General features: G+C 47.8%; 3 protein-coding genes across 13 annotated transcripts in view; 2 read left to right on the plus strand and 1 right to left on the minus strand.

Annotated features, from left to right (window-relative positions):
* Positions 1 to 30,946: 30,946 nt before the first annotated feature.
* Fgfr3 (fibroblast growth factor receptor 3) lies at positions 30,947 to 46,411 on the plus strand. Of its 9 annotated transcripts, none has more exons than XM_036200271.1 (18): positions 30,947 to 31,175; positions 31,523 to 31,727; positions 36,960 to 37,229; positions 37,510 to 37,563; positions 38,971 to 39,140; positions 39,225 to 39,348; positions 39,430 to 39,620; positions 41,348 to 41,492; positions 41,965 to 42,155; positions 42,515 to 42,663; positions 42,940 to 43,061; positions 43,140 to 43,250; positions 43,330 to 43,520; positions 43,638 to 43,760; positions 43,846 to 43,916; positions 44,187 to 44,324; positions 44,465 to 44,570; positions 44,728 to 46,411. In XM_036200271.1, exons 2-18 carry the CDS (start codon positions 31,625 to 31,627, stop codon positions 44,872 to 44,874), a joined length of 2,406 nt encoding a protein of 801 aa, XP_036056164.1. In that variant the 5' UTR covers positions 30,947 to 31,175; positions 31,523 to 31,624; the 3' UTR covers positions 44,875 to 46,411. The 9 variants fall into 9 exon arrangements, with proteins under 9 accessions (XP_036056164.1, XP_036056167.1, XP_036056166.1 ...); XM_036200274.1 differs by having other exon boundaries at positions 42,518 to 42,663; XM_036200273.1 differs by having other exon boundaries at positions 30,947 to 31,149.
* Positions 46,412 to 50,414: 4,003 nt separating this feature from the next.
* Letm1 (leucine zipper and EF-hand containing transmembrane protein 1) lies at positions 50,415 to 87,102 on the minus strand. The gene is made up of 14 exons (XM_036200874.1): positions 86,769 to 87,102; positions 81,933 to 81,996; positions 73,479 to 73,929; positions 71,768 to 71,911; positions 70,878 to 71,015; positions 70,130 to 70,333; positions 62,834 to 62,953; positions 59,521 to 59,652; positions 58,953 to 59,093; positions 58,175 to 58,309; positions 55,925 to 56,059; positions 54,447 to 54,634; positions 53,026 to 53,164; positions 50,415 to 51,855 (listed from the first exon to the last, which is right to left on the minus strand). The coding sequence occupies exons 1-14, from the start codon at positions 87,061 to 87,063 to the stop codon at positions 51,706 to 51,708; spliced, it is 2,436 nt and encodes an 811-aa protein (XP_036056767.1). The 5' UTR covers positions 87,064 to 87,102; the 3' UTR covers positions 50,415 to 51,705.
* A 21,518-nt stretch (positions 87,103 to 108,620) lies between these two features.
* Positions 108,621 to 142,179, plus strand: part of Nsd2 (nuclear receptor binding SET domain protein 2) — an 87,994-nt gene continuing 54,435 nt past the window's right edge. For 2 of the 3 annotated variants that reach the window (XM_036201597.1, XM_036201599.1), the window contains exons 1-4: positions 108,621 to 108,718; positions 109,476 to 109,545; positions 130,951 to 131,576; positions 133,881 to 134,043. In XM_036201597.1, the coding sequence (XP_036057490.1) occupies positions 130,980 to 131,576; positions 133,881 to 134,043 (760 nt within the window). In that variant the 5' untranslated portion in view covers positions 108,621 to 108,718; positions 109,476 to 109,545; positions 130,951 to 130,979. The remainder of the gene's footprint in view (positions 108,719 to 109,475; positions 109,546 to 130,950; positions 131,577 to 133,880; positions 134,044 to 142,179) is intronic. The other variant, XM_036201598.1, reaches the window with a different exon arrangement.

Raw genomic sequence — 142,179 nt, forward strand, 5'->3', positions numbered from 1 at the left:
CCTGCCCTCCTCCAGACTGAAAGCTCTGGCACAGCCTGCCTGGGTGGGACTCTGAATGCTGCCCCCTCCCCCATCCCTGGAAGATCTGACTCTGGAAGGGAGAAGAAATCCAGAGCCAGTTATGAACTGGATTCAAGAAAGTACCAGCGCCAGCCACCAGTTTATGTCCCTAGGAGGACTTCGGGCTCTGTCTCACTTTCTCCACTCTAAGAGGGATTCGAGGCCAGGGAGAGGCAGGTGTCTTAAGGAATGAACGAACAGTCCACCTCAAGGGCAGAGTTGGTGGCACAGGAGACAGGATGAGGTCTTGGGTACAAGAAGCACTGGTGACCCCAAAGCCCTGTTCAGCAGGTCTGCTAATTCTGCCTGCCCCCCTCTAGGCATGGCCTCACACAGACCCAGAACACAGGGAGAGCTTTGACTCCTGGTCCTTCAGGCCAACAGCCTCTCCAAAGCGGCTTGAGGGTCAGAAGCCCCTCACAGTGCGACCTGAGCAGAAGGTAGAACTATGGAAGGGCCAGGACCCCAAAAAAGGAGGCTAGGAGAGTGCTGAGCAAGAAGGGTGACCCCTACCTAGATCTAGTGGGGGGCCAGAGCATGGGCAGCCAGGGTAGACAGAGAAAGTGGAGGGTACCTGATATGACTCAACAGGGTGGAGGAGGCCAGCCAGAGGAGGGAGGTCTGGCAACATAGGAGGGCAGGATCAGAGGACTCCTTAAGATTGGCCCCCAACAGCTGGGAGAACAGATCTATCGGAGGAGGCTGAGTTGGGGATGGGTATAGCGGAAGTGCGTGTGACCCTACCCCCTGTAGAGTTTTAGAGGCATAGTCAAGATGCCCGTTAGGGGCTAGAGACATGGCTCCGAGGTTAAGAGCACTTGTTGCTCTTGCAGAGGATCCAGGTTCAGTTCCCATCACAACCATCTATTATCTCTAGTTATAGATCCCTAGCAGGGATCCAATGCCTTCTTCTGACCTCTGTGGGCAATGGCCATTCATTTGGTGCACATGCATACATGTAGGCAAGACACACACAGTAAAGTAAATAAATCTCAAACAAGTTTTTAAAAAACTGATGTCCATTAGTTGGGTCCAAGTGCAGAAATTGCATGGACATGCTTGTCTGCATCAAAAGGGGAGCCTGCATGTGTCTGTTAGGCCACAGCTGTGTGCCTGAGTGACACGGATCTGAGCCTCTGTGTGCTTGCTACCAGGATAGGTTTTGATGGCACACGACAATATCCAGTCATGGCTTCTGTGCACTTAGAGGTGAGCAACTGCCACCAAAGGATCACAATGCTGGTTTTCCTTGGAGCTTCCCCAAGTTCTGCATACCACTGCACCCCATTTCCAGGTTTTCTCCCTCTGAAAGGAGGCCTGGCCCTAAGACAGGCGCTTCATCCCTTCCTCTTTGGGGTGGGAGGTCATGAAATAGGGTGTGGCTCCCCAGGGGACCCAGCCTGCATTAACCACCCAAACAGCTTAATTCATCAGAAGCAGTACTTCAAAGCTGGGTCTTCTCACCTGTGGAACAGGCCAGGGGCATCCACGTCACTGGGAGAGGGGTAACATTGGGCCTGTAGGCTCAGGGGTGTGGCTGACTGCTGCCAAGGCACAAACAGCCAGGTTTGTTTTCACCCACGGGGTTCCGAGGGGTTTCCAAACGCCTGAATAAGGAACGTGGCCCGGGAGGGAGTGTACTGCTGTGAATGGAGCCTGTGAGCCATCCTGGGGCTGGCTGGGGGGCCAGGATAAAGGGCCCCAGTCATGCTGCCGGGCTGGCCCAGCGCGAGTGTGCTAAGTTGAAGCTATAAATTACCCACGGCCTCAGCCAGCGCCACCGCAGGGCGGGCGGGGCAGCCGGGAGGGGGCTCAGGCTCTGTAAATCGGCCCTTTCACCGCTGGAGGCCTCGCACGAAAGAAAAACTTTGTTTTATTAAAGCAACATCAGGGTTGTGGCCGCCAGGCCGAGAGGCGCCGACTGTAAGACTGGGCACCAGGCAGGCGGGGGCTCCTGCCGCACTGGGGCTTCATAGAAAGGCCCCTTCAGGAGTGGCAGGCTTCGAAAGAGGGCCAGTGGGGGTCTCCCTGTTGTACCACAGCCCCACAAGCCCATGGCCCCACCCTTGCCCCAACAGGGGAGACCTTCTTTGAGTCTTTTGGTATTTCAAGCCAACCTATGTTTGGCCAGGACATCAGGGCCCAGAGCTGGGGTTCCAGGACAGCCACATACCCCATGGGAGCTGCTGCGTCTTTGCTTCTGTCTTCAATACAAGCTAGAAAGAATGAAGAGCGACATGGGGGTGGGAGAGCCCAGAGCTCGACCTGGTGACCTGGAGGGCTCAGGCCCTGCTGGGTAGAGTAAGCGTTTGCCTGTCCCAGCATCTGGAGGGACCAAGGGGGCCAGGGGAGGGAAAGTAAGGGTTGGTCGCTTAGACTATTTAGTCAATTTAAGTGGAAATGAGTGAAAACTAGATTTATCCTGTGGTGACCAGCTCTAGGGTCTTGTAGAGCTGGTCCAGAGCAATGATGAGCTGCCTGCCACCCTCTGTCCTCAGCCTCCCTGTCCTACAAGCTACGGTGGGGTTACTGCCTGTAGCTGATCCCTCTGTGGGTGGCATTCATTTGCACCCCCTCTCCCCTGCCCCTGCAGGAGCAGGAGCCCAAGTCCACGGCCTAGCAAATGACACAAACAGGGACCAGGACACCAGAGCCTCTCTGTCAAAGAAGATGCTGGGGGTTTTGTGTCCAGTGCTGCAAGTGCGACCTTCTGCTTGCTCCTTTATAGCTCAGAGTTCGCAATTCACCTCTCCAGAGCCCCTGCTGCCTGGCTCTGTCTAGGCTGCAGGGTGTCTTGGCGAAGCACTTTGGGCAACTCTCCTAAGGAGCACAAATTATAAGCTGCTACTGTGACTCAGGTGGGAAAAGTATGGAGCCAGGAGAGGGTGGGAAATGACCAGGAGGGCTTCTGGGAAGAGGAGGCCCTTGGTTGAGCCTTCAGTGGTGAGAAGCTAGGCCTGGGTGGCTCTTAGGTGCACAACACTGGTGAGACAAGAGAAGTTGGTCCATGACACACAGGTACAGAGTGAAGTAAGGGTGGAAAGGGCACTCCTGCCACTGAGGGCCTGTATGGCACAGATCAGGGTACAGCGTAGCTTTGGAGCCTGTCCTGGAACTCACTCTGTAGCCCAGGCTGGCCTCGAACTCAAAGAGATCCGCCTGCCTCTGCTTCCCGAGTGCTGGGATTAAAGGCGTGCACCACTGCCGCCTGGCTGGGAGCAAGTTCTTATGCAGAGCTGGTTTAGGGTCCCACACTAGGAGGTGAGGAATCTTAGGCCTTAGCAGGCTAGTCATGGAGTACAGTCTCCTACCCTGTCTTAAGACCCCTTCCTAATGGGGTAGGCAGAACCCAGGTGGGCTGCAGTGGTGAGGGCAGGTCTTACTAGGACACTAGAGGGTAGGGCCAGGGAGCTGGCTGTGCCCACGGGGATCTTGCAGCCCCAGCTGCCACCCAGGAGATGAAAGTCTCTGCCCCATAGTGCCCTTTGAAGGCTGTGGGAATGCCCACAGGGCAGACCATGCTGGGCACAAGGAGGGGGGACTACTGGGCCTGTGACCCATCTGAGATGCCAGCAGGCAGTGGAGAGGGCAGAGAGTGTCATCCTTTTTGACTCAGCTACAAAGGCAAACCCCATAACCAATGCTCCTGTCTCCAAATCCCATAGGCTGGTTAGACCTTAGGAATGTGTCAGTAGATGGTTGGTCCCCTCCATGGGCTTAAAGCTCAGCCAAAACCACAGGGCCCAGAAGGCTAGCCCTAGAGATCTCACCCCATTTACAAATCCAGAGTGCAGTCCCTACTAATGCACTGGCCAGGCCATACTGGATGGTGATGTCCTGGCCTGGGAACCATTGCCCTGCTTTGTCCTGGCTCTGGGCCCACTGAGGGCTTGAACCCTGGATGCCTCTAGGGATGGGGGAGTGGGCGCGGGCTCCCGAGGACCTGAGGACAGGGGCGGGGCCTGTCGTTCCTGGGGTGGGGCTGGTATTGGAATGTTTGCGCTCAATGTTTGTCCTGGGGGGAGGTGAGGGGGGGGGGGGGTGCGGGGTTGTTCAGGGCAGGGAGGCCCAGCTGGGTCTACAGCTCGGTCAGCCAGAGTTAGACAAGGGGACCCTCAGCTGGGACGGGGAATTCCAGGGCCAAAGACCTGCACACAAAAGGGTTCTTCCTGCCTCCACCCGACCACTTGTGGGCCCTGGCTGGGAGGCCTGCACACAGCCCACACGGACGTGCCCAGTCCGCTCCGCCCCTGTTAGTCGCCCCCCTCCCGGGGCTTCCCAGCCCGGCGCGGAGATTATGCAAATCCCCGGCGGCTCCTTAATTAAATCCCTAACGAGGCGCTGGGGCCGGGCCAGGGGCGGCGCTGAAAGCTGGGGTCACGCTCCGGAGGGGCCGCCGTCTGTGCCGCGAGGGGCCAGCGCCGGGCCAGGCCTGAGCGCAGCGCGCGGAGGAGCGGTCCAGTCCCGGACCCGCGGCCTCTCCGGCCTCGTGGGCGCGCCGCTTCGCGCCGAGTCCCCGCGCATCGCGCCGAGGTCGGTCCCCGGCAGGCAGGGAGGCCGTGGGCGGAGCGGCCGTCGGGGCCGGGGCCCCCCGCGCCCTGCGCTCCCCTTTCAGCCGCCTGTTGTTGGGCCAACAGCTCGGGCCGCGGCCGCCTGAAAGGCCGGGATTAGCGAACATTAGCGGCCTTTGAGCGGCGCCCGGGGCGCCCCTTCCCGGCCACGCCCCACACGGCCTAGCCCGCGCCCCCTGGGACTCTGCGCTCGCGGCCGCTGGGGCGTGGCAAGCATGGAGCTGCAGCCAACTCCGCGACCTGGCTGCCTACCCCACAGGGCAACCTTTAGGAGCATGCTATACCTTGATCATCCATGGCTGCCAGGGGGAGGTCGTAGTCCCTTGGCCTCTAGGTTGGGGGAGATGTGTGCTCCCCACCAGGCCTCTGGTTCAGATCTTCCTCACCCGGCGAAGCACTGTTTCCTCCATGCAGTCAGCTGGATTTTCCCCCGGCTCAGTTCCAGGCACTGTCCTCTGTCCTTCTTTCCTCCTAGCCAGCCTGGACTCAGGGGTACATGGGCAGGTTAGCCTGACTTCCTCTGTGTCATTCTGGTCTGGGTCCTTTGTCTCAGTCCTGGGGCTCAGAGGCCGTGGCTCCTAATGTAAGGACACTTTCCCAGACAGAATTCAGGAGCAATTCTCTTTTTCTGAGTGCTATCTGTATCCTGTACACAGGTCTTGGATTAAAGTAGGGAACAGAGGTGTTCTTACACTCATTACACACATTTTACCAATACGGGAGTGCCAGGATCACTGTCCAGCACAGCTGAAGCAGGGGTCAAACATGAACCCCCACTCCAATGGAGCCTCTGCTTTCGCCCTCACCTAACCCAGCTCCCGCCAGCCACCCATCTTGTGAGAAGTAGGGGCCTGGGCCTGGGTTAACTTCACAGTGGTCCCGCAGCTCCCTTCCTAGGCTCCACCAGGGCCGGACCTCCTATCCCTGATCCTTCATTCTGTTCTCACTCAGTGCTGGGAGTGGAAGCCCACCTGCCTTTAGGGACCTGTTCAGCCACCCAGACTCACAGAGCTGGGCACACATGCCCCCACATGCACCCCACACACACCTGCAGCTCCGAGTGCCCCCGCCCCAGGAGAGTAAACATCTTCACCTGAGGAAGCAGTAGGCTCCAGGAGAAAAAATGTGGCCAAACCTGACCCAGACAGGCCTGAAGAGAGCTGGCAGCCCCCACTTTTGTACCAACACAGAGTTCTGTTGGCTTCTCAAATTTGAGTGTGTGATACTCACAGCCCTTCCACCCTCCACCCACGGACTGGAGCAGTGTAGTAGGGCCTGGTAGGTGGGCACCCTGTTCAGGGTAGGACTTGGTGTTGGTGTGTGCACACAAGAGTGGGTTGCTTCTAGTCTCTTAGAGTATAGAGGGTCCCAAGACCACCTCACCTCCTCATTTGCCCTGCAATTTTGCCAAGAGAAGTCAGGCTTGTCCTACCTATATACCCAGTTTGCCACCTCTGTTGCCTGGTGTCTCTACAGAAGGGTTAGGGTTTTATGAGGACCTGAATGGGGCTTAGAAAAACCTGGCTATGGTGCCCCTCACAGGACTTACTGATGCCTCAGAAGAAGCTTGCTGGAACCTTCTGTCCTGGGCCCCACAAGGGCAACCCTGAGACAGGGAGCTTGCCTTTGCCAACAGGCAAGAATCTGTGACTAACTCTGACCCTCTTCAACTTCTGGAAAGGCAGAGTGAGGAAGGCTAGGTCCCCACAGGCCCCCACTATTTAGCTATGACAAGAACAGGCCCAGCCAGATCCTATGGCTCTGGGGAAACCACAGGAGTCTGGGGTTTCTTCTGGAAACCTGATCAAGTAATGATAGGGTTGGTGTGGGGCAGCTGACTGAGGGGAGCCACCCACCCGACAATGGGCCCATCAGCAGCTGAGGACCCTTGCGTCTCTGCCCTTCTAGGCTTCCTGCCTGGACCCCCTTCACCCCCAAGTTTTCATCTTCAATCTGACTGGCTGGCCTCTCTTGTGACCCATCCAGCTTGCTTTCCAAATAGAACTTCCCGAGGCTTCTGGGTTAGCAGAGACTGCTCTTGTGAGTCTTCTGGGGTGGGATGTCTGGCCAAGGAGACTGTACTCCAGGCATGGTCAACCTGTAGGCCCTGACGTGGACCTCTCTGGCTGGGTCTAGGTGAGGACCAGGAACAGCAGCAGGTCAGCTAGGGGAAAGGAAACAACATGCCCAAGAGTCCTAGTGCTGAGGTTACTCACTCCTCTTCCAGCTCCAGGGTCTCACCCTTTGGGCCTGTTATCTACCTCCAAGTCAGTCAGCAGTCCCAGGAGACCCAGCACAGAGATGTTCCCCCGGGGGGCTCTGGAGTGGGTGCCCATACCCTGTCACCTACCATGAACCAAGATCTGTTTTTGTACATTGTTACTCCCAAGCACCCTGAGACCGGGCCCTGTGAACCCAGCTGTCAAAAGGGAACATTGAGGAAGGCACCAGTATGCATGGATAGTCTATCTGTCACCTTGGCATGGAGGATGGGGGAGGCAGATGTGGCCACATAGGACTCCAAGGCACCAGGGTACACACCATGCAAGGAAAGCCAGCAACAGAGCCCCCTTCAACTGCTTCAGCCCAGGCGGGCAGTTTTAATTACCCTTCTCGCTGGGCCCATTGAGCTCTTGCTAATCTGGGGCCTCCTCTGTGGGCAGCTCAGGCGGGCGCCCCCTCCCCCTGCGGGCCGGGCACAGGGTCCCCGGGTTCTCACGTCCAGCCAGCCCCAATTAAAGCGAGCTCGGCAGGGCTGCCGCTGCGCTAATGAGCTCTGTGGGCTGCTGGGCTCAGCGCCAGGGGGCGCAGGGCGGGGGTGGGGTGGGGGTTGGAGTCGGCCCTGGAAGGGTGACTTGGGTCCATTCCCAGGGAGAGGCTCAAAAGACACCCCCCACTTAGCCCACCTGGCAGGATGGGCAAACAGGATGAGCTTTTTGCCGCTCCCCCAGAGAAAGGCCTGTCTGGGTGAGGCCTTGGGAACTGTACTTGGGAGTCGGTGCACCCACAGCAGAGTAGGGGCTGAGCTTCCAGAAGGCCATGTGGCCAGCTAGGGGGAATAGAGCACAGTGAGAGGCTGGACTCTGGGGTTCAAGACCCGAGTAGTTGTACAGGGAGGGGCAAGACCAGGGATTTGCCAAAGGCATTTAGGCCCATCTGGGGTGACCATCTGAGATTCGGAGGCTCCTGAGGGCCTTGATTTAGTCCTAGATCTTCTGGGCTACTTGGGGGCAAGGGACCAGGCCTGGGCTTGAGCCCCCATGGTAAGACCCAGTATTCATGGTTCATATAGCGAAGAGGATATTGGAGGGTCTCTGGGATGGTCCCTGGCCACGTTGGGTGCTGGCAGGCTAGGATAGATGGCTGATGGTTGCTGGCTTTATGTACAGGATTGGGAACTGCCACTACTAGGAGCTTTCTGAACTTCCCCAGCCTGCTGTACTGTGCTGTATTGTACTGGGTGGTCTTGGAATGCCACCTTTTCTGGGCTGAAGTCTAGAGGCTGAGCCCTGAGGAGCCAGCACTGTGCCCAGAGACTCTTCTCCTGTTCCTTGCCCCGTCCAAAACTGGGGCCCCAATGGTTTCATTAGTGCCTCCAAGTCTGAACTGTCTTGATAGCCCCCTCCACTTATGCACTGCCCTTTTGGGGGTTCTAGACTTTGAAAAAGAGTGAGCCAGAGCCTTGGCAAGCAGATGAGCAACAGACAGCCTTCGGGATTTCCAGGCAGGCTAGTTTATGGCTGAAAACACAGACCTCATCTTTTAGGGGCCAGCAACATGTATCAAAATCCTGACCCTGATAGCCTTGAGCTTGCTTGGGGCCCACTGTCAGATTCATAGGGGCACTGTTGAAGACTGTGGACCCGGAAGCACACATGAACACGTAGCACAGGGAAAGCACAGGCCTCATGCCTTAGGCAGAGGGGGTTGTCTTGGCTCAGCCCTGGCTGGGTTGGGGCTCAGTAAATATCTGTGGTGTGTGGCAGTGGAGACCAAATTTGTGTGCTGGGATTTGGAGGCCACAGGATGACCCAGTTTACTGAGAAAGCCAGAGCTGTACAGGCAAAAGCAGGGGGTTCACAGAAGCCAGCACCAGGCCATACAGAGGTGTAGGGGCTTGTCACACATGCCCAAAGGCCCAGAAGTAACCGAGACAGAGGGAAAACCACTGAGGGACATCCCATGCTAGTCTCTGGCCTGTACATTTCCCTCTGTCCTGCCCCGTCAAAGGGTGTGAGACCAAGGCCATGAGAATGTGTTAGGTCAGCACAAGATGCTCATGGTCCCTTCTCTTGGGCACAAAACAATGGCTGGAAGCTTTGAAAGAGTATCGAGTTGATATAGGCTTCAGTGTATCTCTATGGCCTCCTCCCTGTACAGTCTGTGTGTCTGTAGATGAAGGCCAGTGAGTACAGGGCATTTTATAAGGGGTGCCTTTACCCTTGAGTCAGCACCCTCCTGTGGGTCTCCTGGGGCCACCAGGCTCTGTTGAGCTGAGAGCAAGCAAGGGAGGTGCCTGGGACCCTGCATGAGACAGGATCAGTCTGAGTCCTGGAGAAAAGCTGATGGGACACAGGAAGAGGAATAAGCTTCTGGCTTGCAGCCGTTCTCCCTTGGGCCTTGGTGCCTCTGCTCTGCCTGACTAGAGCCTGGTGCCAGCCCTTGTTCCCTGGACAGCCGGTGAGCGCTAGAGGTGTTATCTGTGACAGCAAGAGAATGGACATGTCGCGCCCAAAGGAGGTGTCGGCGCCTGGGAAGAGGCCAACTAGAAATCCAACCTCACTGGCTGCAAAACTGGAGGGCTGTCCCAGGAGACACAAAGATAAGCATGACCCTTGTCCCTGCCCCTCCCAAAACTGATCAGTCCCAGATAGTGACAGGGCCTGCAGTACTTTCCAGAACAAGCCCTCGAGAGGAAGGCTCTGGGTTGGGGGGGGGGGCGCGACGGACCCACATGACAACACACAACACACCCAGGGATTGATCTCACTGTGGCCCACATCCCCAGAGCCCGGGATGGGTGGGGCAAGCTTCCTGATCAGATGGCAGGAGATCTGGGACAGGGGGGATGGAGATGGCTCCGGTGTTGACTTACTTGGCTGTTCACACACTGCCTAGTATCCTAGATCCAGACTGTCCCCAGGGGTTAGCCACAGTAGGTTGCTTACAGATGGGCTGCCAGGTTCCTGATCATCAGTGCCCTCCATCTGTGTCCTGTACCCCCTTTTACTTAACCATATGGTTTTTATCACTCAGAGCCCGACTCATCTGCTTGGGAAGATCATACCTCTAGCTGACCTCAAGTCCTCATCTTGCAAAAGTAGTTCTACTGGCCCAGCTTGGGCTGACAAGGAAGGTATCAAGGTGTGGGTTTTGTGGGGGGGAGTATGGGCAGTTGTCTAGGTGAAGTACCAGAATTTCCCCCACCCCCATCCCCTACCCGTAGCAAAACTGGCCTTGGGGACAGTGGTTATGGGAAGAGGCATAGGGATCTGGTCTGTGGCAGCTCATCTTACTAGAAGCACAAAACCCAACTGATTCTCACTCAGACCCCTGGGAGTGGAGTTGGGTGCCACAGGCTCCAGAACTCTGTGTTGGAGCTTCCTCCCAGGCCCTCTACATGGCCCTCTGGAGTGCCCCTCAGCTCACCTCTGTGTCCACACCTCTGTAGGTAGCTACTGGGCAATGCCTGGCTGATTCCCATGAGGTAGTTTTCATTTGCTCTGCCTTCCTCTGCCTCCTCCTTGTCCTTTTCCCTTTGAGAAGAGGTATCATGATGTTGTCCAAGTTGGTCTTGAACCCCCAGACTCACGTGATCCTCTGGCCTGACTCTCTTGAGTGGAGTTATAGGCTCTCCACCACGCCTACCCCCTGTTCTCTGTACCTGACTTGCTCCCCACTCCTGTCCACGATGGGGCTGTTCCTCTGGGACCAGGCACTCTGGGAGCTGTATCCTCACCGCCTCAGCAGGATTTGTATGCTCTTGCCCTGTACTCAGCTCCCATTCCCATTTCAACCTGAGCTGATGCTTGAAGGAGCCCAAAGCCAAGGATGTAATGAGGGCTGACCAGGTGCCCACTGGAGCTCTCCCAGACCTGCTCCAGAGTCATCTCACACTGACCCTCACTAGCACCAAGGGGAGTGGACTCAGAAGGACGTCAGAGGAAGGGTGGGGCAGATCAGCATCTCTGAAGACCCTCTCCTTCCTGTGTCTTCCCAAACACCAGCCAGAGGTGTCCCAGCCACATGACTTTTTGGTCTGTGAAAATACCCCTTGGACTGAGGCTGCTGCTATGGACTGTGGGAACTGTGACCTCGATTCCAGGTCTGATTTGGTAGCTCCTGGCAGCATTGAAATGAATGGCTGAGTACAGCTTGAAGCAGAAATTACTGCCTGCAAACGTGCTAGCTAAGCGGATCTGTGAGCAGCAGGATACAAGACTCTGGCCCTGACCACTGGGACTGTGGGTTGGAGCAGCCTCTCACATCCAGGCTCAATCTCCTCAGGTCCTAGATGGCATTAAGGGCAGTGTCATCCCCAGAGGAAGCTACCTTTTGGGAGTACTTTGGGGGCTTCTGGTCACAGGCAGACCAGATCTAGGGGCTGTGTTACTGCCTGCCTCAGCTGTGGAGACCTTAGCCATAAGGACTGAGGACCCTGGAGTCCCAACTTGAAGTGGAATATTCAGCTCATCAGCTATAGACACACAGATACTGGACAGAGAACTCAAGCCTGCACCCCTATTCAGGGTGTTTGGGGCTCTGCCTCTGATGCCTATGAAAGGGCCCTGTTTGTGTGGGGGGCAGTGCCAGCAGTATCAGGAGCAGAGCTGGGTAATGTGGCCAGTGCTGGGTCAGCATTGCCTGGCCTGAGAGTGACAGGGAGCTTCCCCTCCCCCTCCCCAGTGCCCTAGGCCTGGGGCCCAGGATATAGCACTGGCCTCACACCATGCCAGGGAGGGAGCCAGCCACTCAACCTCATGGTCATCTGTGCTCAGCCTCTATCCACAGTGTACCTCGACCAGAAAGTTCTCTAGCATCAGGACTCCCTGAGCATCCCATCCAGTCAAGCCCACAGCTGATGGACTCTGGGGCCCAAGTGGTCTAAGGCTATTGGGGGGGGGGCGACTATATTCCATGGTTCTGTGGAGAGGAGGGGCCAGCTGGACTATACCCAAATTCCTTCCTTCCTTCCTTCCTTCCTTCCTTCCTTTGGTTTTTTGGAAAGGTTTCTCTGTATAACAACCCTGGCTGTCCTGGAACTAGCTCTGTAGACCAGCTGGCCTCGAACTCACAGAGATCCACCTGCCCCTGCCTCCTTCGTGCTGGGATAAAAGGCGTGTGCCACCACCGCCCAGCTTCATGTAGGTATCTTGTCCAGAGATTTCTTTGAGATGAAACTAAGCCCTTTGAATAGATTAATAGATTTAACTCAAGTATAAGGGGTACACTTTTTTTGTGTGTGTGCCTTTCCTGGAACTCACTTGGTAGCCCAGGCTGGCCTCAAACTCATAGAGATCCACCTGGCTCTGCCTCCCGAGTGCTGGGATTAAAGGTGTGAGCTACCACCCCTGAGCAGGGTAGACAACAACTTCTTCTTCTTCTTCTTCTTCTTCTTCTCCTTTTCTCCTCTTCTCCTTCTCCTTCTCCTTCTCCTTCTCCTTCTTATTATTATTATTTGGTGTTTGGAGACAGAGTTTCTTTGTGTAACAGTCCTGGCTGTCCTGGAACTCAGTCTGTAGACCAGCCTGGTCTCAAACTCACTGAAATCCACCTGCATTACTTGGGAGGCAGAGGCAGGTATGAACCACGCCCAAATCCTTTTCTTGAATGTACCCCTGCTGGCCTCATACCAACTAATGTATCAGCAGTTGAACACACTCTACCTTCAAGACACTAGGTTGGGTTTGGAGCAGCACCAAGATAAAGAGTTTAAATAAGTTAAATAAAGTTTTAAAAGCGGGTTGGGGATTTAGCTCAGCGGTAGAGTGCTTGCCTAAGCAAGCACAAGGCCCTGGGTTCCATCCTCAGCTCCACATACAAAAAAAAAAAAAAAAAAAAAAAAAAAAAAAAATTTAAAAGCACGTTGGATGAAGGATGGTGGTTCATACTTGTAATCCTGGCACTCAGGAAGCTGAGACAGGAGGACTGCTTTGAATTTAAGACTAGCCTGAACTACATGGTTAGACACTGTTTATAAAGAGTTACAACTAGAACAAAGACAAATAAAAAGCCATATTGGAAGGCCTCTAGCCTTTCCTGATGCTTCCTGGTGAAGATCACTCTCTTTAGAGTGAGATCCTGCATTGACCACTTGACTTGTAGTGAGTCCTTTTGCATTCCCCCCCCCCAAAAAAAACTTTTAAAAAACCCAGTTAGGGGACCAGGTGGTGGTGGCCCATGCTCTTTTAATCCCAACACTTGGGAGGCAGAAGTATGCAGATCTCTGTGAGTTCAAGGCCAGCCTAGTCTACAAAGTCAATTCCAGGACAGAGGGAACTGTTACACAGAGAAACTCTTACTCAAAAAACCAAAACAATAACAACAACAACAATCCAAAACAAAACAAAAACAAAACCCACAAACAAACCTAGTTAAGGGTCTGGAGATGTAGCTCAAATTCTAGAGTGCTTACCTAGTATGTAGAAAGCCCTGGGTTCCATCTCTAGCACCATAGAAACTGAGTATGGCTGGGTGGTCGTGGTGCATGCCTTTAATCCCAGCACTCAGGAGACAGAGGCAGGTGGATCTCTTTGAGTTTGAGGCCAGCCTGGGCTACAGAGTAAGTTCCAGGAAAGGCACAAAGCTACACAGAGAAACCCTGTCTCGAAATACCAAAAAAAAAAAAAAAAAGAAAGAAAGAAAGAAAGAAAGAAAGAAAAAAAGAAACTGAGTATGGTAGCATAACACCTATAATTCTAGTGCTCAGAGGGTGGAGGCAGGAAGATCAGAGGTTCAAGGCCACTCTCAGCTGCATGGCAAATTGGAGAACAGCCTGGGATACATGAGACCCTGTCCCTCCTCTCTCCAAACAAAAAATCCCCGATCCTGTTTCATTCCAATACAGCGTGTGCCTGACCCTGTGTGTGTGTGTGTGTGTGTGTGTGTGTGTGTGTGTGACAGAGTTTCATGAAGTTCAGGTGGTAAGGCTGGGTTTGAACTCCTGATTTACTTCCCAAGGTCTGTGCCACTACATCAGCAAGTTTTTTTGTTTTTTTGAAACAGGGTTTTTCTGTGTAACCCTGGCTGTCCTGGAACTTGCTCTATAGACCAGGCTGGCCTTGAACTCAGATCTGTCTGCCTCTGCCTCCTGAGTGCTGGGATTAAAGTCATGCGCCACCAATGTCTGGCTGGTTGTTGGTTGGTTTGTTTGTTTTTTTTAATAATTTATTTTATGTGTATGCGTGTGCCTGAGTGTGTATGTATGTACAGCATATGTGTGCAGGAGTGTGAGGTCAGAAGAGGCATTGTATTCTCTGGAACTGGAATTAAACAAGGTTATGAGCCAATATATGGGTGTTGGGAACCAAACTCAGGTCCTCTGCAAGAGCATCAAGTGTTTTTAACTGTTGACCTATCCATCCTTCCAGTCCACCAGCGAGTCTTAATTGCAGCTTGATGGGGTGGCAGGGGTGGGGGAGGTGCAGCTTTTCCCTTTCTCCTTGCTATTCCTCTCATTTGCCAAGGCCTCTGGGCTCTCACAGGGACTGTTCTAGAAACAGCAGGGTGGTGTGCTCAGGAACCTGACTATGAGATCCTTTCTGGCGTGTCTTCTTTATTCACTGTGTCTCTGCCATTGTGAGGATGGAGCCCCACGCCTGGTCCAGCCTCTGTGAGTGTAGCAGCCACATCCTCTTGGATTTTCCCCCTTTCATTCATTCACAGGACTGAGTGGAGCAGGGGCATGGATGGATCTGTGTCCTGGCTCATGAGTATGGGTCACTTCTGCAAGGCTCATATCTTGGCATGGGCCAGGCATGTGTTGGTGTTCTGGAGGACCCCTTGGCAGGCTGCTCACTGGCTGTGCGCCCCACCTCCGGCCTGGACCACTCCCCCACCCCCACAAACACACACCAGACTTTGCTCAAACACAGCTCCGTTTCTATTTGTGCTGATGATTGTCTGCTTGGACAAAGGGCCCTTTCAGGGACGTCAGAGGTTCAGCAAATAAATAAATGAATAAAGTCCAAGAGAGGAAGAGGAGAGTGAGGTGGTGGGCGAGGCAAGGGGGCAGGCAGTCCCAGGCTCCCATCAACTGGCCCATCTCTCAGAGGCCCCCAGAGATGAAGGGATGCGTTCACTGCCTGGAGGCTCAAGCCGTATTTGGGCGGGTTTGGAATATGAGGCCAAGGGCACAGAAGCTTCACCTACAGAGGGATTGCTCCTGGTGGGGGCCTGGGGTTGTGTGGCCAGTGTCATCTTGGGTGATGTGGTAGAGCAGAGGGTTGGCAGGCCTGCACATGATTCTTGGTGTGTCCTTCAAAGCCAGATGTCCACTATACACATCCTCCTGAGGTCCCTATTTGGAACTGGAAAGAGGGGTGACTTTGATGTTGGAAGTGAGGACTGTGATGAGTCAGCAGGACTTGGAGGCCCCCGGGAGATGCCTTCCAGAATTAGAGGCCAGAAAGTGTCCACTTTGAGTCTAGATAAGGAAGCCATCCTATAGACCTGGGTTTATTCCAGCTCAGACTGGGTCAAATCCTTGCAGAGGCCTCAAATGCCCTACCTGTCCATGAAGACACCTCAGAGTGGCCACACCTCAGCCTCCTGCCAAGCAAATTCTCGAGTTCCCAATGTAGTCCTGAGCCCTTCTGTCCACTCACCCTCGTCCCTTATGTCCCTGGAGGACCATAGAGCATGGGAAAGCAGACCCCTCAATTAGACCCTTGCTAGCCCATTGTCCCAAACTCATCAAAGCTGGAAAGCCATGAAAGAGGGTAGGAGTGGTCCTGGAGGGCTGCCTGGAAGAGGAGTGGGAACCAGTCTGCAAGAGTGACTGGCTGGGTCTGGTAGGAGCTGGCTAGCTGGCTGGCTGGCCGGCGGGCTGGCTAGCCCCTCCAGTCCAGGCCTGGCCAAGCCTCTAGGGCAGAGCTGACTCCTGGCCATTCCTGGGACAACAATGGCCAGCATTTAAATTCCAATTGAGTCGGCCAGAGTGGCCCCGGGCGTGAGAACAGGAGCCCCCACCCCCAGCTCCAGCCCCGCCTGCTGCATTCCTGCCTCCCCGGAGATGGCGGTGGCCAGGCCGTCTCCAGGGGGCCGGGAATGCAGCACTCAATGGAAGGGGGACAAGGGCCCATTGAGCAGTGACGGGCAGGATTGAGCTGTCAGCCCCCCAACTCAGGACCCCTCCTCTGCCCCCACCCTCTCTCCCTGGTGTTACTGATGTCGGCTGCTCCTGGGGACCCCACTCATGCCTCCTGTGGCTGTCCCAGAGCAAGCATGGGTCTTGTCCATCTGGCTGACTGCAGGTTCTGCCCTTTTGGCCCCTTTCCACCCAGCAGCCAGGGAGCTCTCGAAGCCTTAATCATATCATGTCATGCCCCTGCGTAAAGCCTGTTATTGAAGGCAGGCTAGCTGACCCGTCTTTTGCGTGTTCTCCCCCCTCAGCCCTATTGAAACCAGGGCCCCTTTCTCTGGTCTGTGCAGTAACTGTCCCTGCCTAGCACTAGGGATGCACACACATATTTGAGGATTCAAGGTTTGCATGCCAACCTTATTGCCCGTATTTCCCAGGACCTCCAGGTCCTTGGGACCCCCTAGAAGGCATGGTGTCTTTAAGGCAGATATGTGGGGAAGGGCACAGGGGTAGTCCCTATTCTGGCCCCACTAAGTCCCCCGGGGGCTTGAGGTCAGTGCTGTGAGGCTGTCTGGAGCCCTGAGAATCCTGAACCCCAGTTTTTGCTTGGACTTACTCTCTTGTATCCTGCCCCGTGGACCCACCACTGATCAGGTACTAAACTGAGCAGTGTCCATCAGCATCCTTAGTGCCCCAGGCTGAGCCTGCGCTGACCCTGGGCTTGTTGCAGTGCTGGTCCTAAGTACCGGGGTGCAGCCTGTTTTCTCCTGCCAGCCAGGGCCAAAGCTCCAGGAGGAGGCTATCAGAGAACTGGAACCTGGAACTGGCAGTCGCCAGGAAGTGCAGAGACTCTGTGGGGTTACAGGAAGTCCTGCTTCTTATAACAGGCTGAGTAAGGACTGAAGGCAGGCAGCCTGGCACCCATCCTACATGGACATGGCAGCCACCCCTGTAGCTGAGGGGCAATGGGCCCCAGACAATGAGGTATAGTAGGCTGAAAGTGCAGGCAAGGTGGAGCCCCTAACAAGGAGCTCTTGGCAACACCCTACTCCACCCCGCCCCCCAGCTCTGGCATCACCCGCAGGACTTCCTGCTGGTCATCTTAACTCCCAGAGTGGCACAGCAGAAAAGGGGGTGTTAGTATTGTTGGGGATCACTGAGCCAGCCTTCCTTGACAACCAGTAAGATAAACAAACAGACAAACAAACAAACAAATAAATAGTTAGCCTATGTGGCTCAGATGAACCCAGGGGCCATGGCAGGTGTGTGGTGGCTGTGGAGTCCACGAACAAGTGAATGAATGACTTCTTATACAGATAGAGCTGAAGTGAGATGGGGCAGGGATATCGAGTGCCCAGGTGCCCAGGAGGCCTGCCACATAGGGCAATGAAGTCTCAGGCCTTGACCACCCTTACTTTGCTTTGTCAGAAGCCCAAGGCCTAAATCCAGTCATCTGTATCCCTCTCTTTGGGCAGGTAAGGGATATCGAGTATCTATCAAAATGTTGGTTCTAGAACAGGCTGCAGGCCTTAGCCTGGACCCTGCTTGGAAGCCCTGGCCAGGTCTGGCCCCCTAAGCCTCTGTGCGTGGGTGGCCACATATGGTCTACTTCAAAGAACACTTCATCAGACATGTCTCTGAAAAAGGCCTCTGTCAGCTGGACCAGCAGAGTGGAATGTGGCGTCCTCTAGTAAGCTGGACCCAAGAGCCACCTCCTAGGCCATCACCCTTTAGCATTTCTCTGGGCTGGGCTGGTGGGAGGAGCCAAGCAGCAGCCAGGCTTACTGAGAAGCCAAGTTGTGAGTGAGTGCTCTAGGTACTGTCTACCCTGAGGGTGCTAGTTTCATCTAGATGTTCATGTGCAGGTTTGGCATCCATCATGCCTTGGGCTTAGCCATTCACTCATTGGGTCACTTTATAGTTCTGGGTCCAAGCACAGGCCCTGATCAAAGTCAGGAGGTGATGTCTAAGGCCGATCCACCCCCAGGGCCCTCTGCCCTATGGTTGAGAGTGAGGCAAAGATACGGAATGAGATAGGACACTGTGGAACTGGACAACTCCAGGGAGACAGGCAGACCACCTCTCAGCCCTGAGACAGTCTGAGGAGCTGTAGTCGGAGTGCAGGGAGAGAGAAAGTCTGAAAAGCTGTGCTGGAAGCCCTGGCTGGATGAGGTGCCTGAGAGCCACAGATCTCTGTCAGAGAGTGGTTACAAGCCCACTCAGGGTTGTCTAGGCTCCGGGACTACCTGGAAGGGGGCGATGCTGTTAGGAGAACATGAGGACATCAGGTAGTTTCGGGCAAATGCAAGAGCCAACAGCTCTGTGAACTGCATTCTATTCCTCCCATAGCCAAGTGTCAGTCATAGGTATCCCGGCTCCGTGTCCCTCAGCTGTCCTCGGGATGAGGTGTCTTGTCAGACAACTCAGTGCCAGAATATGGCCACATTGGGGCTTTGCCTTCTCTGAGAGTGGCCCCCTGCTGTTCTCCATGTATAGTTCAGGATGGGAGACTCATACTTGGGAGAGGAAAAGGACATAAAATACTAAGGTGGAAATGGGCGCTGCATTTCCTCTACTCAACTGTCTTTAGTGTTCTTTTTGTTTGTTTTGAAACAAGGTCTCATTATGTAGCCCTAGCTGTCCTGGAAACTTGCTCTGTAGGCTAAGTTAGAGTTGAACTCACAGAGATCCATGTGCCTCTGCTCAGGGCAGGGTGTAAAGTTGTGTGTCACCAAACCCTGCTTGTTGTTTTTGAGGTAGATCCTATTATGTAGCACAGGCTGACCTTGAATTTGAGATTCTGACTGCTGCTTTGTTTCAAGTGTGTGCTACCATGCTTAGCCGCACTGTTCTTTTTTGTTTTATTTTTAGTTTTGGTTTTGTTTATTTTTGAGACATTGTTTCTCTGTGTAATAGCCCTGGCTGTCCTGGAATTTACTTTGTAGACCAGGCTGGCCTGGAATTTACAGAGATCCTCCTACCTCTGCCTCCTAAATGCTAGGATTAGAGGCACACACCATGCTCGGTTTTTATGTAGTGCTGGGGACTGAACCTAGGGCCTCATACTAGAGAGGTAAACATTCTCCTAGCTGAGCTTTACCCTAGCTCTTGCCCTGGTCTTCTGTCCTTTGGCTGCCAGGGGGCTTAAAACTAGTCAAAGGCCCAAGGGCAATAATTCTCCCTCTCTGGAGTTCTGGAATGCTTTTGTTTTCTTGGCCTAAATAAATATGATGTGTAAAAGCTGTGTTTTCTAGGAAGTGTGAGAGGTTTGCCCTGCACAGCAGCTGTGTCTGCTTCCCCAACAGGCACTTTCCTCTTTGGCACCTAAAGCCTGGATAGGCTCAGCCTCCCCTAGTGAAGCTCCTGCAAAAGCATCTCCTTAGCAACTACTGGCCCTAGACTAGAAAAGGGTCAGTGATAAAGCCCGGCCAATGGTCTCCAGGCCCTGGTATACACACACACACACACACACACACACACACACACACACACACACACACACACACAGACACACACACACACACACACCCCAAAAAAACCAAAACAACAACAACGTCCCTCATCATGGAGCAGTGGACTTAACTGAGTTCCTTCCTAGCATGAATTGTTATTCACAAGAGTGTCCAAGCTGTTGGCAAAGCCTCCCTGGCAGGTGCTGGTATGGTGGAGATACTGCACCCAAGAAGTGCAGCAAGACCAATGGAAGTCCCAGCACCAAACCTTCCACAGGTGGTGGTGGTGGTGGGGGTTGGTGGGTGGGTGGGTTGGTAGGCATCAGGCATCCTGAACAAGGCGAGCCTATGAGGCTACTGTCAATGGCGCTTGTGCTCCTTGAGGGCTACAAATCTCTGACTACTGGTGGGAGACATCTATCCATGCTGGCTGTCCCCAGGTCCAGCTGGTAGCAGCTGGGGGGGTCACAAACAACCCTATTGTGGGAGCCTGGATGTTGTGTAACAGTTTTTTTCTGAGATGGAAACATTACATCCTGCAGCGAAGCTCCTTGATCAGAAAGGTAAACAACTCAAAATAGTTTCAGGAAGTTCCTGAAACTGATCAGATTCATTAGGCTCCTTCCTGACAGAGTAAACAATAAAAGCTGAGAGTCCCCCTCAGACATGCCAAGCTGCAAAGACAACTCCTGGGATCAGACCAGCTCCCTGCAAGAAACAGAAACCAGTGGAGCTGCCTAGAAGAGATTTAGGCCAGCTGAGGCACTTGGAAAGGACACTCTTTAATACGTTGAGCTGCCTGCAGGCTATACTTTGTGCTCCAGCTTTGTGAGTTGTCGCCTGTGCTGGGATGAGCTTTGGTGATGGCAGTTGTCATTGAGTCATTTCTGCCCCTCACCCGTGTTCCTATAAGTAACCCCAATAAAGCTCATGTTTCACCAAGTTAGATTTTGGTGGTATCTGTGTTTTAGTCTGTTGCAGGTTCCCTATCTGGGATGAGCAGATATGTGTGTTGCATCTTCCCAGGAACAGTTTAGACACATAACACTGGGTCAGAATCTGGTGATCTTCCTGGATGCTCAGTGGCTTCTGCACAGTGCATTGTTCATGTTTTATGCCCTGCTAAACCCTGCATCTGGCCAACTGTCCTTAGGGCCACATTTACTCCTGGGGGGGGGGGGGGCTGAGCATAAGTAAGACACTGGTCAAGGCCTCACATAGCTGTGCCCTAGTAACCTGATGGGCTGGTCTTGAGTTTTAGGAGCCCCAAGTCATTCCATTTCAACTTGAAGCCCCATTCACATAGCTCAGAGCACTTTGGAAAGTGCTGCTGCTGATGATGACTGGGCTCAGCTTGTCTCCATTAGCCTTTAGCTTGTCTCCCTTGGTTATGGGACCTAGTGCTGTGTAACTAGGGACAGAGCTCCCGAGAGAAGCACTAGAGAGGTAGGGTGGCATGGGGACTGGGCTGAGACCCAATAGCAGACTTTCTCTGGCTGGCTTGTTAATGTGAAGTCACAGACCCAGATTTTTTTGTTTGTTCATTTGTTTTGTTGAGACAGGGTTTCTCTGTGTAGCCCCAGCTGCCCTGGAACTCACAGAGATACCGCTGCCTCTGCTGTGCTGTGCACCAGCGCTGCCAGGCTACAGACCCAGGTTTTGGTCGCAGGGTTCTATCCATAGTGGTGCAGAATTCTGACTTCCGAGGCCAAGAGAGCAGCCACTGCATTAGAGCCTGTGCTGTAGTTGATTAGTGCTGTCTTCCATGATGGGGACTGGCAGATAGCAGTGCGTGTGCTGTGGAGATACTACCCCAGAGTGGATTCTGATACCCCAGTTCTCTCCGTCTAGAATCCCAAGGCACACACTCCTGAGAATTCACCTATATGGTTTGCTCATCAGTCTCTTAAGTAAGCTGTTGGCAAAGACTTACCCCAGACCCGCCTGGCTGGTTTGGGAGATGGCCATGGGCTGAGGGACTTCAGAAAGCTTCCTTGTGGCATTGGTGGACTCCGGCAGAGTGTAGGGCCAGGGCTGATGTCCATGTGAGAGAGAATGAGGCTGCAGACTCCGAATCTGTCTTGTGGTAGGGTTTGAGGCACCCCTTTCCTGCATGTCCTGGTCACAGGTACCAATAGAACTGCTTTCACCACGTGTTCATTCATGTTCTGCTGCTGGACCATTGCTGTTGCTAGGCTACAAGTATCCTGTTTGTGTCTGAACCCGGACCTAGACCAGGTCTCTCTGCTCAACACTTGTCCCTTCATCTCCATCTCAGCCTCCTGCTTTCACCCACCCACCTCAGATGCTTTATGTCACTTCCACTAAGCAGGTATCTCCTCTCTCAGCTGTTCTAGGGCTGAGGGTGTCCTGACTGGTCATTATTATATTGTCTCCAGGATCCATACTGTGCCCTCCAGAAGCCTTCAGTTCCTAAGCCCTCTCTTCCTCCCAAGTCATACTTTATGGTCCATGTTTTATAAATAACACTGCAGAGTAGACTTGCTCAAGGCTTCTCATGAGCTGGAGCCCCAGGGCCAACATTGTCTAATAATGGGAAGGGTGGTCAGGCGGTTATCTGCTGGGGGCCAAGGCTGGAAGCCAGTAAGGACCCTGTCGGACCTGGCATTGATGAGGTTTGTTGTCCTGCATACCAGAGATGTTCAGGAGCCTCCAGGAAAGAACTGGGGTGTGTGACACCAAAGGCCTGGGGGAGCCCAAGTTATCAGAGCAGGAGGTCTAACCTTCAACACTGAGCACAGCTGAGGCAGGTGGAACTGCCTTCACTTTCTCTTCCAGCACAGGAGGTTCAGGGCAGGCCTGGAGAAGTCAAATGGAGAGGCCCAGGGGAGTGGCACCCATCGAGTCTCCACCTGCCCAACCTGCTGGTTTCTGGCACTACCAGTTCCGTGAGCTCGACAGTAGCAAGCCATAGAATCCTTTAAGCCCTTTACAAGGAGAACATGGTGTGTGTGTGTGTAGGGTTAGGGTGCTACTCTGGGATCCTTAGGTCCATGATTCAAGGTGAGACAGGGACCTGCTTCTGGGAGCAGAAGTGGGGGCTTGACCCCTGGGCAGACACAGCCCATGAGAGCATGTAGCAAGGGTTCTGGGCAGAGATTCCCTGTCTAGGAGCTAGAGGAGGGTCTCCCAATGCTGATAAGTGGGTAGGTGCTGATGGTTTGGGAACTTATCCCCTCTAATAGACCCAGCAAGAAGGACTGGGACCAACTTCATGGATATGCAGACAAGCAGGCCTGTGAAAGCCAGGGCTCTGTGGGGCCAGAGAGTATCCCAGGGATGGAGTAAGGGGATGGGGAAGAATGCCTGGCAGGGGCAACTGCAGCCCTGCCCCTCTGCATCCCACCTTCTGTAAGCCAGGTCAATGCTGATCCCGGTACAACCAGAATGAACATTGGGCACAGAGGAGACCTCCCTGTGAGGCTAGCCCAATAGCCTTGGGATAGCCCTTGCGGATCCTGCCATCTTTTCTAGGGTAACCATGGGTGAAACTGGCTGTTCTGGGTGTCCTGAAAGTCCTTGGGTGGAAGGATGTGCTCTGGGGGTGGGGAGCTGGGATAGATGTTCCTGGGACAGGCAGAAGAGGTGGTTCTTGATTTGCTATGTGACTCAGGGCAGGTGGCTTGCTGCCTTTTTTTTTTTTTTTCTTTTCTTTTTTCGAGACAGGGTTTCTCTGTATAGCTTTGCGCCTTTCCTGGAACTCACTTTGTAGTCCAGGCTGGCCTCAAACTCACAAAGATCCGTCTGCCTCTGCCTCCCAAGTGCTGGGATTAAAGGCGTGCGCCACCACTGCCCGGCGGCTTGCTGCCTTTTTAAAGATTTTGCATCAACTACTACCTTTTCTTCATCTCAAGGAGCCCTAGAAGTTCAGGGTCTCAGCAAGGAGTCCTTTCCTGAGAGCAGTGATCAGTTAGGCTGCCCAGTGCATGTGGGTTAACTGGCTTTTGTGGGCTAGCCTGGAAAATGGGATATCTTGGGCTTGGGATTGGCTGCAGCTGTTCTGAGCTAGGGCAGATACCTGTGGGGCTGGAGGAATCCTAGAGCTCTGAGACTTTTGTGACTTCCAGATGATTGCACATGAGTGCACACAGGAGCAGGTGTGCCCAGATAGATGGGTATAGGTCCCAGGTTGCCGCCATGATTGTCCCTGTCCTGCCGTGGGCATGTGCTCTGCTGGGTGAGATGAGGTGGTGCTGGCACAGGGGCCTGCCCAGCCTTGCTCTGACCCAGTTTTCCAAGCCCAACCCAGTCCTCTGCACCCAGGCAGGCAGGCAGGCAAGCAGGCAGGCAGGGGCAGAGGGTACTCAGAGAACTTTTTCTCAGGAACATCATTGCCCTGGCCCACAGTAGCTCTCCTGTCCAGAGCATTTGACTGGATGTATACAACTATAGTTAGTCCCCTGAGGACTCAGGCATCCCAAGGACTTGAGCTGTCAATGATCCCGCCTGATCCAGCCTTAGAGTGCCTCTGTCTTCTGCCTCCAGATGAACTGATGTTTGTCCAGAGTCAGACCCTGTAGCTCCTCTACTACAGACCTGGTAGTGTTTACCCTCTCCTAGAAGCCAGTCATGACCTTCCTAAAGATGAGGACCTTTAGGTGATAGGGAGATGTGGGAATAAGCCACAGAGTTTCAAGAGTGGGTATACAGGCTCAGGAAAACATTCCAGGGAAGGGGAGGGTGGATGGGTCCTTGCGGATAAGGAGGCTGGGGTAGCAAAGCCAGCATGAAGCCTGCTGGGAAGTGGGAAGGGGGAGGGGGAAGTGACTGTGGGAATCCAGCTCTGGTGGCAGGCTGGGTAAGCAGCTTTGATCCACACTGAGGCAACACAGACCCTAGTTTTAAGATAACTTGAGCTTGGGAACCTGGGCTCTGGCCCCAGCTGCTGCACTGGGCTTCATCCCTGTTCTCCCCTGCGGAGATACTGGTCTAAGTGGTGACTGGCTCTCTGGGAAGGCTTTCCTGGATGCTGGGGTATGGTTCTTGAGCTAAGTTGTCAGGACACCTTGAGGCCCACCAAGCTCTTAGGAGGGGAGTTTGGTGTGCTCACCACAGAAATAGACAGGTCCTTCCCTTGACTCTGCTCCTCAGAATTAAACTTTCTGTATCCCTTTGCCAGCCAGCCGTTATTTATCATCTTTGACTCGGGCTTGAGAGGCCACAGGACCCACTACTTTCTAGCTAGGGCCTATGAGGATGGTGATCATTGAGCAGACCAGTGTGAACAGGGGTCAGCACGGACAAAGGTGTGGACTGTTGCAGGGGTGCACTCTGCCTGGGAACCCCATATCAGACTCCTAACTTTGGCCTTGGTGGTGGTCTGTACCCTCACATCCCAGAGGGCTGACTCATCACACCCTGAGTCCCTATCTACTTCAGGCTAGTGGACAATAAAGCTGTCAGCGGCCAGGGCCAGGGGCAGCCAATGGGCGTGGCTAGGAGGAGAGGGCCTCCAGAAGCAAAGATGTCTCTATTAGGGGCTGCAGACCCTGCATGTCCATCCTGCTCAGTGCTGGGGCCTTGGGGGCTGAGAGCAGGGATGGCTCATAGAGAAGGGGCTGGCTAACCAGATGGTTAGCTAAGTCAGTGAGAAGCTGGGAGCCATGAGCAGACAGGTGTCTAAGGAGCAACTGCCTGCCCATCCCTTAGGCCTTTTAACGTACTTCCATTATCCATTTGTCCTCTGGGCAGGAATATCCTGGGTGAACATTCTGCTCAACCTCTGAGAAGACCCTGAGGAGAGGGATCCTCACAGAAAAGAGATGGTCACAGAACATGCCTCAGCTTTCCTGTCTAAGATGGGGTGTAGGGATTAAACAGGCAGCACCGTACCTAAACTGAGATGCAGAACATCACCTATCAGCCCCTGATGGAGTTCAGCAAACAGCAAAAGTGCACATTCAGATGCGGACTGAAGAGAGCAGGCCTCTGCATTTCACGCCTACATCTGTCTCCTTTCACTTAGCTCCCAGGCCCTGTATGCCTGGTTCTGAACCAGGGCGGGGACTAGTTTAGGGACTAGTTTAGGGACTAGTTCATTACTAGACAGGCTGTAATATCTTACCGGATTCTGTTGGAGGCTTGGGAGCTGAAGGGTAGGCCTATGGCCCTTGGGACACCCCTGGAAAGTGAGGTTCCTGAAGTGGCTATGGGTCATGAGTTGGCAGCCTCTACCTGGTGAGCTCTCTGCAAACAACTACCTCTTCCAATTAGCTGTGAGCAGCCTATGTGCCAGCATCTCTGGCATCCCCCAGGATCCCCAGCTCCTCCAGCGCCTTCTGAGTCTCAGGCCTTGTGGGTGGGCTGGCCCTTTCCCTCAGGCTGATGGGGCACCTAGCCCAGGACTGGTGGGATCCTGACTGCTCTGAGGGCTCCCTAACATCCCACTGTTCCCAAGCTCAGCTGAAACATCTCTGGAAGCACCATGGTCACCTCTGGTGACTGAGTACTAAGACAGTGCCTCCTTATTCCCCATCTGTCAAATGGGGCTGCTGTGAGGGTTCTGTCAGCAGTTACCAAGACTACCAACTTGACATTCTCCTGACCACACAGAAACTGGATTGTCCAGCCCAAGCCATCTGTGGGAGGGTTAGGAACACACACACACACACACACACACACACACACACACACACACACACACACCTGAGCTTAGCTGACCTAAACTCAAGAGATTGGAGATGGATGCTTGGCTGAGGGTCACAAATGGATGATGGGTACAAGGGCCAACCAGCAGAGGGGGACAGAGCAAGACTGTCATCGGTGATGCCAGGAGGGCCCAGGGGACTGAGAGGAAGGGGTGCAGTGCAGCAGAGACCCACTGAGGTGGAGGAGGAGGGTGTGGCAAGGGCTGCTGGGCCCTGGGGCCTAGATTCCTAGTTTTGCCGGAGCCTGCAGAGTTAGGACTTGTTTATTCTTGGCAGGAAGGCTAGTCCTGGGGGGTAGGAGGGGGGAGCGAGGCCTTTTCAAAAAAAATAATAAAACATTCATTTAGAAGGCTCCCAAGGCGTGCTGAACTGCAAAGGGGTCCTGGAAAAAATGCTGAGAGGGTTTAAGTGTAAATGGACCCAAAACACCATAATTAAATTTCCCTTAAATTTACCAGAGTTTGGGGTCAAAGAAAAAATAAAACTTAGGGAAAATACACTTGAGGTTTCAGGCCAAGAGCTTAGGAAAATAGATTTCTGAACTGCTCAGCAGCTACCGGCCTGGCCTGCCAGTCCCTGAGTTGCTGAGGCCTTAACCCGTCCTTGCTCAGTACTGCCCTGTGCACTGGCTGCTCCTGGGGGCTTTCATGGCACTGTGGCGGCCTCCTGTCTGCTCTTCCTGCTTTCTGCTGAGTAGCCCTTCTATGCCAGGCATTGTGCCCTGCATCTATCCACAGCTCTGATCGCCGTTCTTTGCTCATCCAGGCACATTTTTCCAAACCAAAAGTTAGGACTTGAGGTCTAGTGGTCTGAGTGAACCAAGGGCCAGAAAAGGTCAGAATATCAAAAAGGTCTGGAATATCACAGCCTGTCCAGGCTCCCAGTAGTTTGTGACTCATGTTGTTACCCTTTTTGTTCAACCTGCCAGGAAGCTCACAGCGACAATGAAGGATCTTAAGTCGCTAGTATTGGCTGAAGGCGTTTCCAGTATTTTCTCTTCTTGTTCATGTTCTTTAAAATTCCATTTCTGTGCTGGCCGGTGGTGGTGCATGCCTTTGACCCCAGTATTTGGGAGACTGAGGCAGGCAGATCTCTGTGAGTTTGAGACCGGCCTGGTCTACAGAGCGAGTTTCAGGACAGCCAAGGCTACACAGAAAAATTCTGTATTGAAAAACAACAACAACAAAAATCTATTTCTGCTGTAATGTGCAAATCAAATATACTTTGTATTTTAATACTCAAATTCTGAGAGGAAATTTGAAAGGCAGAAAATACCTATAGTTGTTCACAGCTACATCCCCATTCAAACCCGCTCTCTCTTCTTTGGGGGAACTAGGTCAGGCCAGTCCTGTAAGGAGTTCTGAAGCCCCTACACATGGCACTGCACTGACTCTGAGCCTGTCGGCACACAGTTACATTTCCCACCACAGGTGAGGGAATGGGGCCTCTAGAAGCGGGACAGCAGCTCCAGGGCTCTGAAAACCTTCCTTTCAGCCAGGATGTGGAGTTTCCTGGGGCTCAGTGTCCCTTATCCTTTCCCTCAGCCTCATAGCAGCACAGCAGTGCCCTGCTGGACCAGGCACCCTACCTGAAGGCAAGCAAGCTTGACAGGACCCCGGGACTTGCCCTGCCTGGGTTCCAGGCCCACTGTGGCCCATCGGGAGCCTGGTGGTGAGAGGTGAGCTGTGAATTCAGGTCTGTCCAGGAGAGTCCCTCTGCTGATAACACCTCTCTGTCATTTCCCAGCCTCAGCCCTGGCCTGGCTGGGGAGGGCAGAGAAGGGCACGTTTCAGGCAGGCTGCCTACTCCTGGCCTGTGGGGATTCCATTCCAGGGCATATGCCGCTGGTGTCCCTCCACAGTCCCTCTCCTTGTTCAGCAGCATAGGCCTCAGAAAGCTGAGGCCACCCAGCTGAGTCCCTTAGCTGTCCCTAGTGTGCCTAACTTGGCCTCTGGCCCTGACTCATCTTCCCTGAAAACTCCATCCATCTGTGTGGGGCTTTAAAAGCCAGTGGGGTCCCAGGAAGTGGGCCAGGAGGTATAGACATGGAAGAGAACTTTAGCATTAGGAGACCCCACCCCCCAGCCCCCATCATCAGCATTGGCTGTTGGCAGGCTCCAACCCTTGCCCCTGGGATTCTGCTATGGGCCAAAGAGACCCACCTTCTCAGAGCCTAGTCTCAGTAACAGCCTGGAGTTCAACTGAGCGGCCAGGGGAAAATAGTGGCTAAGTTAGGGACAGCATCACGGAGATTTGGGGGCTGGTGCCATTCTGGCACAGATGACGGAATGGTGGGCTGAGCCTTATCTCTTATAGCTCTCTGAGAAGCAGCTGGACTCCTGCTAAACCCACTGACTTGGGAAAAGTCACTCTGCACAAGAAAAATCACACTGAGTAAGGCGGTGGTGGCACACACCTGTAATCCCAGCACTCAGGAGCCAGAGCCAGGCGAATCTCTGTGAGTTCGAGGCCAGCCTGGTCTACAGAGCGAGTTTCAGGACAGGCTCCAAAGCTACACAGGGAAACCCTGTCTCAAAAAACTAAAAACGAAAACAAACAAGCAAACAGTCACACCGACAATAGACCATGCCTTCCAGGAATTATGTCCTGGTATAAGCAAAGTGAGCTGCGGCTAACTGGGGCTGGTTCATGGGGGCCATGTTGGGATCAACTCTGCAGAATCTGTGAAGTCTCAAAAATGCTGTGCCCTTTTGACGTAAGGGCCACCAGACAATGACAGCCATGCTGGAGAGTCCTTAACACCCAGGTCAGGATGTGCATGAAGTCTAAGGACCAGGAACTACCAGATGTGTAGTGGGCAGAAGGTGGCTCCCCCAAAGGCAGGTCTGCATGCTGGCTCCTGAGATCCATGAATGTGACCTCATTTGGAAAAAGAGTCTTGCAAGTGTAATGGTGGGACGGAGTTTGAGGTGAGATCACCCAGCACTTTATGGACAGCCCTAAATCCCACCACAAGTGTCCTTACGAGAGAAGGTGACCATGGCAGAGGCACAGTAGAAGCCATGTGAAGGTAAAGGCAGAGACCAGAGTGAGATCGCCCTAAGTCAAGGATGGCTGGAGGACCCAGAGTTCTAACATGCGGGAAGAAACCTCCTCTAGGGCCCACGGCCAGCTCGTCTTGACCTCAGACTCCTGTTGTCCTGAACTGTGAAAGTAAATTTAAGACAACCAGGTTTTAATCTGGCAGTAGGCTCAGGACAGGAATACAGTTGTGAACCCCACAAGGCTAATTTTTGAAGAAAGGGACTAGTTCCCCACACTGCTGCAGATGAGCAGGGGACCACAAGAACTGGCCAATGCCAGGCCACAGGGCTGGGGAAGAAGCAGAGAAGTAGAAGTACCCAGTCTGGAGCTATTTTCCATGTGTTGCCCAGTGGCCAAATCTACCTAGAAGCCAGAAAGCAAGGTAGCTTGGGAGATACGGTCTGTTGGGTCACAGGGTTCAGAGAACCACCACCACCGGTCTGGGATTCCTGACTGGGTATTTCTACCAAGGAGGTCATCCCAGAAATAGAGAAGTACTGCTGTTTGGATGGATGTTCAGCTCCCAGCTGGTACAGGGTGTGGAGGGTTCTGGTAAATCCTCCAGAGGAATGGGATGGAAATAGGGGTCAGAGTTCACATTCTGGTTCACTTACTGATAATTAATCTGCTAATAGATTAGGGGAGAATGTCTGCTATGACCACCTGGGGTGGCATCCTGGGAGAGGAACTGTGGGCAGCTACCTGGGGGTGCCTTGGGAACCTAGGCCTGGACCCTAGCCAGTCTGCAGGGAGGTGTGCTTGGCCAGAGCAGGCAATCACAGGGGAGGCTCAGGGCTATAGGGTGGACACTGAGTGATACTATGAGGGCTCTGCTCAGAAGTCTGGAAAAGATAAGAGTGATTGATAAGCCACTGAAAGGTTTTCATGGCCCACTTTCCATTTTTCTGGTGAGCAGGGTGAGTCTTTCAAGCCACACACGGCCAGACCAGGCAGAAACATTGAGCCAAGACCTCACCTACTTCCCTAGCTGGCCCCCATCGGCCTCAGTCATGAAGCTTTTGACTCCGAAACAAGATTCTCTGCTTTGGGAGGGTAGATACAGACGCCACCAGTCACAGGATGGTGGTGGTGGGTGCTGCTTCAGAGGGTCGGCAAGGCAGCATCTACAGCTTGCCAGCACGATGGGGTGGCCAGGCTGATCCTCCTGGGACCAGCTGTCAGTGTGACACTCCCCAGATGGAATGCGTCCCCAGGGCTGCGCTAGGAGTTCAGGCAGCTCCAGGACAGGGCAGGCTCTTCCACCTGGCATCCCCAGCTCTTCTTGTTATTCCGAGGCTGGGCAGTAAGTTCACTCCCAAACTCGTGTCTTCTTGGGGAACTGTAAACATTAACCCAGCAGGACACCTAGGCAGCTGAGCTCATGCCCGCCACTGGTTGGTTTGATAATTACAGCAGTGTGCCTTCCATTTTCTAGGACCCGATCCCCAGAGTCTCCCGTCGTAGTCGTGTAAACTCTGCCCCATCCTTCACCGCAAGGCCGCTTCACACCCATTTGTCCGCATGGAATGCAATCAGGCTCTGCACCTGAGGAATTAGGTTCTTTGCACAGGGTTCAGCTCAGGGGCCGGCTCACTGTCAAGCGCCTTAAACACCTGGACCCCCACCGAGGCCACCCCCCTGAGCCCCTTGGTCTTATTGGACGAAGGAGCGTGCTGGCAGACAGTCCTGAGATAGACATTTCTTCAAGGGGTCGAGTGTGCGACCCTGGCCTCGCCCGCTGGATCCCAACCGGGCTCCCACGCCCTCCGGGACCGCCCGGCGCCCCCGCCTGACCACGCCTCCTCGGATCCCCCGCCCTTCGGCTGCCCGGGAAGGGGCGTGTTCGGGGCGTGGCGGGAGCAGGCCGTCCCCCCACTGGCTGCTGCGCGCGGGGCAGCCCCAGTTCAGTGCACTGTGGCGGCGGGGGTGGCGGGAGCAGCTGGCGCCGTGCGGTCCACTTCGGCACTGGGACTCACCGGAGGGCAGACGGCTGCTGGAACAGAAGAGATCCAAGGAGGGCGGGCTGAGAGCCGAGGCCGGGGCTGCGCGTGGTGAGCTGGGCTCTAGCGATCGCCAGGTTGGTGTGACCCATCCGGCTGGCGCTCAAGAGGGGTCGGGGTGGGCGCTGAAGCAGTCAAGGCTCAAGGCAGGCTGGAACTGGAGCGGTTCGTGCGTGCGGCGAGGCGGTTTGGGCACCGGCGTCCCGATCTGGAAAGTTTGCTGCTCCTGCCGCCGTCCTGGGAGGGCTCTGCGGCAGCCAGGGAGGGGAGGAGGGAGAGACCTCGGCTGGGAGGAGGCGGCCGGCGCCAGGCGGCCCAGGAGCCCTAGGAGGCAGCGGGCGGGGCGGCCGGGGGTCCGGGCGGAGGAGCGAGGCTGCCGCTCCCCCGCTGCCCTCCGGAGTAACTTAGTGCTCTCCTCCCGCAGACTGCGGAGCGGCGCCCCCCACCGGCGCCGGAGCCGGGCGTGGAGCGGGGTGCAGCATGCCCGCGCGCGCGGCTTGAGGACACCGCGGCCCCCTCTCCAGCCATGGTAGTCTCGGCCTGCGTGCTAGCGTTCTGCTTTGCGGTCGTGGCCGGAGCTACCTCTGAGCCACCTGGCCCAGAGCAGCGAGTTGTGCGGAGAACAGCAGGTAAGCACTTTCCTAAGGTGTCTTGGGGGGGGGGGGCGACCCTGGTCCACAGAGGCTTTGGGAACTGCGAACGGCCCCTTGGGTGAGGAGGGGGCGTCAGGTTAAGTAGCACCACGGCCAGTGCGCCAGGGTTCTGTACCCCGCCCCGCAGGAGGCTGTCAGATCCAGAGCGGCAGCTTATGATGTGTCTGGGATCGCAGAGCCACCACCTAAGTGCGAGACCCCAAGGGGCGCGGTGCGCGGTGGTCGTGGTCCACGGCCGGGCTGCATCGGGAGGGCGCGCGAACTGCTTGTCCAAATTCCCATTGTTGCTCCTCGGATCTGCGAGGACGGAAAGTGTCTGTTGTTGGTTCCCCGCTCTTCCCGGCACAGTTCTTGCTCAGCTTTGGCCAAAGTGAAGGTTGGACTTTTGGAGTGGACAGGAGTAGTATCCCAGCCAAAACTCAGCTCTGTCGCTCCATGTCTCGCATGACAAGTTGACAGCTTCACCGCCGCTGCTCCTCTTATCCTGTAGGCGGCTTGAGGAGTCGCTTCCCAGGGGCGCGCACGGACAGCCCTTCAAATCGCACTCTGGGAGGTGAGGGGCGTTTGTCCCAGGATCGTGGCGCCGCCTACGTAGCCCGGCTCGGCGCCAAGTCCGATGGGACACTTGAGTACCATCAACCGGGGCTGGAGGCTGAGGATACGGGAGGGAGACACGGGTCAGCCTTGAGTCCCGCCAACGCCCGGAGGTGCGACGCGCGCGGCCCCTAGTTGTGCCGGGCGGCAGCGTGGCAAAGCAGAGCAGTGGTCTGGCGGGAGGCCGCGCGGAGGGAGGCCTTCGCTCGGTAAGCTGTCGCCCCACCCGAGCTGAGGCCGAACAGCCGCTTCTTTGTACCCGGGCGGCCACAGACCGCGCATTGATGGCGGCGCGGCCTCTCGGGGAGGTGCGAGCGCGGCGAGCGCAGCAGGACGAGGCAGATGGCGGCGTGCCCCTCCCGGCGCCCCCGCGCCCCTTTCTCCCTCGGCGGCTGCAGCTTCTCGGAACAATGTCATTTTTTTTTTTTTTAAATGAATGAAAGTGGGCCGGTAGCTTGAATGTGCGTGTCTTTCAGCGGCGTGACAGAGGCGGTCGGGAGGTCAGCGCGCGCTTTTAGCGCCTACTAGGACGGCCTGGCTCCCCGGCGCCGAATGGCCGGCGATTGGACTACATTAGCATGTGCATTCAGATGAAGATATTATTCCCTGCGTCGGGTGTCAGTGAGCTAGGATGGGGCGGCGGGGCGGAGCGCACACTTTGTGCTCCAGGCAGTGTGACTGGCGGCCTGGCACGACCCTGCTGCAGGAACCCGAGTTGAGCCGGGCGACCAGATCGGTGGGATGTGCGCCCGCCTGCGCCCCTGCGTTCGAGCTAGTGAGACAGGTAGGGAATTGATAGACCAATAAACTTAATCCGGTTCCTTAACGAGATGGGCCGGGCAGTAAAAATACAAAGACCTGGTGAAGTTTACAGAGGTCTCGGCCGGCGCATTCCCCGGGAACATAAATTGCCAAACTGGAGCTGGCTGGGGTCAAGAGCTGTGGGGCTGGGCTAAGGCTCCAGCCTTCTCTGGCCACCCCTGGTGGGATGAGCCCAGCTGGTGTGCTCTGTGGGAAGAGAGGAACCTGCAGGGGGTCCACAGGTCGATCTCTACGTGGGCCTGTAGCAGTGGGTGACAGGAGCGAGCCTTCCACGTCCCTGGGCGTTGCCTGCACCGCCCCCTTCAGCGCCCCCCTCTTCCCCCCCGCAGGGCTGGACTTTGAGCCCTGCAGGCCGGGTGGTGGTTCATTAACCCAGGCTGATCTTAGGCCCTGAAGCTTTGGATCCTATGCTGGGCCTAGGAGCCGCTTGTCCTCTGGGCCTCGGGTTTCACTTGGGGCCTGTGGGACTTGGGACTCCCCCCCCTTTTTTTAAACAGTTGTGACTAGAAGGCAAATGAGCTAGCTAGGGTGGGTTTCGGGGTAAGGTGAGGTCTTGGGGAAAGGTGGCCTGTTAGGTTGAGAAATGACTGAGCTCTGAGTAAAGCCAGCTGGGGCTGAGGCCTGCCTAGGCTTGGGTACCCTCCTTTAACTTTTAAGTTTACTCACCTGTCCTGCCTAAGAGGACTGGTAATGGCAGGGTTGTTTCGGGGATTAAACCAGATAATCCCCGGTAAACCCTCATTAGCCCGCCCAGCCTCTGGATTCTTTCTTTTTTCCTTGACTTTGTTATGAAACTGTGGAAACTGGAATGTCTCCTGGTGGGATGGATGTGGGGAGTTGGGAAGGAGAGGAAGGCAAGAGATCCTTCCTTGGCTTTGGGGTTCCTTAGGGCACCCTCCTTAATCTTCGGTTGTTTGAATCCAACACCTGGCCGTACCTCCTGCATCAGGTGTGTTCACTACCAAAGCAGATGTTGCTTGGATCCGGGTCCTGGTCTTGCTCCAAAGCCCAAGTTCCTGGAGTCCTCAGGGTGATCTCAGAAACAGGTCTGGCTTTGACGCTAGTTCTGTGGTGTTCACTTAGTCTCAACAGTAGTGACCAGACTGGTGATCAGGTACTCCCGAGGGGATGCAGCCTTCCCAGCAGCTGGTCAGTTGTGGGCTGACTACATTGTTTTATTCAAGATGCCCAGGCAGAGGTTCTCATCCCTGTATACCTTTTTACAAGCTTTAGCCACTTAACCAGGCATTTTTGGACCTCAGGTCTGCAAGTTGAGATTGTACATTGTGTCATATACCAAGGGAAACTGAGGTGATCTGGGAGACTCCAGACCCAGCACAGGCTTGCTGGGACACAGTGTCTCTTAGTCTGCCCCAGTAAACATAGGGTCCCCTGGTCCACCTCAGTACCATGTGGTAATGGGGACACCAGTGGGGACAGATGCTGTGTAGTCCATGTGGTGTGGGGGACACTGTCCCCTCAATGGGCACAGCAGAAGTACCAGTGCCTGTGTGTTGCAGCTGGTCCCCCTTTTGCTGATGGAGCTTAGGAAGTTACCTGTGTGTTCCAGGAAGCTGATGTTGTAGGAGCTCCATTGGCCAATGCTCTGATACTCCCTCCTCAGGGTGTACCATCATCTGTGTTGTCTCAGGCAACATCCAGCATTGTCCTTCTCTTGTTACCTGCTTGACTCAGGACACTAGTTCCTCTAAGCTTTGTGACCCTGGCTGGGGTAGTGGTGGTGATGGTGGTGATGTCCTTGCCCCAGGCCTCCAAATTTTAGGAGTCTGGTTTCTGCTGGCTCCTAGTGGACATGGATGGGTGGACAGGTCAAAGGTTAGCTCTCAGCTGACTGAGCCATTTCCCCTCCACCATCCCATACCTCCAGCCATCTGCCTCTCCAAGGGGCTGGGCTAGGGGCTGCTGTGTTCTTCTCCAGTCCATCTCTGGATTAGGTTAATGGCTTGACCAGACTGAACCGGAACCAACTGGCTATTGCCCTTGGGCCAAAGCCTAGACTGAGGCTATTGACAAGCCTGTTCTTGGCTTTCTTGGGGGTGGGGGGGGCTCAAGCAACTTCCAGTACTGGGTGGTCCCCATAGGTCATGGCAGCAGGGTTGGAGAGCTGGAAGTCAGGATAGAAGGTCCCTGGCTATGGCACCTACCCAGGACAGCTTAAAGCTGTAGGACGCTGGGACATGAGCTTTGTGGGTTCTCCACGGTCATCTGGATCCCTCTGGCTGTCAGAATCCTGGTAGACTTAGAGCCTGTGGGCTGACTCTGGGATGGGCAGAATTGGGCCTGACTACAGACTGGTGTGGCCAGAGTGGACAGCTGGGCCCCGAATCTAGGCCATGCGTCGACAGAATGACAAACGACATTATAGCCAGTCCAGCTGGATCTGAAGAAGGAGGTCTGCTCAGCAGGACCACCCACTCCTGTCCTGGGCCCTGAGCCCAGCTGCCCCTGTGATGGGCATTGTCAAATTCTGGCAGGGAAGTCTGGAGGTGATAGTCCAGCTGGTAGTAAGTCCCTGAGTGTGAGGTTTTCGGGCCCTCCTCATGAGCTGGGCAGCACCTGGGCAGGGGAGAGGTGTATGGCTATCTGTGTCTGCTCACTGGAGGGGCTCTCCTACTCATTTCTTACCATTCAGGGTGGGTGGCTCCCTCCACTGGACCCACATGGCCACTCTGACAGCCCCTCCAAACCTGGTTCTTATTTGTGAAATGGGGGTTCCATGTGCTCAGCCACGCTGTGAGCTCATTTGGGTCCTTTATCCCACTGACCAGAGACCTAAGTATCAGATTGGTGTCCATACTGTGTCTGTCCTATTTTTCTAACCGGCTGCTGTGTGGAATGGGCATGTAAGCCGCGAGGCACTGACAGTCTTAGCCCAGGGACTCCTAGCTGGTGTACTTGGGCTGCTGGTGGAGGTATGCAGCTCCTGTGCACAGATAGCAGCCCTTGTGGAGTATTCAAGTAACGGCTGTCCACCCACGTTCTTGCGTGACCTTGTGTTGTCTTCTCTTTTTTCCACTTATTTTTATTTTGTTCTTTTGAGACAGTTTCTCGCGGTATAACCAGGCTGGCCTCGAGCTTGCGGCAGTCTTGCCCTCAGCCTCGTGAGTGTGTGAGCCACCAGACCGGCTTCCTCCTTCCTATTGCCTAAGTGTGCTCTTTCTGTTCCCTGGCTCTCCACCCATACTGTTTCAGGAGCCAAGACGAGGGTTGGGTGCTAAGAGGGCCCTGAAAGGACTCCCTATTCCTTCTCTTGAGTTCGGAGCCAGAGGCCAGCGCAGGACAGCCTGTCCCCAACCTGCCTTTGTGTCTGCCTGTGAGCTGAGGGGTGATTGTGCATTTCCAAATGGTGGGAGAATCGGAGGGAGAATTGATGACACTTTCCTGGTGCTGGGAACGAGCTCGGGGCTTTAGACATGCCAGGGAGGTGCTGTACCATAGAGCTGTCCCCTTCAGGACACTTGGAGATCTTTGAGTTAGCGGGGGAGGGGGCAGCTGCTGTGCCTCTTCTATATATATGTATCATCTTTGGAAGACGGTTTCCTACAGGACAGAGCCAGAAGCTTTAGCACAGACCATTGACAGAGCTGAGATACTGATGGGCTCTAACCAAAACAGTTTTCCACCCCTGGTTTGAACAGTGTCCCGGGCTCCAGGAGCACATCCCTCACTTACCTGCCACAGCCTTTGCTAGTGTGTTTATGAAGGAAATGCTGGGCTTCCAGCGTGCTGCTTTGGAGAATCTGTTTTATAGCTTTCCATTTCCATTCACAGAGGTTCCGGGGCCTGAGCCTAGCCAGCAGGAGCAGGTGGCCTTTGGTAGTGGGGACACCGTGGAGCTAAGCTGCCATCCACCCGGAGGTGCCCCCCTAGGTCCCACTGTCTGGGCTAAGGATGGCACAGGACTGGTGGCCTCCCACCGCATTCTAGTGGGTCCCCAGAGGCTCCAAGTACTGAATGCCTCCCACGAGGACGCGGGCGTCTACAGCTGCCAGCAGCGGCTCACTCAGCGTGTGCTGTGCCACTTCAGTGTGCGTGTGACAGGTAAGTGCCTGAGGGGAGGAGCTGTCAAGTGTGTGGAGTAGCCAGGGAGATCAGGCCAGTCCTGGGCAGGGTGGCTGCAGCATCCCTTGCCTAAGAGTGTTTGTTGCTGGCTGCTGATAGAGAGGAAGGGGGTACCCCCACGTATGTACTATCTGAATGAGTGAACATGGCGAAGGTTAGGACCCCACAGGCAGGGAGCAGTGGACCCCAAACGTGGGGGGCAGCAGGTCTCTGGATGTTGGGATGTCACAGAACGACTGCCTGCTTACAACTTTTGCAGATGCTCCATCCTCGGGAGATGACGAAGATGAGGAGGATGTGGCTGAAGACACAGGTGAGGTTAGAGCCCAGGCACAGGGAGCTGGCCCAGGTCGGCCTGGGCTGCCTCCTTCCTGTAGTCTGATGGCTAGAGGGTAGGTAGCATTGCTACAGTGCTTTAGGAGCAGTGAGGAGCGGGGGGTGCTCTGCAGGGATTTTGGGATTGACTCGAGTGGGAAGGGCCGTCACAGGTCGGATGCAGTCAGTCATGGTGGCTGTTGAGAAGCAAGTGAGACCAGGGATTGAGGACACTAGTGCCTGTTGGTTTAGGCCAGCAGCAGAGGAGAGTGGCTGTGCCAGGCTGAGGCATACACTGTGTAAGGGGACGTCACAGGTGGTTGTGTGTGTGTGTGTGTTGGGGGGGGCTATAACTGGGCAGACTAGGCTGTGTGGACTGAGCACGTGGACCATTCGGAAACTTCTGAGGTCGAGTGGACTAGGTGTTAAGAGAAATCAGACAAAACTGGTAGAAAAACAAGGGAATGAGTAGGAGAGTGTGGGGCAAGGAGAACAGGTATGAGGTTTTAGAGTGTAGAATCTTCACAGAAATAGGTTTGGAATCCAGGAGTGAAGCCAGCAGAGGCTGCTGTCCTGAGGAGTCATTTGGCTTCTCATTTCCCTTTTTTTCCCTTTGGCTACAAGATTGTTCAGAGCAAAATTTCTAACCCAGCTGCCCTACAGTTCCTGCTCCAGCCATCTTGCCCTGAGTTCCTGTTTGCTTCTGCTGTCCTGGCCTTTCTAGGCTGTATTTGGTGTTTGTGCCTCTCATGGGCTGAGGCTGTAACATGACTGAAGGGCCACCTCCTGGACTTGGCCTGGCGGTGGGCAGCATTAAGTCACTGCAGTCTCTGAGTGTGGCAGTCTTGTGCCAAGCCTCCTGGACAACCTAGGAGCCTGGGAGAGCAGCTCTGAGCTTGGAGGGGCCCCTCACCAGTATCCATCCACACAGTTCTTCTACCCTGTGTGGTGGAGCTGTACATAGTCTTTATGGTACCTGACAGTGAGGTCATTATGGAAGGGCCTTGCCTCCCTATTTTGTCCTGGATCCCTACTGTGTCTCTCAGCTGCTTTCATGAGTCCCATCAAGATGGCATCTTCCACCCAGCCTGGAGGAAGGAGGGAAATCAGTGGAGGGGAAGCAATGACCTAGAAGGTGTCTGCCAGGCACTGGGCACTGCAAACGCTGGCTTGCATTTTGCAGACTAGTGGAGTGACCTGGCCTCCTTGTCTCCCAGGATCTGCATCCTACTGGGTTCTACCTCCAGAGGACATGCCCAAGTCTGAGAGTGGGGCAGCTGTGGATGATGCATAGTGTCAGGCTTCAGGGGGCCTGTCTAGGGAAAGCAGGCTAGAGAGTGGGTGGGCAGGGCAATTTGGAGAAGGGTGCACTGATTACAGCTGTTACGGGTACTTCTGCCATCAGGGGCTCCTTATTGGACTCGGCCAGAGCGTATGGATAAGAAACTGTTGGCTGTGCCAGCTGCAAACACTGTACGCTTCCGCTGCCCAGCTGCTGGCAACCCTACCCCCTCCATCTCCTGGCTGAAAAATGGCAAGGGATTCCAAGGGGAGCATCGCATAGGGGGCATCAAGGTGGGTCTGGGAAAGGGGTCTCTAGAGCGGCAGGGTCTGGACACAGTACGTCTGCATCTGCTTATGTGCTAACTTTACCCATAGCTTCGGCACCAGCAGTGGAGCCTGGTCATGGAGAGTGTGGTGCCCTCTGATCGTGGCAACTATACCTGCGTGGTGGAGAACAAGTTTGGCAGCATCCGGCAGACCTATACCTTAGATGTGCTGGGTGAGGGCCCGGCTGGGTGGCTGAGGCAGGGCATCCCTGGGCCCCTGGGCCCACTGCCCCTGACTTGGCTGCCTCTTGCAGAGCGTTCCCCGCACCGGCCCATCTTGCAGGCTGGGCTGCCAGCCAACCAGACAGCCGTGCTGGGCAGTGACGTGGAGTTCCACTGCAAGGTGTACAGCGATGCACAGCCACACATCCAGTGGCTGAAGCACGTGGAAGTGAATGGCAGCAAGGTGGGCCCTGATGGCACACCGTACGTCACTGTACTCAAGGTGGGCTTTGCTGCCAGCTGGTGGGTGGGTGGATGGGTCAGCTAGGGCTCCCTTGGCCCTGGTCCGTAAGTCCCTCTTGGCTGAGAGAGATGTTGGGATTGGGCCCAGGTGTTGAAATCTCTGAGAAGGGGCAGAGAATCTCAGTGCTTTTCGCTTGCTCTGAGCTCCAGGCAGGCTCTGTGATGTTTGTGCCCTGCCATGGGCCTCGCTTCCCTGTCTGCTCTTGAGTGCTGAGCCCGCAAGAAGGCTTCTCTTGAGTGACAGTTGTGGTGGCCCCCGGGCAAGAGGATGATTGCTGAGTTAGTTAGTACCCTCTGGATCCTAGAGGACTGGCTAGACACTCCCCAGCTGCCTGGGATTGTCTGGTGTCATCTGCTTGCAGTGTAGCACAGGCTCTGTCCTGCCTCCGTCCGCCTTTAGCTTTGTTCCATGGCCTCGGATCGGGGCCACCCGAGTTGGGACTTTGCGACACTGGAAGCCCAAAGAGAAATATCTGTTCAGACAAGGAGGTTTGGTGGGGGAAAGGAGGAGGCACTGGCAGGAACAGAGTCCTGGCTGTTGAGAGGCCGCTGGGGCTCTGTCCGGTGTGCCTCCTACCGTGGGTGTGGGTGTTCAGAGAGCATAAGCAAGTTGCCCTGACGTGACCCCTGGGGTGAGGGTTTGGAGGCTGTGGGTTCTGTGTGCATGTGTGGTTGTGTGGTTGTGGACATAGAGAAGGCCTCTCTGAAACAACACCTACCACTGCCATGATGTGCTCCTCCAGGCAGCCTTCCAGGTGTTGCTGCCCAGCCCCCAGCCCATCCTCAGGGATCTCCCTTCCCCTGCCTCATCCTCATGTCCTTCTGGAGCTGGCTCGGGGTGTGCCTGAGCCCAGTCTCTTGTCCCCGCAGTCCTGGATCAGTGAGAATGTGGAGGCGGACGCACGCCTCCGCCTGGCCAATGTGTCGGAGCGGGACGGGGGCGAGTACCTCTGTCGAGCCACCAATTTCATAGGCGTGGCTGAGAAGGCCTTTTGGCTGCGTGTTCACAGGCCCCAAGCAGGTAACGACTCTGTCCCATGCCTGCCTGGCACGCTGAGCTCCAGCTCCAACGCTCCAGCCATGCACCTGCCTGCATGCCCTGCACGACCCCGTCCTGCTTGACGCCCCGCCTGCGGCTCGCACCCTACTTGTGATGCCTCAACAACACTGGTAGCTGCTAGCTACCACTGACTGACCACCTGCTTCAAAGCCCCTCAGACTTGGCTGTCCTCTTGCACCCTCAACTTGCACACTTAGAAAATATCTTTAGAGCCTCCCAGGGGCTGAGCCCTGTGTTGTTTGTGAGCATCGACTTGACACCCATCCCTGGCTGACTCTGATGCCCTCTGGCTTCCTCTCTATCCATCTGCCCATCTTCCCATCTGTACCTCTCCCACTGCGGCACTAATTCTTGCATGCTGCCTCTGTGTGGCACCATGCTGCCCACCTGCCTGCTGCTCACCTTGGGACAGAGGTCTCGCCACTGGTGGAGGGACTGGCTTCAGGCTCAGTGCCTCGGTGCAGGAGGCAGAGGGCCCTGGGCCTCAGAGGCTGTCTGTGGCAGGGCCATGGTGGTGGCCAAGGTTGTGGTGGCGGCGTTGGCGGCGTTTTCCTTGCAGCCTGGCTGGATCATCTCCGTGTGGACCGCTGTGGTACCCACAGGGAAGTGCTGGTGCTTGCCTATGGCACTCTCTCTTCTCTTTGTAGACTGCAGGCGCTAACACCACCGACCAGGAGCTAGAGGTTCTGTCCTTGCACAATGTCACCTTTGAGGATGCGGGAGAGTACACCTGCCTGGCGGGCAATTCTATTGGGTTTTCCCATCACTCTGCGTGGCTGGTGGTGCTGCCAGGTACTGGCTTCTGCTCACGCTGCACCTGTCCTCTTGGGGTGCTGGCTCAGGACATGCCAAAGCTGCCAGGGAATGCAGGGGGCCCTCATGGCTTACTGCTGCCCATCCTGTGAAACTCACCCCACCCAGCCTTAAGCTCAGTATGGGCACCTTAACCTGTCCCCATCTTGATCCTGCAGAGGCCTCCCCTTTATCCTCCAGCTGGGCCCCCACAGTCCTGATCTGAGGCTCTGGCATTTCCTGGGTGCCTGGGTGGCGGTGTGGGTGCTTCTGGCTCTGCTGGGCTTTTCTCCTGGGTCTGGCCCTGCTGACTTAACAGATGTTTTTGACTATATTATCAAGGCAAGTTGGGGGCCTTGGGCCCCCCAACTCTGAGTATCCCAGGTCACTTCCCTCCCCCACTGGTGCCTGTGTCCAGCTGGTGGGAAGCCCGAAAAGGCTGGATGAGGCCCCAAAACTTGTGTCTTTACAGCTGAGGAGGAGCTGATGGAAGCTGATGAGGCTGGCAGCGTGTATGCAGGCATCCTCAGCTATGGGGTGGGCTTCTTCCTCTTCATCCTGGTGGTGGCAGCCGTGACACTTTGCCGCCTTCGCAGTCCCCCAAAGAAGGGCCTGGGCTCACCCACCGTGCACAAGGTCTCTCGCTTCCCGCTTAAGCGACAGGTAACAGAAAGTAGATACCGGGTTTTGAGCTCCCTGTCCTGCCTTGGGTCTCCTAGAGTTCCAGCAGTACCCAGGGCCTGGGGCCTGCCTGAGACTGGTTTCTTGGAAGTTGGGGGGGAGGGGCTGATCCCTCCCTCCCTCTCTTCCCCACATGGAGCCCAAATTCAGAGGGGCAAAACATTTTTGAGTAGTCTTCAGTCACCATTTTATAGAAGTCAGAGCAGCCAGCCCCTTTTCTGGCCCCACACCCTGCCTCACATAGACTTGACCTTGCTGCTCCTGGGTGCTGTACCACCCCACTCCCTTTTCCAATGCCCAGCCCACATTGTGTGGTACCAACCTGTCCCTGATGACCCAAGCAGGTATCCTTGGAGTCTAACTCCTCGATGAACTCCAACACACCCCTGGTCCGCATTGCCCGGCTGTCCTCAGGAGAAGGTCCTGTTCTGGCCAATGTTTCTGAACTCGAGCTGCCTGCTGACCCCAAGTGGGAGCTATCCAGGACCCGGTCAGTGGTGGTGAGGGACAATACGTACTTGGTGGAGTTTAGTGGGTACTTGGTGGGGGTTCTGGGGTTGGGGGACCGGATGGTTCTCAGGCAGAGGCAGAGGCCTGTTGGAGGTGGGATGAGATGCTTCTGAGGTGGAGTGCAGGGTGAGATCTGAGGGGTTGCTCTTCGTCTTCATGAGCAAATGCCCATAAGGACTTGTAGGACACAGTGGCATATGACCATGAAGCCTGGGTGTGCTGGGCACATGCTCACTGCCTCTGCTTTTGTGGCCAGGCTGACACTCGGTAAGCCTCTTGGAGAAGGCTGCTTCGGCCAGGTTGTCATGGCAGAAGCTATTGGCATTGACAAGGACCGCACTGCCAAGCCTGTCACTGTGGCTGTGAAGATGCTGAAAGGTGAGGCGGGAGAGAAGTGGAAGGGGCATTTGAGGGCTGTGGGGCCATCAGCTGACACCCCGCTCCTGGCGTACGTAGATGATGCCACTGACAAGGACCTGTCGGACCTGGTGTCTGAGATGGAGATGATGAAAATGATTGGCAAGCACAAGAACATCATCAACCTGCTGGGGGCCTGCACACAGGGTGGTAGGTGCAGCCAGTGGGCAGAGTAGTGGATGGGGGGCTCCTGAGTGTCACAGCGTCTCAGGGGTGTGTGTGTTCCTAGGGCCCCTGTATGTGCTGGTGGAGTATGCAGCCAAGGGCAACCTACGAGAGTTCCTGCGGGCACGGCGGCCTCCAGGCATGGACTACTCCTTCGATACCTGCAGGCTGCCAGAAGAACAGCTTACTTGCAAGGATCTAGTGTCTTGTGCCTACCAGGTGGCACGGGGCATGGAATACCTGGCTTCCCAGAAGGTGAGCAGAGACAGGGTCCGATCCAGCTAGGGTCTCTCCAGGTGGAAGAGTGGATGAGAAGCTTGCCTGGGCTGGGGAGGCCTCAGCTCAGCCCAGGTTTCTTGTGTGTCTTCTCAGTGCATTCACAGAGACTTGGCTGCCCGGAACGTACTGGTGACTGAGGACAATGTGATGAAGATTGCAGACTTTGGCCTGGCCCGTGACGTGCACAATCTAGACTACTACAAGAAGACCACAAATGTGAGCCTTGGGTGGTTGGAGTGTGGACCCCCTCCAACTCCCCACCAGTGGACACATGAGAACCAATACCTCTCCCTCTGCCCAGGGTCGACTACCTGTGAAGTGGATGGCACCAGAGGCCCTGTTTGACCGAGTCTACACCCACCAGAGTGATGTGTATGTGTCCCCACATGGGATGAGGGCAGAGCCTTCTGGGGACAGACAGGACCCAAGTTGCACCTCTTACAGCCTTCAGGGTCCTGGTCCTCTCAGGCTGTAGTTTATCCACCCCCTTGGGCCAACAGCACAACCCCGGTGTCTTCCTTATCCTGGTGCCTCCCACCCCCACCCCTGCCCATTGGTGGCATGTCTTGGTGCAGGGCTGCTGCGGGGTTGCTGCAGCAATGGGCCAGGAGTAACAGGCCTTTTGTTCTCACTCCCTTGCAGCTGGTCCTTTGGGGTCCTTCTCTGGGAGATCTTTACACTGGGGGGCTCACCGTATCCTGGCATCCCAGTGGAAGAGCTTTTCAAGCTATTGAAAGAGGGCCACCGCATGGACAAGCCAGCCAACTGCACACATGACCTGTGAGCACAGCAGCTCTTGCTCATTCTTCTACCTAGTCCATTCCTACCAGGGCCCTTGGGATGAGCAGGGAATTAGTGGCCTGGGGTGTGAGGTAGGGATTGGCAGCAGGCCAGGAACTCAACAGCTGTACCCGCCACAGGTACATGATCATGCGGGAATGTTGGCACGCAGTGCCTTCACAGAGGCCCACCTTCAAGCAGCTGGTAGAGGATTTAGACCGCATCCTTACTGTGACATCAACAGATGTAAGTGCCACTCAGTCCTGCTCCCTCTGTGGGTATTGCTCCTTTGAGCTTCAGTAGCGGGTGGGACTGCCCTTTCAAGGCCACAGCCTGACCCCAGATGGCCATGGGATTGAAGAGGGTGCCAAGGCACAGTCCTGACAGCCTTGTCCGCCAACAGGAATATCTGGACCTATCAGTGCCTTTTGAGCAGTACTCGCCAGGTGGCCAGGACACTCCTAGCTCCAGCTCCTCGGGGGATGACTCTGTGTTCACCCATGACTTGCTGCCCCCAGGTCCACCCAGTAATGGGGGACCTCGGACATGAGGGGCCATCAGTCCTACAGACCAAGCCTCAGCCAATGTTTACACGGACCCTAGCCGCCCTGCTACTACTGGTGTGCAGTGGACCCCAGCCAGCCCAATGTGATGGGCCAACAGTAGACAGGACTTCCTGTGTGTGTATGTGTGTGTGTGTGTGTGTATGTCCTTGGCTTCTGGCTGCAGAGGCCCCCTGGGAACATGCACTGCTGTATATGGTCTCCTGACTGGCCAGGGTCAGGAGCACCAAATGTAGAATGTAAGAAGGCCCCAGTCTGTGCAACCCTGGGGTTCTGGCTCCCTCATTCCCCACTGCCACCTCGCAGAGACCATTGCAAAGAGGGATCTACTCCATGTCCTGGGTGGACCTCGGCCTTTCTGGTGCCCAAAGCTGAGCCTGCAGGGAAGCTCTGCCCTAGGTGGCAAGCCTCTCTGCTACATGGCACCTTGTGCTCGGGGGTGAGTCACAGTTCTCCACCTCCAGGCCTTCCACTTCTCACTCTGCCCCTCAGACTGAAATTACGGGTACCTGAAGGTGGGAGCCATAACTTCTATCAGAAAGGTTTATTCCAGAAGCAAATGTACATTTATATAAATAGATGTCCTGTATGATATATATTATATACATACATATATATAAAAGAATATCTATATGGAGGCAGGCAAAGCTGAGGTCCAGAGGAGCAAGATAACCCATGGGGCTCATTGGTGAAATGTCAAGAGCAAGCTGAGACAAAATGGGCTTTTCTGGCACCACAGTTCTGTTTGTCCCTGGACCTGTATATTTGTAAAGCTATTTATCAACCCTTGAAGCCCCAGTCCCCTTCCCAGGTTCATAGCATTTAGCCCCAGGGTATTTGTATTGAAGAAATTTTAAGTTGTAACTTATTAACGGCTGAAGAGGTTTATGCTGATTTTAGGGGGTTGCTGAGAATGTGCATCTGGCCCACACCAAGGCTGGAGGTGGCCCCTTGGAAGCTTGAGCAGTCCTCATAGAGGTGACTCCAGTGAGCATTTTTTATTTCCTTTGGCCCTCTTTTGTGGGGGATTAGATTTATATAGGACCTTTCTTTAGGAGATTTTTTTTTTTTTTAAATTTCAAGGTGACTGGTATTTTCATACAGATTATCTAATTGATATGTATTCCAGGCAGAAGCCTGTGCCCAGGGAGGGGCCAGTCCTGCCTGAAGGGTCAGATGTTAATAGATGTTACACGTTTATATCTATCTATATATAATTTATTGAGTCTTTACATGTTGTATTTGCTGTAGGCGTAACACTTCCTCTGCAGTGCTTCTACACTTTCATAGCCTAGACTGCTACCTTTCAAAGCTTGGGAGCAAGAGTTTCATTAGTTTTGTACTGTAACTGGGCCCGAGGCTTGGGTGGCTGTCCCTTGCCTATCAGCCAGCAGGGCCAGGACAGTGGCTCAGGGTGACTTTTCTGGGGGCCCAGAACATAGTCTGTCAGCCCATACTGACAGATGTGATTTTGTTAACATAGCCAACTTACTTTCCAAAAAATAAAGTGAGAACTGGTTCTGATTTTCAGAGTGCTCTCCCTTCTGTTCTGGGACCTGTGCAGCTGTGTCCTTAATGCCTGTGGGGACAGGCCAGGGGGAGGAGGGATAATAGCATCCAAGGAATTGGCAGCCTTTGGTCCCTAGAGCAAGGTGCTAGTCTCAAACTCCAAGGGAACTAATTTAGGTCTTTGCTCTTCCTTCCCAGAGTAAAGGCATCTGGACTTGTGTGTGTTGGTGGGTGGGGCTGGGGGCTTCTTGTGGCCCAAGGTGGCAGGCAGAGCCTTGGGGTTACCAGAGTCTAGAGGTCCCAAGGACAGGATGCAATAGAGTTGTGTCCACAGGAGGGGATCATGGGTGTGCAGAGGAAGTGTTTGCTGGCTGTCTTGACAGGAGAGATCCCAGGAAGACGGAGTGCTTAAGTGCTTCGTGGTAATGTCTGCAGGGAAGGCAGGTAGCCAGACCCCTGATTTAAGCAATCTATCATGGGCCAAGCTTGAGTTTGAGGCAGGCCTAGTCTACATAATGAGTTCCAGGACAATGTAGAGAGAACTTAGTGTTTCCATTCTATATTTTCAGCTTGTCTGTCCCACTTTTATTTGTTTGTTTGTTTATTTATTATGTATACAGAAGAGGGCGCCAAATCTCATTACAGATGGTTATGAGCCACCATGTGGTTGCTGGGAATTGAACTTGGGACCTCTGGAAGAGCAGTGAGTGCTCTTAACCTCTGAGCCATCTCTCCAGCCTGTCTGTCCCACTTTGTAACCTTGGGAGAAGCCCTGGGGGCTGAGTGGACTTTACCTCTGGCTCTCTTACTAGGCTTTGCCTCGCCATCCAAGGTAACTGAAGCCTTGGATCTAGACAGCTAAGATAGAAGCTGGAGGATCTTCAGGGAGGAGTGCTGGGCTTTAGAGGGAACTGTAGGTACAGCTGTGTTGGTTTACCACAGCAACTTCATAACAGACATCTTCATGCCGGGAACTCAAGAGTCACGCAGACTCTTGATGGTAGTGACTGGGAAGGGGCCGGCAGCTATAAAGGGCCTACTGAAGCCTGGAGGGGTGTGTGGAGGGTGGAGTGTGGGTGAGGGGTGGTACCAGATGGGATATTCTTATCCATGAAACAGGCTTGACACTGCCTGGGTCAGCTAAGTGCCAGTCTGCAGCGCCCCCTAGTGCCATGCTGAGCATAGCTTCCTCTGGCAATCTGGAGGCCCTTTTAAATTCCAAAGATTTAACACTACACGGTTGGTCCATGGTGAGACGTGGTCCTGAGAGGGGCAGGGACCATAGGTCAGGTTACTCTTGTCCATATTCCCATTGCCACCCTAGAAGAGGTAGAGGTTCGGGCCTTGAGCTACATCACCAGTCTACTGGGTGGCCATTGTCCAATGAGAAAGCAGTTATGAGTGGCTCCATGGCACCAGGCATTGGATTTGCACCAGATCTCCCATGCCTTCTGCTGTGTCTAGTCTCGTCTGGAGGATTGCCTTGCCTTTTGGATACGGGTGGTGGTAATGATGGTGTCCAGCCTTGTCAGGGACAGGCCAGCTCCCAGGACACTCCTGCTTATCCACTGGCATGTAACTGTGTCCCCAGTGGTCTGAGGACCAGCAGCAAGGATTATTCTCCAGGCTGGAGAGATGGCTCAGTGATTTGAGTACTTGCTGCTCTTGCAGAGGGCCTGGCTTTTATTCCTAACACCTATATGATAACATCTATCCTTAACTCCAATTCTGGGGGCTATGACAGCCTCTTTTGGTCTCTGGGCATGTACATAGCGCACATACATACTTGCAGCAGAACAGATAAAATTTTAAAAAGGAAAGAAAATTATCTTCCCAAGAAGGCAGGAAACTGTGTGTATCAAATGTCCTGTTTCCTCAGTGAGACCCGGGCACAATCACCCCCACTCCCCGGCACATAAGGCTTTTTCCTCAGGTCACTTCCATTTACTGCCTGAATCCATCTCATCTGAACGTTTGCTGTCCCCTTTCAATGGCTGTCCCACCAGCTCGCAGTTCTACCCTTGCCCTGCAACTTGTACCTCTCGATCCTGGGGACCAATGTAATCTCAATCAAGCATTCTAGAAGACCCCAAGAATGGCTGCAGGAAGCCACCCAAGACATGCTGGTGTCCTGCGAAGACCAGGAGATGGATATTCTACCTTTCCCCTACTGCCCAGACCCTCCTCCCGGCTGAGCCACCCCAGTGTAAGCACCAAGGTGGGGCTTGGGAAACTGCCTCCACCAGGCCCACTGCCCGCCACATGTCCCTGTGGCTGGATTCTCTCTATGAACCCGAAGTAGTACACTTAGTGTGGGCACAGACCAAAGTCCAGCTCCTGCTCACCCTGTGCAGCTCATGACAGGCATAGTGTGGGACTGAGAGATGACAAGTCTGAGGCTGTGGAGGGTGTGCAGGCTGGGAGAGCCTGGTTAAGCGTCAGGACTACTACGCTGAACAAACCATTGCACAGCAGACAAGTCACCAGTGGCACTTTATTAGTCAACTCCTTACATCAAGTTGTTGAGCAAACACCACCCCATGCAGCCTGCCAGTCTCCCAGGGCCCTGGGGCAGCCTAGAGTCTAAGAAGTACTTGCTTGTCTGACTCCACAGAACAGGGCTGTGCCACAGGTTGTGGAGATAGAGGTCTCCTCAGGTCCCACAAGGCATAAGCCTGGAACCTAGGCTCGAGCTCCTAAAGTGAGCTGGCACTAAGGGGCTGAGGGCAGGGGGAGTCCCTCTAAAATCTGAGCACACCCGGTGCCCACAGCACAGTCATCATTAACTCAGGGTGGTCTCCGTTTCTCTGCCATTTCTTTGCTAGTCAGATTGTCAGGCCTTAGAAGTATTCCTTTGGGCTGATACATGGACATGGAAGATGTTTACATGTGACCCAACTGGAGGATCCCTGGAAGTCAGAAGAGGGTATAGAACTTGTTCCCCTACCACAGTCCCAAGAGGCACAGCCCAACACCTTGAGGATGGCTTTTCAGAACTGCATGGTGCCCTTTGCATTTAAGATGTTGATAGTCCAAAAGGAGCCTGAACTTCAGACGCCAACTTCCCAAATCCTCCGTGGGAAGGTGGTCTGGAGTGGAGAGAAGGCCAGATTTCTGTGTCAGAAACCCTAGCTTCACTTAACAGGTGTGGGTATCCAGCCCCTGGGCAAGCGTGGAGGTACAGAGCAGTTATGACAGTTGAAACACAGCAGCTTTCAAATGCTCAGCTCATGGACAGTTCTCAGTCATGGATCTGCTAGTTCTTTTTTGGGGGTTGGTGGCAGTGGTGGTGTGGTTCAAGACAGGGTTTCTCTGTAGCCCTGGCTGTCCTGGAACTTGCTCTGTAGACCAGGCTGGCTTTGAACTCACAGAGATCCATCTGCCTCTTTCTCCGGAGTGCTGGGATTAAAGGTGTGTGCCACCACTACTGCCCAGTGGATCTGCCATTTCTAACCTCACCCAGGACAGTTCCAAAAACCCAGGCAAGCACCCAGTGCTAGACCGTCCAGCACATGTGTGTGCTAAGGCCCTGCGGCCTCACAGGATGAACCCACTTTCTGAGGTGAGGGTGTGACCTGTGAGGGCAGAGTCCAGAGGAGGACAGCAGGGAAACACCTGAGTCAGCGACAGCCAACACAGGACCACTGACAGTGCCCAGTGACACAACAAAGGATGAAGACACCAGGCAGACCCAGGACGGGCTCCAGAATGCTGCTCATAGTTGGAACCCTCCACTGTGGGGACACTTGGCAACCACCATCTTGTTCTCACAAGTATGCACTGACAGCTGGAACCAGGCTGCTGGTGTTCACCAGGATGCACAGATGTGACCATACATTCACTAGGCTCCTTCCACTGTTACTTTACACAGATTTACGTGTGAGAATTCTTACTCTTGCTTAGCATCATATGCTTCCTTTAAGAAAAAGGTTTCAAGAAGCTGAGAAAGTTCCATTCCAGTTTCTGCTTCTTGGTCCATCTTCCAAATCCTGTCCAGAGTCCCCCAGAAGGATTTTTCCCCCCCCCGGACGTAATAGCCCAAGCTGAACTCAAGATCTTGCTTTCTCTGTGCTCCTAGGATGGGGTTTATAGTGGGAGGGTGGTGGTGAGGCCACAGGACACCCAGCCCTGGCCTGCCCCAAGGAGCCTTCTCCAAGTATGAAAGGTTGCTGGCTACTCGGCAAAGAAGCTCCGGACTCTGAGCTAGTGCAGGCTCCACTCAGAGTGGTGCCTGTGAGCTGCCGGCAGGCAGGGAACACCATGCTGAAAGCTCTGTGGCACCAGACTATTCCTCCTTGCTTGGTGGCAGGAACACAGTCATGAGCATTTGTGCTAAAGAAGCCTGAGTCTGCAACATGATGAGACTCCCTTGTGAAGCCCCATCTTGGCCACTGTCCTGTGATAGGACTTAAATTTTATGTTAAAAGCCCCACAAAGCCTCAGGTATTCAGGTTGCAGGTGTCGGCTCTATCTCCCAGGCCTACTCAGCAGTGTGGACTGCGCAAGAGAAAAGATTTCCTTTTCAAAGGCTTACCCACTAATTAAGGGATTACTCATGAATTAGGCAGATGGTCATGTGTGAAAATTTACTAGTCAGTGAAAGAATTAGGTGGAGATCAATGGTAAATTGAGAACGCTCCAGTCAACATGCTTCAGAATCCATACAAGACAGACACTGCAGTTAGGGACCAGTAGTTAAGACACAACTGTGGAGGTATGAGCATACAGATCTATGTACACTGGCATTTAGAAATCCCAAGTCCTCAGACTGACTCCAGTGCCCTCATCGCAGAGGCCTGCATTTGTTTGTCTAACTCCTATCCCAAGGCCTCTGAGGAAATGCAGGCACATACATTTGGCTCCACATGGGTGCTGGGAGTCCACCTGATTCTCATGCTCCTCTCAAGGGACAGAGGCTTGGCCAGACCCTGAGCAAGTAAGGACATAAACAGGGAAATGCTTTCCTACCCAGCCTGACGCAAGCTACTTTTGAGCTAGGGTCAGTGTGAGGCTATGATCCTACTGGTGGCTGTACCCTTAACCCAAGGGTTAGGGGCATTTAGTACCGCACCATAGCATGAGTCCAAACATAATCACCCAGAGGGCTCTAAGGCTCCAGCCTGATTGAATCTTCATGGAATGATGAAAATTAAAAATTGCTTGATTATGGAAGTTTCTGATTTATTCCAGACAAAATATTAGATTTGCCACTAAGAATCACCTCAAAGCAATCACTCTTGTGTCATTCCCCACTGTGGCTGGTACAGCATGAGGAAGGCAGGGCCCGTGGAGCCAAAAGCCAGGCAGTTCTAATTCTTTACTTCTGCGGCCTCTTTCTCAGCCTTTTCCTTCGCCTTCTCCTTCTCTTCCACCATTTCCTCCTTCTCTAATGTGGCCACAATTTCAGCTACTTGGGTGGTAGAGATCTGAACATCTTCTTTGTCCACCAAGTCGATTACCTACACACAGGAGAGGGGACTTAGGAGGTGCTCCACCACTGCATCCATCTGCTGTCCCTGGGACTTGACGCCTCTCGGCCATTTCTTGGCCAAGTTCATGCCATTCACTGCATGCTATGGGTGCCTGGGTTCTTCCTGCTGCTTTGGTACTCAAAGTCTCAGACCTCCAAAGCCATAGACTTCACAGCAAGACTGTGGCATCAAGTCCCTGTTCCAGCCAGCATGGCCCTGCCATACTGCTGGAGGCCTAGGACTTGCCCTGAAAATGGCTGCCCTACAGCAAGGGGTAGGCATTGGGGCATATCTGTTCCTGCCAAAGACTGAGGGGAGAGTGTGGAAAATGCTCAGCATGTATGTCTGATAGTGCTTTGTTTTAAAATGGAGCTAAAGATAATTAGCCAGTATTCTGGCTTTATCTAGAAAAAAAAAATCACTAACTTGCCAGGTGTGCTGGGAACCACAAAGGCATTTTTCCCCCCTCAAAAACATGATCTATGGTTTAAGTAGGTCCATGATAATCTGCAGGCTGGGATCCAGACTTCCCCTAGAGACTAGATCCTGACTCGGGTCTTGTGGGCTGATGCTTAGCCATTCTCCCTACATGCTCTCCCCACTCAGTGTCTCTCAGGTCTCAGGCAGCCCCAAAAGGGGTCATGGCAGGTGTGTTCACTCTGTTCCCCAGATCTAATAGGGAAGCAAAGTCCTGTGGTACATGTAGAAACAGTCCAAGGAGACATGTACTGGAGTGGGCCTGTGGCAGGGCAGGGGCTTTCTGTTATACCACCATTATGTCTGTAACTTTTATTTTATAACAAAATTCTTAAATCCACTGAGAATTCAAATGAGAGCAAAGGACTGAGACACTTGGGCCTCCAGACCTAACCTCCTGAGACTGTCTAAAAAAAAAAAAAAAGATTTATTTTATGTGCATTGGTATTTTGCCTGCATGCCTGTGTGAGGGTGTTGGAGTCCCTGGAGCTGGAGCTACACATAGTTGTGAGCTGCCATGTGGGTGCTGGGAATTGAACCCCGATCCTCTGGAAGAGTAGCCAGTGCCCCTTAACTGCTGAGCCATCTTTCCAGCTTCCTTCTGATAGTCTTAAGACTCTGTCTGAACAAGCAGCTCCTCTCCAAACCCCTGGGCCCTGAAGCAGAAAAGCTGAGACCCACCTTAACAAGGTCATTGATGTTGATATTGCCATCCTTATTTTCATCCAGGGCTGAGGCCAAACTGATCAGCTTGTGTTCTGGAACGTGCTTGATCTGCTTCATGGCGTTGATGAGCTCACTGACACTGACGACGCTCTCCCTGGGGAGTGTAGTGTGCATATTGGCTAGGTGCTCAGCCTCAGGCCTTACCCACAGCTCTTCCCAGTCTCTGATCCTGGGACCATGCAGGAACTGGAAATATCAGCATGACTCCTCCCACAGTGAGGTCCTCAGGCTCTTTCCCTTTAGGATGCAATGTCAGCATGGAGACTGATAGAGAATATCCTTGGATGCTGGGGAGATTGTTTAGCAGCTACCAGTGCTCTTACTGCACGATGACCTGAATTCAAATCCTCAGAACCCATGTAAAAAGCTGGGAGTAGTCATGCATCTGTCTATAACCCTAGTTCTGTTGGGAAGGGGCAGAGGCAGGAAGAGATCGTGGGCTTGCAGGCTGACAGCCTCCATGTGCATATAAGCATGTACACCAGCACACATATACTTGCACATATATAAATACCACATTCATACACATGTTCACATATATCATTTATACACACATACATGAAAAAAATTTTGAGGCTGGAAAGATAGTTCAGTGGTTAAGAGCACTTACTGCTCTTGCAGAAGACCTGAGTTCAGTTCCCAGAACCCATGTTGGGTGGCTCACAGTTGTCTATAATTCCAGCTCTAGGGGATCTGACATCTTCTTTTGGCTTCCATGGACACCCACACACATGTGCACATCCCCACAGTGAAGAGCACCACAGGTTTTTAGGCTTGTGTCTACCAGGTAGCCAACAGACACTTCAGGAGAGAAAACAAAACATCCTCATCTGGAGGCAACAAAGGTCTCTAGGTACAGGGCCTGGAGCAGAAGCAGAGCCCAGCTGCAGCCACCTGCCCTCACTGTAGAGTCTATGGTCAGGACTTGTGGCAAGCCTACTCAGCTGGGCCACATAAGCATGGAGTGTGCCACTGTTTTCTGGTGGCTGCTCAGGCAGGCAGACTGCCCACAATGGTGTCATAATACCAGGATTTGGAATGGGGAGGAAGCAGGAGAAAGCCTGGCAGCTTGAAGAACCAGGAGCCAAGCCTGGTTAAGACTAAACTCAAGGGGATGGCATCATGGAAGGGGAGGAAAGAGGGGTCAGGAGACACAGGCAGGGAGGAGACAGATCTGAGCTATCTAGGTAAAACAAACTTGGGAATGTATACACTGAGCTGTGAAGGAAAGAAAAATAAGACCAAAGACCTCTTGGGGTCCTGGCTGCTCCTGAGCACTAGGTGGGGCGGGCAGGCAGAGGCCAAAGAGAATTACATCCCAGCAAAAGCACTTGCTAGCTGCAGGCTAGGCTAGAATAGGCTCCTGGCTCACTTACCCTGTCGGAGAGCTCTCCTGGGGACTTAGCTTGCCATTCTGTTGACTGGTCTCCAGCTGAGCAATTAGGCCATCAATCTGCCCGATCATCTGCTGGACTCGCTTTGTCAGCCTCTTGCTAGCTTTGGATTCTTCTATGACTTTCTCATCACCCGTCTTTGAAAGTTCCTTTTTGATCTCTTGTAAGTCCTAATTTAAAAAAGTTTGTACCAAAAAAGAGGGAGGGCTGTATATTAATTTGAATTGAAAAAGAAATTAAGCCATTAATTTGTGCTGGGATGTGGCTCAATAGTACAATGCTTCCAACTATGCACAAGATCCTGTGTTTGACCCCTAACGCCACAAAACAAAAACCAAACAAAAGAATTCAATTCAGCCTCAGAAAATTGGAAGATCATGCAAATTCATTCTTATTAATTTTTTGGTTTAGCAGCCTACCATGCCCACCTTTATTTTTGTAGGCTCAAAATAAATTTTTTTTTAATTAGAGGGGGGGAAATCTATTCTGTATATCAACTTCCTTTGTAGTTACTGAAGAACAAACACATAAAGGCTCAAGGAATCCTAAGCACCTTCTTTGTTTACATGGGGCAAAGATGACAGGGACGAAAGCAAGGTAAGAGCTGAGGGGAATGAGGCACATCTTATCTGTCTGGTGAAAAATGTGGTTTCTCGTGGGGAAGTCACACAGCCAGAGGACTACCACAGGGAAGGAGAGAAATAGCAGACTGATTTTCACCAATCTCCAAACCATTACTTGCTCAACAGAGTGGGACCAATAGCATGGTGACCTTAGGAAAGGATGTCTGTTGGGGCTAAGGATGCAGGCACAACACTGGTCTAGCATGCACAAGGCCCTGGGATCAGTCCCAGCACATGAAAGGAAGAAAAGGAAGGAAGGAAATGAGAAAGGGAGAGAGGAAGGGAGGGACAACCACTAGAAAGGAAAACACGGCCGGGCGGTGGTGGCACACGCCTTTAATCCCAGCACTCGGGAGGCAGAGCCAGGCAGATCTCTGTGAGTTCGAGGCCAGCCTGGGCTACCAAGTGAGTTCCAGAAAAGGCGCAAAGCTACACAGGGAAACCCTGTCTCAAAAAACCAAGGGAAAAAAAAAAAAAGAAAGGAAGATTTCATGTACCAAATACCAAGCTCTTCACATGACACTGGGGTTCAGACACCTGTCACTATCGACTTAGCACCAACAAGGGTGTCACTTACCTGGGGTCAGTTCATTCTCTGTAAGCTGGGGCTTGTGTATGCTAGGGCTTGTGTTCTACTTACTGTTCAACCACATCCCTGGTCAACATTTATTTTCCATTTGACTCTTCTCTCCAAAGTCTCCGAAGGAGTGTTACTTGATGCTTTGGGTCTGATAAAGCTGTATTCCACCCACCCTCTGCAGTGTGAGCCTGGGCCCTGAGCAGCTGATGAAGGGCTATCTACAATGGTCCACATCCCTACCTTGCATGCCTACCCACCTCACTGTAGTCCTGGACATCCTCTTTCAGCAGCTCCAGCTCCTCCTTCTCCTTGGTCAAGGACTTCTTCTGTTCCTGTAGCTTAGAGCAGGCATCACTGAGGATGTCAATTTCTTCCTTGGTTATCTCTTCACCCTGGAAAGAAATGAGTAAAAAGATAAACTAAGTCAAGGGAACAAATGGCTTCCGTCCCTAAATGTTGAAAGCCTTTCTGCTCACACCACACAGGCAAGCACTTGAGGACAGCCTTGGGGTTGGGGATTTAGCTCAGTGGTAGAGTGCTTGCCTAGCAAGCGCAAGGCCCTGGGTTTGATCATCAGCTACACACACACACACACACACACACACACACACACACACACACACACACTCAAAAAAAAGCACTTGAAGACAGCCTCAGGTGAGCTGGAGATCAGCTCTGGACTATGTTAGCTATGGCATCTCTCCTTGCGTCTTCTTGGTGCACTGTACCCCAATACACTCATCCCACAGCCAGTAGAATGAGCACACTGGTTGTCCCCAAATGCTCCTTTATATTCCCCAGGATTCCACCCCAAGCAAGACTGACGTGCCTCTTGCTCTACAGGACAGCCTTTGTTTTCTAGAACTTTATAGGAGAGGAATTACCAGCTCTGCCTCTTTTGACCAACTCACCTTTTGGCATCCAATGGTAAAGTATTTCTAATCTGGACAGCAACATCAACGCACATCTTGCTCCTTCCTACTGGCTTTCAGTGATTACAGTGACAGTTGCTGTGAATGTCTGTGTATAGCCATCAGTGGGTCAATGTCCAGTAGAAGTTTATTTACTATTATTTATTTATTATTTATGTGTGTGTCTCTGCTTCCTGAGTACTGGAATTAAAGGCATGAGCTATTATGCTACATCTGAGAGTTCTTTAAAAAAAAAACAAAAAAAAAAACCCAAACATTAACTTTAATTGTATCTGTGTATGTGGGAATGTGCACATGAGTGTAGGTACCCAAGGAGACCAGAGGTATCAGGTCCCTTGCAGCTGGAGTTCCAGGTGCTTGTGAGTCACCAGAGGTGGGTGCTGGGAACAGATATAGAACAAGAGCCTTCTCCCCATCCTCTACCTTCTTTCTTGAGAGAGTCTCTTACTAGAACTTGGGGGTCACAAATTCAGCTAGGGTGGCTGGTCATTAAACCCCAGGGGTCACCCTGTCTCTGCCTCTACAGCCTGCTTCCTGCAGGAATGTCTGGGAACCACCTCGAGTCCAGGTTTTGGGGACTTTGGCCACTACTATGGCCTTCTAGCCTTGATCACACCACATGTCTGTTCTGGGGTTGCCAGGGTCATCCAGCAGCCTGCTCTCTATAGGCCAATCTTCAAAGGAGCCCATTAGGCTCTGCTAGGCCCACTCACACTCTCTTCCCCAAAACTCCAATGGCCAGGCCTGGGTCAGAAACTTTGTCATACCCCTTCTTGCAAAGGTCATTATTTTTTAGAGGCAGCTACTAGGCCTCAGTCCTCCACACTTTCTGCTTTCATAAAGAACAAGTCTTACCTCCCTTCTCTGAGCCCTGAATGTGATCCTGATCATCCATTCCCTTCAAGATACTCATGGCTTTATCCTACAGGACCCCAACAGAGACCTTTCATCTAGGCCAGTCTCTCTCTCTCCCTCTCCCCTACCCCCTCACTCAGCTACCAAGTTGTCTCTATCCACTTAAGAGTTTTCATCTGCCCACCACATCTGAACATCTGCTCCTTCATGTGGGATTCCCCTGGCATCTCAGGACAGAAGGACCCAGAAGATATTTCATGTTCTGTCCAATTTATTGACAACCAATTGACAGGAGTTTCTCAAGGAGCCTCATACCCAATCACTCAGCAAATGACACCAGGAGGCTCTGTTTTGAAGGCCCAGCCTTCATTTCCCCTCCCATTGCCCAACTAGAAACCCATGAGTAGCCTGGTAGCCATCATCTCAGTGTCAAAGGCTCTAGCTTCTCATACCCCTAAGGTGGGTCTCTACCTCCTTGCTACTACTTCATCTCACCAGGGAGTGAAAGTGTTCCTGGAGAGACACCATGATTGTGGAGGTGAATCCCCCCCATCCACAAAATGAGTGAGTCAACGGGGTTTCCCAACAATAATACCATGATCTCTGGGAGGGTCTGAAGTGTGGACTGGTTGGAGGCTAAGAGGATGCCCTGCCCAGCAAAACCTCTTTAAGAGCTAAGGAACCCACAGCCCAGCCCGACTCATCCCCTGTATAGCTCACCTTCAAACCCTCCAGCACGGGTGCGGTATCCTTCAGTTCCTCTGAGGACAGGATCACATCAGGCACCTTTGGCTGAGGCTCAGCCCCTGGCCTCCCAGGAACGGTGGCTTCCACTACTTCTGGCGGGATGTGCTTCTGAAATGTAAGCAGTACCACACCGTCACTTTGGTCATCTGGCTTTGGCTTCACACTCAGCATGTACTCCTGACAAGTCACACTTGGAATAATCTACTAAGTGATAAAGAAGAACCAGAGATCACCCAGCAGCAGTAGTTCCCTGCCCCAGCATGAGCAGGCCACCTGAGGCTCCTCAGCAGACTGAGTCAGAGCATGCTGCCCTCTCTGGGACTGCGTCTGGGTGAAGAGATGTGCATGAATAAGCGAGGCATTACAAGCTCCAGTCACAGTACAGCTTCCTGCAGCTTTTGAGACCATGGGGCCAAGAGGTGAACACAGTTATGGGGGGTCAGCAACTCTTAGGAAAACAACCCTGGGAAGGAGGGTCCCTTGTTAACTCCTGCTTGGGTGCTAAGCCAGCCTAGCCCCTCCTATGCCAATGGTGAGCAGAGAGAGAGAGATGCCACATCATGTCTTCTATTGCACTGTCCCTGAGAGCTGTAGCTCTACAGTCAAGCACTGTGTCCTTGTACCACTCTGACCCCTGCAGGCAAAGACAGGACAGGACTGAGAGCCACATACATGGCATAAGGCAGGCTCTAGGAAACTTGGCCTGGGACAGCCTTGGGTCCCATGGAGTCAGTCACTGCAGGCTGCTTACCACAGCCTTGGCAGCCCTCTGTAGTTCTTCCAGGTGTTCTTGCTGGATGGCAGCCTCTTCCTGCAGTGTGGCCTCCAGCTTCGCCTTGTTGTCCACCTGTTCGCCCTCCACCTCTGCCACTTTCACCTGAGCCTCCTTTGCCTTGAGAGAGAAAGAGAAAGGAGACGGGAACCGCCAGTGAGCGAGCCTGAGGTGCAGACCTACCATGCCTTTACCTCATCTGAGCAATGCTACCACCGAGGCTTCACACAAAACAACCGAACACCAATGGGAGGTTTCCTCCCAAGTGTGTAGAGGTGCTTCCAGGCTTTCAAGGCTAAGTGAGGTTCCCCATCCATCAGAGGACTGAGCTTCACAGCAAAACTCAAATACATCAATTCAGACATGCAACCTTAGCACTGCTATGCCTGAGACTGCACCACATAGGGGGCTGAGCAGGGAGACGAACCAGGGGGCTGGTGAAGAGGACAGGAAGACCACAGTGTAGAGGCTTCCATAGCTGTGGAGGTGAGGGTACCAAGCCCACAAAGATTTAAAAAAGGCAAAAGAATCTTCCAATAATACATACCACAATTTCTGGGAGGGTCTGCAAGGTGGACTTGAGCTGGTCAGCAGGAGAGAGGGTGTCTGGGAGGTACATGGCCCGGGACAGTATGAGCAATGATGTGGGGATCTCGTGATGCAGGTGCAAGTCGAGCCACTGGAATCAAAGCACATTCACTGGCCGTGCTGTCTTGCCTGACCCACAGCCCCAGTGCCTGTCCTGCAAGGCGCTGGACTGCCCACCCCAGAGTTCCCTTCTGTGGCTTTGGCTTAGTTAAGGGATATGGAGTCTGGGTGCCACAGCAAACATGATTGAGTAACTGGGTTCATTAAATCACTAGAATACATTTCCCAAAGATATTTCCCAAATGTCTTTCAGGGGCTGGAAAGAGCACTTGTTACTCCTGCAAAGGGCCTGGATACTCCTAGCATTCACATGGCAGCTCACAACTGTGTGTAACTCCAGTTCTGGGGGATTTGACACCTTTTTCTGGCCTCCATGGGGACATGCACGCACAAGGTGTACAAACATAATGCAACATCCATACACATAAAGATTAAAAACATATCTAATCTATATATAATATAAAGTATGCACAAACACATACACCTTAGTAAACTGAACAACTGACCATCAGCTCCAGGTACCTTGAGAATGTGCTTAAAAACAGGCTGGTAAGCCGGATGGTGGTGGTATATACCTTTAATCCCAGCACTCAGGAGGCAGAGGCAGGTGGATCTGAATTCAAAGCCAACCTGGTCTACAAAGTGAGTTCCAGGACAGTCAAGGCTACACAGAGAAACCCTGTCTCGAAAAATTTAAAGAATAAATAAATAAACAAACAAACAACAACAAAAACCAGGCTGGTACACTGGCCCAGGGATGGTGGTGCATATCTTTAATCCCTGCACTAGCTGAGGTAGAAGGATCACATGTTCCATGGCAGCCTGGGCTATTATAGCCTGACACTTAAAAACTACAAAGAGGCCTAGGGTGCCATAGATATCTATTACTTGCACCCTACTACCTGTAATGGGTTTTTTTTTTTTTTTTCATTTTTGCCCCTTTTCTGGAACTCACTTGGTAGCCCAGGCTGGCCTCGAACTCACAGAGATCCACCTGCCTCTGCCTCCCAAGTGCTGGGATTAAAGGCGTGCGCCAGCACCGCCCGATTTATGTTTTATCTACTTATTTTACACCAGTTTATTTGGGAGGCTGGCAGCACATGCGTTCTGGGAATCAAACTCGGGTGGTCAAACTTGGAGGCAAGCACCTTTACTCATGAGCCATCTTACTAGCCCATGTGTTGAGATATAATTTTTTTAGAAAGGCTGATGCAGGACACCTAGAAATTCAAGGTCGGATTGGGTCATATAGTAAGAGACCTTATCTAGAAAAATTGTTCTTTCTTTCTTTTTTAAATTTTGAAGGGCAGGTAAATCTCTGAGTTCAAGGCCAGCCTAGTCCACACAGCAAGTTCTAGGACAGCCAGGGCTACATGGTAAGACTTGGTGTCACACAGCAAACAAAATTTTTAGAGGGCAAGGGCTGTAGCTCAGTGGCAAAGTGTTTGCCTAGCATATATGCAGCCTCTAGTTGAAGCCCCCCCACCCCAACACTATGATGAAAACAAACTGAAGGCTGACAAGATGGCTTAGCAGGTAGAAATATCATCCTGCCATCCCCACCCCTAAGACAGAGTTCCCCCATGTAGCATGGCTGTCCTGGAACTCACTCTGTAGCCCAGGCTGGCCTCAAACTCAGAAATCCACCTGCCTCTGCCTCTCCAAGTGCTGGGATTAAAGGTGTGTGCCACCACTCTTGGCTTCAGACATTTGTTTATAGACTTGACAACGTGAGTTTGGTTCCCAGATCCCACAAAGTGGCATGAGAGAACAGATTCCCGACTGTTGTCCTCTGACCTCCAACAAGAACATAAAAATGAGTTCACACTCACAGACAGGCATGCCATGGGCATGAGCCTATCAGCATACCTTAGTGACACCAAGACAACCTTTCAAGTGGACAGAAAAAGCTGTTATCTTTTGTGCACACATTAAACACAGGACAAAAGATGAGACGAGGGTCTAGAGAGACAGCTTAGCTGTTAAGAACACTTATTCTTGGGGCTGGAGAGATGGCTCAGAGGTTAAGAGCACCGACTGCTCTTCCAGAGGTCTTGAGTTCAATTCCCAGCCCCCACATGGTGGCTCACAACTATCTGTAATGAGATCTGGCAACCCTCTTCTATATACATAATAAATAAATAAATCTTAAAAAAAAAAAAGAACACTTATTCTTATAGAGGACCTGGGTTCAGTTGTCAGCACTTACATGGATGCTTACAAGAAATGTCTGTAACACTAGTTCCAGGAGATCCAACACCTTCTCTTAACCCCCAAAAGTTATCGGGCATGCATGTGGTACATATATATACATGTGGGCAAAACATTCATACACATAAAAATAAAATAAATCTTTTTTTTTTTTTTATTAAAGAAGAAATGCTAAGAATGTGTGAAAAGGCTGAGCAGCAGCAGAAGGCAGAGGTCAAACGATCATGACCTTGGATTCCCCAGTTCACCCAATGTGCACAGCCTATAGGTCTGTGCTGGGAAGCTATGTGGTGAAGAATCCCTTGGAAGATAAATGCTAAGAAAGGATTGCAGACATGTGTTTAGTGGGGAAGTGGGTGTTCATTCATCCTTGGGCAAATGTGAAGAGTACACGGGAAAGTGGCAGGTGAAAAACCGCCAAGGGCACCATAGTGTGAAGCTGAGTTGGGAGGAAGCTCAGCCTCATATCTCATATCTATTAAGCCTTCTGAAGTGAAAGATGAAGGGCTGTAAATGTCACCTATTGCCACAGGGTCCTCAAGCTGAGGCAAGGTGCAGTGTCACCATACCACACACCTACTTGGAGAAGCCCAGGCACAAGGGTGGCCTGACGCTTGATTTTTAGCTGAAGATGGTCTTAAATTCCTGATTGTCCTGTTTCTACATCAGATGGTACTAGAGATCCAAACCAGGGCCCTGTGCATGATAGGCCAGTGGTCTGCACAGACCTTTAGCCCTAGACCTCTTTCTTTCTGTGTGTGTTTGTTCTGAGACAGGGTCTTACACTATAGCCCAGACTGCCCTCAAACTCAGTGATCTTTCTGTCTTAGCGCACGCACACACACACACACACACACACACACAGAGAGAGAGAGAGAGAGAGAGAGAGAGAGAGAGAGAGAGAGAGAGAGAGGACTGTGCTGGTCTGGAGCAAAGGCAGATAATTCCTAACAGAGCAGAAAGCTACAGACTTGCCCCAACCGGCCACTGAGGCCACATACCTGATTCAGTTGGTCCTTCAGACGGTCTTCTGTGACACCAAGTGCTCGCATGCCTCGTGCTCGACATGCTGCCTGCAATTCCTTGACATTTAGACTGTTCACTCCTTCCTCAGAAATCAGCTGGAAAAGAAAGCCAATCACTGCTTTTCAAGATCCTGCAGATCTAAGACACTGGTATGAATACAACCGGGAAAAAGTATTGAATTAGAAACTATTTTCCTGGGGCTAGAGAGATGGCTCATCACTTGTTGCTCTTGCAGAGGACCTAGATTTGGTTCCCAGAACCCACTTGGTGGCTTACAATCATCTGTAACTTTAGTTCCAGGTGATCTGATACCCTCTTCTGACCTCCATGGGCACCAGGCACTTATGTAGTGCACATGCAGGCAAAACACTCACACACATACAATTTTTTTTTTTCTGGAGCTAAAGACCAAACCTAGGGCCTTGCACTTGCTAAACAAGGGCTCTACCACTGAGCTAAATCCCCAACCCCCACACATACAATTTTTAAAGGTGGATCTCTCTAAATTCGAGGCCAGTCTGGTCAAAAAAGCAAGTTCCAGGACAGCCAGAGTTGTTACAGAGAAACCCTGTCTTAATAAAAAAAAGAGAGAGATAGAGAGAAAGAGAGAAGAAGAGGAAAGGAAGTAGCAGTAGCCATTTTCTTGGTAAGTTTTGCCAAAGTATTAGAATGACATGTAGCTCAGTGCCTTGAGATACAAGGGTCTATCTCAGCACCAGAAAAGACAAAATATTGCCATCAGAGCAGGTTCTGAGTCTCAAGTAACTTGAGCCATCCAGAAAAGGTCAGGACCCTAAAAGGCACATGATGGTCAGAACTGACCCCAAGATGTCAGAAAGCCCACCTCCATGTAAGCACCTTCTAGAGAAGACGCTATGGGGGAGCCTACTCCTTCCTGTAACAGAACTGTCCTGGCAGCAGAACCAGCCCTGTCCTGCTCAGTGTCCACAGTGTTGAGGGAGAGGCCCAACACCCTGAAGATACCTTGGCCTCATACCCAGAGGTGTTTCTTTTGCCTCAGCCTGCAGTTATGCAGGTTATGGTGACCCCGATAGGGAATACAGGAGACCTGGGGACCCAGAGGAAGCAACAGGTTAAGAGAGAAGAAATGAGGTAAACAATGATGTGCCACTTTGTGCTGGGCAACTCCTGAACCCTTGCTGTGCCTATAACTGCACAGCTATCCTATTGCATCACTGTTCAGTTTTTTGAATTAAATTTTTTGAGATAATCACACATCCTTTTCACTCCAGGCAGGACAGAATCATGTCCCCCTGGACGAGGACCCATATGCTGCCTTTTGTACATACCATGACTTCCATGGCTGTCATTTGTTATTTGAAGAATACCAAACATGTAGAAACACAGAAACCACAGTAGGAACCTTGGGAGTTCCTAAGGACACATCTGGCTGATGTAGGCATCCAAGGTGACTCCTGACTGATGGGCAGCTTCCCACAGACTGGCTGGATCATTCTGCTTACCTGTTTTCCCAGGAAGATGGGCCATTTCCAGTTTCTTTACTATGCAAAACAACCACTTTTGGTTGGTTTTCTTGCAGTTTCCCTCTGGCTACTGCAGCACTGTCATGGAGTGCTCTGGGAATACAGTGCACACTCATCACAACGCTGAGCGGAACCACAGGCAGAACGAACTCTCACCTTCCTTTGCTTCCCTGTCCTTCATCTGGTCATCCTAGCTATTTTCTCATCTTCCAGAGAACAAGTGCTGCACCTCCGGCTCACTAGAATGAGTAGTGAAGGCTGGCCACACTCACCCAAACTCCCGCCTGCCTCCTTCCTTCTGATACTCCAAAGTCCCATCCTGCACTGTATAATGTTGGTTAGAGACCTTCCTTTGGCATGTGTGTGCATTGTATCGTATGTGTCGTGTTTGTGCTGGTTGATGTGTGTACATACGTATACATGTGGCTTTGGAGGCCAGAACTATATATGGGGTGTCTTTCTGTGACCACTTCCCTTTATTTCTTTGGGGACAGAATCTAACTGAAGGTGACGCTCATCAATTCGGCCAGGCTGTCTGGTCATAAGCTTGAGGAAGCCCCTTGTCTCTGCCTATACCAGTGCTGCCACAGTTGTGGGATCTAAGCACAGTCTTCATGCTTGTGTGGCAAGCACTGGCTAAGCCACCTCCTTTGTCTCTCGGGCCGCTCTTTAAGGAATCCGTGACAGTTCTTGCACTCTTCCACCTGAGAAGGTCTTGGTTGTTCCCCATGCTCCCCTCCCCCTTTTAGACAGGGTTTCTCTGTGCAGCCCTGGCTGTCCTAGAACTCACTCTGTAAACCAAGCTGGCCTCAAACGCAGAGATTTGCCTACCTCTGCCTCCTAAGTGCTGGCACTAAAGGTGTGCACCACCCCCACCCAGCATTGTTCCTCATTCCTATGGGACATTTTGGCTGTGGACAGAAGTCAGTATTGGCAAAGTCATCCAGCTTCCACAGGCTCCTCAGCATCTTTGAGGAAACCACTGTCCTGTGCTCTTTTCCTAAAGGGAGACAGACCCCCTCACTGTTCTTCCCACTGTGGTGTTTGTAAGTCTGACTTGGTACACCATGGTAGAAATTTCTTCAGATGTATCCTATTAGAGGTTCACTCCACCTCCCCACCCCCACAGGGTTTCTCTGTGTAACCCTGGAACTCCCTCTGTAGACCAGGCTGGCCTTGAACTCAGAAATCTGCCTGCCTCCCACACCATCATGCCTTTAATCTTCACCTCTTTTTTTATTTTATAAATTCTTTTTTTTTTTTTAAGATTTATTTATTTATTATGTATACAGCATGTATGACTGCAGGCCAGAAGAGGGCACCAGATCTCATTACAGATGGTTGAGAGCCACCATGTGGTTGCTGGGAATTGAACTCAGAACCTCTGGTAGAGCAGTCAGTACTCTTAACCTCTGAGCCATCTCTCCAGCCCCTTAATCTTCACCTCTTAAAGTCACAAATGCATGTATTCTCCTGAATGTGGGGAGCTTAAAGTCATTAGTTCTTCAAGGTTCTGTGGTCCTGGCCATCCTGTTTCTCCAGTCCTTTTAATATAAATGGTGGATACTGTGCTGTGGACCTTTGCCTGCCCCCAGAGGCAGGTCCTTGTCAACACTGTCCTCCTACCCTCTCCTTTACAGCTGCGGCACTTTACCACTGAGAGTTCTGTTTGGCTCTAACTCCTTGTGTGACTCTATGGCCTTGTGTGCCTGAGGAGATGTTCCCCCAGTTCAGTTTGCAAAGCGTGTTTAAACTGCCATATGAGAGCTACTCTAAGTTCTCTGTCACTACTTGTGACAACAAGTGACTATTTTTACAACAAGTGATTTTTCTTCCTTCCTTTTTATTTTTATTTTATTTATTTTTTGGTTCTTCAAGACGGTTTATCTGTGTAGCCCTGGCAATCCTGTAGACCAGGCTACCCTTGAACTCAAGAGATCCACCTGCCTCTGCCTCCTGAGTGTGGGGGATTAAAAGCATGTGCTGTTACCACTACCCAGCCCTTTTTAATTTTCAAAAAGGTATTTATTTTGTGTGTATGAGTGTTTTGCTTGTATAATATATGTATGTACACCATATGTGTGCCTGGTGCCCACAGAGGTCAGAAACAGTGTTGAAAATACCCTGCAACTAGAGTTACTTACAGATGGTTGTGAAGCACCATACAGGTGCTGGGAACCAAACTCACATTCTTTGTAAAGATAGCAAATGTTTTTAACCACAGAGTCATCTCTCCAACCCTAACATGTAATTTTTCAATCAAATTTAGAGACATGGGTACATGACAGAAGAATCTGGATGGGATTCTACTTTCTGCCTCACTGGCTTCCTCTGACACTGCTGGGGCTGGGGTTGGGATGGAGTAAGATGCAATTAAGATTTTGCATCTTACAGTCAGAGCTATTCTGGGAACTGGTTTCATGGCCTATTTAGTCAACCCCTGGCCCTCCTCCGTAGGGAACAAAGGCACAGAGCCAGTTCCTTGTGCTCTCTATCTCTACTCTGCAGCAAGGTTCCATGTGGCCCAGGTGCTTCAAGACACAGGTGTCTCTCCACACTGCTACTGCTTGGTCCCATCCACAAGTTAAGTGTTGTGGGATATCTGTACACTGTGTGAAGATGCACCGCTGTGACTGGTGTAATAAAAGGCTGGACAGCCAACAGCTAGGCAGGTAGTATAGGTGGGATTTCCCAGGAGAGAAAGGAAGAGGAGGAGGAATCTAGGTGCACAAGAGAAACCAGGAAACATGGAGAGAAAATAGGAGGTGCAAGATGGAAGAGAGGTAATGTCATGTGATAGAACATACATTAATATAAATGGGTTAATTTAAATTATAAGAGCTAGTTAGGAACAAGCCTAAGCTATGGGCCAAGCTTTCATAATTAATAAGAAGCCTCTGTCATGATTTGGGAGCTGGCTGATGGGACAGAGAAAGACTCCCTACAGTTAGTGGTAACTTTTTAGAACAAGTGAGGGCACAGGCTCCCCATTGTACTGACCGACCCCCTAAGGTAAACACCCCCTACTCCCCTTCTGCAGACACCCTAGCTGCCAGGGCCTAGTTCCTTGTCACTGCTTCCCACCTGGCTCCCACTGACACCACAAGACCTGGTCTTGTCACTGTTGGACAGATGGCAAAGTCCTGACTCCACTGGGCCTCTACTGACTGCACTTGACAGTGAGTGGGTAGAGTGGAAACCATAGTTCTCCACTTATCCCTAATGACACCTTGATGGAGAGGAAGTAGCTTGTTACTACCTGCTAAAGACAAGTCATCTCCTTGCTAGGTCCTTGCTAGCTATACTTTCTTGCCCAAGGCCATCCTGGCAAGGGTGGAAGTAGCCAGTCCCTGAGCTTGCTCATGAGTGAGTCCTCCAGAAAGAAGAATCTCTGTTAATATAGTCAGTGCCTATAGTTCAGAAAAATGGCAGCAAACAAACAAAAGCCCGAAGGACAGCAAAGACAAAGACCCACAGACTCTACAGTCCTCCAATATTGGACAGAACTTAGTATGTTTGGGAAGGAAAAACAAGGGTTAGGTAGGTGGTGCACACCTTTAATTTTAGCACTTGAGAGGCAGAGGCAGGCAGATCTCTGTGAGTTCAAGTCAGCCTGGTTTACAGAGTGAGTTTTGAGGTCAGCCTGATACACAGAGCAAGTTCTAGGACAGCCAGGGCTAAGTAGAGAGCTCTTTACTGCCTCAAAAATAAATGAATAAACAGAGAGAGATAGGGAGAAAAAGAGGGGAGGGAAGAGAAGAGAAATTAGGAAGGCAGGCAGGCAAGCAAGCCAGACCTGGTGGTCCACTCCTGTAATCCCATGATTTGGGACACAGAGGCAGGAAGATTCAAAGTACAAGGTTGACTTGGTAACTGAGACCTTGTCTGTTCAAAAAAAAAATAAGAAAGAGTGCTAAGGCTAGGTGTGACGAAACATGCCTACAATCCCACACGGTGAAAGCAAGAGGATTAAGAGCTGAAGGCCAGGGAAGCAAATTGGCGCTTCCCACTAAGCTTGATATCTGAGTCTGATCCTTGGGACCCACATGATAGAGTTAAAAGAACTGATTCATGCAAGTATAACTGACTCCACACATAGATGTATGATGCCCATATCTGCTTGCACAAACACAGATACACTAAATAAATAAATGCTTTAGAAAAATGTCTTAAAAGAGTTAAATGCTGGAGCTGGAGTGATAGCTCAGGAGTTAAGAGCACTGGCTGCTTGTCCACAGGACCCAGGTTCAATTTTCAGCACCCACATGGCAGCTCAGAACTGTCTGTAACTCCAGTTCCAGGGGACCTGACACCCTTACATAGACATATATATGGGCAAAACACCAAATACACATAAAATAAAAGTAAAATAAATCATAACAAAAATTTTAAAAAAGAATTAAATGCTAGTCTTGATTACATAGTGAGTTAGTGGCTAGCATGGGTTACATGACACCCAGCCTTGGAAGACAGAGGCTGCTGACTCCCTAAAGCAAGCTGGCTAGGAAACTAGCCAGAGTGTTAAGTTTGGGTTGACTGAAGACTCTGTTGTACTCAGGAAGATGGAAGAACAATTGAGGATGATTCCAAATGGGCTTACACATGCACATGGACCCACTCACACTACTCACCTCCCAGATATATGCAAACATACACACACACATAAATATTACACATACACATGAGAATGGAAAAAAAATGTAAAAAAGAAAATAGATTGAGGTTGGAGAGATGTCTTAACAGAGAAGAGCACTGGCTGTTCTTCCAGAGCACAAGGGTTCAATCCCATCCATCACCTAATGGTGATTCTCAACCATCTATCGCTCCAGTTCCAGGATCCCATGCCCTCTTCTGACCTCTGAGGGCACCAGGCACACATGTGGTACACATAGATACATGTGGGCAAAACATCCATATAAAATAAAATAAATCTAAGAGAATTAGAGGAAAAGAGAAGAGGGCTAAGGAAACAGAGTTAAAGTGCTCTGTTGGTCTTTTTTGTGTCGAACACAGAGATTGCAAGCCCAGCGCCACTTTGAGATCTTTGGCAGCAGTTAACACACGATTGATCCTGTATGAGTATTCACACCAACCTAAGACAGAGCACCTGTGTGGCCTCGGCAGGTGTCTCCATGACCGGTAAGGTGACCTGCTGACGTCCCACACAACCTAAGTCAGATGCTCATTTTTTAGTAAAAGGGGAGACCAGTAGGGCCCTGGCCCCCGTTTTGGGTAACTGTTGCCTTGCTTGCTGACCTTGACCTTGATAGCTTCCCTATGCTTATTCCCTGTGAGATTCCACCCTCCTGAATGCTTAAGGGAAGTTCCTTGTCTGTGTATCCTGCATATTGGGCATTAACAGCTTAGATGCAAGATTGTAAAACATCAGTAGTGGATCTCTGTGAGTTTGAGGCCAGCCTGGGCTACCAAGTGAGTTCCAGGAAAGGCGCAAAGCTACACAGGGAAACCCTGTTTCGAGGGAAAAAAAAAAAAAAAAGAGTTAAAGTACTTACATAGCATGTGAGGCTCTGGGTTCAATACCCAGGACTGTTCTTCCCAAGCAAAAAGAAAATAAATAAACAAACCAGGTATGGTGGTTTATGTTTGTAATCCCAGCACTCAATAGCCTGGGGCAGGAGGATTACCACAAATGTGAGACTAGCCTGGGCCATTTAGTAAGTCTGAGCTATGTGAGAAAAAAGCATGACAAGAAAATGAGCAAGAAAAGCAAGCATCCTACAATAGGTTCAACTGGGCTCAACTCACTTTGTCATCAGCCTTTATGGACCGCAGCCGCATGGTGAGCTGGAAACGCAGGAAGTTGTTGGTGCCGATGGACTGAAGTTCTAGCAGCTTGCACAGTGCTACCAGCTGAGGCCTCGTGAGGTTGTCCAGAGTCAGCTCATCCTCAAATAATTTGGAAAAACGCATGATCTCCTCGTTGCTGGGTCTCTCCCCTGTCTCCCGGATCTGCAGAAATAATCTCAAGAATTATTCACTAGGTTCAGACTCTGCATTCTCCTGTTCTTAGAGCTAGCCTCAGGTACCAGCTGGAAGCAAGGAACCAGGAGAGAGCGGATGCAGAGGGCTAGGCCACCTACCTCTCTGGGGAGTGGTCATACCTCAGGTACTGTAAGCCTGTATGAGACACTAGCACACACAGCATCTATTCCTGTATCGCCCGCCATCCAGGCTGCTGTCCGCCAGGAGGCTGGGAATGCCAGCTGTGGTGTCAGTTCTGCTGTCCTTTGCCCACCAGGCTGGGGGCACTGCCTTGGGCTCTCATGCCACACCCCAGGTTCTCAGTGGCAGGAAGAGGCACATTTGTATATACCTACAGCTCCCTTAAAGAAAGGGACTGAGCACAGGAAGCAGGCAGTTAGATTAAGCTCTGTCCTTAGCTTTATTCTGCTGAGTATACAATTTTAAAAAAGGGGGGAAAAAGGAAATGAAGGAAGAAGGAAGAAAAGTGCTTGACATTCAAATCATCCTCTGACAGATGAGAATACTGCACCTTCTGGAAAAAGGCAGAGAAATCTTTGGTGGCATTCCCCTTGGCTGCCTTGTTCTTCAGGGCCATTTCCTCTATGGTGTCCTGGAGAAACTTGGCTAGCTCCAGCTTTACCCGAAGCTCTTTCTTCAGCCTTTCCTCCTATGAGAGCAAAGTTGAGGTTATACTCCAGCTATGCCTGCACCCTCTTGCATCCCACCATGACCTGTCTCTACTGTGGGAAGTAGTCTTGAAGCCTGCTTAGACTGCTGCCTACTGCAAGACAAGTCTCCCCTGTCTTCAAGGAACAAAAATCTAAGTGTGATATATTCTTAAACTCAATTTAATGGTTTTTAAAAAAATGTCTGTGTGAAGCCCCCACTCTACCTCCATAGCAGAAGTTGGTATATGTGTTTCATGAAGGACCAGACAGTGAGGTTTTGGGTCATTTGGTGTGACATAAGCACTTGGCTCAGCTGGTGCTTCACAAAAGAACCAGACCACAGATGTGTGGTCTGGAAGGAATTTTGGACTAATTTCCTTTCTATCTGTTATTTATTTTTGTTTGTTGAACATATGTGTGTACATTGACTTATGTGTGTGTGGACATTGTCAGTGGAGATCAGATGACACCGTGGGGTTGGTCCTCACCACCCACTTGTTTGAGACAGGGTCCCTTCTTTGTTGTGTGCTGCTAGCTGGCACATGATCTTTTGGGAACTGTCCTGTCTCTACCGTCTGTTTCGCCATAGGAGCACCGGGATTACAGATGTCTTACCCGGCTTGGTTTTTATGGTTCCAGGGATTGAAATTCGACACCTTGTGTTTTCATGCAAGTACTTCTTTACCCACTAGCCATCGCCCCAGTCCTTAGACTCATTTTCAAGGTGAATTCAAAGTCCCAGTGCCCTCACCTTGATGGACTGGGTTTCAAATGTGGATGGCAGCATGTTGGGGAAGAGCTTCACAACTACAGGCAGCAGGAATTCCATGAAGGGCACCACCACGAACACCAGGAAGGGCACTAGGCGGAAGAGGTCTGCACAAATCCGGAGAAACTGCAAAGATGTGGGCACGTGAGTGGGGACATTACTACATTACTTACCATTACTACAAACTCAACCACAGTGTGACTCAAGAGCTCTTGACAGATACCTCCAAAATCCATTTCTTTCTCATAGCCTAAACTACGCATGCCAATGGCCTTCAGAAAGAAAACGGGATAGGGTGTTAACTCTAGGCTCACTAGATGCACAGGATGTATGTAGAGATAAACAAGACAGGCCCAAAGGAGGACAATTTAGACAAGACAGTAATCTATGAAAGATGTCCCAGATTACCTCTGAAAGTGAAGGGCCTGTGAAGTCCTTCAAATGAGTTTCTAATTTTCACTGGCAGAGCCTTCCATGGGTCAAAGTTTGGCCAAGTCCTTAGATGCCCTAAAGGCATGTTTCTCACAAAGTACTTCCTTGTGTTTAATGGTCCCAATCTCTGGTTTTTTTTTTTTGTTTTGGTTGGGTTTTTTGTTTTGTTTTGTTTCAAGATAGGGTTTCTTTGTATAGCCCTGGCTATCTTGGAACTCACTTTGTAGACCAGGCTGGCCTTGAACTCAGAGATCCTCCTGCCTCTACCTCCCAAGTGCTGGGATTAAATGCACATGCCACCATGCCCAGCCCCAATCTCTCCCTTTAAAAAATATTTTTTTTAAATTTATGTGCTTGAATGCTTTGCTTACATGTATATATGTGCACCATATGTATGCCTGGTGCACAAAGAATGACGGTGTCTAAAGCCTTGAACTAGAGTTAGAGATGGTTGTGAGCCATCACATGGGTGCTGGGATTTAACCCAGGTCCTCTGCAAGAGCAGTAAGTCTTCTAAACCACTAAATCATCTCTCCAGCCTCATGGTCCCAATTTCTTTAACAACTGTACTATCCTTAGGTCCAACTTTTTACTGGCTTTTCTGGCCCAACTGCAAGTTTTTCAAGTCTTTCTATTCATCTTTTGCTTCTGATCCCCATTATAAACCTGAATAAAAACAATTATTTTCATTGTGCATGTGTGCCACAGCACACATGTGGAAGCGAAAGAACACCTTTGTGCGGTCATTTCTCTTACATGTTTCAGGAACTAAACTCAGGTGGTCAAGCCTGAGTGACCAGTACCTTTAACAGATGAACCAATCTTATAGGCCTCTGATCCTATTTTTGTCTTGAAATTTCCTCTGCCAGATTAGCCTGTCACCTTTTAAACTCAAACTCCCACAAAGTCTGAAGCCCAGCAAGTGCTTTTAATGATTTAGCTATCTCTCCAGCCCCAGGAAGGGCCTTTTCAGAGCTTAAGGACAGACAGAATTACATACCAGGCTCGCAGAGTCAAAGAAATAACTTTAAGAGACTTCCCCAGAGGAACACAGTGTCTATGAAGTAGAAACAGAAACAGAGAAACCAAAGGCAAGGCTGCAGGAACCCAGCAAGGGAGGCAACTCCGTGCCAGCATTCACATCGTATTACAGTTCACTAGTAGTTTGAGATAGGTTCATTTTCTATAAACTTTACTGACTTTTTATCAAAAGGAATAGAAAATAACCTGCGGAGAAAGAAGAGCACGGTGTGTCCCATACCTGTCTGCGCTCCCGGCGGGTCAGTGTATGGCCATTGAGGATGCGCCACAGCATGCGGGCAGCTATCTTGGTGTCAATCCAGAGTAGGCGGAAGCCATGGTAGTAGTGCTTCAGCTCATCCAGTACCTTCTGCCCAAGGGACTTCTTCACTACCACCTGAGCTGGAGGGCTGTACACGGGGCCACCCTCTTCCAGCTTCTTATTTTTGTCCTTTAAGGACTTAAGGGACTTCTCTATCACAGAGTCCTCTCCTAGGGGAGGTGATGAGTGCCAGCTGCGCACAGGAAGGTACTGAGGTCCTGTGACAACCAATCTTGCAGAGGCAGGTGTCCATGTTGCCCTGGCAACAGTGCCCTGGCACTCAGGCCTCTGAGTCCAACAGCTGAGGGGCTGACCTTTGAAGCACAGGTACATAGGGTTGGCTGGAATACAACAGCGAGACAGAACTTTCCTTGAAAAGGGAAAAACAGAAAAGCAGCAATGAGAAATTCCTACCTATCTGACCACTCAGTACCAAATATCAAACCATACTCCATGTATCCACTTACTTCCTTGGTGGAAGCCTTTAGGAGGGCTTCCATGTGAAGCTGGAATGGTGAGTGGCCTAGCTAGACCTCACACATGAGTGTGAGCCTCACTGGCCTCACTCATAAGTTCCCAAAGACACACAACAGTAGGGTAGACAGCAGAAGCTTGACTGGACTCAACCCAACCCTGATGCAGGAAGTGATATTTATGACTTTGGGATTTGAGGGAATGGAGTCTAGAGTCAAGAGTCCATCCAGTTTGGATATTCTCTCTCAACAGGTGACTCTTGGTTGACAGAAGACACTGGAACAAAGGGGAAACCCCAAAGGAGAGTCCAGGGTCCATTCCCTTCCCTGGCTCTAGCACAACTCCCCCACCTCTGTCTACCTCCCCCTTTAGTGTACTCTTTGAGGCATGCACCTACCAAACCCCTGCCATGGAGAGAGAGAGACCAGAGGCACATGTGTCATCAGGCCTACACCTCTTCACCAGAATGAAGGCTCCATAACAGCCCTAAAATAGGTGAGGCCACAGCCAGAAGCTGTTAGCTAAAAACCTTAGACTTCTTTGTTCACACTGGATCAGGATCACAGGGCAGCTGGAACCCAAGCTCATTCACAAAGTAACCACAAAGAAGACCAGCTCCATTTTGAGACCAGACAGGACTTTTTTTTTCTTCTTGCAGTACTAGACATGGAACCCAAGGCATGCTGTATGTTTGCCAAGCCCTCTGGCTCTGAGCTGTGACTTTAGCCCTTGTTTTCATCAACTGTTATCAGCCTTGCTTACGGCATACCATCCTTGGTGTCTTGGAATTCAGATAGGAAAATGTTGTAAACTTGGTTAAGGAGGAGTTTGGATTTGATCAGCATGCACTGTATGTGTACATGAAAACGTCAAACTAAGCCCCATTAATAGGAAAAATAGTATTAAGTTATAAAGTTCACTTAAAAAAAGAAAAAGAAAAGATGACGACCAGCTGCAGAGGGGACCATGCCTAACCTGAAGCAGAGAGTCTGTATACAAGAAGACCTTTTTCTGACTCCATGTGGAGCCAGGGTCAGTAGTGAGCTTACCATGTGACCGTGAAACAACTGAGCGGTACAATCCTCCTCCAGGTTTAAATCGTACATTAGAAACCTCTCCCTGCTAGTCATTTACACACCAACCTCTAGGTGGCCACAGACTCTAAGAGGCCTGCTGTGGGTGCCCGGAACCCCTTTGTCCTGTCTCTAGCACTTGGCTAGGTGTCGATATGAGGGCTACAACTCTGAATTAGACTGTCCAGGCTCAAAACCTTCAGTTCTGGGCTAATGAAATGGCTCAGTGGATAAAGCTGCCTGCTGCCAAGCCTGATGACTTGAGTTAGATCCTTGGGACCCACCAACTCCTGCAATTAAATTGTCCTGACTTCTATCCTAGTACTATGGCATGAACCCCTGCCTCTACACACAATAACTTAAAATTAAAACAGAAGTTTAAAAAAGTCCTGTGTACCCAGGTGGCGGGGTGCAATGCTTTTAATCCCAGCACTTGGGAGGCAGAGGCAGGCAGACAGCGGTGTCTACAAAGCGAGTTCCAGACAGCCAGAGCTATACAGTGAAACCTTGTCTTGAAAAAAAAAAAAAAAAAAAAAGCCCCGTGTAGTGGTGAAGAGTCTGTGTGCCAGCCAACCTTCTTCATCTATCTCCTTGGGGGTCCTATAAAGTGCTGTCAATCTCTTTCCAAGCCACACCCAGCTCCATACTACCACACCTCCAGCTTTCCTTGGCTTTGCAATCTCGGAGCTGTAAAGAGGCCCTTGAATCCACTCTGTCCTGAACCACAGTGTTACATCATTCAGGGTGAAAACATAAGGAAGAAGACAGCACAACCAGATTTGGAGTACCACTCAGCTACTTACCAATAAAGAGATGCAGGCCCTACTTCCTAACTTCTTCCCTTGGCCTCACCTTAAAGTACAGGGGAAGACAGTTCTGCACATGGACAGCTGCATCATTGGGCTTTAATATCAATTCCCATCCTCACAGAGGAAGGGTGTGGCTTCCTCAGAAGGCTTGATGCCTACAGGTGCTAGGGCAGCCAACAGGCCAAGACAAAGACTTATATTATCCACTGAGCTACTATCACTGGCCTGTCAAAGAGGTTACTAGTCATTGTTACTAACAACTTACACATAATGTTTTGCCATTTTCAAACAGTGGGGAAAAAAAATTAAATTTTTTTTTTTGCAGTGCTAAGAATAGAACCCAGGGTCTCCAACATGCTAGGCCAAGTGCTGACCATTGAGCTACATCCTAGCCCAAATTATAATATTCTTAAATTTTCCACCAATACAGAACTAATCTTGGTACTGCTGGTGCTCACCAGCAATAACCAAAGGGCCAGACTATGGACCTAGCCTCCACCAACCTATCTCCTGACTTCTTGTTTTTGTCTTTCCTCTTCTGAAAAATCACCTACCAAATAGAGTGAAACAACACCAACCAAACACAATATTTCAACAAGAAATACACTGCTGGAGCTGGCAAGATGGCTCAGTGGGTAAGGGTGCTGGCCATCAAGTCTCATGATCTTAGTTCAATCCCTGGGATCCACATGATAGGAGAGAACTGACTTCTACAGTTTGTCCTCTGATCTTCACATATATACCACAGGTTCACCCACATACATGCCCCCCCAAATAAAAGAAAGACAAACAGACAGACAGACAGACACACACACACACACACACACACACACACGCGCACGCGCACGCGCACGCGCACGCGCACGCGCTCGGATGGTTGGCATGCATACAGTACTCACCACCTACCTACATTATGAAGCCAGGAATTTTAGCAAGGGTGATTGTTTATGTAAGGGTCCTGAGCCTATGTCCTGCCCAGCCTGAATGTCCAGCCTTCGAGTTAGGACCAGGAAGTCTAAGTAGTACCTCACAAAAGAGAAGTGTCTATGAGCCTTATCATATCAGCAACATATTCTTAGTTACTGGCAGTCAGGAACAGGAATGGGACACACAGACCGACAGAAATACACACACACAGACAAGGATGGACACAGATACCTCTTCTGCTGTCAGTGTTTATAAGTCTCATCATCATTACACAAATGTCAGAAGTATGCCTGTAGGCCACTGCCAAGAGGGCAACTCCCTTGGTGCACCCCAGAGCCTCCAACCATGCTCCTAGAAAAAAGGCATAAAGCAAGCCGGTAGCCAAAGGAGAGGCCTTTTCGGGAAGGACACCAACCAGGATAAGTCACCCTGTTCTTCAGGGAAGTGATGTCAAGGAACCAAATCATCTTCAGCAGAAAGGAAGAACACCAGAGCAATAGCTTCCAAAATCAAGAGATGTTTCCAGAAGTGCAGACAACTCTCCACTTAGAGGCCTGTGATTATACCGCATCAGACTACACTTGCTTCCTGGCTGAGGAACTAGAGGACACAGGAAAAACAAAAAGTATAGCAGAATACTCAGCTCCTAGTCCCAGCCTAGGACATGAGATTCTGAGCTTGGATTGCAGTGTCATTATACATTGGGATTATGCTCTGCAGGGAAACCCATCAGCATGACACAATTTCCCAAAGCAGATTCTGCCACTGTGAGCACTAGATGGCTCAGCAGATACAGGCACTTGCTACCAAGCCTGATGACCTAAGTTCATCCCTAAGACCCACATAGTGGAAGGAAAGAGCCAAACACCACCCACCAAACTGTCTTCTGACCTCCACACCTGCATTATAACATGTATGTGTACACACACACACACACACACACACACACACACACACACACACACGCTGAAGAACCAATACTGGGAGCTGGCAAGGAGGCTCAATGGGTAAAGGTGCTTGCTATTAAACTTGGAGACCTAAGTTCAATCCCTGGAACCCCTAAGGTAGAAGAAAAGAATCAACTCCAAAAAGTTGTTCTCTGACTTCTATATACACCTTGGCACATGCACGTTCATACATATAGATATGTTTGTTGTATGTATACAAATGTAAATATGTAGAGCTATCCAGCCAGGCATGGTGGTTCACTCCTTTAATCCTAGCACTCAGGTGGGAGAGGCTGGTGGATCTTTCTGAGTGTGAGGCCAGCCTGGTCGACATAGTGAGTTCTAAGACAGCCACGGAAATGAAAAGGAGACCTGTCTCAACAAAACAAAGCACAATAAACCAATATCAATGTGTACCTACCCATCACAAGTCACCTCCAGGCCTCAAGATTTCTTTCTTTTTCAAAAGCAAAAAACCCAAAATATTTCTGAGGATTCTGTGTATTAAACTCAGCATTCTTTTAGGATTTATTTATTTTTATGGGTGGGTAATTGTTTGGCTGCATGTATGTTTATGCATCCTGTGCATGTCAGGTGACCACAGAAGACAAAGGAGTACAGTGGATCCTATGATACAGAGTTATAGATGGTTATGTGAGAATGGAACCCAGGTTCTCTGCAAAAATAACAACTGCTCTTAACCAATGAGCCATCTCTCCAGCCCCAGGATTCAAGATTTCTTCCATGGGCAAGAGAGGTGACTCAGTTGGTAAAGTACTTGCTGTGTAAGCATGAGAACCTGAAATTTGGATCCCCAGTACCCATGGCAAAAGCTGGTACAGTGGTGTACACCCATAATCTCAGTAGACACAGGCAGATCACTATTGCTCACTGGCTAGCCAGCCTAGCAAAATCAGTAAACTCTAGATTCACTGAGAAATCCTGTTTCAAAAAATAAGGTGGAGAATGATCAAGGAAGATACTCCATGTTAACGTGTGGCGTTCTACATGCACATACTAGCACCTACATACATATGTTTACATATATATACCATATGTATGTACACTAAGATCTCTTACACAGCTCAGCCAAAATGAAAGTTTTTGCTGTTCATCCATAAGTGCTGATTTAAAATGTTGGTCAATAGAACGTCATAGTTATTACTGTTAGCTTTTGAAGCAAATGTTCAAAATGGTTAACTTATATAAAACTGGACATGGTGGCACATATCTATAATCCCAGTATTGGGAGGCAGAAATTGAGTTTGGAACTAGCCTGGATTACACAGTGAGACTTTCATACCAAACAAGGCCTGGGGATGTAGAGGAGCACCTGCCTAGCAGTGCAAGGCTATGGGTTTGATTGCCAGCATGGAAAAAAAATTTTTTTTTTAATTAATAAAGCCACAGTCTGGCCTGTGCTGCTATGAGCTGAGCAGGAAGCAAATGTTGTGATGTGAAGTGGGCAAACTTTAGAATATTATCACACAGATTGGCAGCAGCAAGCACCTGGCAAGGTAGTAGAAAAGGCTAATGAGGGAAGAAAACACCTGGAACTGTGTTAAAGGCTAAGCTCATGACCTAACAGAAATGACACCACCTTTTCTGAAAGAAAAGGGAAAGTCTTTTGGGGGTAGTTGAGAAAGACAGGGTCTGACTATGTAGCTCTGGCTGGCCTGGAATTCATTTTGTAGACCAGGCTGCCCTTGAACTTGTAGAGATCTGCCTGCCTCTGCTGGGATTAAAGGATTGAATCACCATACCCAATGGAAAAGTCTGAAGAAATCAGAGGTAGCAGGATCAAGAGTTGAAGGCTAGCCTCAGCTACAGGAGATTCTGCTTAAAAAACAAAACAAAACAAAAGCCAGGTGGTGGTGGTGCATGCCTTTAATCCCAGCACTCAGGGAGACAGAGGAAGGAGGATCTCTATGAGTTTGAGGCCAGCCTGGGCTACAGAGTGAGTTCCAGGACAGCCACGGCTGCCCAGAGAAAGCCTGTCTTGAAACAAAACAAAACCACAAACAACATGAAAGAGTGAAAGAAGATCTGTACAGACATTAATGCCATTATTGGCACAAAGAAGATTCCATGACCAGGGTCTTGAGACAATCCAAAGAGAAATCTAATGAACAGCTTACCCAACAGGCACATGGAGGGAGCCCACACACACAAGGACTTTTTCAGTCAGCTGTGTGGGGGGATCTGACCAAATGATGTGTATGCAGTAGCCATCCAGCCACAGAAATGTTGCTGTGCCCAAGCAGCCTGCAGGCCTCCCTGTTCATCCCAGCATTGGACCAGGCATCAAGCCAAATGTGTTTTAGCAGAAACCAAGTCTTCACAAATGACTGGTCTTTATTTTAGGAGTTAAATCTGTTACAAGAAGCACCACTGGGCTGGGGATTTAGCTCAGTGGTAGAGTGCTTGCTAGCAAGAGCAAGGCCCTGGGTTCGGTCCTCAGCTCCAGGAAAAAAAAAAAAAAAGAAAGTCATTAAAAAAAAAAAAAAAAAAAAAAAAAGAAGCACCACTGGTTCTATTTCAGAGCTGAGTAGTTAACACAAAAACCTCCAGAAATGAGAAGTTAAAAAAAAACAAACAGGGACATGCACAGTAGGTAGCACAGGTTTCCTGCTCTCCCAGAGGAAGGGACAGGCACATGCAAGTGGAAGATGAACCCCATTTCAGGGACCTGAGCTGACAGCCATGGGTATCTCCTGGCCCTGTCCTTAAGGTAAGATAGGGCTGACGGTAGAAACTCGGGCTGCAGGACACAGTGCAAGAAGCACAGCAACCCAAGTCTACATACAACAGGGAATGTGGGTGTCGCTTTCTTCAAGAAGCCCCGTGAAACTGGCCTTCCAATACTACCAAAGCCTCACCTGAGATGCTACCACCATTTCAAAGGTACTGTCATCCCCTTGGCTTTAGGTACCAAAGGGGATGGCTAAATACATCATATTCACTATGCATTCAGAGCAAGGTAAGGAGCATATTGTGAGCATCCCTGAGGCAGGTACCTGTTGTAGAATAATCTTTTTGTGCATTGTGAAGATTGGCTTAATAAAAAGCTGAATGGCCAATACAGGGTAGAGGATGCTGGGAAGACAGGAGACACCAGGATACAGAGCGAACAGCATGGGCATTACAAAATAAAGGTAACTGAGCCATGTGAAAAAAAAAAAAAAAACAGAGATGAGCTGGGCGGTAGTGGCACACGCCTGTAATACCAGCACTCGGGAGGCAGAGACAGTTGGATCTCTGTGAGTTCGAGGCCAGCCTGGTCTACAGAGCTAGTCCAGGACAGGCTCCAAAGCTACAGAGAAACCCTGTCTCGAAAAAACCAAAACAAAATCCAAAAACCAAAAACATAGATGAAAAGATATGGGTTAATTTAAGTTATAAGAGCTAGTTAGGAACAAGCCTAAGCTATTGGCTAAGCTTTCATAATAATAAGTCCCCGGGTCATGATTTGGGAGCTGGCTGGTGGAACAGAGAAAGACTAGCTACAGGTAGCCCTGAAAGACCAAAATACTCAAGGGAGGGTCTGCCTTGTCATGGACAGATCCAAACACTCCTAATACTGCCACAAACAGCTAGAAAGAATTAGGCAAGATTCTATGGAAAGCCACTAAAAAGTTTAGCTGTGTGAGCATGGGAAGATTAGTCATACCAAGTTGGCAAAACTACAGTGATAACAACTACATCAAAAACCAGATATAAGTAAAAACGTCAGGTTGGGCATGTTGGAGCACATGTGTAATTCCAGTAACTGGAAGGCTGAGCAGTAAGGTTATCAAAAATTCAAGGCCAGTCTGAGCTACATATACTATATATGCAGACCCTGTCTCACAAAACAAAAACCAAACCCCAACTAACCAGACAAAAGCAACTACCAAAAGAGAAGTACACCAAAATGCCAGTAGTATACATGACTGGGTACTTGGATTTTGAGTACTTATTCTTTTAAAATTCATCAACATTATATGGTTATAACCATCAAAGTAAACACATGAAGATTTAAAAGAAACAGAAACAGGGAATAAAAAAAGCTGTCAGTTCCCTGACAAAGTGAAAGTCCAGGTGCATGGCCAACAGCCTCAAGCAGACATTCGCAGTGACACACTCAGTGATGGGCTTACTTACTCATGGCTTATCAACCCCACGGTCCTCCTGGTACAACTGAGACAAGCTCGATCCCTCAGATTACCTATGACAGAAACAAAGAAAAGTAAGCAAACAGGTGTCAACCAGGCATCTCGGAAGGTCTGAATGGAGCCCCTACAAGTAAGTTTCTGGAGAACTGCTGTACATGATGGCGGGCAGAGTAGGGAGTTGCCAGCCAGACACAGAGGAAGCCAGATGAGAATGCCACACTGAGAAGCAGCATCCATTTACCATTTTATGTCAGGAGGGAGCTGTAGGCAGAAGTTTCTGTCCCACTAGTAACTTCCAAATACCCAGCAGCTGCTTCCCAAATTATTGACTTGGAGGCTTAATATTACTTATAAATGCTTGGCCAGTAGTTCAGGCTTATTACTAACTAGCTCTTACACTTAAATTAACCCACAATTCTTATCTATGTTTAGCCATATCTTTTCTCAGTGTGGCATTCTCATCTGGCTTCCTCTGTGTCTGGCTGGCAACTCCCTACTCTGCCCTTCCTCTTCCCAACATTCTTAGTTTGGTCGCCCTGCCTATACTTCCCTGCCTGGCTACAGACAATTAGCTTAAAGTCCCTGTCATTAGGTAACATTTCACCCTTCTCAGGTCTCTGATGGAGTTCAAGACAAGACAGTTACAGTTTTCCTTGTTACCAGACTCAGAAAAGAAACTCACTAAAGAAGTGTAAAGTGTCTAAGGTTGAGAGACATAAAAAGATAGTTTTGGGTTGGTAATACAAGTTAGGATATAAAGTGAATTAGGTACAATATCTTGTATTGAATATTGGATTCACCAAGATAGAATAGATAATGGAGTATTTTTCTCTGAATTTGTCAAATACTAATGGACTTGAAATTGTCAATGTAATTATTGCCTATATATATTTGTATATAGTTATTGTACTTATTGTATATAGTTTTTCTATGTTATTTAAAACTTCACTTTTTATTTTAGACAAAAAGTGGGAAATGTATGATATTTTGTTTGTGTTCTGACCAATAAAGCTTGCCTGGATATCAGAGGGTGGAGATAGCCACTGGTTAATCATAGAGGCCAGGCAGTGGTAGCACACACCCTTTAATCCCAGCACTTGGGAGGAAGAAACAGAAGATCAGGAGTTCAAGCTCACTAAAGATCAGGGGTTCAAGCCCACTGAAAGAGAAACTGAGCAGTGGTGGTGCATGCCTTTAATCCCAGCACTAGGAAGGAGGAGACAGGATCTTGGGTGCCCCATTCAGTCTCAGGATTCGTAGAGACAGGACTGCCAATTCTGAGATTTTGTAGAAGTAAGTAAGAAGTCTCTAGTGGCTGGCTGCTCTGCTTCTCTGATCTTTCAGCTTTCACCCTAATATCTGACCCTGGGTTTTTATTTAATAATACTAATTATGATAGTGCTTCATGAAGCTCTTCTGGCTCTATGGGGAAAGAGGTCACATTTAGAAAACTGGTTCCTTTACTACTATTCACAATTCATAACAAAGATATTGGCTACATTGTTTTTATAAAAATCTGTTTTTAAATTTTATTTTTGCATTGATTTATTGTTATGTGCACCCATTCAGAGGTCAGAGGACAACTTGAAAGATTTGGTTCTGTCCTTCCACTAGTGTGGGTCCTGGGGTTGGAACTCAGGTCAGAAAACAAGAACCTGAACCATCTAGCTGGCCCTCAGCTACATTCATACAAGCAACAAGTGTTACAATTTAAGCACAGACCAGGGCCACCCAAACCTTTCCAGACTCTTAATCCAGAGGCCCAGAACTTGCCCTCTGCCTCTTCCAATCCTACTTCTATAGGATTTGCTCAGAAACAACCCCAGCAACCAGAAGACAGCCTAGGTTGATCTTACTCTTACATTTCTATCCATCTAGCTCCCTTCCTGGGTTCTCCCCAAAATAAATCTGAGGACTGTTCCTGCTTCACTGTCAAAGCCATCCAGAGTGATAGGCTTACAGGTCCACATTTCACTACAGCTGCCCATGCTGCCTGCATTTCTGCTGTCTGTAAATTTAAGGTTTGGTCTGAAGAGATAGCTCAGCAGTTAAAAGTACTTGCTACTCTTGCAGAGGACTTGGGTTCAGTTCCCACTACTCATATTGACTGGCTCATAATTGCCTGTAACTCCAGTTCTATGACTGCTTCTGGTCTCTACGGGCACCTGCACCCATACAGTATACACACTCATACAGAAACACAAGTACACACACATTTTTAAAATCTAAAATATATTTTTTTAATTTTATGTGCATTGATGTTTTGCCTGCATGTATGTCTGTGTGAAGGTGTCAGATCTTGGAGTTACAGACAGCTGTGAGCTGTCATGTGAGTGCTGTGAATTGAACCCAAATCCTCTGGAAGAGCAGTCAGTGCTCTTAACCACTGAGCCATCTCTCCAGCCTTTGAAGGGTTCTTAGACCTTCTTTGGTTTTGATAATTTGCTAGAACAACTCACAGAACCCAGCAAAGTATTCTATTCATTGTCACAGTTTACCACAAAGGATACAAGCGAGTAGCCAAAGGAGTCAGGGTCATAACCAGTAGAGTCCTGAGCAACCCAGGTTCTGCAGTGTTCTTTCCTCGGGTCCATTGACTACTCTACTCTCCACATCCCTGGATGTTAGGTTTAAACCCCAGCCCTCTAATCTCATTACAGCAGGCACCTACCTAGGCCTACTCCCCAATTCGTTTCAGTAACAAACCCAGCGGGGGGGGTGGTGGTGGTGGTGGTGGTGGTAGCACATGCCTTTCATCCTAGCACTCAGGTGGCAGTGGCAGTCAAATCTCTGAGTTTGAGACCAGCATGGTCTACAGAGTGAGTTCCAGGACAGCCAAGGACTACACAGAGAAATCCTGTCTCAGGGATTGGGGGGGGATGAGTAACAAACCCATTGCTATTTATCATTCCAAAGCTTTAGGAGCTCAGTGTCAGGAAAAGAGATAAAGACTCTGTCTTTCCCTTATTTACCTTGTCTCTAAGAGACTTTTACAACCTTCCAATGTCCTCTCTGACCTTCATGTAAAGCCTCCAGCTTTGCATTAACTTGTCTCGCTCCAAGCCAGTCTTCTGTTTTCCTGAGCCTTGACTAGTCCTCACAGGTTTACAAAACGGCACTGTGGACTGGATGCTTCTCTCTCACACACTCCAGGATCTGTCAGCCAAACCTCTACAAGTCACTTCCTTTCACAGAGAACAGCATAGAAAGGCGAAGGGGAAGGAAAGAGACTCCACAGTAGAGCCCTGACAAGCACAGAAACCAGGTCAACATCAACAATGAGTTTCCCTTAACTGCAGAGCCTTGGCACTATGCCATGAGAAAAGCACAAAGTTTTCGGCCTTCCACCCCAGAACTCATCAGCAAAAAACACCAAAAGAGACATCCTATAACACACCTGACTGAAGTACTTATCAAAACTGTCAAGGTCAGTGGGGGGGGCGGCGGCAGCGGGCGGGCGGCACACGCCTTTAATCCCAGCACCCGGGAGGCAGAGCCAGGTGGATCTTTGTGAGTTCGAGGCCAGCCTGGTCTATGGAGCAAGATCCAGGAAAGGTGCAAAGCTACACGGAGAGACCCAGTCTCAAAAAACCAAAAAACAAACAAACAAAAAAACCAAAAAACAAACAAAAACTTTCATGGAAAACAAAGAAAATCTGAGAAACTGTTATAATTTGAAGAGTCATAAGGACTAATGCAATGTGGTGTCTTGGAAGAAGACAAAGAAACAAAAAGAGAACATCAGAATAAAGTATGTCACACAAAAGTGGGGAATAAGGTAGGTATTCAAGAGTCAAGAGAATTTGGGTACAACGTTGGCCTCAGTTTGTTTACTATGACTAAAAACTAGGATGTCTGTCCTATGCCTATTGCCTGTGCCAGCACATCATTCCAGTGAGTGCAGGGACCTGCTACTATTGGTTCCACAGCTAAACAGCTGACTAACCCACTGTCAGGGAAGCAGTATTTTTGTTCAAAGGGCTCCAGAAAACATTCTTATGCCTGAAATAATAAGAACACACACACACACCAAAACAAACAAACAAAAAACAGCTAATTTTAAAGCCATAAACAGGCCACAGAAATTAGAAAGGGCATTAGTACTTTACAGCATCCTGAACAAGTTAACAGGTAGACAGCTCTTATAGAAGAGACAGTTTGGAAAACCGCTCCAAACCGAGACTTTCCTGTCTTTCCACTGATCATATTTGGCTTTTTAGCCTGGTCTAAAATTCGAAATGTAGACCAGGCTGGCCCAGAACTCAGAGATTCACTCGCCAGTGACTCCACAGAGTGCTGGGATTAAAGGCGTGTGCTACCACGCCTGGCTCCACACCACGCCTATACTCTTAAAGTGACAAGAACTGTTTCTGCCAGTAAATCATAAATTCTCACAGACCAAGTTTCATCCTTACCATAACTTACAAGCCGGACACATTCAAGTTTTCTTAGAAACCCCAGTCAGCGGCCACCCCACCCCAGGGAGCGACCCACTGTGCTGGCATCACCCAAAACCCAATCTCCCTGTCCCGGAGTTCTGGCTTCCAGGCCTGAGCTGGCCAAAGGGCACGCCTGGGCTCGGTTCATCATCAAGGGGAGCGCCAGGGCAGCCACAGCCCTAAGGAACTTTCCCAACGCCTCTGTTGGTAGCGGTGACCTGCGGAGACCAGGGCAACTAAGGTCACGGTGAAGCTGCCCAGCCCAGGCGACATAGAGCAGCCGGGTGCTTGTCACCGCCGCGCTGCCTCCGGGCATGGGATGCGTGGGTGCCCCGCTCAGGTCCCTGGCCACCCAACAACAGGTCTGGTGCACGGCGGCCGCTTACCCCGCGGGGAGGCGGCGCGGGGCGGCGCGAGGCGGGCAGGGCCCCGGCCGCGGCAGCTCCTGAGCAAGATGGACGCCATGCGTCCGCCGCGGCGGCGTCGTACGGCTGCCTCCGCTTCCTCGGCAGCTCCTCGCCGTCCCGGCGCCCGGGCCCGGCCCGCGCAGACGATGGACGGCAGTGGTTGGCTCCGGCAGCCGGCGCTCAGCTCAGGATCCTGGTACCGGTAGCGGCCATGTCCCGGCACAGACGTCCCGAGGCGCGGGGGCGGGGCTGGCCAGGCCGGCGACGCTCCCATTGGCCCCAAGGCACCCGCCTTGGCTAGGTGAGGGGCGAGCCCGCGCCACAGACTACCAATCCCAGTGTGCAACGGGCGGCCAGCTCACGGATTAGCTGTCCCAGAGTGCACCCTGGTGGCTTTCCTCCCCGGACTAGGAGCGTTCGTCCTGGTTCCTCCTTGAGGGATGAGCTGCATGCGGTTTTCTGCCGAGTTCAGAACTTCTCGGAGTTAGTCTTGCAGCTTCGCAGCACCGAGCCTAGGAGACTCGGGGATTGGTCTGCTGGTGCAGTGGCGGCAGAAGAGACGGCTTCTAGCGTCCTTGCAACTAAGCCCTATACTAGGCGTAGCAAATGGCTCAAGGCACTTTGAGGAAGGGTAGCCTGGGAGCAGAACGCTCTCCTAAGACAGTTCAAGGCCAGGGCAGCAACCAGGCTTTGGTTCTCTTCGGAATGCTTTTCCCATTCTGGTTCTGTTCCTGTGGTGTGAACTCAGCATAGTAGATTAGGGTCCTCAGTATGAACTTAATGCATTTGCTCTCTGGATACAAGCAAGTCCTAATGCTTGACTAGCATCTCAGCACAGCACATTGGGAGTCAAGTATAGGGATGCCAGCTTGACATAAAGATAGAACACTTGCTGGGCAAGAAAAGCATCATTTGGCTTTGATTATAAAGAATAATCTACTGATAAAATTTTACCCCACACAAGGTTCCTTATCCTGTCCTGTAAATCCCCCAAACCCCTGCACCTGGATTACTGTTGTGGGATATTGTACACTGTGTGAAGATGTGCTTGCTGTGATTGGTCTAATAAAAAGCTGAATGTCCAAAAGCTAGGCAGGAGGTATAGGCATGATTTCTAGGGAGAGGAAGAGAAATCTAGACATGTGGCAGAACAGGAGACGCAGAAAGGAAACAGGAGGTGCAAGATGGAAGAGTGTGTAACAAGTCTTTCTTTGTCCCACCAGCCAGCTCCCAAAAAAAATGGCATGGAGACTTCTTATTAGTTATGAAAGCTCGGCCTATAGCTTAGGTTTGATTCTAACTAGTTCTTATGACTTAAGTTAACCATATTAATCTATGTTTTGCCTCGTGGCTTTTAACCTTTCTTTCATTCTGTATGTCCAACTACCTCTGTGTCTTCTTTGGCCTCTCCCTCATGTGCCTAGATTCATCCTGAGTTCCTCTGCTTTTCCTGGAAGCCCTGCCTGTCTCTCCTGCCTTGCTATTGTCCATTCAGCTTTTTATTACACCAATCATAGCAATATTGCTTCACACAGTGTACAAATATTCCACAATAGAGAGGTAAAACCATGTGATAGAACATAGATTAATATAAATGGGTTAGCTGGGCAGTGGTGGCACACACCTTTAATCCCAGCACTTGGAAGGCAGAGCCAGGTGGATCTCTGTGAGTTCGAGGCCAGCCTGGGCTACCAGGTGAGTTCCAGGAAAGGCACAAAGCTACACAGAGAAACCCTGTCTCGGAAAAAAAAAAATCTGTGTTGTTATGTGTGAACTGTCAGCCCAAAGAAGAATTCAACTACATATAGCATCCGATGTGGGAGGACATATTTCCACATAGGACCTGAGAAAGCTTTTAAAAAGTTTCAACATGGGCTGGAGAGATGGCTCAGAGGTTAAGAGCATCGACTGCTCTTCCAGAGGTCCTGAGTTCAATTCCCAGCACCCACATGGTGGCTCACAACCATCTATAATGAGATCTGGCGCCCTCTTCTGTATACATAATAAATAATAAATATTTTTTAAAAAAGTTTCAACACAAACATGGAGCCAAACAAGGCTTCCTAGTCCCACAGTCTCTCAGGTGGGCCGTGGCATATAGAGACATGGCCCCCAGCTGCTGCCTGCTGGTTTGAACCAGCCAGCACCATGTGCAGAGTCATGCAGTGGGTTCAAGGGTTGGTTCACATGATCAGAAAAGGCTACAGGCACACAGTAAGGCAGTCTAGACTGGGAAAACCTCTAAACAGGTACAGAGAAAGAATGGGTATAGATAGTCATAGAAAACATAGTTTAAAAATAATAAAGTCTATCGTGACAGCCAGGGTGTTCGGCCATCTGATCACCAGAGCAGGTCAGCTCAGGCACTCTCTCAACCATTGCCAGTAGTCTACAGTGGAGGTATCTTTGTGGATTTCTGGAGAACTCTCTAGCACTCTGCTTCTTCCTATTCCCCTGGGGTCTTCATTCATCATGGTATCTCCCTCTCCATTCTCCCACACTGCTCCTGATCCAGCTGGGATCTCCTGCTCCCCTAAGCTCTCTTTCCCCTGACCCTTGCCCTCCATTACCCCACCCCCGCCCCCAGTTTGCTTATGTTGATCTCATCATCTATTTCTCTGTTGTTGGATGATCCCTGTGTCTTTCTTAGGGTCCTCCCTGGAGTTGTGAGTTGCAGTCTGGTTATCCTTTGCTTTACATCTAGTATCCAGTTATGAGTGAGTACATACCACGTTTGTCCTTCTGGGTTTGAGTTACCTCACTCAGGATGATTTTTTCTAGTTCCATCCATTTGCCTGCAAACCTCATGATGTCATTGTTTTTCTCTGCTGAGTAGTACTTCATTGTGTATATGTACCACATTTTGTTTATCCATTCTTCAGTTGAAGGGCATCTATGTTGTTTCCAGTTTCTGGCTATTACAAATAATGCTGCTATGAACATAGTTGAGCATGTGCCCTTGTGGTATGATTGAGCATTCCTTGAGTGGAATAGCTGGGTCTTGAGGGAGGGTCCCATGGAAGCAATGCAGAGCTCCAAGTCTGAGCCCCAGGTGGAGCTCCAGGAGTCCAATCAGTGAAAGAGAGAAGGGATTGTATGAGCAAGAGATGTTGAGATCATGGTTGGAGGAAGCACAGGGACAAATAGCCAAACTAGTGGAAATGCATGAACTGTGAACCAATGGCTGAGGAGCCCCCATGGAACTGGACCAGGCCCTCTGGATAAGTGAGACAGTTGATTAGCTTGAACTGTTTGGAAGGCCCTCAGGCAGTGGAGCCAGGACCTGTCCTTGGTGCATCGGCTGACTTTTTTGGAGCCTGGGGCCTATGCTGAGGCACTTTGCTCAGCCTTGGTGTAGGGAGGAGGGGACTGGACCTGCCTTGGCTAAGTTGGCCAGGCTGGGCTGACTCCCCAAGGGAGACGTTGCCTTGGAGGAGGTGTGAGTGGAGGGTGAATTGGGGGGGGGGAGGGGGGCCTAGGGGTGGGAGGAGGGAGGATGGGGGAATCCGTGGCTGATATGTGAAATTAAAATAAAAATACTATTAAAAAATAAAGTCTTTAAAGAAAGAGTAAAAGTATATGAAAATAATAAGCCACATAAGGATGGAAAATACATAGGGCATCTGGATCCTATATGGTGCTTTCTTTGAATTTTTAAAAGCTAATGAACAAAAATCAATAGCTTCTGGCAGACATTGGATTGTGGAAACTGCTAAATTAAACCAACCTATATATCTTTTGTTTGTTTGTTTTTGTTTTGTTTTTTGAGACAGAGTTTCTCTGTGTAGTTTTGGTGCCAGTCCTGGATCTCACTCTGTAGACCAAGCTGGCCTCAAAGTCAGAGATATCTGCCTGGCTCTGCCTCCTGAGTGCTGGAATTAATGGTGTGTACCACCACCACCCGGCAAACCAACCTATATATCTTAAGAATGTCTTAACTTCAGAGTGGAAGTCAGAAAATGTGTTGTGCTGGGGGAGAGGTTGTGCTTTTGTTTCCTGTAAATGAAAAGCTATGGATTCCTTCAAAATTAATGAAGATCAGATTTGTTTTGGGGGAGACCTGAAAATCTTGGCTATGGACATAAAGGAAAAAAGCCAAGAAAGACTACAGGAAAGGGGACATATATGCTGATTCCCTAACATGGGAGCAACTCTAGACTGGATGAGACGAGACATGATAGATCTTGTTGGCCACAGGTGCTCAATTATATGCCATCTTTTCCTATGGCATGGATAGAGGTTTGGTTATACAGTTGAAACAAACTTATGGCTGGGCGATGGTGGCACATGCCTTTAATCTCAGCACTTGGGAGGCAGAGTCAGGCAGATCTCTGTGAGTTTGAAGCCAGCCTGGTCTACGGAGCAAGATCCAGGACAGGCACCAAAACTACACAGAGAAACCCTGTCTTGAAAGAACAAAACAAAACAAAACAAAATATAACTAGGTCTCCGAGACTTGACATTTATCTCAGTTTTCTCAGGGTTTCCTAAAGATGCTATTGTCTCCAGACAATGGGAAATAATTTTAAGAAACAACACCCACATTCCCAAGAGGTGGAGTGGGTGGTTTTCAGATTTTTGGTGTGTCATGGATGTTTGTCATCATTTAGGGGGGCAGTTTGCAAATTGTTACTGGTCATAGTAAGGGAAGAAACTAAGTACAGGAGGTTAGATTCAAGGCTTTCTTTCTGAAAAGGAAAAGGGGATATAGGAATGATAGGTTAAAAGGGTAGATTATTGAATCTACTTTAAAGAGCAGCTATTAATCTTAAATTTTTACATTAGTATAGATTTAAGTATATTGATATAAATTTAAGGTTATTTAGCTAGAAAATACTCTATATATGATTCTACTCTTGTTTAAGATATTTTTGTATGTTGATACAAATTTAAGATTATTTTTGTTATACTATATATATATATGATTTTACTTTTGTTTAAATTATTGAACCTATGCAGCTCATTTAATAATGTAATGTAAAATTCTAGTCCTTGAAAGTTATTACAAATTATTTAGGATAATTAAGAAATACAGGCTCATCTAACAATGAAATTTGGGGCCATGTTAGGATATTTTCAAGGTCTTTAGATAGACAGATAGTCTTCAAACACTTCAAAGACCTACAGAATATGGCACTTAAAATGTTTTAATAACCAAAGACTTTTCATGACAGCAATATGCATCTGCTCCTGGCAGCACCAATTTACTTCAAAAAGGAATAATGGGCATTGAATGACCTCCATATAGAATTTGCTTTTATTGTGGCAAGGTTAGCCACTGGGCAAGAAACTGCCCTTGACAGTATGCTGTCCAAATTGGACAAGCAGGACACATAAGAAGATGGCTGCTGAACTTTGCCAAGACAAGGTAGGACAAACTTTCAAAAATTTCCTGCTTCACAAGAAAGTCTGTCTGATAGTCTAGGCATGTAGGGCAAAGATGGATGTTCCAATGTTGCAGAGGAAACTTGGGTTTCTTTCTTTCTTTCTTCCTTTTTTTTTTTTTTCAAGACAGGGTTTCTCTGTGTAGCTTTGCGCCTTTTCCTGGAACTCACTTGGTAGCCCAAGCTGGCCTTGAACTCACAGAGATCTGCCTGGCTCTGCCTCCCAAGTGCTGGGATTAAAGGCATGTGCCACCACCGCCTGCCTGGTTTCTATTGTTTTGGAAGTTGCTTGCTCTGCACTTCCTTTTTACTCAGGTAATATTATATCCTACTTGGGTCTCTGACAAGGGTTGAAGACTAAATAGTTATACTGTTTTCTTTGTTACCAAATTCAAAAAAGAAACTTACAAAAGAGATATAAAGTTGATAAAGATTGAAAAACAAACAAGCTTAAATTGTTTAAGAAAATGTTTTAAGGTCTAAAACGATATTTATGAGATGTTAATGCAAGTTATGATAGAAAATGTTTTTGGTATAAAACTTTGGACTCACTAAGATAGGATAAAATAATACAGTACTTTCTCCAAATTTGCCAGCTCTATATGGACTGGAAATTGTGAATGTAATTCTTACCTGATAATTGTCTTTGTTATATATAATTTTACTGTGTTAGAGTTAAACCCTTTACTTTTTATTTAGACAAAAAGGGGGAAATGTTGCAGGATATTTGTACACTCTGTGAAAGTATATTGCTGTGATTAGTGAAATAAAAAGCTAAATGGCCAATAGCTAGGCAAAAGAGATAGGCAGAATTTCTGGGTAGAGAAAGGAAGAGAAAGAGGAATCAAGGTATGTGGGAGATGCCAGGAGATAGTGAGAGGAAACAGGAGGTACAAGATGGAAGAGAGGTAACGCCACATAATAGAAGGTAGATTAATATAAATGGGTTAATTTAACTTACAAGAGCTAGTTATAAGAGCTAGTTCCTAAGCTATAAATTGAGCTTTCATAATTAATAAGAAGTCTCTGTGTTGTGAGCTGGCAGCCCAAAGAAAAATCTGAATACAGTTTACAGACGAGATTAGTGTATTTCAGTTATTTTGATTGAAGAACAATTTGCCCTGTAGAGGTCGGTCTCCTCTTTATTTCTATGCCATCTCCATTGGTCCTGACCTAACATGCCCCAAACCTGGGCCTATGTGTTATGGTATATTTAATTACATTGTGAAACAGAGATTGCATTATTTGAATAAAATCAACCATAGATCAAGATGCAGAGCAAGCAACCAGTGGGCTGGAAATAACCATAGAGAGTGAGGGGAAGTCAGGAAGTTGGAGAGAGAGGGAGAAAGAGAGGGAGAAGTACAGGAAGGAGAAGGGAAGGACATCTGATTAGAGGAGATTTTTGTTTCTGACAGAATAAGAGAAAAGCCTTTTTCAGAGACAACAGTGGAAGAGGAAGGTCAGCTGGCTGCTTTCTCTGCCTCTCTGAGCTAGCAGGTTTTCACCCCAGCACCTGGCTCCCACATCTTTTTTGATAAAATAAAAAGATAAAGACTTGGTTAAAACAACATTTTCTTCCCCAAGTGGAGGTGGCTGAGATGATGGTGGCAGAATACAAAGGCTCCCCTGGGACCAAAGCCTCAGCAGGGAGGGAGCTGCTGGTGCAGAAGCATAGTCAACAGCTGAGGCAGTGTTACAGAATATTTGTTTGCACTGTGTGAAGATGGGTCACTGTGATTGCTTTAATAAAAAGCTGAATGGCCAATAGCTAGACAGGGGAGAATAGGTGGGACTTCTAGGGAAAGAGAGGAGCTCTGGATGAATCTAGGCACACAGGAGATGCCAGTGAGACACAGAAGTCATCAGACATACAGTACAGAGGAGAGGTAACTGAGCCATGTGGCTCATAGATTAATAAAAACAGATTAATTTGTTATAAGAGCTAGTTGGGGAAAAGCCTAAGCTAAGGCCAAGCTTTCATAATTAATAATAAGTCTCTGTGTCCCTGGAGGCCCAAAGGAAAATCTGACTATAAGACAGCAATATAATCAGTGAAGCCTCTGTACTACAGATATAAAACACCTATCTTACCCACAAACTATAAAGGGGACTCTATCCCTCAACTCATGAGAGAAAGAGGTAGGAAAAAGAACAAACAGACCTTGTCCACCCATGATGGGGCCCTGAGTCAGTGCAGATGATTGATGAGCATTGTAGAAAACTAGATTTCTCTAGTAGTAGGGACATTAGCCTGCTGTTTCTTATGAAATGCTGAGGCTTCTAGCATCTTTCCTATTAATAGCTGATACATTTCATTATTACCATGAGCTAGAAGGCCTGGTAGATGCATGTGGGATCTGATATTTGTTATATACAATGGATGACTTCTATTTCTGATTACTTGTTGTAGTAAGTAAATATCAAAGTTAATTCTGAATCGTGTGAGATAAGTTCAGCAGTTTCAATATGTAAAACAACTCTGCATATATTAAGAGATTCAGGAAAATCTAAAAATACTATAAGAATGGTGTATAGCTCTGATTTTTGAACTGAATCATAAGGGTTTTGAGCCTGCCTTTCCTGACTTATTTACATCAGTATAGAATGTAGAAGCACCAGAAATTGGTGTCCTTTTTACTATATGAGGGAGAATCCAATTAGTTCTTTTTATAAACTGAAATCTCTTGCTTTTGGGATATTTGTTGTTAATTTCTCCCAAGAAATTACTGCAAGATCTTTGCCAGTGTTCATTTTCTTCCTATAATGAGGCAATTTCATTATTAGTAAAAAAGTACAACAATTCTGCTGGGTCTAATCTTGCTAATTGATAGTCTCATTTTTCCTTTCACAATCAATTCTGAAACCCTTTCTACATCTGTCTTTAAATTTTAACACTGGGGTTGGGGATTTAGCTCAGTGGTAGAGCATTCGCCTAGCAAGCACAAGGCCCTGGGTTTGATTCTCAGCTCAGAAAAAAATTTTAACACTGATTATATGTTTAAAATATCTATTATATCCATTCTAAGATATTATCTACAGTCTACATAAGAATCCCTGTGGGAATAATGAGTATAAGGCAAAATAACTAAAATGCAATCAAGCTTTGTATTCAAGGGATCCACATGTCCATTCTGTAATTTCTTTTCTTCCAGAGTCAATACTCTATCAGCCTCAAGTGATAATTTTCTTGGACTATTTAAGTCCTTCTCACCATGTAAGGTTTGAAATAATTACTTACCTCTTGAGTAGTTAATCCAATTGTGTCCATAGCCAATGAATATTTCCCAGCAAAGTTTGAAAATCAGTAAGAGTTTGTAATTGGGCCGGGTGGTACTGGTGCATGCCTTTAATCCCAGCACTCAGGAGGCAGAGGCAGGCAGATCTCTGTGAGTTCAAGGCCAACCTGGTCTACAGAGTGAGATCCAAGATTGCCAGGACTGTTTCTGTCTCGAAAAACCAAAAAAAAAAAAAAAAAAAAAAAAAAAGTTTGTAATTGATCACTCCTGATTTGTACTTTCTGTGGTCAAATTTTCTGTAAACTTATCTTATAGATAATTGATAAAAAATCCCCTCTTTGGGTCTGGAGAGATGGCTCAGCGGTTAAGAGCACTGGCTGCTTTCCCAGAGGTCCTGAGTTCAACTCCCAGCAACCACGTGGTGGCTCACAACCATCTGTAATGAGATCTGGCACCCTCTTCTGGCCTGCAGGCAAACACAGAACACTGTATACATAATAAATAAATAAATCTTTTTAAAAAAAGTCCCCTCTTTGTATTTTTTCAGGAGCAATTTATAGTCCTCAGGAAGGCAAAATTCTCTTTACTTCATTAAACATTTTCCCCCTAAAGTATCTAAGTCTGAATCAGCCAGTAAGTTATCACCTATATAATGATAAATTTTAGATTAAGGAAACTGTTTCTGAATTAATTCTAATGGCTAGTATACAAAATATTGATACAGGTGGGGTTGTTTAACATTCCTTGTGGACAAATTTTCCACGGATACCTTTTAACAGGTTCAGCACTATTATAAATAGGCATTGTGAAGGCAAAAATTTCTTTATCCTGTTCTTGTAAAGGTATAATTAAAAGGAAGTCGTTTAAATCAATCACTACAATAGGACCTCCCTTAGGTAATAAAGAAGGCAAGGGAATTCCAGGCTATAATGAGCCTATTGGCTGAATCACCTTATTTATGCCTCTTAAATTTATGTACATTCTCCATGTTTTAGATATCTTTTTCAGAACAAACACAGGAGAATTCCAAGGCCTGATTGATTGTTCAATATGTTGATCATTTATCTGCTCCTGAACTAGCTGTTCTAGTGCCTGTAATTTTTCTGATGTCAAAGGCCATTGTTCCACCCACACAGGTTTGTCAGTTAACTATTTTAAAGGTAGGGCTGTTGGTATCTTTGAAAGACCAACAGCTGTTGTGGTTTGTTTATGTACAACCTGAAGGGTCAATGACTATTCTTGATAATGTCTATTAATATTTTCCTCAGAAGCATATGTTAGGTTATGGTTTGTTTCTGAAATTGGGATGTTAATCTGAATTTCCATTTCTGCAACAAATTACATCCCCATAAATTCATTGCTATGTTAGTCACATATTGTTTTAATTTTCCTATCTGTCCTTCTGTCCCTATATACTTGACACAACTTGTACTTTGTTCCAATCTCAAGAAGCTGAATATTTACCTCCTGAAGAAGCCAATCTGGATGGACAAGATTTTGGTGAAATTATTGTTACATCTACTCCTATGTCTAGTAAATCTTCAATTTCTATGCCATTTATATGTATTTTTAACTTTGGTCTCTAATCATTTGTAGTAGTACTTTTTCATGGCACCACCAGACCGCAAATAATGACATGAAGACTTATTATTAATTATGAAAGTTCAGCTTTTAGCTTATGCTTGTCCCCAACAAGCTCTTATAACTCAGTTTAACCTGTGTCTATTAATCTACATTCTGCCACATGGCTCAGTTGCCTCTGCTCTGTATTGTATATCAGACTTCTTCAAAGTCTTACTGATGTCTCCCCACCTCTCTTCTCTTTCCCTGGAAATCTGCCTGTTCTCTCCTACCTAGTTATTGGCCATTCAGCTCTTTATTAAATCAATCATAGTGATACATTTTCACCCAGTGTAAGCAAATATTCCCCAAAAATCATTTATAGAAGTTTGCCAAAATCCTTGTTTTTTGGTCTCTCTTGAATTTTTGTTATATCAACTGAAGCTGTTCTGTCTTTGATTATATCCAGAATAGCATAGTTTTTAACAACAGGTGTTAAATATTTTAATTGCCCTGTGTATGAGTTTCTCTGATGCTCACAAGTAATCATTGAATTGAATTTGATATTGGGGCTTGTGGGAGGCCCCTTAGGTTGTTTCCCCATGGGAAAGGGTTACCTTGTCTATCCCTTGTTGATCTACATTCATAAGTCCAATGCCAGCCTTTGCCATACTTTCTGCATACCCCAGAAGCCTGGGACCTTCTGTTTGGATTATCTCTAGAAAAAAACAGTGTTTCTAAGAATGCCTTGCCTACAATCCCTCTTCAATTAATCTTGCTTATCACAATTAAAACATCTGACATTTTGATTTTTCTTAAAACTTTTAGAGATTACATCTATCTGAGTAGCATCATACATGTGAGATCCAATATCAGCTATATTTCTAATCCATTCATCTGTTGGTGCTGATCTTTCATTTAAAAGCCTAATCACGCTTTTGCATTCTGAATTTGCATTTTCAAAAACTAAAGATTTGGTTAGTATTTGTCTGACTTCTAGATCTGATACTGTTCTATTTACAGCTTAAGTCAATTTTTGCAAAAAATCAGTGAAGTCTTCTTTTGGACCTCATATGTTCTTAGTAAATGACTCAGACTGTTGTGGGATAATCCTTTTGTACACTGTGAATATGTGTTTTTGCCAAGATGCATTCTGATTGGTTTAATAAAGAGCTAAATAGCCAATAGCTAGGCAGGAAGAGGTTAGGCGGGACTTCTGGGAAAGACAGGAACTTAGGGAGATGAATCAACATGTGCAGGAGACATGAGTGAGACACAGAGGGAGTCAGACATACAGAATGAAGGAGAGGTTAAAAAGCCACGTGGTAGAATGTAGGTTAATAAAATAGGTTAATTTAAGTTATAAGAGCTAGTGGGACAAGTCTAAGCTAGGTCCAGGTTTCATAATTAATAAGTCTCCATGTCATTATTTGAGGGCTGGTGGTCCTGATGAGAAAAAGACTACATCAGACATCTTTCCTGATTCTTTAACCTTGACCCAAGCATTTAAAGCTGCTAAACAATATTGTACCAAGGTATGATCATCAAATTCATCCACCTTTGCAGTTCAGCATACTGGCCTTCGCCTAGAAGATGGTCTTGGGAAATATTAATGCCTCTAGTCCTATTTCATTGTTCTATGGCCAAAGCTTCCTCTTTTCATCATGTTTGACATTGTAACTTCCAATATTGCTGTTGCCAAATCTTTCCAGTCTTGGGGGATAATTCTGTTCTGAGTTGCCAATGAATTAATTACTTGCTTCATGAGCTGGGTGGCAATGGCACACACTTTAATCCCAGCATTTGGGAGGCAGAGGCAGGCAGATCTCTTGAGTTTGAGGCCAGCCTGGTCTACAGAGCAAGATCCAGGACTGGCACCAAAACTACACAGAAAAATCTTGTGTAGCTGGAGTTTTCTCCAGCCCCCCAAGACCTGTTGCCTCTCAGACCCAAATAAACACACAGGTGCTTATATTATTTAAATTGTTTGGCCTAATGGCTCAGTCTTCTTGCTATCTAGTTCTTATATCTTTTTTTTTTTTTTTTTGGTTTTTCAAGAGTTCTTATATCTTAAATTAACCCATTTCTATTTATCTGTAAGTTGCCATGTGGTTTGTGGCTTACTGGTACCTTACATCTTGCTTCTCATGGTGGCAGTGGCTGGCAGCATCTCCTGACTCAGCCTTCCACCTCCTGGAATTCTCCTCTCTTCTTATCCCACCTACAGTATACCTCCTGCCTGGCTACTGGCCAATCAGAATTTTATTCATCAGTCAATCAGAGCAACACATTCACAGCATCTCCAGCAACTGTGTCTCGAAAAACACAAGAAAAAAGAAAATAGAAATACTTGCTTCACAGAGTGAAAGGCCTACCAGATGAATTGACTGGTTCCTTAAATCTCCTCAAAGCTAATATTTCTATAGGATTCTATTTAACTTCTACATAACCTTGTGAATGCCTATCACCTGCTGGTAACCCAGTGTAGTAACTGGATAAAGCGAGGTTTGTTTTATAACAACCTTGTGCTGCCCTCTTCAGTTTCATCATGCAGTGGTGAGGTAAGTTCTTGTCTAAATTATTCTATGTCTGAATAGTTTTCTTATTTTCATTTATAAATCTTTTTGTATCTTATCAATTTACTTTTCATATTTGACACACACACACACACACACACACACAAAAACCCAGTAAGGCTATTAAGGATAAAATATGATGGGGCTGGCCGGAGAGATGGCTCAGTGGTTAAGATCACTGGCTGCTCTTCCAGAGGTCCTGAGTTCAATTCCCAGCAACCACATGGTGGCTCACAACCATCTATAATGAGATCTGGCGCCCTCTTCTGGCTTGCAGGCATATGTGCAAACAGAACACTGTATACATAGTAAGTAAATAAATAAATCTTTAAAAATAAAAAATATGAATTAGCAGACTAACAGGAATTATAATTGCTATTATCTCAATCTCAGCTAAGTCATTTATCTTTCCATTTTCTGCTTCTGTTTTCAAGCCATCTAAAGTAGCATAATACAGGATCCCGACTCCCAGTATTACACTTCCCATTCTTTTTTTTTTTTTTTTAATTTTTATTGAGACAGGGTTTCCCTGTGTAGCTTTGCGCCTTTCCTGGAACTCACAGGCTGGCCTGGAACTCACAGAGATCCGCCTGGCTCTGCCTTCTGAGTGCTGGGATTAAAGGTATTTGCCACCACCTGGCATATACCTCCCATTCTTAATTTTTTTCCCTTTAATATTACTTAACTCTCTCCTTGAGGACGTCCCAGGTGTCTTACCAAATCTGATGTCTTCTCAGTTTGTCCATAGCTGGCATGATTTCCTGTCTGTGTGGTTGTGCCACATGCTGGAGTGCCAATTTTTTTTTTTCCCCGAGACAGGGTTTCTCTGTGTAGTTTTGGTGCCTGTCCTGGAACTCACTCTGTAAGCCAGGCTGGCCTTGAACTCACAGAGATCTACCTGCCTCTGCCTCCCGAATGCTGTAATTAAAGACATGCACCACCACTGCCTGGCTATGGTTTCTTCTTAATAATCCTATGTTCATTTCCTGTCAACAGGTTGCTTGCTCTGCCTCTTGACCTATAGTTGACTTTATTTAATCCTGTTTACAATATTCAAGCAGAAAGCTCTTGGGTTAAAGGTGTGTGTTAGGGCTGAGCCACACCACAACTAGAAACAGGTTTTTCTAGTAAATAACACAATCTCAGGGTTCACAGTGTGATCAAATGTCCTGCAACACACTGTCATTGGCATTGCTCTTGGCTTGTCAGGCCAGGTGCGAGAGAGGTGACAGGATGGGTAGAGAGCCAAGATAGACCAGGAGTCTGACAGTGCAGAGTAGGGTGCTTGAAAATTCATTTTCCACTAGTATAAATAGCCTTAGTGGGTCTTCTAATTATCAAAGGAGTATGTGCTTAGCACAGTCATTCAAGTTTAGATAAAAAGAGCCCAAGGAAGTAGATTGGATATTCCTCCAGCTAGCTACGGCCAAGAGAAAAGCAGTGTGCTCACTTGCCCTGTGTCTCATGCAGCAGTCCAAATGCTCACACACGCCCAGCTGTTTAACAACCATGGGCTCTTGTTTTGTTTTCATATTTGATCCAATAGAGTTCAGGCTGGCCTGTGTCTAGAGATCCTCTGGCAGTGGAAGTGCTGAGATTACTGGAGTAGGCCACTAAAGCTACAACAGGAAAAACTCCTTAACATTTTGGTTTCCTTTTTGGAGGGCTCCCTTTCCTCCTCCCTATATTTCCCCAAAGTTACAATCTTCCAGTGTTTACATTGGTGGACAAACAGGGCAGGATGCTCTGGCAACATAGAAAGAAAGGGAGTTAGTATGGCTAGGGAGTCCTTAGAGATCACAATGGAGCAGAGGTGTTCAACAAGTGGAGCAAGACCCCTTTGGTGGTCAAAGGATCCTTTCACAGGGGTCACATATCAAATATTTACATTAGGATTCATAACAGTTTCAAAGTACAGTTATGAAGTAGCAATGGAAAGAATTTTACAGTTGTGAGTCCCCACAACATGAGGAACTGTATTAAAGGATCACAGCATCAGGAAAGTCAAGTATGATTGCATTGTGCATTGGAGGATTCTACAGAGTTGAGGGCTGTCATCCCTAGGGGTTTTGACAGGAAATGCAGGGAGAGGCACAGTGGAGTAGAGGGTGTGTGTAAGTTTTGTGATGTTTTACTGTCGACTGCACATGAATCTACCTGATATTTTAATTATAATTTGCAGCCCTCCCTAGCCCAGAATTCAGTGCCCCATGGCCACTCAGGCCTTGGCCTGGTGGAGCTTTTAGTCCCTCGGCCCGGCTTTGCCATATGTAGATTTAAACTAAGCCCCTATCATTCTATTTACCAACAAAGACACAGAAGTCAGATGTGGGGGTGAAAACCTGTTAGATTAAAGAAGCTGAGAAGCAACCAGGTGACCTTGCTTTTTGGCCAGAGACTTGTCCCCAACCAAAAGAAAGCTCAAACTCTAGTCCCTGCCCTTTTCTTCCTGTCTTTGATAGCTTCTCTATGGCTAATTCTGGTCAGCTAGTCTCTGCCTCCACCCCCTTATTCAAGGTAAACTTTATTGACAATCTGGAGTGTCACAATGCAATAAAAATTTCCCGCAACAGTTTAGTAGGATTAGCTGGGGGAAATCATGTGTTTGAGTTTTTGATACAGGGTCTCAGGTAGCTAAGGCAGTCCTTGAATTCACTGTATAATTGAGGTTGGCTTTCCTGATCTTCCTGTCTCAGCTTCCCAGGTGCTAGAATTATGGGTATGCACCATCCACATGTTGTAGAGAGCTGTAAATTGTCCTGTGATCTCCACATGCACACATGCACGAGGGCATGCCTGCATGCAAACACACGCACACACACACACACACACACACACACACACACACACACACACACAAAATCAATTAACCAATTAGTTAATTAACATAGCCAGTTTGGTAGCAGACATCTTTAATCCCAGCATTTAGGAGGCAAAGAAGCAGGCAGATCTCTATGAATTGGAGGCCAACCTGATCTACATAGAGAGTTCTAGGACAGCCAGAGCTACGAAGTGAGGCTTTCCTGCCCAACCCTGCCAAGACAGAGTTTTTCTCTATGTAGCCTTGGCTGTCCTGGAACTTGCACTGTAGACCAAGGAGGAAAGGGTACATTGGGATTACACTTCCACATTATAGTCCATCACTGACTAAAGGAAGCCAAGACAGGAACTCAAACAGGAACCTGGAGGTAGGAGCTGATGCAGAGGCCATGGAGGTGTGCTGCTTACTGGTTTGCTCTCCGTGGCTTGCAGGGCCACCAGCCCAAGGATGGCACTACCCCCTCAATCACTAAGAAAATGCCCTACAGCTGGACCTTTTTGTTTTGTTTCTCTGTGTAGCCCTGGCTGTCCTGGAACTCATTCTGTAGACCAGGCTGGCCTCGAACTCACAGAGATCTGCCTCCCTCTGCCTCTTCCTTCCAAGTGCCAGGATTAAAGGTGTTTGGCAGAGGCAGGCAGATCTCTGAGTTCGAGGCCAGCCTGGTCTACAGAATGAGATCCAGGACAGCCAGGGCTACACAGAGAAACCCTGTCTCGGAAAAACCAAAAGAATAAAGCAATAAAAATAAAGCCTTTGGCTGTCAAATCTAGTACAGAGGCTCAGAACTGGCTTTTACAGTTTTATTTTAGAGTCGGTGAGATGGCTCGGCAGGTAAAAGGTGTTGACACCAAGCCTAACAAGTTGAATTTGACCCCTGGAACCCACGTTGTGGAAAGAGAACTGACTCTGCAAGTTATCTTCTGATTTACATACATGCATTATGACATGTGCATACAAACACACACACACACACCAAGTAACACAATTTCAGAATATTTTATGTGTATGCATGTTTTGCCTGCTTCTATATCTGTGTACCACTTGCATACCTCATGCACACAGAACCAGTAGACGACCTGGGATCCTCTGGAATCAAAGTTAAAATGGTTGTGAGCCGCCATGTGGGTGCTGGGAACTGAACTCAGGACCTCTGGAAGAGCAGTCAGTGCTCTTAACCTCTGAGCCATCTCCCCAGCCCACACCACTGAGCCATCTCTGTTGTGGGGTGTTTGTACACTGTGCGAAGATATATTGCTGTTATTGGTTTAATAAAGAGCTGAATGACCAATAGCTAAGCAGGAGGTATAGACAGGAAAAGGAGGAAGTAGGAGGAGGAATTTAGGCATGCAGGAGAAGCCAGGAGACATTGAGAGGAAACAGGAGTTGCAAGGTGGAAGAAATGTAACACCATGTGATAGAATATAGATGAATATAAATGGGTTAATTTAAGGTATAAGGACAAGCCTAAGCTAAGGCCAAGCTTTCATAGTTAATAATGTCTTTGTGTTGTTATTTGTGAGCTGTCAGCCCAAAGATAAATCTGTCTACACACACTAGGCTCTGCAAGGCTCTGGCGGCTGGCCATTTCCCCCTCGGTTCCCTGTGAACCTAATCTCAAGCAGGCATGTTCACTGCCCTAGCTCTGGGCACATCTGTGTCCACGATGTGGCAGACATTTTTACTTAGCACACCAGCTATTCAAGTGCTCTGTTGCTTTCTCAGACCCTATGTGGGACAGAGAAAGACTTATTTCACATCTCTCTAACCCCTATTTATTTGTTCTTGAGACTGTATCTTGTTGTGTGGCCCTTGCAGTCCTCAAATTTATAAACCTCCCGCTTCATCCCCTCCAGAATAATGATTACAGACTTGCACCCACAGTATCTAGCTTAGGGCCTGGTTTCTGTTTTTTGTTTTGTTTTTTGTTAATTTAAGTGTAAGAGTTAGCTAGTAACAAGCCTGAGCTATTGACTGAGCATTTGTAATTAATATTGAGTCTCCATGTTGGTTATTTGGGAGCAGGTAATTGGGACAGGAAACCTCTGCTTACACCCTGGCTATCCTGGAACTCACTCTGTAGACCAGGCTGGCCTCAAACTTACCTGCCTCAGCCTCCCAAGAGCTGGGATTTAGACAAAAAGGGGAAATATTGTGGGTATTTGTACACTCAGAAGAGGTATTGCTGTGACTGGTGTAATAAAAACCTGAATGGCCAATTCCTAGGCAGGAGAGATAGGCGGGACTCCCAGGGCAGAGAGAGGAAGGGGATAATTGAAGTGCACAGGATACACCATGGAGATGTGGCATGAGACAGACACACAGAGTGGGTGAGAGGTAAAAGCTGTGTGGTAGAATGTAGATTAATAAAAATATAGGTTAAGTTATTAGAGCTATTGGGACAAGCTTAAGCTAAGGCCAACCTTTCATAATTAATAATAAATAAGTCTCTAAGTCTTCGTGTTGTTATTTGGGAGCTGTTGGCCCACAGAAAAGTCCAATTACAGGTGCTCCCACATTTCTGGCACATGCACTCACATGCACATATCCACAGACATACACATAATGAAAAGAATGAAATAATTTAAAAAATTCTTTTGAGACAGGGTTTCTTGTGTGACAGCTCTGGCTGTCTTGGAACTCCCTCTGTAGAGTTAGCTGGGTCCCAGCTGCAGGTGTCCATCTCTAGATGGCAGCATTACCTTTGGATTTGGAATCTGGTTGCCCCATTACTGGTTTCTTAGACATCAAACAACAGAAATTTACTGGTTTACAGTTGTGGAGTCTAAAGTCCCAAACATGGGTATGTTAGTGTCAAAGGCCCTGGATAGGGCTTTCCTGCCTCTTGTCAGTTATCTTATGGTTAACCTGCTCCAGTGAGCATCATTTCTATCTGTAGACCAGGCTGGTCTGGAACTCACAGAGATCTGCCTGCTTCTGTCTCCTGAGTGCTGGGATTAAAGGCGTGTGTCACAATGACCACCTAAGAAAAAAATAAATTTTGGAAAAAAAAGGCGGCTTTGGAAGAAAAAATAGTCCTTCACCTAAGACCTAGATGAAGGGGAGAGAAGTTTAGTTTGTTCTGAGTGACACCCAGTGGGAGATGGCTCTCCCAGGTCCTCTGATGTGTTGGATGATCAGCCTAGGAAGCATCCTTGGTAAGAGATGGGTCTGCAGTTGCTCGGGACTGTGGTTTGTATTTGGAAGTAACTATTGAACGCCAGTGACAGACACCTCAGGCCTTTGAGCTAGGAGTTGTGTGTGAAAAGGGGGTTCTCAGCCAGAATTCTGTCATGTGTACTTCTCTTTTGATGGGGACCCTAAGTAAGTGGAATAGCCTTGCAGAGCTGCCCAGGAATCCAAGAGTGTTTCCAGGGAACCTCAGTCCTTTGCCTGGATGGGACTTCAGGTGGAGCCTTGGTCTGGGGAAAAGTCCCTCTCCAGTCTAGAAAGCAGAATGATCAGTTCTGGGGAGGTCCTTTGGTGATTCTGCCTGGGTTCTGGGCCTTCCCCCAACCCCCTTTTTGGAGACAGAGGCCACCTAGGGCATGGGAGGAGGGGCAGCCCAAACTGCATTTCCACTTGGAAGCCCTCTTTATTTGTCCTGGGACAGAGAAAGACTAGGGTCAGAGTGCACACATCTCCATGGAAACAGCAATGAGCCTGGCCCCTAGGGAACCCTAGCCATAGTGGGGGTCTTAGGTTTTTTTTTTTTTTTTTTTTTTTTTTGACTAAGGGGCCTGGGCTCTATCTTTGGCAGCAGCTTTTACAAAGTCCCAGCCATGAGGCCTGGAGGAGCAGGCAGACAAGTGGACTTCAGTCAGGGCCACATGGAGCAGCAGAAGAGCAGACTGAGCCTTTTAGTACTGCAGGCTCCAGGTAGGAAAACACTGAGTGCAACAGCTAGAGACAAGCATTGGAGAGACCAAAGAAGGGCTATCTGTGCTGTTTTTCCTGAGTCCTGTTCCACTCATGACCCACCTGGGATCTGAGTCCCACCAGGCTGCCTAAGGCTGCCCTCCAAGATGAGCTCCTCTGATAGTCTCAGAACTTCCAGGCTTCGGTGCATCTAAACAGGTGCCCTACAGAATGAAATATTGTCTTGGATCCTCTTGGTATCCTGGTATGGGAAGTACGCAAACTTTGGTGCATGAGTTTCTCCTTCTTCAGGATTCTACCCATGGAGTCCTATGTAGGCACTTCTTCTGCCTGGGGGCACTATAATCCATATAAAGTACTGTAACAGGTCAGGAGTCCCGGGTGAGGTTGGCTAGACTTACTGAAGGGAGCTTAGGAAGGTTCAAGCAGAACAGCAGAAGAACATCCTCAAATAACATTCCAGATAATTCAAAACTTGCATATTTGAGTACACCTGCTGACTGCAGTACTCTAAATGCAGGGTGTGTGTGTGTGTGTGTGTGTGTGTGTGTGTGTGTGTGTGTGTTTTAAATACTTCTACTGCCAAATCTGACACCAAGTAAGCTACATCGTATCCTCCATGTGCTGCAGAGATCTAAAAGGTTCTAGGGAGTAAGGCAGTGAGTGGGCCTAGGGGGACAGAGAGGAGACTTACTCCCCACTGCCAGAGGAGTTTGACCATCTTTAGGTACAGATGTACCAGGGGTCATGGTGGCCCATGGTAAGCACTGGCATGGACATGGGGAGGCTAACCATCTCACTGTAACACCCATCCTGCCTGACTCATCATAGTGTGTGGATGAAAGGTAATATGAAGGCCTTGTGGAGCTAGTGTGCCTGTGGCCAGCCCCTGCTAGTTATCAAGCAGACAAGTCTCTTCCAGCTGGGCTCTGCAATCCTGCCTGCAGGCCTTTCCTGGACTTAGAGCCTCAGGGTCTCAGGTCTTGCTTAGTTTCATGGACAACGCTTGAGCTTGAGTTTGTTTTTTTCCCCTCACCCCTTTCAGTCCAAAGCACTAGGCCAGGAACATCCCTGTAGATTAGGGGAGATCTGTAGGCGGTGGAAATAGCAAGTTAAGTATCCTCAGGGATACAGCAAAGTGATGGGGCTGAGTCCTGGGCCACAACCCACAGCAGCACTCAAGAGTTGGGAGTGTGGACTCCAGCTGAACCTGACAGGAAGTGGAGGCAGGAGGAGAGCTGACAGAAGGGAGCAGTGGACAACAAGCTGCCAGTCAGAAGGGGGCCTGTCTGAGTCCCATGATCTGAGCTGTCTGGGAGCGGGTCTTCAGGAGCCTGAGAACATTCCACGGCTGGCTTGATCCAGTGAACGAACACCTGGAGAATAGGGACCAGGGTCCCGGACTCCAGGGAGGCTAGAGACTTACTTAACTCGCTTAAAAAGCGAGCCAGACCTCCCAGGACCAACCGCCCTTCTCGAGTCTCGGATCACACTTCCCCGACTCTGCGCCACGCGCACGCGCTCCGCGCAAAGCACGAAAGCTGCCCCGACCACGGGGCTGCGTTCCGACCAGCCGTAGCAACGCATCTCTGGAGACTCTGCCTCCCGACGCCTTCCCGGGACGCAAGTCCTTCATCTTTGACAAGTGATTCTCCCCGGCTGTTGACAGCCGGTCCGGCCTGGCGTCTTAGGACCTGGCCCGGCCCCGACCGCAGCACCGGGAGCACGCCGCGAACACGCTCAGGGACGCGCGGCCCGCCCGCAGACGACTCCGCGCCGCCGTGTCCTGCTGTCCACGCCGGGAGGCGGACGAGCTCCGGCGCGCCACGAGCTGCTCCGGCCAGGCGCAGGAGCTTGAGGCCCGAACGCTGGGCGGGGCCGCGGCCTCCCGCGCTCCCCATCTGCCCGAGGCCGTGTGCCCGCGTCCGCGCCCACGCCGGGCTCCGGGGCCGCGCGCGGCGCTTGGGCGGTGGGCGTGACGTCACCGCGCCCGGGCTCGCCGCGGTTGCGGAGCTGGCCGCCGCCCGCGCGCCGCTCGAGGAGCGGGAGCGGGAGGCGAGCGGAGCGGGCGCGCGCCCGACTCCCCAACACCCGCGCTCGGGACCGCTGCCTGCCCCGCGCGCCCCGCCGCCCGCCGCCCGCCGCTCTCCGCGCGCGGCCCCGGCGCGGATTTGAAAAGCCCGGTCCGCGGGCGCCTAGAGGCGGCAGCCAATCAGCGGAGCGCACTTTTCCCGCGGCTTCTGGGGGCGGCGGCGGCCCCGGCGGCGGCGGCGGCGGGCGGGAGGCGCGGGGGCGGGGTCGGCGCCGCGCGCGGAGAGCCTCGGCCTGGCCGCGCTGCGCCCGCCGCTGCCGCCGCCGCCGCCCCCTCCCGCCGCCCTGCCCTCCGCGGCCTCGCGCCCGCCGCCGCCGCCGCCGCCGCCGCCGCTGGACAGCCACTGCCGGACAAGCCTCCGGAGGATGCGACGCAGTGCAGGTCACTGGGGCCGCCGGCCAACCGCCGCGGGAACTAACCGCTGGCCGGGGAAGGGAGGCCGGGCGATCGAGGCCCGAGGGCTGAGGGGGCGGCCTGAGGGGCTGAGGGCCGGGCGGCGCGGGCAGGCCGGAGGAGGACGCACGGCCTGAGGCGAGGGCGGAGGATCAGGAGGCTGGGAGGACTCGGCCTGAAGCGCCGGCCGGACGCGCACGACCGGCGACGGCTAACGGGGCGGCGGGCGCGCGGCCATGTTGGGCCCGCTGGCCGGGGCTGCACCTGTGCCGGGCCGGCGGGCGGCCGCCTTTGTTCCCGCGGCGCCGGGCGGGACGAGCGGGCCTTTGTGCGGCGCGGGGCCGGGAGGCGCGGTGGGAGGGGCGGCCGGGTGGACCAAGAGGCGCTTTTTGTGTGCGGAAGCGTCCGGCGTTGACACTCGGCGCGCCGGCCGTTGGTCAGCGCGGCGCAGCGGTCGCCGGCCCTTGCCTGGCCTCGCAGGTGGAGACGAGGCTGGCTGGACCCGCGGACCCGCCCGGGGCTGTGGCCGCGCCTCACGGGGCGCGCTCCCTTGCTCGGGATGCAGCTCACAGCCTAGAAGGCGCAGGGCGCGGCGAGCCGGACCGTGGCGACCAAGCGGCTGGCAACTGCCTTGGTTTTAAATCTCGGCATTTAAAAGATGCTTGGTTTTGAGTTTCGGTGAGAAGAAAATGGATGAGGATATGCTTAGGACGCGTTGCAACACTGAGCTTTTCTCCCTTCTCAGCTCAGGACGAGGTTTGACATTGACGACGAAACGGTATGAAATCGGATGTTCTGACAGGAATCATTTCCAGGTAGATAATTGGGGGTGTGTGTGTGTGTGTTATAACGGACCCCGTTAAAGAGACCAGTTCGAGGCCGAGAGAGTTCAGAATTAGGGTAGAGAAGTGCCTAAGTACCGCCAGCCCACTCACAGACTTTGAAGGCCTTGGCTTTTAAAGGAATTAAATTTCAAGATTGTGCATGGATTATATTCTATTTTATGTGTTTGAAATAAGATCTTCATCATAGAAAATAAGTTATGAAACATTTCAGGAGGCTGAGACTTTTAACTCCTATGTTTTTAAGTTCTAGTTACATATTTAAATCAATTATCTCTCGCACAATTACAAAAAGCAGCACAGGGGGAGCAAGCCCTGTAAACACAGCTCTTTTTGTGTGTTCTCCTACTCCCCAAGGCCGAGAGTTCTAATCTTAACTGCTGGCTAGGGATGAATAAGGTTCACACAGTATACACTCTTCTACTTTGAGTCATTTCCTTTTCTTTCCTTCCATTTTCTTCTCTGCCCAGCAGCCTTCATTTTTGGCTTGATAGTTTGCAGTGTGTGGACTTACTATTTGCTTGTGAATTTGTGTAAGTTTTTGTGAATAACTCCAACATACTCAGAAACAAAAATCCCCCCATTTTTGGCCCCTGATTCTAAGAGTCAGTGTTCCATTTTTAAGAGTAGATAATTAATGAATTTTTAAAAAATGGATAATTCTTATGTCTACACAGATGTGATATGTTCACGTTAATGTTATAAACTATCATAACTTGAGGTTTGTGGAGACGTACAGAGAAAAACAATAGGACTCCCAAGTGAGATTACTAGGTTATTTTTATGCAGCCAAGCTATACAGGACTATTAAGCCACTGCCTGTAGAAATGTGAGGAACCAAAAGAAGACTGAAGTCAGAACTGCAGAATGAGTCAGTTGTTAGAGACCTGTGGGTTACTCAAGGGAGGAGTCTAGCCTTTCATCTATTCAGGCATCCTTTCCAAGAAGTACTCAGGCTTTAAAAAGGTTTACTCACATGGCAGAATGTGAACTAATTAGTTACTTCCTTTTTTACAGTTTTGACAAATCAGTGTAAAACGTGAATGTAGGTGGAATTAGACCAAGAATTGCTGGTGGAAAGACAGAAACCACTACTTAAATGTGCCCTATGTAAGCTGTAAAATTGAGGCTCCTTCCCAAGTAATTGCACATAGAAAAACTGCTCAAATGAGCTGAGGAATAGAATTTGAATTTATTAAGTCTTTTTAATTCACCGAATAACTTGAAGTAGTGAGAATTGAGACAAGGTCTTGGTAAGAAGCTATGGCTGGCCTAGAACTTGCTATGTAGATTAAGATGGCTTTGAACTTCTAAAAGTCTTCATGTACTCAAATTGCAAGCATGAAGGGCTCTGCCCAGATATTGTGTGTATGTGTTGAAGACTGAGCCCTATATCTTGAGCTTAGGCAAGCTCTCAACCACTGAGCTACATTTTTAGCTCTGAAGACAACTTTTTATGTTTACATATTCCAATATTGTATGGGTTTTGTTGTTGTTTGTTTGTTTGGAGGAGACAGGGTTTTTCTGTGTAGCCCAACTCACTCTGTAGACCAGGCTGACCTCAAATTCACAGAGCTCCACCTGCCTCTGCCTTCTGAGTGCTGAGATTAAAGATGTGTGCCACCATTTCTGGGCAGCCAGTTTTGTGTTTTATTTTCTGGTGAATTGCTCAAGACTATAGACTACATAAAACTTCAGATAAGTATCTTAGTCTCCTGCTGCACTCTCTTCTTCTTCTTTAGTCAGTAAAATCAGAGTCTTCTCAAAGTTGTGGTGTTCTGTCCTCACTTTAGGCCTTTATGCAGGTTGTTGTTGGGCATGGGCCACTGATTGTTGTCACTTTCATAGCATGACACATAGCCTTTTAATGGCTTTCTCACCTTTTGGATAAGTTCTTGGAAATGGCACTTGTTAATCTTGGGCACCCTGTTTTCTGCTTTCACCTTTTCATGTCAGGAATTCAGTTAAACTACTAAGTGATTGCTTAGGGTAAGCAACCCATTTAATGTTAGCATATGACCTGTTTGCCTCTCTTTAAGTCATGTTGGAGTAGAAAAGTTCCAGAAAGCTGAATATGGAAGAGAAAGAGTTGAGCTGAGGTCCCTTTCAGATACATCTTAGCCTGAGTTTCATCCTGGAAGCCAAGCCTGCCTCTTTTGGAAGGCTCTTGTAGGTATGACTACTTCTTGTGGCTTCTCTCTTTATCTGGTCGCTCTTCTAGCTATATAATTAATAAACAAATGTTTTAGCTAATGAGGCCAGCCTCAGTTAGTTTTTGCTCATCATGCTAAATGGAGGAGATAAGCTCTTGAAACATTGCAAGTGTGTAAGCGCAACAAATGACAATAAGAAGCAAGAGTTTCTGCTGTTTCTTGTTGATTTCTCTGTATCACTGGGTTAGGCAAAAGGAACATAAAGTATATACAATATAAAAGCAAAAGGAGTCACTTATATACTAGATTAGGCTCATGTTTACAAACTATCAATATGATTTGTTAGTTTCTCTGAAAATGGTTATTTATAGTTAGTTAATACTGTGGGGGAAAAGAGATTAAATGTTAGTACCAGGAGGGCACCAGACATGCATATGATGCATATACATACATGGAGGCAAAAGGCTTATCCACATAAAATAATAAATCAAATTTTTTTTAATTAAAAAGATTTATTTTGTGTGTCTTTGTGTGAATGTAGGTTATGTGTGTTTGCCAGTGCCCCAGGAAGTCAGAAAGAGGGCATCTGATCCTCTGAAGCTGGAGTTAGAGGTGGTTATGAATCTCCTAACATGGGTTTTGGGAAGCAAACTCTAGGTCCTCTGGAAGAGCAGCAGGTGCTCTTAACCACTGTGTTATTTCTCTGGTGTGTGTGTGTGTGTGTGTGTGTGTGTGTGTACACACACACACAGGTAGAGGTCAGGAAACAATTTTCAGGAGTTCTTCTACTGTGGGTTTTAGGGTTTGAACTCAGGGTACCAGGCTTACACTTTTATTTGCTTAGCCATCTTGTCAGCCCCATCCCATCTTTTTTTGCCATGCTTCCTCTCAAGCCTTTGCATAGTTAGTTTTTATTCCTCTTTCCCACCATATATGCATACTCTGCCATGTGTGCATGGGCACACTTTACTGTTAAGTTCCTTAGCTATGTCTTAGCTTGAGCCTCATGCTGGAAGCCTGTTTGGGAAGGCTCTTGTAGGTAAGATTTTAGTATTTGTTTCTTCGGTCACCTTTTCTGGTCTCTTATTATCATCTGTTCTAGCTATACCTCTTGCTTGCCCTAAATCCTAGTTCCACTGTGCCTCGGACCACTGGAATACTATTTGTTCTGTCTGGAGTGTTCTACAGATGTCTGTGTAACTTGATTTTTATCCTTAGAGGTTTTTGTTCAAGCTTCTTAGACATTGTCCCTGACTGCTAGTTTAATACTCCCTTGATACTGGGTGTGGTGGTTCATTCCTTTAGTCCCAGCACTCAAGAGGCAAATGTAGGAGAATCTATGAGTTCAAGACCAGCCTGGCCTACTTAGTGAGTTCTAGACCAGCCAGGACTACATAGTGAGACCCTGTCTCAAAAAACAACCACACTTAACTTGTCTGGCATTCCCTTCAGTTTTAGCATTTTCTCAATAGCACTTAATGTGTTGTATTTGTTTGTCTTTTCTGTCTCCATTGAGGTATCTGTGTGGGTGGGGACTTTGTCTCATACCTGTTATCCTCAGTAACTAAAATAGTGTCTAATGACTGAAAGATATGCACTGGCTATTTGAATGAACCATCATTTAGTCCTTGTGTGATTTTGTTGTTTTGTTTGTTTTGTTTTTCTAGACAGTTTCTCTGTGTGACAGCCCTAACTGTCCTGGAACTTGCTGTGTAGACCAAGCTGGCCTCTAACTCGTAGAGATTTGTCTGCCTCTGCCTCCCAAGTGCTGGGGTTAAAGGCGTGTGCTGCCGCCACAGCCACCACCACCACTGCCGCCGCCGCCACCACCCGGCCCTTGTGTGATATCTTAAAAGTGGTGTAGATGAATGGGGTTGTGTGAGCATACTTGTCTTGGTATGTGAGGAGAAAGAGAAGAGCCAAGGCCTGCAGACCAGGACTAGAATAGAGTATTAGACCTAAGAGATGGGAGTAGGAAGAAAGTACAGATGCAAGAGTTGATGTGTATGTGTTTTTAAGTTGTGTGCCCTTACATGCTCATGCCATGATTCGTATGTCACCATGCCATGGTGTGCATGTAGAGGTTAGAGGACAGCTAGCAGGAGTTTCCTCTGTACTATGTGGGCTGCAGGAACCACACTCAGGTTGTCAGGCTTGGTGGCAAGCACCTTTACCTCCTGAGCTGTCTCTTGGATCCCTGAAGAGGTTTTGACAGGCTGGAAAGGTGAAAAGGAGAAGTGGCCAGATATTATGATAATTATAGTATGAAAATGAGTTAGTACTGGCCCCATTTTTGCCTTGCTGTAAAGTGAGAGGGAGGAAGGTCCTGGTTTGTGACCTACCTTTGTTCGTTCTGAAAGAAGGCTTTGATCTTTTTGTTTGGGAAAGTACCCTAGATCCATCCCGGTGTTCCATGGAAATAATAATCCTCTAGAATCTTTAGGTCTGGAGGATTCCCTTTATCCTGGACTGTCCTCTAATGAGTCTTTTGTTGACCCAAGATTACACATACATGCCTTTTGAGATAAGCTTGATTTATTTCTTGAGCTTCATTAGTATTCTTATTTACTTTTTTAAATTTTGGTTTTTCAAGACAGGGTTTCTCTGTGTAGTTTTAGTGCCTGTCCTGGATCTTACTCTATAGACCAGGCTGACCTCGAACTCACAGAGATCCGCCTGCCTCTGACTCCTGAGTGCTGGGATTGTAGGTGTGCGCCACCACCGCCCAGCAAGATGATTTTATGGTTTTTCTTTTTAATTAATTTATTTTTATTTTATGTGCATTGGCGTTTTGCCTGCGTATGTGAGCTTGTCGGGTCTCCTGAAACTGGAGTTACAGACAGTTGTGAGCTGCCATGTGAGAGTTGGGAATTGAACCCGGGTCCTCTGGAAGAGCAGTCAGTGAGTGCTCTTAACCGCTGAGCCACTTCTCTGGCCCTCATTTACTTATTATTGTTCATTAGATTTTATTTATGTGTGTGGGTGTTTTATCTGCATGTTTGTACATGTATTATGTGAGTGTCTGGTACCTGCAGAAATGAAAAGAGGTCATTGGATCTCTGGGACTAGAGTTATTGGTGGTTGTAAGCCACCATGTTGGTGCTGGAAACAACCAAGATCTTCTGAAAAGTAGCAAGTCTCTTAACTGCTGAGCCATTTCTCTAGCCCCCTGCAGTAGTTTTTGATGGCTCAGATCTTGTCTCTGGAAAGCCTGCTTTTACTGGTGGTGCATATCTGGAACCAAAGCACAGATATACCAGTTGTACTTTGTTGTGCCAAATTTGTCATGATATTGTGTCAGGCCTCCAGCATATTGCCCAGGTTTCATATCATCCTCTTTAAAGAGTTTTTCAAGGGAAGGATCTTGTCTGGTACCTTGGTATCTTTAGCACCTGGATGTATAAGGGACTTAGTTAACAAATGGAGGAAGGTTTTGGATATTATCTGATATTTTCCTAAGGATTTTTATTTCACAGGATTGTGTGGGTTTAGGATTTATTTATTTATTTATTTATTTCAATTAGAAATTGGAGGTTTGGCTGGGTGTAGTGGCACATGCCTTTAGTCCTAGCATTCGTGAGGTAGGCAGATGTATCCTGGCCAGCCTGGTCTATAAAAATCCAGTTCTGTGACAGACAGGGCTGTTACATCTAAACCTTGTCTCAAAAAACCAAAAAAGAAAAAAAAAAAGGAAATAGGTTTGTATTGCTTCCTTTTAAAGATTAGAAGTTAGTGTTGTCTATGTGGAGCTTTGTTCTATGCAGCTTAAAACGATGTATTTATTTATTTGTGTGTGTGTGTGTGTGTGTGTGTGGTAGGGGGTGGCTTTTGGTTTGCATGTAGGGATCAATGTACAACTTTCAGGAGTCAGTATTCCTACCTATACAGCTTTTTGAGATGCAAAAATCTTTTTTTTTCTTTTTTTTTTCTTTTGGAAACAGTTTCTCTGTGTAGTTCTGGCTGTCCTGGAACTCTGTATACCAGGCTGGCCTAGAACTCAGGGATCTGCCTGTCCCTGTCTCAGAGCTGCTCCCACGGTTTATTTATTTAATTAATTTACTTCAGTATTTTATGTCTGTGAGTGTTTTGTTTGCATGTATATAGATACACCAGGTGTGTGCCTGGTGCCCAAGATTGTCAGAGAGGGTATTGGATACTCTGGGATGGAGTTTAATAGTTGTGAGCTACTATGTGGGTGCTGGAATAGAACCTGGGTCCTTTGTAAGACCTCTTGACCATTGAGCCAACTCTCCAGCCCCTGCAAAATCTTTACTTCATCTTAACTAAATATCACAGCAGAAATCCCAAAGATGTTAATTAAATAACTTGCTCAAAGTCACTATGCTTTATGTGATAATTTGCAGGGCCTGGGAAATATTGTTCTGCTGCTCTAGAATTTTTTTCTTTGTTTTTTTTTTTTTTTTGTTTGTTTGTTTGTTTTTTTTGAGATAGGGTTTTTTTTTTGTGTAGCCCTGGCTGTCCTACAACTCACTCTGTAGACCAGGCTGACCTTGAACTCACAGAGATCTGCCTGCCTCTACCTTCCAAGTACTGGGATTAAAGGCATGCACCACCACTGTCTAGCTCTCAGGAAAAAGTTTTAACCTAACTATCTGTAAGTGGGTAGATGGGGCAAAGGCCATTATAGTTTTCTACTTAATGACTCAACATTTCCCCCCCCTCTCTTTCCCCCCTCCCTCCGTTATCTATGCACACACATATATAATTGATTTACTCATTTTTAGTTTTTGAGAGAGTCTTGCTATATGTATAACAGGCTAACTTTCAACTGTGATGATTGATCTTCCTATCTCAGATTTCCAGGTGCTAGAACTGTGAGCATGTGCACCATACCTGACTCCTGCTGTTCCTTTCTTCTTATTTCCTTTTTATTTATTATTATTATTACTATTATTATTGTATGTGTGATGCTTGTGTATGAGAGAGGGTATTCATGAGCCATGGGGTGCGTGTAGAGATTAATTTTCCCCTATCTTGAGGTAAGGTCTCTTTGGTTGTTTCTGTTGCTCTGCATACCTCAGTCTAGCTAGCCCCAGAGCTTTCAGGTGATTGTCCTGTCTACCTTCTCTCATGCGTGTCAGTGCTAGGGTTATAGATGTGTGCCACTGTATCTAGCTTTAAAAAAAACAAAACGGTCTCACTGTGTAACTCTTGCTGACCTGGAACTCATTATGTAGACCAGGCTAGCCTCAAACTCAAAGACATCTGCCTGCCTGGGATTAAAGGTATGCACCACCATACCTGCTCCTCTGTACACAGCTTTTTTTGTTTCCAAAGATAGAACTCTTTGTTAGGTTTGCTTGTCATGTGCTTTTATCTGCTAGGCTTTTCCCCTTATTTGTCTGCCTGCCTGTTTGATTGATAGATTCATTCCTTCCCTCCCTCCCTTCCTCCTTCCCTCCCTCAGACAGGGTCTCATATAGTCAAGGCTGACTTTGAACTCATTCTGTAGCTGAGGGTTACTTTGAACTTCTCACATCCTTGGGCCAGAGAGATGGCTTATTGGGTAAAAATACTTGTGCACAAGTATGATGACCTTAGTTGATCCTCTTACCTACAATGGAATTAGTGAACTGAATTCCAGAAGTTGTCCTCTGCCACAATTGATGTGATATGTTTGCTGTGCCAATTATAAACACACATCATATATAAACACAATAATAATAATAGTAATTACTATTTTTTTGAACTTCTAATCCTCTTGCCTTTCAAATGCTAGGATTAGAGGCATATACCACCATACCCACTTTATGTGGTCCTAGAGATTGAGCCCCAAGCTTCCAGCATGCTATGCTGAATGCTGTATAAGCCCTCTACTACCAGTTGAGCTATCTCCCTGGCCTTCTGTCTGATATTTTTTTTCTTTATTGAAGAAATGACTGAGATTAGCCCTATGACAGTAAGAAGCCAGAACCCTTGTCCTTTATCCCATGAAGTTTAGTGACCCGTGAGAGAACAAAGCAGAGGAAAAAAAGACAAAAATTTTGTTTTTGAAAATATGTGGGATAGTCTTGGAGGAAAAAAACAACACCAAATTTGATGAAATACCTGTATTTAACAGCTGATAAAACTACTGAAGAGAGAAGCATTTTAAACTATGCTATCGGACTGCCATTGAAAGAAGTAAGGACACAGGAAACCTCCAGACTAGCAATCTATTGTCTCCCTCAAGGAAAGACAGGAGAGGATTGTAGATGATAAGCAGTTGGAATTACACTGACAATGTGTAGGGCTTATTTGCATCTATATCTGGTCAAATAAAGAAATGGCTAATACCATTTATCACATTTGAGGAAATTAGACATTAGAGTACTGAGTGCTGAGGACATAGCTCAGTAATAGAGCTAAAGTCCCTGGGTTCAGGCTTTTCTTACTACCCTAAAAAAAAAAAAAAAAAAAAGAATTTGGAATAATGTCTAGATTTGTTACTAAGAAAAAAAACGTTAAAAACATCTCTGATAGTGGTGTTATAAGCAACACAAGAATCTATTTCTTAAACATGTATACAAACATTTACTGACAATGATTTGCAATCTGGGATTTATTTTACACTCTAACAGGAGATAGGGTGAGTGTGTGGTTAGATCAGAACTGGCTTCTGTGGATGATAATATGAGCAGATTCTACCTGCTCTGCCACTTTATGTGTATTTAGAATTCCCAGAACAAAAAAGAAACTCTTAAAGGAAAGATCTAGGTATGTCTACTAGGGAGGTTATACTGATGTATCAAGAAAACTTCCTCACGGGTTGATTGGGAGAAGAGCTAAAAGTGGTCTGGGGTGTCGGCTCGGTACAGGGGAGTACGCACATTCAGGAGGGGGTGAAAAGGCTGTATGACTAGAGTAGTAGGTGAGGCGGGAAGAACCTGGGCAGATGTATGGGGTGTTGAGGGAGGATCTCTAGCTGTTGGTAGTTTTATCCTGAGACAGTGTTAGGTTCTAGTACTGTTGTAAGGGAGTTAGGTGACATGTGCAACATAAATTTATGTGCTTTGGAAAGCCTGTGGTTTTGTTTTGAGACAGGGTTTCTCTGTGTAGCCCTGGCTGTCCTGGAACTCACTTTGTAGAGCAGGCTGGCTCCAATCCTACAGAGATCTGCATGCCTCTGCTTCCTGAGTGATTAAAGGGATTGAAGGTGTGAACCACCACTACTGCCAGGTTGGGAAGCCTATTTCTTTCTTTCTTTTTTTTTTTTTTTTTTCCTTTTTCTTTAAATTTTTATTGTTGTCTTTTAAAAAAAATATTTAATTAATTTATTTAGGTTTTTCAAGACAGAGTTTCTCTGTGTAGCCTTGGCTGTCCCAGAACTCATTTTGTAAGACTAGACTGGCCTTGAACTCAGAGAGTTCCGCCTGCCTCTGCCTCCCTAATGCTGGGATTAAGGACATGCACCATTATGCCTGGCTTGGAAAGTCTATTTAGAGGGCTCTGGATATAGGTGATGGGAGGAATGTTTTGTCTGGTTTTTGGTTTTTTGAGACAGGGTCTCTCACTATGTAGCCCTGGCTGTCCTGGAACTCACTATGTAGACCAGGCTGGCCTTGAACTCACAGACATCATCCTGTTTCTGCCTCCTGAGTGCTGGGATTAAAGGCACATGTCACCATACTGGATGCCACCATAAAAAGAATATTTATAAATAACCAGCCTACAGTAACCATGTCTGTTCAAATTAGACACTTTCCATTTTTCTCTGCTTTGTGTGTCTGATATGTTTGAACAGCTCATCCCTTTGAAATTTCATGTGGCTTTGTGATTTGCTTTGGTTAGTGAAAAGTGGCATATTAGCGGCTGGAGAGATAGGTCAGTGCTTAAGAGTATTGGTTGCTATTCCAGAGGACCCAGTTTCACTCCCTAGCACCCACAAGCTTACAGCTATCTGTAAATACATTTCCTGAAGAACTGATGTCCTCTTCTGGCCTCTATGGGCACTGTGGGTGTGGTGCACAAACATGCAGGCAAAACACCCATACACATAAAAATAAATAAAAGAAAAGTAGTATATTGATATATGTTTGTATTTATATTTATTTGAATGCATGTGGTTCCCTGTGTAGAAGCCAGAGGGTAACTTGTAGGAGTGAGTTCTCTTTTACAATGTGAGTTCTCAGGATTGAACTCAGGTTATCAGGTTTGTTTGGACACATTTTTACCTTACTAGCCCAGCATATTACTTCTTAGTGAAAAGGTCCCCCGACAGGGTTTCTCTGTATAACAGCACCCCCTGGCTGTCCTGGAACCCACTCTGTAGACCATACTGGTCTTGAATTCACAGAAATCCGCCTGCTTTTGCCTCTCCAGTGCTGTGATAAAAGGCGTGCGCTACCGCTTCCCAGCCATGAAAGGGTTTTGTTTTAAAATGTTTTTTTGATCACATCAGGCAAATTACAGTCTCGAGTGTTCATGTGTGTGCATGCGTGCATGTGTGTGTGTGTGTGTGTGTGTGTGTGTGTGTGTGTGTATACATGTGTGGATAATAGGTTGACATCAACTGTCTTTCTTGATCACTTTTTACATTAATTGAAAATATTTTTTTATTCATTATTCTCTGTGTGTGAGTGCTTGCTTACATGTTTGTGCATCACTCCCATGCAGTGTCCATGGAGGCTAGAAGAAGGCATTGAATCTCTTGGAAGTGGAGTTAATCCCTTACCACTAGAGTTGTAAATCACCATGTGGGTGCTGGGAACCGATCCTGGCTCTTCTGCAGGAACAAAGTGTTCTTAACTATGAAATATCTCTCTAGACCACTACCTCTTTTTTGAGAGAGGGTCTCTTTGTAGTCCTGGTTGGCCTGGAACTTGCTGTGTAGACTAGGCTGCCCTCCAACTCACAGAGCTCCGCCTACCTCTGCTTCCCAGGGCCTATTCCACTATACCTGACCTCTACCTGATTTTTTGAGCATTTCTTACTGTTTTGGCTAAACTGCTTAGCCAGTGAACCCCAAGAGTCCTCCTATCTCCCCTCCCCAGTGTTAAGATTACTGGCACACACCATCACACCTATCTTTTTGTTGTTGTTGTTGTTACTTTTGTTTTTTGGAGACAGGGTTTTTGTGTGTACTTTTGCGCCTTTCCTGGAACTCACTCTGTAGCCCAGGCTGGCCTCGAGCTCACAGAGATCCACCTGGCTCTGCCTCCCGAGTTCTGGGGTTAAAGGCATGCGCCACCACCGCCCAGCCACACCTATCTTTTTAAGTAAATGTTGGGGATATGATCTTAGGTCCTCATGCTTGCAAAGCAAGCACTTTACATTATTTCACCTGCTTGTTTGAGTGAAAGTTTAAAAAAATATATATGTATCTTTTATCATTTTCCTATTTTCCTGTTTCTTACTGGAAATAAATGGGTGTATACTATGAACGAGAAAGACTCCTTCAGCATGAGCCACATAACAAATGGTTTTTTGCATCTGCTGCTGTACCATAACCTATACCTACGGTTCTCAAAGTCTTGTCCCCAATCTGGCAGTTAGAAATTCAGGTTCCTCAGTTCTATCCTATATTCACTGAGACATGGGATACCTAGGAGTTTGTTGATTGATAAGCTAGTTAGGAGATTGCAGTGTTAGATCTGGTAAGAGATAGTGATGATGATTGGCTAGTGTTGTGGCTATAATATGGAGAAATAGGGCTTAAGTAGGCAAAATTTTATTCTTTGGTTTCTCGAGACAGGGTCTTGCTATATAACTCTGGCTCTCCTGGAATTCACTATGTAGAGCAGGCTGGCTTTGAACTCATAGATACCCACTTGCTTCTGCATCCCAAGTACTGGGACTAAAGACATGTGACATGACTCAATATTTTTTTGTTTAATTTTATGTGTATGAGTGTTTTTTTTCCCTGCATGTATGCTCTTGGTAAGGACCCTGTTTGGTTTCCAGCGCCCATATAGCAGCTCACAATTGTCTGTAACTCTAGTTCTAGGGGATCTGACTTTCTTGGGTTCTGCTTATATCAGGCATATATGTATTTTGTGTACATACATGAGACAAAACGCTCAAAAAATAAAAACCTTTTTAAAAAGTTAAATGGCTAAGTCACCAATGGTAGCACACTCATTTAATCACAGCACTCTGGCGGATCTCTGAATTTGAGGTCAGCCTGGTCTACAGAGTAAGTCCCAGGGCTACACAGAGAAACCCTGTCTCAAAAAACTAAAACAAAAAACAAAACAAAACAAAAAAATTTTGTGGTTGAAAAATTATGTAGCTCAGTGCTTTAGAGCATTGGCTTTCCTTTCAGAGGACCCAGGTTCAATTCCTAGCACCAACATGACCTCACAATTGTCTTGTTACTAGTTATGGTAGATCTGATACCCTGTTTGGCTTCCATGTGCACCAGGCCTTCAAGTGTTGCATGGATATACATGCAGGCAGAGCACCCATACACATAAAAAGAAAGAAAATTGTGTTTCTTTGCTCTCTGGTTTTCTTTAAGCTGCCCCCCCCCCCCCACTATTGCAGTAATGACCTCATTTGTTTTCTCCTTGCCTTCTTTGCTTATGTGGAAGCTCTGTAAAGGTGGGGCACTTACCTTGTGTTCACATTTGTATCCCTAGAACTGAGTTACATGTAGAGATGTGCAGTACATGTGGACTGAAGGAAAAACAGTGACATATCCTCTGCCCAGATCACAAAAGAAATTTGCATGGTGGCAAAGAAGAATGTGGCCAGCCCATAACTTCAGGGTTTGTCTGAATACGACTTGGATACTGCACTGTCTGGTGTCTGACCAGAGGCTCCTTGTGGCATTCCTCCTCTGTCTGTTCCTTGTTGCTTTTCTGTTCAGATTCATTCACTTGGCAGCCTGAGATAAGCATGAGATGTTAGGAGAGTGAGTAGCTTGTCTAATTTCTAGCAAATGGGAGAGAGAAATGTGTTTCAGCAGAAGAAGCAATACTACCAAAAGTAAAAACTCATAGAATGAGGCTATTGAGAAAGGTGCATGTAGGGAAATTAGTCCTTCCCTCTTTTTTCCTTCTGTGGTCTTTTTGCTTTTTGTGAGACAAATTTCATGTACCCTAGGCTGGCCTTGAATCTGAGATCCTCTTGTCTCCACCCTTCTTCCTCTACCTTGAAAGTTCTGAGATTATAGGTGTATGCTATCACTCTTATTTTTTCCTTTTTTCCCCCTTTTAAGTCATGGTCTCACTATTTAGTCTTGACTGTCCTACAACTGTCCTAGGTTGGCCTTGAACTCACAGAGATCTGCCTGCTTCTATCTCCTAGGTGCTGGGATCACAGGAGTTAGCCACCATGCCCAGCTTAAAATTCATTTGAAATAAATATTATTAGTGCTTTTTAGTTGTTCAGTATCTGTCTTGCAAATCTAAACCCAAGCTTGTTTCTCCATTACCATTATGTTCTTGCTCTCTCAGGGATCTTGATGAGTTAGTGAACTCAGTGAAGAAGCAGAAGCCAGAGTCCACTGGAGAGCAATCAAGGGCCCTGTTGTGGGTCTTTGGACTATTATTACTATTTGTGCAGGTTTTAGAAATTGGGCCATGTGCAAGCTAGACAAGTTATCACTGAGCTATATCTCCCAGACTCTATTATTACTTTTTAAGTAATTAAAAATTTTTGAGATTATAATATAATTACATCATTACTTATTTCCTTTCCTCCTCAACAGAACCCTCCCCTATATAAATACCCTTTTCAAGTTGATGGCTTCTTTTTCTTTAATTGTTATGGGTGTGTAAGGAGTATGCATATGCCACAGCAAACATGTGGAAGTCAGAGGACAGCCCCAGGTTTTTTTGTCCTCACATTCTACCTTATTTGAGACAGTCTCTTGTAGTTTGCCTTTGTATACACCAGGCTAGGTGGCTCACAAGCTTTTGGAAATTCTGGCTTCTATCTCAATGTAAAAATGTCAAGATTACCAATGTGTGGTACTGCATTTAGATTTCCCTGAATTCTGGGGATCTGAACTCATGTTTGTTCTTTCGCTTGCTCCCTCCCTCCCTCCCGGATTTCCCTGTGCAACTCTGGCTGTCCCTGAACTCACTCTAGACCAGACTGGCCTCAAACCTCAGAGGGTGCACCTGCCTCTGCCTCTTGAGTGCTGAGATTAAAGGCCTGTGCCACCACCGCCCCGCTGAACTCGGGTTCTTACATTTGCACTAAACAATTACTTTACTCATTGATCCATCACCCTAGTCTGGCACTGGCACCTTGTGCTCAGTCAAAGGAACCTCTGGGACATTTCCGGAGGTAGAAATGTAGAACAAGGACAGTCTTACTCAAGTACACTTTATACCCCCTCCCCCGCTTGAGACAGGGTTTCTCTGTGTAGCTCTGGCTGTCCTGGAACTGTAGATCAGGCCTCCCAAGTACTGGGATTAAAGTCATGCATCACCACTGCCTGGCTTTAAATTATCTTTACATAAAACTTTGAACTAAGTCACTTCCCTTTCTAACTTCCTCTCAGCTCTTGAAAACCATGCTATTTTCTGTCTCTATGCATTTACCTATTTTGGACATTTCCTATAGTTGAAATTATACAATATAATGACTTTTTTATTCTTTGACAATTTTAAACATTCATTATAAATTTTGGGTCATTTTTTTTATCCCTCATACTTTCTCAACCCCTTCTCTTTCCTTCTGAAACCTTTCTTCCCAAGTTCCTTTTGTAATTTCGTTTTGTGTGTATGTGTGTGTGACACACTGTAAGTATGGCTACGAACATGAACTTGGGTAGGAAGTTATTTACTGGAGCACAGGCGATTTACCTGTAGCTGTACCATTGAAGATTTCCCAACAACCATTAACTTCCAGTAGTCTTTCAGAAGAGGTGGAGCCTCATGAGCTTCTCCAGCATTCATGATAAAATGTTGAAGGGCCCAGCCTTGTTTAGGCCTTGACCACAGCTGCCCTGGATTCATGAATGCAGCGCAGTCCATAGTGAGTCTTTTGTTTTCTTTTTCTTTTTTCTCTTTTGGTTTTTCGAGACAGGGTTTCTCCATATAGTTTTTTTTTTTTTTTTTTGGTTCCTGTCCTGGATCTTGCTCTGTAGACCAGGCTGGCCTCAAACTCACAGAGATCCGTCTGGCTCTGCCTTCTGAGTGCTGAGATTAAAGACATGCACCACTGCCGCCCGGCTTGTAGTGAGTCAGTATGAGGTCTTCTGTGTCCAGCTTGTGTATGTGTGTATGTGTAAATCTTCAAATATGAAAATTATTTAGAATTGTTTTGGAATTACCACACTTCCCAACTCCGTTGACTGATCTTTTCTTCTGGGTTTATAGTCTTGGTGAAATTCTTGGCATTTCTTTGTGAAAAGGCTATGTGTAAGGCTCCCTTCATCTGCACATTTGGTGTATTCAGCTGGGCATAAAGCTCTAGTAAAGAGATCATTTTTTTTACAAGTTTGTCAGAGGACAATTTTTTTGGAATCTCCCTTCCACCTTTTTGTGAGTTCCAAGGACTGAATTCAGGTAGGCAGGCTTGTTTTGTTGTTAATCACTTTTATCTGCTGAGTCTCACAATCTCCAGCAATTCTTATTTCTTCTTTTAAAATCTTAGGGATTTTAAAGAAATCTTAGGTCTTAGAGATCTGTGGAACATAGGATCTAGGACATGATAGGTAAGAGCTCTCCCACTGAGTCATCCTAACTTAGTAATTCCATTCTAACCTACTCTTTTGGATTCTTAGTGATAAAGATTTTATCTTTGAAGTGCTGAATTTTCAACACCGATCTGCTGTCCTGTTTTATTTATCTTTCTCTAAGCATAGGAAGCTCTTAATATGAATGCCAGGTTTCCTTTGAAAATTGCCTTTTTCTTATTCTTCCCTGGTTTCCCAGACCTCTCTTTAGAATGTAAGCTCCTTAATAGCTGTCTTTGTCTACTTCCAATGGGGTTATGTGTGGGGTAACATATATATGATAAAAATTTACCATATTGACCATTTAAATGTGTATATGTGGGCCTAGGGGTACAGCTCAGTGGTAGAACATTGTTTACCTAGTATGTATGAGGAGGTCCTGGCTTCAATCCCCAGCAATGTAAAAAAAAATGAAAAAGTTAAAAACAAACAAACAAACAAACCCCAAATTTAAAAAAAGCCAGGTGAGATCTGATTCAGAGTCAGCTTGGCCTGAATAGTTAGTTTCAGGCCAGGGCTATATAGCAAGATTCTGTCTTTAAAAAAAAAAAAGAAAAGTTGTTTTATTGGGGGGAGACAAGGTTTCTCTAACTTTGGAGCCTGTCCTAGAAGTCACTGTGTAGACCATGCTGTCCTTGAACCCAGAGAGATCCGCCTACCTCTGCCTCCTTGAGTGCTGGGATTTAAAGGCATGTGCCACCATCACCTGGCACATTGTTTTAATTTTAATTAATTATTTCAGTCAGAATCTCACTCTTATCCCTGGCTGGAACTTTGTGTATAGACCAGGCACACATTGAAGTTACATAAATCTCTCTGCTTCCAATTCCCAAGTGCCAGGTTCAGGATTAAAGGCCCATAACCACTATGCCTGGTTCTCACCTTGAACTTAAAAAAAAAAATTGTACCTTTTTCTTTTGTTTGTGTGTGTGTGTATTTTTTTTTTTTTTTAAGATTGAGTTATTTATTATGTATACAGAAGAGGCCGACAGATCTCATTACAGATGGTTGTGAGCCACCATGTGGTTGCTGGGAATTGAACTCAGGACCTCTGGAAGAGCAGTCGGTGCTCTTCACCTCTGAGCCATCTCTCCAGCCCTGTACCTTTTTCTGTATTCAAAGATGTGTCTATAGGCCTATGTCAAGATAAGAGAACAACTTTGTGAAATCAATTCTCTTGTTCCAACTTTACTTGAATTTTGGGGATTTGAATTTATCTTCCCAGTCCTGCAAGTGACTTTACTAGCTGAGCTATTTCTCCAGTGGTAAAACTCTCCCCACAAGCATTTCTTACATGCCTGCTGGTAACAACTTTTTAATTTGTATTTCTCTCAGTGCGTTTGGTCATTATTCTTGGAGGATATTTTTTTACATGTTAAATTGACAATTTTTCTTATAATACTTATACTGCCTTCTGACCTTTCTTTTTTAATTAAAATAATTCTTATGGGGGCCTGGAAAGATGGTTCAATGGCTAAGAGCACTGGCTGCTCTTCCACAGTACCCAGGTTCAATTCCGAGCATCCACATGGCAGCTCACTACTGTTTGTAACGTCAGTTCCAGGGGATCTGACACCCTCACACAGACATACATGAAGGCAGAACACCAACGCACATAAAAAATAAAATGAAAAAAAATATGTATGGGTATTTTGTCTGCATGTCTGTCTGTGTAACACATTCATTCCTGGTGCCCAAGAAGCCAGTAGAGGATGTCAGGTCAGATCTTCTGTGACTATAGTAACAGAAGGTTGTGAGCCTCCCTTGGGTGCTAGGAATTGAACCTTGGGTCATCTGGAGGAGCAGTCACTGTGCTTAACCTCTGAGCCATCTCTCCAGCCCCTGGCCTTGATTTCTGATAAGTCATCATCTATATTACTATTTGTAGTCGGACTTTTCTTTGGACCGCCAGCTCACCAATAAGGACGTGGAGACTTACTATTAATTGTGAAAGCTTAGCCTTTGCTTAGGCTTTTCCTCAACTAGCTTTTGTTTTGTTTTGTTTTGTTTTTTTATTTTTTGTTTTTTGAGACAGGGTTTCTCTGTAGCTTTGCGCCTTTCCTGGAACTCACTTGGTAGCCCAGGCTGGCCTCGAACTCACAGAGATCGGCCTGCCTCTGCCTCCCGAGTGCTGGGATTAAAGGCGTGCGCCATCACCGCCCGGCTTCCTCAACTAGCTTTTATAACTCAAATTAACCTGTTTCTGTACATCTATGTTCTGTCCCGTAGCTCAGTTATCTCTCCTTGTACTGTACGTCCAATGTTTTCAGTGTCTCCTTGGTGTCTCTGGCATTCCAAGTTCTCTCTGCTCGGAAGTCCATCCTTTTCTCCCTGCCTAGCTATTGGCCTTTTAGCTTTTTATTAAACCAATTAGAAGGCACCTTGGCAAAGACACATCTTCACAGTGTACAAAAAGATTATCCTACATCTGTTTTGTTTTTAAATGGATATTTAAAGTTTTTGTTGCTGTAGATTGAATTTAGATAGAGCTGTATACATGCTAGACAAATACTCCACTAGTGAGCTGTATCACCCAGCCCATGATTTTATCTATTTATTCATTGTTGTTTTCTAGAGATTTATTTTATCTTTAACTGTGTATGTCTGTGTGTAGGTATATGTTTGTGAATGCAGGTTCCCCTGGAAGCAGGAGACATCAGATCTTCCCAAATCAGATTTCCCTAGAGCTGGAGTTACAGATTTTTTTTTTTTTTTTTTTTTTTTTTTGGTGAGCTGCTAGGAATATAGGTGTTAGGAACTGAGCTTGGGTCCTGTGGAAGAGCAGTATGCACACTTTTTTTTTTTTTTTCCCCCCGAGACAGAGTTTGTGTGTGTACTTTTGCGCCTTTCCTGGAACTTACTCTGTAGCCTAGGCTGGCCTGGAACTCACAGAGATCTGCCTGGCTCCGCCTCCTAAGTGCTGGGATTAAAGGCATGCACCACCACTGCCCGGCTACTTTTTTTAATTTTGAAAAGGATTTATTTGTTGTATTTTATGTGTATGTATGTTTTGCCTGCATGTATGTTTGTGGACTACATGTGTGCCTGGTGTCCACAGTCGTCAGAAGAGAGGGTGTTGGATCCCCAATTGGAGTTGGGGGGGCAGTTGTGAATCAGTGTGTGGGTTCTGGGAATTGAACATGAGTCCTCAGGAAGAGTAGCAAATACTCTTAACAGTTGAACCACCTCTCCAGCCCCCAGTAAATATCCATACCTACTGGAACCATCTCTCCAGCCTAAAGCTCTTATTTTTTGAAATATACTCTCTGTGTAGCTCAGGATGGACTTGAACTTACAATGTAGCCCAGACTCAATTGAGTCTTTTTGATAAGTGTCATCTATTTATTTTTTTATTTTTAGATTTTTTTCTCTGTTTTTCAGCAGTTTGAATTATGTGCTTTGATATGCATTCCTTGTATTTTCATCATGCTTGGGATTTGCTAGGCTGACTCTGTTAATTAGTCTTACTAAATTAGGCCCACCCCCCAAATAATTTTTCTGCCTCATCCTCTATTTACTTGCAAGGTGGGAATACAGACTTTTTATTTTGTTCCACAGCATGGTAAAATTGTATTCTCCCCTTTCCTAATTTTTCTCCTGTTTTTGTTTGTTTGTTTTTGTTTTTGAAACAAGGTTTCTCTGTGTAGTCCTGACTGTCCTAGAACTCATTCTGTAGACCAGGTTAGCCTTGAACTCACAGAGATTCATCTGCCCCTGCCTCTCAAGTGCTGGGTTTAAAGGCATTTGCTACCACCATTTGGCATTTTTTCCTGTTTTTAAGGCTTGCATATAATATTTTAAATCTATTTTAATTTTTTTTTTTACTCTTCTGTTTTTTCCAATGTGCTTTTTTTTTTTTTTTTTGAGACAGGGTCTCTCATTGTAGTTTAGGCTGACCTTTGAAACTTTACCATAGGTCTGGAGAGATCACTCAGTGGTTAAAGATGAGCACTGCTCTTCCAGGGGACATGAGTTGAGTTCCAGCACCCATGTCAGGCAGCTATAAGCTACCTGATAACTCCAGCTCCAGGGGATCTGACACCTTCTGGCCTCTGCAAGCGCATGGCATACATACACATAGACATACACATGAATAAAAATAAATAAATACTATTTAAAAAAAGGAATCTATACATTAGTCAGGCCTTGAACACAGAGATCCTCCTGCCTTTGTCTCCTGAGTGCTAGGATTAAAGGCATATACCACTATAACTAGCTTCCAGTGTGCCATTAAGATAGTCTATTAAGGGGTTGGAGAGATTGCTCAGTCGTTAAGAAAATTTGCTCCTTTTCTAGTGGACCTAGGTTCTGATTCTAGCACCTATATGGTGGCTCACAATCATCTTTAATTCCAATTCCATGGGATCTAGTACCCTCTTCTGCCCCCCCCCATGGGCACTGGGAACTAAGTGTTCCTGTGGTACACAGACATATGCAGGCAAATCACTGGTGCACATCTTTAAAAGAAAACCATCCAGGCAGGCGGTGGTGCACACCTTTAATCCCAGTACTGGGGAGGCAGAGGCAGGTGGGTCTATGTGAGTTCGAGGCCAGCCTGGTCTACAGAGTGAGTTCCAGGATAGGCTCCAAAGCCACACAGATAAACCCTGTCTTGAGGGAAAAAAACCAAAAAAACAAAAAAAACCCCACAAACCCATCCATTGACATTTTGATTTTTTGATAGTTTTTTTTTTTTTTTTTTTTTTCCAGAGCTGAGGACTGAACCCAGGGCCTTATGCTTGCTAGGCAAGCGCTCTACCACTGAGCTAAATCCCAAACCCCAATACAGTATTTATTAACTACAGATTTTTCACTTGATCTCCCTTTTACCTTTCTTAATACTTAAGGTTAAACCTAGGGTTTGGTGCATACCAGTCGCCTATTGAGCACATCCCTAGCTCTCTATACTCTATTTTGAGACAGTATCACTAAGTTAGCTATGTGGGTTTTGAGTTTATTCTGTGGCTCAGAAAGGTCCTGAACAAGTGTTCTTCCTACCTCAACTTCCAGTGTAGTTCAGAATATAATCCTACTCTGGTATGGCAACATATGGTCTTTTTAATAATATCTACTTCACTGTTGTAATTTTTAATTAATTTTAATTTTTTAAATGTGTATGGATATTTTGCTTGTGTGTTTGTGTACTACAAGTTTGCCTAGTTCTTGCAAAAGCCAGAAGGGGTGTCAGATCCTAGAGTAAAAGGTGTTGGGAACTGAAATTGGGTTCTCTGCAAGAGCAGTTAGGGACTCTTAACTTCTGAGCCAGCTCTCTAGCCAGCAAGTTAAATTCTTAGTGGGCACCCTGCTGTATTAGTTATTGGTGGTAGTGGTATACCTGGACTTTGCTCCTGACTATTTTCCCTTTAACAAATGATTGGTCTTTTCAGTTGTATTGTTTTGTGATATGAAAATTGCCTTCTACAGTCTAAATTATTATAGAAAACATCATAAAGTACCTCAAAAGACAAAACAGAATAAAACTCAACTCCAACAAAGCTATAGAGATATTGTCACATTTCTCCTAGGTTTAAATGTAATATGTTGTTTTTTTTCCCCCTTCCTTTTACTTTTTTTTCTTTTTAAATGCTGTAGTGTTCTAAGAACCAAAGCATCTAGGCTGGATGGAATTTAGCATCAGAAAAAGCCCTCTTTCTGTTCAGAAAGTTGTAAAGTGCATGAAGATGAAGCAGGCACCAGAAATCCTTGGCAATGCAAATGGGAAGACTCAGAACTGTGAAGTGAATCATGAATGTTCTGTATTCCTCAGCAAAGCTCAACTTTCTAACAGCCTACAAGAGGGGGTCATGCAGAAATTTAATGGCCATGATGCACTCCCCTTTCTTCCGGCAGAGAAGTTGAAAGATCTTACTTCCCGAGTGTTTAATGGAGAACCTGGTGCTCATGATGCTAAATTGTGTTTTGAATCCCAGGAAGTGAAAGGAATTGGGACACCACCCAATACTACTCCTATTAAAAATGGCTCTCCAGAAATTAAACTGAAAATCACAAAAACATATATGAATGGGAAACCTCTCTTTGAATCTTCAATTTGTGGTGACAGTGCTGCTGATGTGTCTCAGTCAGAAGAAAATGGACAAAAATCGGATAATAAGACTAGGAGGAACAGGAAGAGGAGCATAAAATATGACTCTTTACTGGAGCAGGGCCTTGTGGAAGCAGCTTTAGTGTCCAAGATCTCAAGTCCTGCAGATAAAAAGGTATTTGTGAAGGGTTCTATTGGGTTATGTGACAATGAATGGTGTACGTGAGACCCATGTGCGATACCTTAAAAATATGATGGCAGGTGGAAGGGATGGGGACCAACCCTGGTGCTGATAGTTGCTGTTTTTTTGCCTTAGTTCTGTACAGGTGATAGTGATTAGGCTTGGTTCCTAGTTGATTGTTGGGCTTCCAAATATTTGGACATTACCATCTTTAGATACCATAGCCACTAGTTGTACCACTTGAGAGGCCTAGTTGGGTTAACCATTCAGGATTAAAATGACTAAAAGAAAGTCACGTGTGGTGGTCAAAACCTTTAAGTCTAGTACTCAGGAGACAGAGGTAGGCAGATTTCTGAGTTCAAGACCAGCAGGGTTACATATTAAGACCCTGTCTAAAAAATCAAGAACAGTTATTTCTGAATCTAGGTCTCACTTTTCATGACCTTGTTAGGTCTACTGTATTTATGGATTCCATCTGCCAGGTATTCTTAGACTGACTGGTTAGTGGAGATACATTAGACTTAAGTATGTGCCAAACAGTGAATGATGGAGCAGAGCTGTGCTATGCAGAGGTACTCCTGTCATGTTTTTTCTGCATATGCCACTGCCTAGTTTTGTGGTTCAGTAGTTGGCTGCCTCCTTGACAGTTAGACTATGTCACACACTTTCTTATTCCTCGTTTTTACTGCAGAGCCCAGTATTTTGTATATAAGTGGGCATGTGCTGGTTAATCATCAAAGGCTGAGGAGGAAAAGTCCTGACTTAAAGTGGAGGAACATGTGGTTCTTACTCTGTTAGATGGTTTGTGTCACCAGTGTCATAAAAATGACCTGCAGGGTGGGCCTGATGTTTGAATTAGTATAGGTCATGTAAGACAGCTAAGTGACCTTGGCCTTGGTACAAAGAAATAGGGACACCGAACAGATCTCTGCTCATCCAGGCTGATGGCCTGGAGGGTACTAGGTGTTTGTTGACATTCAGTTGCAGCTGGGAAAACTCAGAGCAGGTAAGTTGAAACTCATAAGAATTGTGGACATCATGAAAGTTGAAATATTTAGTTTAAAATTGTAGTTGTGAAATTTTGTTCAGAATTACCACAGATAAAGAACAGTTGAAATTTCCTTGAAATTCTTAAAACCACAAAGTACTTTGAGGATTTAAAAACAGTGGTTTTGAAGAGCTGTTCTTCTCTTGCTAATATAATTCCAAAAGTAAGTCTTTGTTTTTCTTTTTTTGGGGGTGGAAGGGGACACTATGTAGCCCTTGCTTGGAACTCATAGATATCTGTTTCTGCCTAGATGCTGGGATTTGGGATTTAAGGGTATGTACCACCATGCGCAGCCCAAACGTCAATCTTTTAAAAGACCAGTATAATAACCTGGGCTGATTCAGAGGTTTTTGGATATGCCTATAGATGAGGTGAACCTTAAGCTTTCACAGTTCTTTGAGGCCTGTGCATGTTGTCACAGACTAGACTTTTCTTCCTAGTTCTGTCACTGGATTTGGTTAAAATTATCCTCTACTTACACAGTGAGGAATAGAATACTGAGATGCTGTGCAATCATTTTAGCACTAATATCTCTTGAAAGTATAATATGAATCTCCAGTAGCCTTCAGTGCCATGCTTACAAATCTCTAATACCCAATGAGATTTGAGAGTAATTAATGCAACAGTAGCCAGGACCTAGAATGTCTTGGGGAAGAATTTCCCTAAGAGGATGTTCAGCTTGCCCATGTTCCAGAGATGGAGAAACTGAGCTTAAGAGATCTTTGAGCACTCAGAACACATGCTCATACATGGGTACAAAGTGCTTGTCTTTACACTAATGGAGCTAGGGCCTCTGCTTCAGCACAGGAGGTTGATATATTGATTGAGGCACATATTCTCAAAGATCCACTATCAGATACTAATGTGGTCAGAGTAAGGCAATATGTTTTGAGGGTTTTGCGAATAAAGTGCCAACGTTGTAATATTGAGAATTTGCTATGTGTCCAGCTTTCTGGTCATGTTGTAGGTGAGAATGAGAGAAAGCAGTTGTGAGAAGTGACTGATAGTGAAGATGAAGTCTAAAATACTTTAAGGGGAACATTCTCTGAAGACTGAATTCAGGACCTTAAGCATGAAGACAGGTGCTCTTCCAATGAGTTATACCCCTAGTCCTCTCCATACATGTTTTGAGCCTTTAATTAACTTCTGGTTTTAAACCTCTGATTAATACTTGATCTTTGTAGAGAGAAGGCTGAATTTAAGGATAATTACTAAATGTTAATATTTGTCTTTTGTTGTTCACTTTTCAGATTCCAGTTAAGAAGGAGTCCTGTTCAAATACTGGCAGAGACAGAGACCTCTTGTTGAAATACAACGTGGGTGATTTGGTGTGGTCCAAAGTGTCAGGTTACCCTTGGTGGCCTTGCATGGTTTCTGCTGATCCACTCCTTCACAACCACACCAAGCTTAAAGGTACTAAATATTGACTCTTTTTCCCATATTCCTCGTTTGCACCAAACCTTTCCAATTTTAATTTGCATGCTTTGCTAAATGGCCTTACTAGCTACTTTTGCATCTTTGCCCAAGGCGGGTGATTGGTTCAGATGTGACACATTCGTGTCTTAAATATAGGCTTCATCTGATTGAACTAGTACTAACAGGGAAACAACTGTTTAAGAAAAAAATTGTTAGATTTATTTTATATGTGCAGGTGTTTTGCCTTCATGTATGTACATGAGCCACATGTATAACTGATGCCCATAGAGGCCAGGAGGCATTGGCTCTCCTGAAACTGGACTTATGGATAGTTATGAGCTACCACATGTGTGCTAAGAGCTGAACCTGGGTCCTTTGCAAGACAAGTGCTGTAACTACTGAGCCATCTCTCTAGCTGGGGAAACAGTCTTTACCTTTGTATTAGCTCCCAAGTTTTATGACAAAAATTACTGCATAAATATATAGTGATTGCTTATTTGTAGATTAATATTTTATAATAAATTTGAATTATAAAAATCTTCATTTATTTCATTAGTCTTGGGAAGGGGGAAAGCTAGAAATGATAATCTTTGACTTAGAAAACTTAAATAGATAAATTTGCTCATGAAACAGTTAAAGAATATTTTAGCCGGGCAATGGTGTCACACACCTTTAATCCCAGCACTCAGGAGGCAGAGGCAGGTGGATCTCTGGGAGTTCAAAGCCAGCCTCAGTTCCAGGACAGGTTCCAAAGCTACACAGAGAAACCCTGTCTTGAAAAACAAAAAACAAAACAAACATACAAAAAAGCAAAAGAATATATTTAAAACGTAGTTACTAATACAAAGCAAATTAAAAATAATTTAGCCTCTAAGTATGTTAATTGCATAAGAGCAACCCCACAGAATGTGATTTGAGGGGAAAAGTAACAAAGGATCGTGTGGTTTGAGTAGGTTTGGTTTTTGTTTACTTTTTAGACTTGGTCTGTATAGCTGAGGCTGGTCTTGTCGTCATGATCCCTCTGCTTCAGCCTCTAGTGCTGGGATGTGTGCTACTGTACCTGGCTTTGGAAACTTCTTCTAGAGTAAAGTTTTGAATTTGATTTGAAGAAGGTGAGGTGTGTTAGGAATAGAGTTTGACTGGACAAGTTTATGCTCTTGACCTGTGTTTCTCAGAAATGTGGTCAACCACAGTTGTGTGGCTATACAAGATTGATATTATGGTCCAGAACTGCTGCTGGCCACTCAGTCTTGTATGGCCCTTTACAGTATACCAAAGCATTTGCCTCCTGGTCTTTGGCCATAGGCTTGAGGTCTGATAGGAGTGGTATCTGCTCCCAGTTGGGTCTGGGTCCTTGTGTTGTCACCTGCATGCCACATAGGTTTGTTGGCTGGCTGTGGGCAGGCAGTTGCAGGGAATGACATAGGATCATAGTTCCTGGCAAGTTTGGACTGGAAGGGATGTGCTCAAGATAAGGAGAACCTGAGCACCTTACTGTATCCTGCCTTGGCTTCTGTTGTAAGGGTGTAGGGTTTTGCTGTGGTGATGAGAAACAGTTATATATAGTCTGTAGGGCTGGTAGCAGGAGAGGAACCTGTTGTTTGGTTTTGTCTTTGTCTCCCTGGAGGACTTTTGATATTCCATTTTTTTTCCAGAGTGAGGGGAATCTGTTCCAAGGTGCTCTGGGAACCCTGGGATATATACCTCAAGGTGTCCAGCCTGGGAATGTATATGTATCCCTTTGAGGGAGGATGAACCCCTTCATGTGTCATTTATAGCCTTGGTGCAGTCATGTGTGGGGGTTATATGAGGAGCAGCCACTTTGTTTTCAGCTGTTCAAAATAGTAAATCTAACTTCTGCATCATTTATACACTAACTACAGTATCTGGAATTTTTAGTCTGTTTATACAGAACAGTGTTAAAATTTCTCACCAAGGGATGGCAAGAAGGCTCAGTGGGTAAAGGTACTTGCTGCCTACCAACCCTGATGACCTGAGTTTGATGTCTAGTTCTCACATAGTGGATGGGAAAATCAGTATACATTGTGATGTGCACATACACGTGCATAAACACATACAGAATAAATATTAAAAAATTAATAGTTTTCTCCACTGGGATAATATATCTTCCATCTTCTATTTATAATTTCTGTCAGCTTCTACTTTACCTAGTTTGGGGCTTTTGTGTCCCACCAAGGTCTAAATCATAACCTCAAGCATGCTGATGCTTATCTTCTGTCCTTTGGAGTTCTGTGGTCTTTTGTCTATGTGACTTTCTCTGTGCTCTGTTCTTGTTTCTGTACATAGTTGGCCTTGCTTGCATTTAAGGCTTTTCTTCTTCCTCAGGTTTAGCTCTGAGGTGGTCTTGTGTCTTGTGGGATTGACTCTGACTGAGTACATAAAAGGCTACTCTCAGCTCAGTAGGCTCTACAGAATCTGGAGAATCTCTGGGCAAACCTCTCTAGTTTAGAGGGCCTGGGGTCACACTGTGGACTGTCTTGATGAGGTGATAAGAGAAGAAGGGAACATAGTGTTCAACTGGACTCCAGAATGTTTAGAGGGGACAGGCTCTTCTGGGTATATGTGTGGGCAGGGGTCAGTGAGGAACTTTTTCATACAGATTGTGATTCATGAGCATTAGATTGGTTGGCATAATAAGAAAAGATTACTAATCAGGGATGCTGGATAACTGGCTAATTATGTGATAAAATAGAATATTCGGGATGGTGCGATGGCTCAGCAGATAAAAAGTGCTTGATCAGTAATCTTGACTATCTGAGTTTGATTCCTGAAACTCAAGGTAGAACAATAACTCCTGTTATCCTGAAAGTTGTCTGTTGTTTGATCTCCAGCATGTGCGCACGTGCGCGCATGTACACACACACACACACACACACACATGCAAAGTAAAAAATTGAAAATATTTAGAGCAGAATATCAGAGTACTCACTTATGTCAAAATAAAATTCTTGGGTTGGGGATTTAGCTCAGTGGTAGAGCGCTTGCCTAGCAAGTGCAAAGCACTGGGTTCCATCCTCAGCTCAAAAAAAAAAAATTAAAATAAAATAAAATTCTTTGATAAAATATAAAATATTTACTTTTTTTTTTTTTTTGGTTTTTCGAGACAGGGTTTCCCTGTGTAGCTTTGTGCCTTTCCTGGAACTCACTTGGTAGCCTTGGCCTGGAACTCACAGAGATCCGCCTGGCTCCGCCTCCCGAGTGCTGGGATTAAAGGCGTGCGCCGCCGCCGCCGCCGCCGCCACCGCCGCAGCCGCCGCCACCGCCGCAGCCGCCGCCGTGCCGCCGCCACCGCCGCAGCCGCCGCCACTACCACCGCCACCCTGCTTGTTTCTTTGTTTTTTTTGAAACAGGATTTCTCTGTGTATTTCTAGCTGTTGTGGAACTCGCTCTGTAGATCTGGCCTCAAACTCAGAGATCTGCCTGCTTTTGCCTCCTGAATGGTGGGATTAAAGGCATGCACCACCACTGCCTGGCAAGATTTACTTTCTATTATTATTATTATTATTATTATTATTATTATTATTATCATTATTATTATTATTATTAGAGTTTCAAGACAGAGTTTGACTATGTGGCCCTGGCTGTCCTTGTCTCTGTAGACTAGGCTGGCCTTGAACTCAGACATCCACTGGCTTCTGCCTCCCAAGTGCTGGGATTAAAGGAATGCACCAAAACTGCCTGGCTACTTTTATTATCTTAATTATGTGTATGTGGTGTGTGTGTGTGTGTGTGTGTATCTTTGTGGTAGTATGTGCACATGAGTACAGGACCCTAGGAAGCCAGAGGCCTAGGATTCCCTTACAGGCAGTTGTTAGCCACTGTGTGGGTGCTAGGAATTGAATTTGGATCCTCTGGAAAGACAGCAAGCACTCTTAACTGCTGAGCCATCTCTTCAGATCCCAAATAAAATTCTTACAGGTTAAAGATACTCATAAAAAAAAGAAAAGAAAGATATGCATGTGATGAGGCACGCCTTTAATCCCAGTACTAAGAAGGCAGATCTTTATGAGTTTGAGGCCAGGCTGGTTTACAGAGCAAGTTCCAGGACATGCTCCAGAACTACACAGAAAAACCCTGTCTCGAAAAAAAGCAAAAAATAACAACAACAACAACAACAAAAATCCCAACAAAACAAAACAAAACAAAACAACAAGAAGCCAGGAAAGAACTCCAGAAATATAATACTTAAGCTTAGTGTGGTAGTTTATGCCTATAATTCTAGCACTGAGGAGGTGCTATAAAGAAAAAAGATTGTAAATTGAGGTCAGTCTAAGCAACATAGTGAGGTCCTGTCTAAAAGAAAAAAAAAGTATTTGGGCATGGTGCCACACACCTTTACTCCCAGCATTGAGGAAGCAGAGACAGTTAGATCTCTGTGAGCTTGAGGCTGACCAGGGCTACAGGGACCTTGACTCAACTTAAAAAGTAGGGGCTTGAGAGATGGATGGCTCAGCAGTTATGAGCACTGGTTGCCCTTCCAGAGGTCCTCAGTTCAATTCCCAGCACCTACATAGTGGCTCACAACTATAATTGTAGATAACTGTCTATATAACTCTATACAGAAGCCAGGTAGTGCTGGCACATGAGTTTAATTGCAGCACTCGGGAGGCAGAGGCAGATGTATTTCTGTGAGTTTGAGGTCAGCCAGCCTGGTCTATAAAAGTGAGTTCCAGGACAGCCAGATGTAGCAGGCTTTCTTGGACCATCAGCCTCCAAATCATGACACAGGAACTTAATTATTAATTATGAATGTTCGGCCTTAGTTTAGACTTGTTTCTAGCTTGCTTTTATTCATTCATTCATTATTTATTTTAAACTTAAATTAGCCCACTTCTTTCTATCTACGTGCTTCCCTGAGGCTTGTTCACCTCATCTATGTACTGTCTATTCTTCTTTCCTGTTTATTCTGTGGTTGACTGGCTGGTTCCTGGCTGCCAGACAAAGCAGCCTTACACTTAAGATACACAAATAAATCTTTAAAAAGTAACATTATTTTACAAACTTTGGGCCAAGCTATAGTAATCTGTTTTTGTTAACAGATATATCAAGATTATCCTTTCTGTGTTATTAACTGTTTTTATTTTTTTGACACAAAGTTTCTCTATATAGCTCTGGTTGGCCTGGATTTCTCCCAATAGACTGACCAGACTCACATCAAACATGCAGAGATAAACCTGAATCTGCATTCTGAGTACTGGGATTAAAGGTGTTTGCCATTACCCTTGGCTAGACATTTCTTTCTTCCTTAAAAAACAAAACAAAACTTTCAAGTTATGTGTATATGTTTATGTGTGTGTATGTGTGAGTGCAGGTTCCTGTGGAGACCAGATGCATCAGATCCTTCTAAGTTGGAGTTGCAGTTGGTTGTGAGCCATGCAGTATGGGTGCTGGGAGTAGTACTTGGCTCCCCTGGAAGAGCAGCAAGTACTCTTAACTACTGAGCCATCTTTCCAGCCTGACATTAACTATTTCTAAACATCATTTAAATTAATAGCAATTCATTATATACTGTATAAAGATTTTCTTCATTAAGAAACTATGACACATATCTATATTAACTTTCAATACTATGAAAAGATTAAAATATTGGCAAAATCACCAACTGCTTGGCGTTTCTTTGGTTCTTTTTTAAAGTTTCTTATTAGCTTAAAGTAATATTATACTCAATGGGATTCATTATGACATTTTTCATATATATGTATATATTTTGATTATACTCCAATTACTCTCACTTGCCTCCCTCTTACCCGTTTCTTCGTCCTAGCTGGCTTTCCTACTTTTATGTCTTTTTCTTTTCTTTTTTGAGGAAAACAAAAACAGTTAGTTTAATTAGCATTATTAATAAGAGGAGAGGTAAAGACTTACAGGAACATGGACATGCTTTTTTTTTTTTTTTTTTTTTTAAAGATTTATTTATCATGTATACAATGTTCTGCTTGCATATATGGCTGCAGGCCAGAAGGGGGCACCAGATCTCATTACAGATGGTTGTGAGCCACCCTGTGGTTGCTGGGTATTGAACTCACAACCTTTGGAAGAGCAGTCAGTACTCTTAACCGCTGAGCCATCTCTCCAGCCCAGAACATGGACATCTTAACATAGCTATATCGCTGTTCTTCAAGGCTTTTTCAGGTTTGCGTATTTCTAAACAAATTCTGAGTGATAAACATTTGTCTAGTTATGTTTAAGGCCCAGGATTTGATCCTCAGGACCTTATAGCAAAGCATGTATGTATGTGTGTATGTATGTAGATATGTGTTTGTATGTGTATATATCAACAAATAATGAAAAAGTTGCTAGGCATGGTGTCATACTCCTTTAATCCTAGCACCTGGAGACAGACAGATGAATCTCTATGAGTTCAAGGCCAGTCAAGTCTACATAATGAGACCTTTTCTCAAAAAAAGAACACAACAGAAAAATTAAAAGTACTCGTAAGGGTTGAGGATTTAGCTCAGTGGTACTTAAAAATTTGAGCGCAGGAGGGTGGTGGTGGAGGGGGCTGCCTGGAGAGATGGCTCAGTGGTTAAGAGTACCGACTGCTCTTCCAGAGGTCCTGAGTTCAATTCCCAGCAACCACATGGTGGCTCACAACCGCCTGTAATGAGATCTGGTGCCCTCTTCTGGCCTGCAAGGACACATGCAGACAGAACACTGTATGTATAATAAATAAAAAAAAAATCTTTAAAAAAAAATTTTGATCCCAGCACTTGGGAGGCAGAGCCAGATGAATCTCTGTGAGTTCAAGGCCAGCCTGGTTTACAAAGTGAGATCCAGGACAGGTTTCAAAGCTACACAGAGAAACCTTGTCTTGGGAAAAAAAAATTGTAACAAGGACTGGAGAGTTGGCTCAGAGGTTAAGAGCACTGGCTGCTGTTCCAGAGGACCCAGGACTCTCATGGCATCTCACAACTGTCTGTAACTCCAGTTCCAAGGGATCTGATGCCTTCACACAGATATACATGCATATAGAACACAGATGTACATAAAATACATTAAAACTTTTGTAATGGAAAATTGATAGTGAAGAGTTAACTTCTGCCTTCTCCTCTCCATCTGAGAGGTAATTTGTTTGTTTGTTTGTCTGTTTTTTTTTGTTTTTCAAGACAGGGTTTCTCTGTTTATCCCTGGCTGTCCTGAAACTCCCTCTGTATATGAGGCTGGTCTTAAACTCACAGAGATCCACCTGCCTCTGTCTCCCAAGTGCTGGGATTAAAGGTGTGTACCATTTTCTTTAAGTGTTGTATGAATATTTGCCTATGTGTATGTATGTGTACTAGTGCTGAAGGAGGCTAGGAAAAGGCACTAGATCTCCTGGAACTGGAATTATGAACAGTTAACAGTTACCTATGGGATTCTGAGGAACTGATCAGGCATGAGTCCTCTGTAAGAACAGCAAGTGTGCTGGGTGGTGGTTCAGAGGAGTTTGAGGCCAGCCTGGGCTATGGAGTGTGGTCCAGGAAAGACTCCAAAGCAACACAGAGAAAACCTGTCTCAAAAAACAAAAAACAACAACAAAAAAACCCAAAAACAAACAAACAAAAAAGAACAGCAAGTGCTCTTAACTACTGCGTCATCTCTCTGGCCTTAAGAATTTTTTTTGTTTTTAAGATTTTATTTATTGGAGCTGGAGAAGTGGCTCAGCCAGAGGACCTGGGTTCAGTTCCCAGTACCTACATGGCGGCTCACAACTATCTGTAACTCCAGTTCCAGGGGACCTGACACCCTCACACAGACATACAGGCAGGGAAAACACATAAAATAAAAAAATAAAATTTTTTTTAAAAGGAAAAAGATTTTATTTATTTATTATATATACAGTGTTCTGCCTGCATGTATGCTTGTGTGCCAGAAGAGGGCACTAGATCTCATTATAGATGATTGTGAGCCACCATGTGGGTGCTGGGAGTTGAGCTCAGGTCCTTTAGAAGAGCAGCCAGTGCTCTTAACCTCTGAGCCATCTCTCCAGCCCTTAAGATTTAAAAAAAAATATATTTTACTTCTTTTTATTTTATATGTATGAGTGTTTGTCTGAGTGTGTTTATGCACACATGTTGGAGGCCAGAAGAGGGCATTGGGTCCCCTGCAACTGGAGTTACAGATGGTTGTTAG

This window comes from Onychomys torridus, chromosome 10 (assembly GCF_903995425.1).
Source record: "Onychomys torridus chromosome 10, mOncTor1.1, whole genome shotgun sequence".
NCBI classification, from domain to species: Eukaryota; Metazoa; Chordata; class Mammalia; order Rodentia; family Cricetidae; genus Onychomys; species Onychomys torridus.

Coding starts and splice junctions, on each gene's coding strand:
- Fgfr3 (XM_036200278.1), top strand. CDS start 31,625: ATGGTAGTCTCGGCCTGCGTGCTAGCGTTCTGCTTTGCGGTCGTGGCC. Junction 37,564..38,970: donor GGATGTGGCTGAAGACACAG/GTGAGGTTAGAG, acceptor TTCTGCCATCAG/GGGCTCCTTATTGGACTCGG. Junction 44,571..44,727: donor TTACTGTGACATCAACAGAT/GTAAGTGCCACT, acceptor GTCCGCCAACAG/GAATATCTGGACCTATCAGT.
- Letm1 (XM_036200874.1), bottom strand. CDS start 87,063: ATGGGAGCGTCGCCGGCCTGGCCAGCCCCGCCCCCGCGCCTCGGGACG. Junction 71,912..73,478: donor CCCGCCGGGAGCGCAGACAG/GTATGGGACACA, acceptor ACATCTTTGCAG/TTTCTCCGGATTTGTGCAGA. Junction 56,060..58,174: donor CCGTGCTGGAGGGTTTGAAG/GTGAGCTATACA, acceptor ATTTCTTTCCAG/GGTGAAGAGATAACCAAGGA.